The sequence below is a fragment of the Solea solea genome, chromosome 19 (genome assembly GCF_958295425.1).
Source record: "Solea solea chromosome 19, fSolSol10.1, whole genome shotgun sequence".
Classification (NCBI taxonomy): Eukaryota; Metazoa; Chordata; class Actinopteri; order Pleuronectiformes; family Soleidae; genus Solea; species Solea solea.
Genome location: NC_081152.1, coordinates 15,666,612 through 15,779,800, shown reverse-complemented (window position 1 = coordinate 15,779,800; position 113,189 = coordinate 15,666,612). Strand labels below are relative to the sequence as shown.

At 41.6% G+C, this 113,189-nt stretch overlaps 1 protein-coding gene across 2 annotated transcripts; it reads right to left on the bottom strand.

The window, feature by feature from the left end:
• Window positions 1-1,094: 1,094 nt before the first annotated feature.
• On the bottom strand, window positions 1,095-85,729 carry LOC131446692 (matrix metalloproteinase-17-like). 2 transcript variants are annotated; one of them, XM_058618092.1, is made up of 10 exons: window positions 85,186-85,729; window positions 41,325-41,457; window positions 38,777-38,912; window positions 25,021-25,307; window positions 18,167-18,343; window positions 16,589-16,691; window positions 13,943-14,025; window positions 12,474-12,626; window positions 12,107-12,364; window positions 1,095-4,723 (listed from the first exon to the last, which is right to left on the bottom strand). In XM_058618092.1, the coding sequence occupies exons 1-10, from the start codon at window positions 85,333-85,335 to the stop codon at window positions 4,398-4,400; spliced, it is 1,806 nt and encodes a 601-aa protein (XP_058474075.1). In that variant the 5' UTR covers window positions 85,336-85,729; the 3' UTR covers window positions 1,095-4,397. The 2 variants fall into 2 exon arrangements, with proteins under 2 accessions (XP_058474075.1, XP_058474076.1); XM_058618093.1 differs by lacking the exon at window positions 85,186-85,729 and adding an exon at window positions 69,153-69,257.
• Between the last annotated feature and the right edge of the window lie 27,460 nt (window positions 85,730-113,189).

The following is a 113,189-nucleotide window of genomic DNA, read 5'->3' as shown; positions in this document are numbered from 1 at the left end:
CGACCCTCCCGGTGAAGAACTACCTCCAGAAGATCAACGTTATTGACTGGCCTGCTCAAAGTTTAACTGACTTAAATCCCATTGAAAACCTTTGGGGTGAACTGAACACACAAGTCTAAGCCCAGATGGCCATCAAATCTGGAGGAGCTTGAGAGATTTGAAAGAAATGGGAAAGAATGGGGCTGGGGATTCCTCTGGAGACGTGTCAAAGACTTGTTGAAAACGGAAAAAGGCAGCTCTCGGGATATTTTATCCTTTTTTTTTTTTTTTTCTCAGACCATTCTCTGTAAACCCAAGAGACTGTTGTGTGTGGAAAATCCCGGAAGATCAACAGTTTTTTTCTGAAATACAGAAGAACAGCAGATGCATCACAACATTCAAAATCACTTAAAATCACCTGTCTTCCCTATTCTGATGCTCAGTTTGAATGCAGGGAACACAGAGAGAGAAATGTGGAGCCGACGGGCTTGATCAGCATTTGACAATGTTTGAATGTAGTGGACATATGTTTATATATAATAAAAATATAGATTAAGTTATTATTTCTATTTCTAAACTCATATTTGGTTGATTGCACAAATGTGTCGGTGTTAAAGGGTTATGGGGTAAAATGTGTGTAAAGTGCAATATGTAAACAGTATAAATGAGAAGAGTGGGAGATTGGGATTGGGATTTTATATTCATTTTAACCTGACCCTGTTCTTTATTTGGGAAATCCCACTTCCTAATCTTGGAAAGTCCAAGTGGAATGGACTTTGCTGCTGCCATGTGGTTGGCTGCTTAGACACTGGCCTGAACAAGCAGAAGAACAAGTGTACCCAATAAAATGGTGAGAGCCAGAGTAGAAGTCATTGACGTGACGTGGTTTGCATTCCCGATGAACCAGCGACCATTACAAGAGGAACATCAGAGACATGGAGTACATCTCCCAGCTGGTGTCTGCAAGCTGTCATGTTACGTTCATCCGTCTTCAAGCCCGGGCTCCTTTTTCAATGATGCTACATAATTACACACTCTGCCCACGCAGCCACACACACACACACAGACTCTGTAGTAATAATAATGTGTCGTGACACAAACTCATGTGACCACAGTTAACCGACAGTCATCCAGATTCTTTTATTTTTTCTAGAAAAATATTTTACATTAAAAAAACCACGGCTCGAAATATGCACAGTCCACTTGGTTTTTTTTGCGGGAAACCACGGAACATCTCAACTCAAATATATCTGTGTCTATATTTAAACTGTAGGTAAATATATTTGCAAGAATACTGTAAATCTGGTCGCTCTTCCCCGTGACACCTGTGAAGGCCATCGCACCAGGGGGAAGCGGGGATCCATGAAGAAAATGCTATAATCTGATGATCTGTACTTATTACAAAAAAAATTACAACAAACCAACTCTGCTTTCTACGGCAGAGTGATAGGGCCAAACTGAAGAGAGAAAAAATGGAATCTTTCCAGAATAAAGTCGTAATATTATGAGAGTAAAGTCGTTATATTAAAGAAGTCATAATTTCTCCGAGAATAAAGTGGGAATTTTACGAGTAAAAAGTCGAAATTTTACGAGAATAAAGTTGTAATATTAAAGAAGTAATAATATTACAGGAATAAAGTCGGAATTTTACAAGAATAAAGTTGTAATATTAAAAAAAGTCTTAATATTGCAAGAAAAAAGTCGTAATATTAAAAAAATCATAATATTACGAGATTAAAGTCGTAATATGAAAAAGTCATAATATTACGAGAAAAAAGTCGAAATATTACAAGAATAAAGTCGTGATTTTAAAAATGTCAGAAAAAAGTCAGAATATTACGAAAATAAAGTCGGAATTTCCACGTTCCCCATTTGGACGCAGCTGATCATCTGAGATTTTGCTTGAATAATAAGTACGACTTTATTCTCACAATATCACAACTTTATTCTCAAAGGAAAAATGTTTTCTCAAGTTTGGCCCTAATACTCCGTCGTAGTTTTCTGATAATCGTGTCGAATGTTTCTGTACCAGGAGTGAAAATCAAGAACTCATGGAGGTCAGTCACAGGTCCTGAAAAAAGGGGGGAGAAAAAAAGCAGGAGAACAAATTCATGAATTAAAGCCAGGATAATAACACTGAGTAACATTAAGAAAGTCTGGGAACCTGTGTTGAACAGGGGATCATTCATTTGTCTCACTTCCCACATCCCAGCATGCCCCTCTTCTCCTCCATGTAGCCGTTACTGGATGGTATTTACCCGTCCATCTGTTTGCAGCAGTGGTCGCCATTCATCTACCTGTCGGCATCCCAGCAAGACGTTCATACGTCTCTGTCTCCACCCCCTATGGGGGCCCATTCATCTGTTAACCCAAATATCTATATAGGCTTCACCGCTTCCCAGGGTGCTTTTCACCTGTCTGCCTTGATACATGCCCGGGTGTCAATAACCTGTCCAACTACAGTATCTATATTTCGGGAATATCACTCTTTGGCCCGGTTCAAGTCTTACAGGCAGCTCCTCCTGTCAGACTGGTTTCTGACTGATGGACCCAAACCCCAATCCACAGTCATACCCTTGTTCTGTAACCAGTGACACTGCTGAATGCTGGGAGGCAGTGAGTTACGGAGCAGACAGTCCCTGCTTGCCAGGTGCTATTTAAAGCAATAGTGTGACATGGTAAGAAATAAGCTTATAGATATTCTTGCTGAAAGTTATATGAAATAAGTCCAGGATCTGGTTAGCTTTGCGACACAACAAGGGCCAGGTCTTACTTTCCTTGTTCCACGTTCTCTAAGTATTAGGGCATTAATAGAAAAGCCAATTTGTCAAGTCACCAAGTCGTGTGAGGAGTCGACAAGTCACATGTTCTTCTCCTCTCTGTGTACACAATGCAATCTCTCTCTGCGATTTAATTCAGAGTTGGGTACCCGGTTGGTGTACGGTAGGGTTAAAGGTTCCGAGTGTGGAAGCAGATCATAACATTATGAGAATAAAGTCGTAATATTAAAAAAAGTTGTAATTTTACGAGAAAAAAAGTCATAATATTAGGAGAAAAGTCGCAATATTAGGAGAAAAGTTGCAATATTAGGAGAAAAGTCGCAATATTACGAGAAAAGTCGCAATATTACGAGAAAAAGTCAAAATTGTTCTCGAGCGACTCTAAATTTTACGAGAAAAAAGTCGGAATATTCTGAGAAAAAAGGTGGTGTGGGGTATGTACCCCGGGGTGGAGGCGACACTGTCGAGTCCATCGGCCCTGAGAGCGCTAACGCCAAGGACGCTGAGCTTTGGTGGTGGGGGTTCTGGACAAGCGGATCTGGGAGGGAAGCACACCTCCAGGTATCGACGTAGTTCATATTAAATAAGGGTCTGCGTCAGTCTCGTGTCAAATTCCACTGCCAATCAAGTGAGTTCCCCCCCCTTTTGTATGTCTTTGAGCATCGTCAATGAGTTTGACCAAAACAAGTGCGTGACAACGAAGAAGACAGGACTACAGAGAGCAAACGTACCAAACAAGTCGGCATGGAATCAAATTGGGAGGTGTTGTTGATGTTTGTCTGTCAAAAATAGGCCTTGCATAAATAGGTGGATGGTGAAAGTGGAGATTCGGAAAGTATGACCTGGGCCTAAAACTACATCCATACTATGTTTTCATTCGTCATTTGAAATGTGTGTTTTCAAACAAAAACAAAATATATATAATCTGTATCCAGACTACCACACCTGCAAAAATTTGACCATTCAGCACACTCCCAGCAAGACAGAACTATTCCTTTAAAATACAAAATATACCCTGAACCAATGTCTATCCGCTTACATCCCACAATGCCATTAGTTGTACATGGTGCTATAAGAACACTGTTGTATTGAAAGTGCACATTAGCTTTCTTTTCCTTTCTCTTTTGACAGTTGAGTCATTCAACATTCCATTTCTAATGTATTAAAAGTCCAGTGTGTAAGAATTCTTGGCAGCAATGTAATATTCTACCCATATGTATGTTATATAAGTGTACGACTGCTTTAAAATAAAAATAATTTAGTTTTTGTTGCTGTAGAAAAAAGCCTTTTATATGTACTTTAGGCAAGGGCCCCATCCTTTCTGGTATGTGAAGGCCACCGTAGTTTCCCTGACGTGTTTGTGAAAGGGAGGCGTGAGCGTCCTGTCTGCAGTCTCACCATGAGCTCTCACTAATTCTTACATATTGGACCTTTAATGTACTGACGTCCGCCGGGGATACCCGAGTAAATGACATGACAACTGTATGCACTACCCACACTGCAAGGTGCTTTTCGATGACATGTGAAATAAATAACAGCAAAAAACATACCAACTGATATTTATATGAACAAAATTTGAAAGTTTGTATTAAGTAACCACTGGCCCTCCGCATGACATCTCCGTCCCATGCTTTGGTATCATAGCAGTTCAGAGTGGAGGGCCAGCGAGAGCGTCCAGAGCGGCGGCAGCAGCCACGCGGGAGACGGCGAGGGGCGGGCGCCCAAGGGAGAGGCGGAGTCAGAGGTGCAGGAGCACACCTCAAAGCCGTTCTCCGCGTGGTCCGGGTGATGGTGCACGTTGACTCTCGTGTCCGTGTTTTTGGGCTCTACGTCGGGAGAGTCTGACTGCATCTCGGCGCACAGGAGCCAGTCCTTAGCGATGAGGCGGGGGTATCCTGCCTCCACCTCCATGCCACTGCCCGGCACTTGCCAGTACTCCTTCCCCTTGAAGAAATAGGACGAGCCTTTATGAGGAGAGAGAAGAGAGAGGGTTAAGAAACATTTTCCACTACACAGTGCGAGCATGACGCGGCTCGGCACACGTCCTTTTCCATTACTAGATCACCTCCTCAACATGTGTGGGGTCGTCATAGCACGGCTGCAAGAAACTACCGTGACTTTGGTCTGTTTGGGTGCATTTCAGCTATGTAAGGTTTTAAGTAGGGATGGGAATCAGTATCAGTCAGTATCAGTATCGGTATCAGTATCGGCCCGATACTGGTCAAAATATATTGGAGAGATAAAAATGCAGAATCCGATACAAACCAAAAATCCTATATATCGCATGCTTCTCTATGCACATGACTGTAAAAATGTAAATAAAAATCAGCATTTTAGCTGAGTCATGTTTGGGCTGTGACACAGTTGAATTATGTCTTTGAAATGACTCAGCCCAAATGTGTCATTAACAGCTTCATAATTCATAAATGGTCTAAAATGACAGTATCGGACTAATATCGGTATCGGTCGATACTTGAGTTTGTGATATCGGTATTGGACACAAAAGAGTGGTATAGTCCCATCACTAGTTCATAGTAACATTAACCCTTTAACACCCATTGTAGACGACACGTTTGCATTACCGTAATTACGCGACGGTTTATGCTATCGGAAATATTCCAACGGTTTCTGAAAGCTGACCGTCAAAGCCAACGTGTGGTTCTTACGGTGATTTGACTCGTGCTGTTGCAGGAAGCCCGCAAATCAGCATATTTGTCACCAGAGAAGAGAGCGTTGGAAAAACGCCTGGACAAAAACGTCAAATTGAACATGCAAAATCTGGTTAAAATAAGCAACGACAAAAAAAAATCCAGACGTACATTTTGAGGCTCTGTGGCAGCGTGACAGCGCCACATACAGGCCCGACATATTTACTGCAGTCATTTTGGGTCGATTCATGTTTATGAAGACATTTCCTGTATTGTTCCTGTTTTTTTTAAGAACAAAAAAGAAAAAAGATTGTATGGGGAAAGATTGCTTTCCATGTGGATAAGGCCTTAGTCTTGCATTTGTTGTAGTTGTTATCGATTCTATTCCAGAAGTGATTATCAGTGTTGATGGTGAAAGATGCTGTTTCTGTTTCATCTGTGATATGAAAGAGAAACAAACCTCACATGAGGCAGAAAGTTGTCTCTGCCATTTAGGGAGACGGAGAGAAGCACAAGACTGAAGCAAATGAAGTATTTAGAAATTACAGCAACCCAGAGCTGCGTGAACAAGGTTATTGTTGATGCTGTACGGCTTCTTCTTCCTCAAACCTATTTTTGCTCTCCCTCAGCACTCTTCTTATCATGCCAATTCCCTCCCCTCATCATCATTCATATCCATCTCTAAAACCTGTGACTTCTCTGGGGCTTCTGCTGTATCTGTCCTCAGCACTCACACTCACTCTTCTCACTCATTGTTCACCACCGGTTGACACCTCATCTTCTCTCTCTCTCTCTCTTTCTCTCCCTCTCTCTCCCTGTATTTCACTGTGTTCTCTTCTTTCCTCGGCAGCCGGAAGGCAGATAAAAGCTTCGGTGTGGCTCCATTTCCCTGAGCAAAAGCTGCGCACGTCTGAAAACTCTGACTTGTTGTTCAAATATGCAGTGTATGCAGGCGTGTTTTTTTTTGTCTTCTACAGAAGCAGAGTTTGAGTCTGGACAGTCTCTTTTGTGTTTGGCTTGTTCTCTCTTTCTCACACACACACACACACACAGTCTGGTTTCCATGACTTCAGAGGATATTACATTGACTTACATTCATTTCCTGGAGACCTAAACAAACCTTAACCCAACCCTAACCTCATCCCGGCCGTACAGCATGTCTTCACCTTAAAATGTAATCATTTACACTGTGAGGACTTTGGTTTTTGTCCCAGTATGAAAGACAAGTCCTCATAATTTGACTGTCTAAAAAATCAGGGATCTCAAATAACTCAAATGACCTGAGGGCCAGCGAGTACCTAATGTGGCCAGTCGGGGGCCTGTTCAGGAGTGGTGGTTTTTACAGCATTTCAAAATAAAAGTTTCTGTGTATAGTTTACAATATAAAGGTTCATATGGTGCAAAATTAATATAGTACAAAAAAAACCCCACAGAATTAAGTCATTCTAACATACAACATACAAGTGGTGGGCCACATTGAATTGAGTGGGAGGCCGCATGTGGCCCGTGGTCCAAGAGTTTGAGACCTCTGGTCTAAACAGATTTAGGTCCCCACAACATGAGTAATACCTGGAACACACACACACGTTTGTGCTTCATTCAAAGTGAGGACCTTCATAGATATAATGCATTCCCTAGACTCTTACCCTTACCTTAACCATCACGACTAAATGCCTAACCGTTACCCTTAAACCAGGTCTTAACCCTGAAAAGGCCATCAACTTTAAGGGGTGACAGAACATGATGACCAGCCAAAATGTCCTCACTTTCCCAAAATGTCCTCACTCCCTTAGGTTTGAGTTTTAGGTTGTCCTCACAAAGATAGATACAAGAACACACACACACATACACACACAAACAAGTGTTTGCACTTCATTCATTGTGAGGACCCTCATCGACATAATGCATTGCCTAGCCCAGGTGCGTCAAACATACAGCCCGTGGGCCAGAACCGGCCCACCCAAGGGTCTAATACAGCCCGCAGGATGAATTTGTAAAAAAATCACATTATGATAATACAGTCTGCTCATAATGTAGAAAAACTATATAACTACAGATACCCGTGACTAAATGTTTTGTGTATCCTTTGTAGATCCACTGTGATCTGTAAAGTTGCATTTACACGTGTAAATGGTCAACTTTGGCATAATATTGTTGAAATTGCACTCATTTTTCCTCAAGAAATCTTAGGTTGTTCATAATGTGTTTTGTAAAAAGACACTTCATTCGTGTCCGGCCCACTTGAGATCAAGTTGCGTTGTGTGTGACCCCTGGCCGAGCCCCTAACCCTAAACCTTAACCATCACAACCGAACCTAAACCCAATTCTAACCCTAACCCTAAAACCAGGTCTTAACCCTCAAAAAGCCCTTTAAAGAAGTGAGGACCAGCCAAATGTCATCACTCCGTATATTTAAATCAATTTTTGATCCTCACAAAGCCACAGATACAGGAACACACACACAGCTATGAGGGTAATTGTTGTCATAATATATCACCTAACATCTTAACCTTAACTATGACAGTTAAAAGCCTTACATTTACCCTAACGTAAACTTAATCATGCATGCACACACACACACACACATTAAAAGCTCAGACACAACACAGACCTAAACACCAAAAGGGAAACGAGAGCGTCATCAGGAGTCGCAGCAGGTGAGAGCGAGGTCACGTCCCTTACTCCCACTGAGAACGACCTGGAATTAGAAGCGAGCGCCTCCTGCTAATTGGCTTGTTTTTCTTCCACTTTTCAACAACGTCTACGAGTGCTTCATCAAAGCTCAGTCTGGACAAGTGGTGGGAGCTCTCCTTGGAGACGTTTTGGCTCAGCAAAGGCTGCCAAAACAATGCAAGGTAAAGTAAACATTATTAATCTTAATTGGGGGGAAAACGTGTCCTCAGCATTTCACCTACTGTAATTAGTTAAAAACAGCCGAGGCAAACTTCCACTTGCACCTCCAGAGGCTCTGATCTATGCATAGGGAATGACTGAAACATGCTGGTATAATCATTTTGCAACACAATTATCACGACATATGTACAGTATGACATTATCTCAATAGATCTGCTTCAGACTTGGACAAACACATTTGCTTATTACGAAATGATGACCTATTTATGACCTTTTAGACTGAAGACCAGGAGTCAACAACACTATATATTACTTAAGCATCATAACAATGACAATACCTGTTAAATTAAATGTCAACAACCTCTTCTCTTATTAAGGACAATGAAAAAAATCCCTCACTTTAAAGTTTAGAACAACATATGAGGGGGTTACAACCAAAGCACTATAGTTTATTTATACCTTTAAAGGAACTATGGGTAATTTCTTATCTTAAGTCACAACATGACCATGTTACAGTATGTCATTATGGATTAAGGAGACGTGTTAAATTGAAATACTGGCAGCATCAATGGATAACAATGGCTGTAACAGCAGGCTATAAACTCTACGTCTCTGGTTTGGTTTGGTGTTTTGGTCTTTTGCGCCATCTACTGTCACACACCAGATAACGCAGCTTGACCAGGCCGCGTGGATTTATTTTTTGATTTCATGGCTGTAGAATTGTCCCAAAAAATGTTCAATGAGTGAGTGCTTTTTCCCCCTTTTCACCAAGATAACTTCAACTTTCGATATCTGGCAGTTATTCAACCGTTTAGGAAGTATGGTGCCGAGAAGCAGACGTCACAAACGTGTGACGTGCTGGTGCTTTCCGGTAGATTTAGAATTTTCCAGATATCACAAACGGTCTGGGAGTTATGGTAATAGCAGAAGGGTTAAATCATAAAAAAAAGCCAAACTATTCCTAGTTTTTGATTATTATGCACATTATTATTTGTATTATAATTCTCATGTATCGTCTAACAGCGAGCACATGTGAGCCTAAAAGCCGGTGTATTTATGGTACACATTCTTTATGAAGAGAGACGGGGAGAGCCACTACATATTGAGATTACAGAGTGAGATTTCCTGCCTCTGCTGCTATTCTCGTCTTTTACGGAGAACAGTTGCAAAGTGGCCGAGTGCTGTTCAGCTGTCCGAACGACAAAACCTTGCTTCTGCGTCGTATAAGAAGACGGATCTGGTGGAGCCAGATCGGGATCGACTGCGAGGCATCGATTCCACCGAGGTCAATGCGGGAGGAACATCTTGTCTCGGACCTCCTTAATTAAATTAGTGGTCATGTCATGCCATCTTAGTGTTCTTCTAATGGCACGCTCCCCCATGAATCTGACTTGACTGCACCGAGCTCGCCGGGGCAGCATGGATTAATAAGACGAGACTTGCTTGTGGATTTATAACAGCCAACACGGCTCACTGCTGTGTTCGCAGAGTAAAAGGTCAAGGCTTGTGTTGGCAAGCAGGGATGCAAGTCTTACAACCTCTTTCTGGTACACTGACTTATTGTCTGTAATCTAAAAAGTTTGTTGTCTGGAAACTTGAGCAGCTTTCCACCCCTGAAGGCAAATTCCCATAACTCACTTTTGTGTATGCGTGCACCACACCGACTACAGCAGGAGCCTGTTTTTGCGAGGAAGTACAGTTAGTGTACGGCACATGGTACGGCACGTGTTGTCATTTCTTAAACACAACAATGCAAAGTGTTTCTCTAATAAAAGTTAACATCACCTGAGTGATGACAAATGTGTGCTGACATTTAACAGTTCCCGTTAGAGCCACACGAGACTTTATGAATTTTATTCCATTGATGTGGAACTTTCTGCTTATTACTGTATTTAACTTTTACTGTCCCTCGATCAGTGCAGATAATAAAGATTCAAGCTGTAGTGTGTTGTTTTTAAATAAAATATCAAGCCTATCACCTCCACATGACTCTGCGTCTCTGTTCTGTCGGGGTTCTTCTCCTGCTTTACAGTGATTTATTGTGCTCAATCCCAGAGTGCAGTCGTGAAGTAAATGCGAAAAATACAAAAAGTCCATGTACAAAAATAACAGGGAAACAACAGAACTGTTACTACCTTTCCTCGCAAACCAACTTCCAACTGACTCCCACACACCTCCTGTACGTGGTAGACCCTCTCTCTATGGGCCCCTATGGGCCCCATGCCCATGCACTCAGAAAATATCTAGAAACCACCATAAATCATCACAGATACGATGAGTCTATAAAATAACCCACTGGAAAATAACAAGCGCTATAATAATACTAATAATCACAATACTTCCCTTTTGACAAATGATGATAGTTAAAGAGGAGCGACACAATGGGTGACATCACACACAGGAGTCCCGCCATTGACGTCATTCAAGTGAATGTTTGGACGGCTGACGGCGCGGATGAAGAGTGGAGTAAGTTAAAGCGGCCATAGCATGGTCCTATCTCACTTATATGTGAGATATGGAGGTGTACTTACAAACATGAAGTCGTTTTTATGGTCAAAAACGTCCTAGTCGCTACAAACGAGCCGATGTAAATGTCTCATCACCGACGCTCTCGTCAGCCAAGCTGTTTCAGACCAAAACCACACCCACAGAAAGGCAGATGCACTGCTAGCGATGATCAAAACAGCGAAGCGTGTAGCTTAGCCTGTAGCCGGCTATCGCTAATGCTAAATGACAAAACAAGCACACAAAGACAGCTTTATACGTATTGTTGGCACTGCTCCTTCCTTTAGGTGAAGTTTGGTGCTGTGTCCTGCTTTATATTGCTACTTTCAACCATAGAAGAAGAACTACTCTCGTTGTAGCTGCTGAGCGTATCGGTTGTACGGAGCTCAGCAGCTACAACGAGAGTAGTTCTTCTTCTTTTACGGTTGAAAGTACGTCACCGGATGTGCCCAGACTCTAGTGCCCGAACTAGGAGGCGCTGCTGTTTAGAGGAGTGGTGAAATTCACCAGTTACGTAACTAGTCAAAGGAAGTGCCGTGCCGCTTCGTAGAGCTCAGGAAAACAATCAAACCCTGCACTCTCAGCAGTTATTATGGACTTTTAGGGCTTCATAAACCAGGTAATGACGCAGATACACACAAAAATGCAGGGTTAATTGGCACTTCCGGGCTATGGGATCTTTAATGAATTTCAAACGGATTAATGATTGTGGAAGCGGCAAGAGCAGGCGAGTGTATGCGGCTACTCCGTCACAATCTCCGTCGAGCAGAGTTTTGTTTTTGTGTCCGTGGCGACATTCCCACGCTGCACACACAGTTATGCCCGAAATGTCACGAGTCACGACTGAGGATATGGACCTGGAGCTGTAGCTCTGCAGACTTACCTGAGGAGTGAAAGGACAGTCTGATGTCACAGCCTGCCCTCTTGGCTGAAAACCACTTCTAATCCTCGTTGTCTTGACGGACATTGTGACAGACAGCCTCTGTGTGTGTGTGTGTGTGTGTGTGAGACAAAGCTGCTGCGGCAGGAGAAGACATGTCTTCCTCACAGCAGTGTCTCTGTCACTCACTGCAGAGGCTCACTTCAACCTTAACCTCTACCTTTAATGTCTACACAACTGAGCTTTAAAAAAAAAAAAAAAAAACAGCAATTTGTCAGTTATATTCATTTATTCATTAATTTTCTACCCATATATCCTCCATGTGAGGGTCGTGGGCCACTGGGGCCAATCCCAGCGGACATAGGGCGCCCCCCCGGGACAGGTCGCTAATTAACCTCTGCATGTTTTTGGACTTAAAACCCAGAGAAAATACACAGAACATGCATTTTCAGACAACTCACCATCCGACCACCTCATGGCGTCGTCCAGCTGAGGTGGCAGCCCTTTCCAAAGCGAGCTGTCCTTGGGGTAGCCCAGGTCCATGTGTCGCAGGTGGTCGTCGTAGCGCCAGTAGCTGTTGTCCTTGAAGAAGTAGGTTTTGTCGTTGTGCAGCCAAACGAAAGCTGCGTCTATGTCTTCCAAGGGCAGACCAAAGTCACTGATTGGACGGGGGTAGCCCTCTTCCACGATGTTGTCTTTAAAAACCCAGTACTTGAGACCTGAGGAGGGAGCGGCAGACACGATGGAAAACCATGCCTACATTCATCCGCTTACAAAAAGCAAACAAAATAAAAACAAGTAAGGAAAACACAATATTGCGATGTTTACCTTTAAAAAACACGATTTTGTGGTCTCCCGGTCGCTCATACACCGCGTCCACGCTGTCCAGATTGGGTGGAAGGCCTCTCCAGAAACGGTGGATCTGAGCCGGACGGAGAGACACCAAGTGCTTCTCTCGAGTGAGTCGCCAAAAGTACTTCCCTGTGACAGAGAGGGGACGACGTTAGAGCGATGAAACTCTTCACAGTATCATTTATTACAGAAATACTCGCGTTACAATTCCTTCAGCATCAAGTTTAAATTCATGTTGAACGGTATCAACAACAATTATCTATCTTTAAGCACACGTAGTTGGCAATAAGCCTGAGTTTGAGCAAGGCTTTTTTATATATATATATATAAAAAGATCTAACTGATAAATAATTTATATATATATATATATATATATATATATATATATATATATATAAATTATTTATCAGTTAGATCTTTTTATATATATATATATATGTATATATATATATATATATATATATATACATATACTGTATATAAATTATTTATCAGTTAGATCTTTTTCCAAACACAGCTTGGCTGATGCAAGATCCTTAGCTTAACAAATATACTGTAATTACCATACTCACCAATGAGCCAAAACAAAGTTATAATGTCAAACTCAGCAGATATTCTACATAGAGGCAGACAGCCTGGCCACTAAAGGAACATTTTGGGTAGATACTGTGGTACGAGCCCATATTGATCACTGTCCCTTACTCTTTCACCTTATCTCTCCTCCAATCCCCTCTTTCTATGTGTCTGTTTCTCTTGTTCATTTCCTCCCATTAGGGTTAACCCTGAGAACACTTATAACGTATATACAGAGGCAATACAGAGTGTCTTACATCCTGTTTTCAGCTCAACCTATAGGCAATCTGATGACATGTAATTTTTTTTTCTTTCTACACCTGAGCAAAAAAGTGCTAAAATTTATAAAAAAAATCAGATTGAATTTGTGAAATTTGGAAATGGCGTCACAATTATAAGTTGGCTTGAGTCGTTTTTTTATGAGCAAAAAATAAAGAACGGCGGTCTATTTTGTGACCACTGCACAGGTATCACTACAAAAAAATATGACCAATCCAATCCAACTTTAAAAAATAACGACAGCTGAAACAAAGCGCTGTACATCAGAGATAAATAATACAAATAAAATGTAAAAACGTGTGACCTAACAGACCTAAGAACAAACAATAAAACAATAAAATACTGTAGAAAGTATAAGCACAACACAAATAAACAAGTCAAACAATAAAACTACAAAAATAAAAATATGTGATATAAAATAAATCATAACACATATTAGAAGACAAAAAAAACACATTTTTTAAAGATGTGAAGATGTGATGTATAAACACACACACGCCCAGGATGTCCATATAAGGAAGTGTGTATTATTCCAAGGGCGCACCAGCGGCACAGATCCATGCCACGTGGGGTGAGCACTAAACGTTTAATACCTTTGAAGAAGAACGCCTCCCCTCGTATTTGTGCCACGGCATCAAAGTGACTGGTGCATCTGTCTGGCGTGTCCTGTGCCAACCTGCGAGGGGAGAAGCAGAGACGTGGAAAGAGATGAATGTGTGGTTAAAGCGCACAAAAAACCCCCAAAAAAAACAAAAAACCCAAACCAAACAAACGGCGTGATAATTCCCCCACAGAGCGTTCTTAAAGTGCGGATGCATGTGCATCCGTCAATTATATAGGCTAAACATGAGGGTGAGGAGCTCTCAAATTGACACAGTGAGGTGCCCCAGTGCATTTATCCCCAAGCCTAATAAGTGATTTAAAGCACGGACGTGGCCGGCCTGCCAATGACCGAGCCATTAGCCCCACAGGGCGACCACTGTGAGCGCGAGCACGCCGGCCCATGTATTTATCAACAAAGATCCCCATTCACAGCTCCATTAACACAACACCGCTGCCTAGTGGGCAGCATTCGTGACCCTTGTGAGGCATAATGTGGCTTTTCCCGCGCAGCGCGCCCCCGACGGTGGCGGTGGAAAACGCGCAATGAGGGCGAATGCGAGGCCACATTAGCAGGATTAAGCTGGATTAATATGCCTGTTGCATAGATTTCTGCATGTTCATGTGAGTGCATGTGTGGGGGGTCAGCAAGCAGTTAGTGCTGTTAGTGTAATTTGAAGCACAGTTTGAGCCCGCCGCATGTAAGCTGCCCCACGGTTTGATCCCCCGATATTCCCTTAAAGTAAAAAAAAAGGAAATACACATCACACCTATTTGATGGGATTAACAAAAGCTAACAAAGAGTCCCCTCACACTGCCTTGATTGCCCCTTTGTGGACTTCGTGATTGTCTACGGCGGTTGCATAACTGCGGCGCAGGAGAGGAAATGATAGTCTGAAAGAAGGTTTAAACGAGAACGAGGCAGAACTATAAAGATGTCATTCCGCGTTGGGTCCTGCTGTAACGAATCATGCGAAACGGCAGATTAGAGACTCCTGAATCCAGGTCGTCTTTCAGAAATTCACTCTCGGGCTCGTGTGCTGTGAAGCCCGAGTGACTTGTTGCGCGGCTCTGCATTCACGCTTGGTCTGCTGGATTGTTCCAGATGTTTGGTGCAGGGCGAGATATCTTTTCAACAGGGAAACAGTGCAGAGTACAGTCCGCAGCAGATGATTTTAATGTCGATAATATTTCTTCGGGATGCAAGTGTTCAGTTATTTAACCGTAAAGACCCCATTTCGAGTGTTTCCCTCTGAAAACAGAGATTTTAGTGGAGGATTTTTCCATTAACAACAGAAGCAAAGTGAAGAAATGATGAATGGAGCAAAAAAAAATCCTCTGGTTTTCTCATGATTAAACCAAGTTTTCTGGTTTTTCAGCTTCGTAAATGTGAATATTTACTGGTTCCTTTGCTCCATATAGAAATCATTAAAACGGAATCATTTTGGTTTGTGGACAAAACAACACGTTTGAGAACATTTGAGAGCATTTTTCAACGTTTTCTGACCTTTTATGGACCAAACGATGACTCGATTAATCAATAAATAGCTTGTAAGTACCAGCTGTGGAACTACACTGTTAGTGCTTGTTGCTAAATGAAACACTGAGCCTGGTTTTTGTAGTGAGTCCAACATAAATGTGTCACTTACACTCATGTAGTAGCGGTGAGTGAACAGGGTTGTTTTGTCGAGCACAATGTAAACAAACAGCAGGAAAACAAGAATTGGACCTAATGCTCTCCAAAGTAATCCACTTCATGGTAGTGCTGAAAAATAGCAATGCGTTATAATCATATCACTGTGAAACCGTGGGTTTCTCCTCGGACTCAAAACCTCTAATAGCCGTGTCCTCAGCTGTGCCAAACTGACAACAGGACCGCTTTTTATTGGTCCACAGAGAGCCGACCCCGCGGGGATCCTGCCTGAATCTCGTCTCCGCAGCCAAACTATCCATCCACACATATCCACTCCGCTGCCTCGACTATTTGTGATCATTTCCACTATTGCATTATCTGCCTCGATGTCTAACCCGGGGCTGAATGATAAGTTCATATCCAGATGGTCATGAAATTTTTAGGTGGCCAGGAGATACAGTAAAAAAAAACAAAAAAAAAACCTAGTTATTGTGTTGATCCATTTGCTCTAAGCACCAGCACACTGCCGTGACGGAGCGCAGTCATGCTCCTGAGGCGAACGGGGCTTTTAAATCAAATTTTTATTAGATATTTTATATCATATTCTTTTGTTCCTCTACAGCGGTGACTGCCGACTGCGGGGACGAGAGGAAAACTGTTAATTATCTCGAAAAATCAACACAAACATAGACAAATTGTGCAAGTAATGCAACATCAACCGTTAAATGCTACTCTAAAACCTTTACGCATTACATACACATGTTGTGACATAATAACAACAAAGCTGGTGGGCGCCCTGAGACTTTTGCACAGTAGTGCACAGTAGAGGAAAGACACATCTGTGGGGACTTGGCAAGGAATAACAAGGCAAGAGCATCTCTGTGTTTGAAAGGAGATTCAACTTCATTGACAAAGAGTTTGAAGTGGATCAATTCAAGTGCTTGACCATAAGAGCTGCACTTAAAAAAAAACAACAAGAACAACAACCCCCGTCACATTTACTCACATGAGGGTCGACCTGTTCTCAGGAAGGTCCAGCAGGACTGGAGGCTCGGCGGTCTGCGACGGGTTCGCCGGTCGATTGGTGTGCGACACCGTGTCTCTGACACCTGTGGCAGGGAGGATAAGTGGTTATAGATCAAATGAGCGTTTAAAGACAGGAGATAATCGATTGCATACATTATTTATCAAGAAAACACGGCGCCCGCCCCCCATTCCCCCCCCCCCCCCCGACTGTAGCTTCTCGGATGTAAAGATTTTACTGCTTTTCCCCACATGGAATCTTGGGGACTGCGCAATCTGGAGACAAAAAAAACACTGGGCCTTTTTCCATGATCTCATTGTTAGAATCAAACAAGCTATTAATCAGACGTTCTGCTGATTTAGTTTTTTTTTTGGCTCGGGCATGAATCGAGCGGTTATAAATCTCATTTGGTCTAGAAACACATCTGGATCCACTAGCAGCAGTTCAACTGTCAAACGTAGCTGGGGACACGGATAGGTGGAGTACCTGGAAGTTTCATTTCTCATCCAAGAGGCTTTTATCTGGTTTGGAAAATCCTGGAATTAAGCCTCTGAAGGCTGGAAAACCTGTCTAGAAAGTTGTTAAATTAAACAATGCAAAAATGTATTCCAACTCGATTTTTTGACCCTCTGAGTTAAGGTGTGAAAAATGAAACAGTCTGCTATTGTGTGAGTGTTGGGACGCTCTTTTTTGTTGGCATTATAATATAATGTATTCATTTTATTGTACCACAGAACAGCAATTTAGATGAATTCATCCCCCTCTGCTTCCTCATTTTTCTACCCTTCTTTCTTCTCGCTATAGCAGACTGTTCAAACTACCCAAACCTTAAAAAGTTTGAAATAAAACAGCCTAGAAGTGCAGCAGACAAGTAAGGGAGCAATTAATTATATGTATAATACCCTTATGTATAATTGTCAAAAAATGTTCAATGAATGAGTGAGTGAGTGCTTCTTTCTGCCCCCTTTTTCCAAGATAACTTTCACTTTCGATATCTGGCAGTTATTCAACCGCTAAGGAATTACGGTACTGAGAAGCTGATGTCACAAATGTGTGAAGGCTACCGTAATGACAAGTGTATGGGCGCAAAGCTCTAATTCTCTGCTGTCCGGTATCCATCCATCCATCTTCTACTGCTTTATCCTCCACATGAGGGTCGCGGGGGGGATGCTGTGCCAATCTCCGCTGACATAGGGCGAAAGGCAGGGGTCACACCCCGGACAGATCGCCAGTCCATAGTTTTCGAATTGTCAGAAAACAGTCTAGGAGTTACGATAAAGAGAAGTACGCATGCCAAACGGTAACAGAAGGGTTAAAGTGTGATCCAGCAGAGGGCGCTGTGGACACAGGCAACCTAAAACTTCCTCCTGAAACATGACAACACCAAAGCATCAGTGTGCGGTGTGTGGAAACCAACAAGCAGGGGTTGGGTATTCAAATATCTTTGACGGAAACGTGTCACATAAAACAATGAGGATCCATTAACGCTACTCATGTTTTAGGAGTAAGCACAAACACACACACACACACACACAGCGGTGGATCGGCGTTCCCTCGTACCATAGAGCTGCCACACGCGGACCTTGTCTTCATAGGGCAGGTCGTACTTCAGAGGGTCTCCTACCGGACCCTGGTAGTACGGCCTCATGATGGACTCTATAGCCGAAGTGTGGACCAGGCCGATGGCGTGACCGAACTCGTGGACTGCAACCGCAAACAGGTCCATCCCGTGGGAGTCTGAAGGAGAGAAAGACACAAGGAGAACATTTGAACGGACCAACAGCGATATCTTGTGTTTGCTATAACTTATAGGCTATATAAATGCTAGTTAAAGGGCCAGAATCAGGGATTTACAGTAAGGTTATGTTTCTCTTTTTGTTTGTGAACAACTCAAAAAAGTTAAGGACATGTCTGGATGGGATTTTCTGGGGGATGAAGGTAGACATTTTTCATTTTGTGCTGGTGATTCGGAAACAGAATTGGGAGAAGTGAGCGGCCTTGGTGGAGGACTGTGCTCTCCAGGTGCTTTCTCAAGACAATTTCGAGGAAAACAATGTGTAGAAACAGGATGTGTGTGTGTGTTTAACCTCAAATATCTACAGAGAATATTTCTCTTCTTGTTCAGCTTTATACTGTAGGTAAATACGTATGCTGAATATCAGCTGTGCACCAATTTCTGTCTATGAAGGTTTTGTATACTCATACATTCAAGCTTGAAACAGGTACTGGAATAAATGGCTCAACTAAAGACAAAATCCTCAGAACAGCTCCTCTTCCCCTCACTCTTCACTTTCAAACAAAAATAAACCTCCAATCCCTTTAGTAAACAACAAGGTAATTCAATTTTGCAACGTGACACGACATTATGCCGTTTCATATTTACGAGCAAATGCTGCCAGTCTAAGCGTTAAGCTCTCTCAGCTCCGACAAACAGACAGACAGACAGACAGACAGACAGATCACCTTCGCCGCTTAACGTTTGTGACTCGTGTCAGACGTGCGCGACCCCCATTTGCATGTTTATCCTTTCCTGTATGAGTGAACCCTGTAAGTTGGAAGTTAAGAGGCATGACAGACGGCTCTGGTGGCTGTGAGTGCTGTTAGGCATGTGGTGTGGCGAGATAACTACGGTAATGCTGCCTGAGTCCTTGGGCTGCCAATCACAACCTGAGCGCAGAGAGGGGGGGGGAAGAAAAAAAACACACCTTAAGAGGCTGCAGGCTGTTAAAGCACATTCCCCCTCGATGTTTCGGCTAAGAAAGAAAAGGAAAAGCCTCCAAAACTCCTTGTCGGGCGCTGTGAAGCAAAACAAAACCCCTGGCTTGGAGATTTGGATTTGCAAAAGAATAAATAAATAAAAAAACAAAAAAAATGGGAGTGTTGGTGTGTCAAGCCAAACTGGCTTAGAGTTCCTGGGTGGCTAGGCTCAAGACTGCCTTCTGTTAACCTCACGTTAGCCCGGACTCTGGAACATCTCAGCATTGTGCGCCGCGGAAAGACAAAGGGACAATCTGAGACGCACACTTGTGCTCACAAACTCCTGGGACACTCGCAAAGTCAAGTGCCAACTCTAATCTGTGCCGGCGCACACGGCGCAGGGAGGAAGGGTGGATCAAAAGGATGAGGGACTGAGGGTGAGAGAGAACGAGGGTTCGGAACTAAGTAGGCACCGTGTCATTGTATTTTACGGTCCGTGCGAGGGTTGACCTGAAAAATCAAAAAATCCTAATGCCAGCGGACGGAGTCGGAGCTGAGCGATCGACTGATCGATTCCGTACAGAATATGGCTGCATTCTGTTTTCTTTAGGTGGTCACATATGGCTGGATTCCCGGGTCAACTGTGGAATATTTTGCTTAAAATGTCTGAACAAGATTTTCCTTTGGAATAAATGACACAATTCTCGTTAGACAAACGAGATTACAGCCTCTTTGGGGAGGTTATTTTATAGTATATCTAAAATCAAGCAGAATCGCGTGCTTCTTATTTAGAAGTCAGAGGTCTTAACTCGTAGAACACAGAGCATTTTGGCTGCTTTTGTCCAGTACTATATCTAAACATACAATATATACAGAGGCTATATGAATAACATTTGGAAATATGTCACAGTTCAAAGTTCGGCTAATTTTTATGAACAAAAAGAAGAAAAATACGGTGTAATTTTGTGACTTCTGCACAATTATTGCTATTTAAAATCAGTCCTAAACACACGATCTAAAACGATGAAATAAACAAATTTTTTAAAGCCTGAATATGTGACCTATAAACACACACACGCCCCCCAGGATGTCCATATAAGGAGTTCAGTATTATTCCCACAGCAATTTACTATGGGACTAAGTGTTAAAGGCAATTTATTTAGAAGTCAGAGGTCTTAATTTGCTCAGCTAAGAACAGGACTCCTTCACTTTGCCCTCAAGGTTGGCAAATTTAAAAATAAATAAATCAATATATATACTGTATGTATATATTTTGTCTGGATTACATGAATTAAGTGAAATTGAGAATGAGACAGGCTCAGTAGACCTTGACTGAATGCCATGGCGCACCGATGCGGACAGCATGATATGGTTGTTTGAGATTTGTCTGAAAGTTTACTACCCATGAGTCGAAAAGCCTGGAGGAAAATGTCAGAAAGGTTTATTTGTTTAATAATATTTGTAACTTATGTTCCACGTTGGATTGCCCGTCTGCGTCTCTAAATAACCGAGACTGGGCGTATGGCACAATAATCCAAAAATAATAATGAATCAACCGTTTGACATTACTGCAGCGCAGAGGGTACGATCGGTGACACATATACGACGACTAAACTGTATTAAAAAGAAATAAAAAATCTGTTATTCTGAAGCACAGCAAACTAAGGGGCTCCTTTTTACACGATGAATCCAGACTGCTACAAACACTGCCTGTAGCGTTTGGTTAAAAGTTTAATAAGGACAGCGTTGATGAAAAGAAGCGGGAGCGCTTCTCGCCGAGGGCTATGCTTCTCGTTTGATGTGTCCCTGTAGTGCTGTGACCGCGCTGCAGTCACTCTGCGCTGCAGTCACTCTCAACTCCATATTTCTATTATAATATTTGAGGTTAATGATTGTTTTATTAAAAGCAGGTGATACCAAGGCCTGGGACGGCACATTCATTGTCTTTTAATTTCATGGATTTCATTAATCAGAGGATGAAGCCATTAAAATGTATACTTTCTGCCGCACTACTCAACAAAACATTAGCCCTGTGTCTTTCTGTCAGTGTTTTAATGCCGCCACTGTGGCTACTGTCAACGTGGGTGAATTTCATTTGAGATGAAATTGATCTCTGTCCAGACAAAAGCTTTTGACTCTATAATGAAGTTCAAATTATTATTATTGCAAAGTCATGTGACGTGAAAGCTTTTTCCCAAAAGTCTCTATCGCAGAATGCGGGCTGTCAGGTGTAAACACAACAGATGGATGACGCTCTTATCTTTGGACTATCTGTCCTGCAGTTTATTGATCTTAATCTCTTTGGCCAATCAATAAATAAATAAATAAATAAATAGAATCCTCCGTGCCAAATCGGTTGGATGAATTAGACGTAACTGTCCCCTTGCACCTGTTTTTCTGCGCGTTTGAACACAACTTCCCCTTCTTTGACTTTGGTCTGCGTCAGTAGTGTGTGTTAATTGTTCAATTTAAAGTTCATAGCATGGTAATAGTTTTCATGTAAAGCTAAATAAAAACATAACTCAGGCTCCAGATAAAGCATTCTTGCTTGCCTGTGGTGAATTAAGCAAATAAAAAGTGTCGTGGCAACTTTATCAGAATCAGATTTATGTGAAATAAAGAGTATAAATCTTATCAAAACTGCATTTGTGATACTGAGAAATAAAGTACCATCTACTGCAATTATGATTTCTGGTGCTTTAGTCCAGGGGTCTCAAACTTGCGGCCTGTGGGCCACATGCGGCCACATCCAGTTGATTTCCTGTGGCCCACCACTTCATACCAAGTTAGAATTTGCATTTATTTCTGCATAAAGATTAACTTTACATCATGAATACATTTTTTATTTTTCAGTTATATATTGTTCCATGTGAAATATCATCAAAAACATTGCTATTGCAATATGTTGGACCTTTTGGGAAATTGACCGGCCCCCTCCTGACCAGACTCAGTGCTCAGTGGCCCCCAGGTCATTTGACCTTGAGACTCCTGCTTTAGTCAAAAGAAAGTTGAAATTCCACAATTAGTAAAGTAGCGTTTGGACCCAGAGGTGAGTTCCAGATTGCTAAACACATTGGAGAAGACGGTCAGAAACGGTAAGAGTGTTAGAGAGATTGCAAATCAAAACGCCGCTAAACAGCGTGGGCTTGTTTTTATTGACACTGATTGGCCGTGGGAAAGAAACAGAAGGGGTTATTTAGGCACAGCCAAAGAGCAGAAGTCAGATGTGTTTTATTTCGGTATACATCTCACTGCTCAAAAAAGAAGCATCGGAAGCAGAAACATCTAACGAGGGGGGAAGAGGATTCACAGCCAGCAACCTTTCACTCTCAGTCAAAGCGCTGTGTTTTAACCCTATGGCTGTCTGCCACCGCGCCGCTGAAGAATTTATGAGGAGAATCAGGTTTTCTTTGTTCTATTTCTACGCTTAAATCAACTTTAGTCTGTGTTAGCGTTGTTCAAAAGACAGAAATAGATTGGCGTCGATAAATAAAGAAAACGCCTCCGACTCCTCCCTCCCTCCCTCCTCTTCCCTGCTCCCATTAATCAAACTCCCATCTGTGCCGTTAATGCAGTGAACGAGTGCAGTATTATGGCATCATGTCCTCACACTGGACTGTGGAGAGGTCTCACTGAAGTGGACCGAGCTGGAGCAGAACACGTGGTCGACCGACAGCTATAACCGGGCTTCAAACGCATGTCCAAACTTCATCATAGCACACTCTGCTGCTCCAAGCTTTTATTGAGGAGAGGAGGAGGACCTTTCATATTGAACAGCATTAAATCTGTTTATTAAAGGGAGTTTCCTCTTACTCTCCCGCACCGAAGTCCGTGGAGAAAATCTACGATTTAAATTACAGCCACACAGGAGTTGCTAATCCACTGCTGCCTGTCAGTGAGTTCAAATCCTGTCATTTTGTGATTTCGGTGTGTGTCCAGATTTGCCTAAACCACACAAACCTACCAAAGCATCAGTGGAGATTTCTTGCACACACGAGAGGACAATTGGACAGATTTAGGTCCCGATCTGGCCCTTCTGACAATCGTGTGTGTCTATCGATTTTAGGCTGATTTAAACAGATTATTGGCCAAATTATCCTGTAGTGTGAGGGATTAACAGACGCGGTTTTAACGTCATCGGAGGCATCAGAGTCTTCCCGATGTCAAGTTTCACATTTACTAAGTGCATTTCTACCTGGAGTTTGCATGTTCTCCCCATGCGTGTGTGTGGGTTTTCCAGGCTCTCTGGTTTCCTCCCACAGTCTAAGGACACCTGATGGATGGATGATACATTTATGTCTGAACAGCGATTGGAGCATGAGCAAAACCTCACGATAACCAATGAGAGTGAGTTGACGGGGAAACGGATGTTACGTACTTGTTTACGACTGCAACTAATATAAGCCAAGTTAATTCCATCTTCTCAGCCATGAATTCATCCATATTTTTTTGTATTTCTCCAGTTACGAACTTGATGCAGACAGTTAAATCACAAGGGGTGATTTCTGTGAGATTTCTGTGAGATCCCAAATCCCTGGAATCCCCTGGACACTCCTCCCTGAAAGTGTGTGGTCCAGCGTCGGGAGTTTGGATCCGCGCTCAGGATTTAATCTCAGGATTAAAACACTGAAAATCGTTGACAAAGTGCGTTGTGTCTGTGGGTCTCCCACGTTTTTCCCAGCGCTATCCGTCTTATCACCATGCCAAATGCACTAACTTAATTCATTCTGAGCCATATGACATTTTAGGAGACAATTGTGTCAAAGATTTCAACGTGCTAACTACGGCTGCCAAGAAATAAAGACAACATAGAGAAATATGTCCCTGTAAGTGCAGCGCAAAGTAAGAAAATAAAGAAGTACAAAATGGAAAGACCGGAGTACATTAAAACCTCACTTGCTTGACGAGGCGACTGCTATTTCCGCACAAAACAGTGTGCCCACAACTCTGTGAATCTCATCACTGTGTCATTGTGTCCAAATCACTCTTCTATCGATTGCCATAGGAGCAGCTGTTAGCTGACCTCGTGGATTAGTGTTGCTTTGAGCCCTTGAAGAGACATATTACTCTCACTCATTGCCACGAATCAAAGGAGACATTTCGCTGTCAGGTAAGAATACCTAGTGATGTTGTGCTTTTCTCTCGCTCTTATTCTTTGCTGTCTGTTGAGAAACATTAAGAGACTAATTGTGATGAAAACGTATCCGTCAGGTGGGACCATCACATAAGCAAAATTCCGTTTCTTTCATGAATCGCTAAAAGAAGCATGTTATTAGAATGGATTGTTTGCTAAGAGGAAAATGAAATGACAACTTTTACGCCTGCTTAATTACCACTGCTTTATTCCCCACTGTGTCCTGTACCTGAAGCCATGTTACATTGATTGTTCTAACGCATTCATTATTAATCACTGAATCTGGAGCATGAATAAAAGGTACAGAGGCGCAGCATGGCTCTCTCTCCCCCCCTCAAAAAAAAAGCAGTCAGCGTTCTAGTTTTCAGATGCAGAAACCATGGCAAGCGGAAGGGGTTCAAACAGTGTGGAGGCGCTCTTTCATTTTGCTTGACAGTGACGGTTTAAATCTCCTGCCTTTGCAGCGTTGTAGCTTCTTACGGCACGGAGACATTCGGAGAAAGACAAGCTTCCCAGAATATCCACGTTCCCTCTTCCACTTTCTAACTTCTCCCACTAATGAATGCGATACATGCGTATTCACCTGGTGATCTGAAGGTCCACGCCTCGTCGTCATCAAAGTGTGTGTCTCCGGCTGTGAACCTCTCGCCGGGAAAGAACGCGTGCGCCACGGTGCCGCCGGGCCCATCGAAGGGGTATCCGTCATCGTGGTCGGCCTTGGTGAAGTCGATCTGAATGTCCGCATCGCTGCCGGCCACCTCGTGGAAGTTGAGGGGCGCGATGTCGCTCCAGACCTTCAAGGCGTAGTACATGAGGGCCCGGACGGTGTCCCTGCCCAGCAAGGCTGAATCCTTAGGGAAGGTTCTCACTCTGAAGGAACACAAAGAAAAGAGAAAGAAACTATTATTAGTATAAAACCATCTTAAATTCTATGTACATATTTAAATTGTCCTCTGTACCTACACATCTCATGAAAGTCCAGTATGCGAGGGTCTATGGAATTAGCATTAACGGAGAAAACAACACTTTTTTAAGAAGCAAACTAAATATCGATTTAATCATTCATCGCTGTCCGTCTGGAACTCGCTCCCCAAGTTTTCCCTGTCGACATCCGACAAAATAATTCGGAAGGGTCCAACGTGTGTCAGTTTATAAACGTTAGATACTTACAGACAAATTATTTTGTCGGATGTCAACGGGGAACGAGTTCCAGACGGACAGCGACTCCAAGCCCGTGACGACTCCCGTGACGACTCAAAAGCATGCACTTCATTTGAGCGGCGCTTACTTTAAAGGATTGATTCAAGTCTATTCATTTTATCACTTAAATTATTACATCGACAATAACACACATTATTAAGTGATGAAACGCCTCCTTTGTGCTTGGTCTGCAGATAGTCGACCTGCAGCTGAGCTTCACGTACAAAAGATAACAAAACTCATCCAGTTCCCTCAACAAGACATCTTAAATAGTGGAATCCAGTTCAAAGCCATGGTTTAACCTCACATGACCTGATGATGTGTTTATTTTCAGGAGGAAAAATAAAGAAGAGATCAAAGAGCTATACCGAGTAAGTTCTCGAGTCACAACTTTTGCCACCAGCTACATTTCAGGCCTTTCATCCCCACATGAGCCGGAGCAGCAGCTGTTTCAACGACTCAGCTTGTAGCTGAGGGTGACCGGACCTTTACTGTCAGACTTCTGAGCACCTGCCAGAGGAGCTCACACCAGCAAGATCTCTTTAATCTTTAAAATCGCTTCTCACAAGGAAACACTTGTACTGCCGTCGTCTTTGCTCCGTCTCTGTATCACATGTGCTCCCAATTACCACTGCTTACTGCTTAGCCATTTCACGATATTTGGTCATTTTATATGGTTTTCTCTGTTTTATTTGATTTGGTTATAAACCTCATACCTTTAACTGCCTTTTTTCCCCACATTTCTTCCCTCTTCCCCTCTTAAATACAACAGTGTATTATGGCCAAATAAAGACACAAGAGTCACAGGCCTTGGGGAAGTATAAACATTATAATGGCGATTTTCTGAGGAGGAGAGGGAAAAAAGTACAAATTTACCAACCCCCCCCACATCTGCAGGGTTTACGTTTATTAGATTTTGTGCATTAGAAACTTCAGCTGAATGGACAAATGTTAGCTTATCGCTCATTAAAGGCAAATAATGGGCAATTCAAATGGTATTTTCTTCTCTCTTTTCTTAATATACACCGTTTCCTCGAGCTTGTGTTTCCCTGCTTGTCTCTCTGCCTTCTACACCTGCCTCAGTGTGCCACCCCCATCCCCCCACCCTTGCTCCTGAACTCATTCTCTTGTCTGCTGGTTAGTCACACAACTCCTCTCGCAGCTCAACCCTCTTTGGCTCCGTCCTGCAAAAAAACACCATTACCTCTTTGCCCTCAGCCTTTGTCTGCCCGAACACTCATCATCCCAATAAATCTTCATTTTATTACAGCTACCTGTGCTCCGCAATAAAGTTCACCCACTCAAATGTAACTGATACTGGGGCAGTATTTTCCTCACTGCTAAATCGGACTGCAACGCTTTTTTTTTGAAAGCTTTCTTGTTCTCCTTTTTAAACCTTATGTCAACCTTAAAGATGAAGGGTTCCACAACAACCTTATTATTCTGTCATGCACTCAGTTTTCAGACACGGACTTCAGACCATGTCTGGAGCATTGGGTTTCGGACATCCTCTGAAGTTTGACATTCATGTATGAGGAAAGCAGGGGGAGATTATCCGAGTCAGGTGTGTTCGCAGCATCATAGCGAGAGGTGGCTTGATCTTTTTCCAAGAGATATGACGGGGCAGCTGGCAGGAGTAACTCTGGAGAATGTCCAGAGTGACTCTTGCAGTCATTTGTGGTGTCACATTCAGCCCCTTTCTGATAATATCTGGAAAATGTCCAAAATTGAGTCCATGGCTGGAAGCAGTTATAGGGTCTATGGAGACACCAATAATGATCCAGTAAATGTTGTATAAAAAATGAAATGTTCCCTTTTTAACCAAAGACTGTAAATAAAACTGGACATTGTTTGCAAAAGGGACTATATACGAAGTCTATATGAAAATGTGTCTATTTCTCACTTGATTTATAACATCAGTAATGGTACCTACTTTAGAGCGTCTTCATTTGTCAATTAAAGTATCGATATTTACCTTGGTGTATTGATTTGCGCAAGGAAGGACTATGATATGTCACCAAATCGATATTTTGACCAACCCCTAGAAGTTAAGGGTATCGTATCTAACATATCGTATATAACAGCTGGTATTGTCCAACAGGAGCAACAGGTTTCTGGTTGCAAGAACTGATGTGACGTGCTGGTTAAATCACTAAGTCCCTATGTTTTTTTGTTTTGTTTTTTTTTAAATTAACTGACGTTTTCAACATCTTCATACACTCAAAACCCGAGCGGCGTATTGTGCTGCAGTTACCATAATTGTTATGGACGCTCCCAGTGATTAAAATGAGTCTATTAGTGCGGCAAATGCAATGCGTTAAATAGCAAACAACTCCATATCAACATAACACTGTCACAAAGTATCAGTAGCAATCTAAGCAGCAATCGTTTAAATTTTCCTCATTAAGGTGGAAATGTATGCCACAGGTCACACAATCAGATCAGATCACCTATCCTAAAGGTAAAGTATGAATTTTTCATGCCTTGAATTGTTCACTAAAATGTGGCTACACAGTCAATTTATTCACACTGACTGAATGCATGACCCTCACTGCGATCCACTGTTAGCCAAGGTCACTGCAAATAGCTCAACCGCTTATTAGTCCTAATTCAGAGGAACGAGGGAGGGCGACAGTGTATATCTGTGTAGCTGTGCGCGTATGTGTGAGAATGTTGATGAGAGAGAAAAGATGGAAAGGCAGAGAGCACTGTTTTGTCATTGTGTAGCCGTGTATCTGCATCCAAATGTGTGTGTATTGGTTTGGAATTGTCATCAACCAAGGTCGGAGCATTGGATTGGTGCCCTGCCTCTCATGTAAAGTGAGGAGTTCCAGGGAAGTGCAGAAGTGTTAAGTGAATAGAATATAAGTTTTTATGGTGGAGGCTAATTAGGAAGTAAGTATATACTGGATAGCCACCAGGGGGTGACTCTTCTGGTTGCAAAAATTAGTCAGTTTGAATGGAAGCCTATGGAGAATTTAGCCTAATTTATGAAAATCACAACATTTCCCTGAGTGTGGCTCTCTGTTATTTGCATTATTATGTGCGAGTGCTGTGTGTTTACACACAGGTATTTATGAGACAGCTCACCCCTGGATGCTGTGACTTGTCTCCCCACGGAAGCGGTGGGCACTATAAATCTGACAGTAGAGTCTCCCTCATGTACAGCAGGGTTGCTTGTATGTTGTCCCCGCTGCTGCAAACTGCAGCTGACACTGTCATTTGATACGGTAGGAAGCATCCCACGTTCGCATATAAATTTGAAATTTGAATTTTGGACATCGGTGAGATTGACAGCTGGTATCATCCAATCTGTGTCTGATCGCAGGTCACGTCTGTAAATGTCTTACTTGCAAAACCTCGACCTGTCATCGACTCAATCGCAAATCTCAGACTTTTACAGGTGACGCCGCGACCAGTTGCCACTTGGTCATTCCTCAATGGTTGCCTCCACTACATCTGAATGACATTACCCGCCGTAGCAGGGATTCTGTCAAATTTTTTTCTATTTAAACAACCTCATTGACTATGTTTTAATCAAGCGACCAACTGCGGTCAGAGCTCATGTTTATTAAAGAGCTTGTCCTCATCAAGTCCTCGCTGGTGTTTTTTTTCCCTTTTAATCCATTTGTTCTGTCTTTTTTTTTCTCTCTGCATAAACGGTAACAAACAAACAAACATAGACATCAACATTATACGTCATGTACCTCATATTATGTTCCTGTCAACCATTTGACGAATAAAGCTGTTCTTTCCAGTCAGACAAATTCAAAGCCTGTTCCAAACTGAACCTCACCCACACTGAGATAGTTTTCATTTATTTAGCATAGGTAGATAGATGATTGTTAGCTACCTGGCATAGCTAGATAGATGATAGTTAGCTGGGTAGTTAGCTATTTAGCATAGATAGATGATAGTTAGCTAGCTGGGTAGTTAGCTATTTGGCATAGGTAGATAGATGATAGTTAGCTGGGTAGTTAGCTATTTAGCATAGATAGATGATAGTTAGCTATTTAGCATAGATAGATGATAGTTAGCTGGGTAGTTAGCAATTTAGCATAGATATATAAATGATAGTTAGCTGGGTAGTTAGCTATTTAGCATAGATAGATGAAAGTTAGACATTTAGCATAGATAGATAGATAGATAGATTACATTACATTACATTACATTACATGCCATTTAGCAGACGCTTTTATCCAAAGCGACTTACAATAAGTGCATTTAAACATTTGGGTACAAATAAGTGCTAGAAGTAAGTAAGAGCTTCAAGTAAATCAAACTATGAAGTGCTAGTCATAAGTGCGATATATATTTTTTTTTTTTTTGTCGTCGTCGTTATCGTCTTAGTCGAGGTAGAGTCGGAAGAAATGTGTTTTTAGTCGGCGGCGGAAGATGTGGAGATAGATAGATAGATAGATAGATAGATAGATAGATAGATAACACTAATGACAGTCAAAGGTTGTGATGAGGCTTTCATGTGAAACACTGTAGGAGCTAATTTCATTGTGTAGTTTTCTCAGCTCAACGCGGAAACAATAAACTTGAAGCTGATCAGGCTGATGGCCTGTGTGATCACAGCGTGAAATGTTTATTTTCCACGTGACTGTGACTGATGAGTGGTTAGAGAGTGATAATCACACGAGCCAGCAGAGTTTGGAGGTTAAAAAAAAAGTGCAGATGTAAGTGTTTTTAGCTGCGGCGTACAGCAGGAGCCATCAGTGGCTAAGGGGCTGTTAAGCAAGCGACACAGTGTGCATCAGTGACTCACAAATAAATATCTGAGAACAGAGTGTACTGTCAGACGTTTCCACATCAATCAAATATAATACCTACATAAAGAACTGCTTACATCAAAGAACCCCTCTGACACTACTGAGCAGGCAGTCATGGACAGCGTGTAAATCTTGCTCTGTGGTGCTGTACTGACAAGCTGAGGATGGAAGATGAGAAAACAGCAAGGCTAAGAAAAAGAGGAGAGTGAAAAGGGTTTTGTTTCCAGCTGATGGGAGCTGCATGAAGGTGTAAATAGAAAGAGAGGCACAAAATTGGAAACACTTTAAAATACAGTAACAACATAGTGATAATGTGGTAGCAATAGGTACATAACAGTATAGTAATAACATCTTATTTCTATAATTAATTACCACGTAATAGCTTATGATAATGTAATAATAGCTTGGTAATATCACCTGGGCAGTATTATGTGCAACTGCTTTAAGTATTACATCATTATTGATTACCTAAGACAGCGTTGTGCTCCTGCAGACAGCTACACCACTATAAATTAAAATTGTCAATTCCATAATTGGCAGAAAATAACAAACAGTCGCAAAACATGAATCATTTCACTCAAAGCCATCTCAGTATGATGGATAGCAGAACCAACAAAATAACACAAAATCACAATGGTTCTAATGGTTTAGAATGAGCCACATTCATTCACATTTTACAGACTCATTATATCACAAAAATGATTTTATTGCCAAGTCCTTACTTATAAACGATTTAAAATGAAATTCAAACTTGATGTTTTCCACATTCAATAACTGACGGAAATAATTTCACACAGCCTTGCTCTATTGGATTTGTTTAAATCAGATCAATTAATGATTTTGTGGGATATTTTCCTTTTAATGTGTTTCCTTAAGTAGAAGCTCACACTTGAATGGGCTTTGGAACTGCAGTGAAACAGTCGTTGTATTATTCTGGGTTCAGCAACACACGAGTGTAACATTGACTTTTCCACATAAAAAAAACACAAAGATATTTACCAGATCATTTTCTTTTTTCTCCACAAATACCATGCCAACAGTGGTAATCTGAAAGAAGTTGTTCCTGCTCTTATTTTGAAAAAAAACCCCAAAAAACTGGACTTTTCAGGTTTGTGTTTCTTATTTTCCCCCGTCTTCCCTCCGTGTAGTTAATTATTTGTGCAATTTAACAGCTGCCCATCAGGAAAAGTACGTAAGCCTAAAATGTGCACGTATAATTAAAAATACTCAAGAGTCCAGATAATGACTGGAAAAATAATAGCATTTATACCAAGTTAATTTAATAGTGCTTCTACTTATCATTAATCCTGCGGTGGTGAGGAGTTGGGACGTGTTTTTCTTTTGGCAGAAATAAAACTTACACTTGTGAAAATTTCTCATTCTCCCTGCAAACTCAATTTTGTTAGCATAATGCAATAAAAGGGGGAAACTTTTTGCCATTACAGGCGTCAAGATGCAATAATCGTAACCCTGGGTGAAAGCGTTGAAAAAGTGCACTTACAAGCTATTCGTTTTATATTGCGATCACTGCATCAGCTCAAATGTTGATGGAGGTGTGTTGCATGTCAAAGTAAAAGTATCTGTGCTTCTGTTGCAGATGAATCTGAATGTTCTCTGTGGGGCATCAGCAATACAGGAACCTTGAAGGGTAAATAAAAGCAAAGCAGACAATAGAAGAAGTAAAGGGGGTTGAGATTGCTGAAAGTTTGTGTGAGTAATTTTTTTTTACCACAGCCATCACCTGCACACCAGTCTACCACATCACAAAGAGTGAAGCATAAGACGTAACCATATATTTCACACATTAAACACAGAAACAGAAACTATCCTTTTAATGCTTTGCATTGAACCACTTTGCCTTGGATTACACTCAAACTGCAGGACTGTATAGAATATCAACGCGTTCGACAAACCATACCACATGGAGACCTCGCAACGTGTAACTGAATATGAAATCAATCAGAAAATCCACACGTTCACAATAAACGCACACCTGCTTCATGTTCCCGGCCGAGAGATGACACAAAAGACCACATGGTTCATATATAGATCTCTTTTTTTTCCCCCTCTCTCTCCATTGAATCTTGGACTCCTTGAGCTGCTGTGTACAAATGTGAGAGCTGTGAATAGAAAGGTGGCTCGCTGGACTGAAAAGACGGGGCAGCCTTTTATTTTTGCAAAGCCGAGTGGGGCCAAGCTCAATGCAGTGGAAGGCGTAATAATTGGCAGCAGTAGGGTTGGCAGTGGTAGAACAGATAGAGGTAAAGAGAGCCAGGGATGAAAAAAAACAAAACCCCTGCAACGTTCCAGTCATAAAACAGCAGGTCCTTACAGCTGCATGTGCACGCTGGTCCCCTCAAGCAGATGTGGACTCCATACAACAGTTTTCTGTGCAGTGTAATCCTGGATTGGCTTTTCCAGGTCAGACGACACCTACGAGGCCTCCGGGTCTCTGACTGAAAGCTCGCAATGGGTGGATGTGGGAGATTATTTCGTCAAGGCACACATTTAAAAGGCAAAATCACCAGGTAATTTTGTTATCAATATGCCAGAACCACTCTGTCCCCAGTGACAAGTCATCCATCCCCCTTTTGAATTCCCCTCACAGCCCCGAGTCGTCTCGTCTGACAGTGCAAACCAGTCTGAGGCAGTCGAATCTCTCTTTGATGAAGAATCCCTGGGATTTACATTTATATTTGGTAAAAATCTATCTGCACATTAAGATTTGTGTTAAATGATATCATGAAGTGCTGGCGGAGGGAGGAGAAATGCAGCCGGGAGACAAGTTAAGATAACCTAACCTCAACTCTACCTTTCATATAAAGACAAAAATAACTCAAATACTTTCCTAAACACGGCCGAAGAAAAAGCAAAACTAAAGCTGTAACATTATAGATTATATAGATTATAGATATGTTTGGTGGTATTTGATTGGATACTTTCCAACTGCCTTGTTTACACTGCAGCCCAAATCGAATTTGTAAGCATATCCAATCAGAATCTGATCTTCCTGAACAACTGTTCACATTATAATTTGCAAGTGCTCAGATCCGATACACATGGGTCCATATTGACAGAATTTGTCCCAAATGGTTACGTGGAGCCGCGGCGCAAACTTTCTATAGATTTTCAAACTATTGTCTTCCACTGTGTCGATCGTTTAATGCGTCTGTCTCTCCGGACCTACGCCCTTGTTGTCGACGCTGTTCGTATTGAAGCAACGTGTTCCGTCATCTGGCCAAAAAAAGAACACTCGCGTATTTTCTGCGAGAGTAACAGACTAACGGAAAACAACGACGGAGCCGGTAAGCGATGAAGCAAATGGAGTCGGTGAAGGCTGACGTGTTGGCTGAAGTGGATAACTTCCGATGCCGTGACGGAGACACTAAAACCTTGGATGTGCATTCAGTGGAGTCTCAGGGGGGAAGACACTTTGAAATCTTATCTGAAACAGATCTGTAAAAAGTGTATTCAAAACCACCTCCGTATGTGGTTTGTATCAGCTTTGGAAATCTGGATCTCATGGTTTTTTTTTTTTTTAGATGTCCGGACTCCCAGAAAAATCAATCTGGAGATGCTTGAAAAATCTGATTTGGGCTGCAGTCTAAACAAGGCCAAAAAAAAGCAAATGCCCACACTGTTATAAACGGATTCATAAAAAGAAATGGACTAGATAATATTTACTAACACATTTCGTGCGTTGGTTTCACTCATTCATAAAAACATTCTTACACTGAAGACACGATGGAAACCAAAGACTTCTTATCAATATACAGCAGCTCAAGCTGTGCAGCCATGTCCTTCAATGAGGAAATGCCAGGGGAGCATCCTGAGCAAACCATTCATTTCAGTGCACAAAAGTTAATGGCAATCAATGTAATACTTGAGTCTAGACTGTGTGTCTCTTGCTCAATCTGGATTCTCAGCCTGAACGAGCTCTACTTCATTATCTGCTTCGGCTCTGACTTTACTGCAGCCCTCCCACTCTGCCTCGCTCCTGCAGCCTTCTCATCAGCTCGGAGTTCCTACTTATTGACCTGTTTTCCTTCAATTCTCCAGTGTCCTGATGCTCTGCTTTCCCCTGGCATCTCGCTTCATTTTACTTTCATTCTGTCCTACCTTGGCTCTAACCATTTGCCTCCTCGGGTCATCATTCTTGTTGCTTCGGCCGTGCAGACTTCTTTCTCCCCCCCAAGTCTGTCTGACCAACACAAACTTGTTTTTCTGGTGCATTAATACTTGAATATGAAGTGAGGCTGAACAATTAATTGCTTTTCAAATGAAAATTCAAACTTTGCGACATTCAACTTCTCATCCTGCCAGTAGAAGAGTACTTACTCTTGATGGAGACCATGGATTACACAGTGAATATCAAATTGAATGCACTTTGCATTACCGTAATTACGTGACGGTTTGTGCTATCGGGAAAATTCTAGCAGTTTCTGAAAGCTGAGAAGTTGCACGTCAAAGCCAACATGTGGTTATTAAGGTCATTTCACGCATGAAGCTGGCGAATCAGCATCTTTGTCACCAGAGAGGAGAGAGTTAGAAAAACAACGGTACATGAGAAAAAAACTTAAACCACTGTTATTTTAAATATAATAATTTATATTATATAAAATAGAATTGCCAATTTAACACAAAACATGGTGTTCATGTACAACTAAAGTGTTATGTTTTTAAATAAAGCTTGTTAAAACACTATTTTAACGTGCAGTAAATTGTAAACAACTGCCAGATATTGAAAATTATTCTGGAGGATCATTTTCTGGCCTTTTATGGTTAAAATAAGCAAAAATCCAGACGGACATTTTACAGCTTAGGTGTTAAAGGGCTAAGTTGTGTCACATTTCTCTTTCCCTCTGCTCTAACTTTCTATTATTTCTTAACAAATATTCTCGAGCATATCCATGATTGTGTTCACAGCGGGAGCACTCGGCGACAGACAGGTCGTCTGTCGCCGAGTGCTCCCGCTGCTAACTTTGACTGAGGCTTGCGGAGCGACAACCTGCTTGACTGTGACTCTGCACACACTGACCTGTCAGCTGTAAACAGCCTGTGTCTCCGCTGAACCGAAGCAATTTAACCACTTACGCTGTGTGAAAAGTGTTGCTCGACTGTGTAGAAAATAACAATTACACTAAATCAGAAAAAGTGAGTATTCTGCTGTGCAGCGAGAGAGAGAGCAAAGTCAAAACAATGTTGCTGTTGCCACGGCGCGCGTCAAAGGACACACCATCTCTACGTTCTCTACGTCTTTTAATCCTATTTTTTTTTTTGCAGATGTAAATGTCGTTAGAGGCATAAACATTGTGTGTACACACAAAAAATCAAATGTCGACATTGCTTCGCTGGTTAGCTCAACGGGGGAATATCCGGACCACTTTGTAGTGGATATATGGTGTATACAAACACTAAATAAATAGTCAGTCAATAAACAGTTCGCCGGTACATCGCAGGGCCACACACATAGAGACAAACCATTCACTCTCACACTCACGGTCAATTTAGGGTGTCCACTTTACCTAATCGCCACATTGCATGTTTTTGGACTCAAACCGGGTCTTCTCTCTGCAAGGCAAGAGTGCTAACCACTACACCACCGTGTGGCCCACTAAATAAATAGTGTTTATTTTATTTTATTTTTTTTTTAGTAAAAAAAAATATAGGGCAGACTTTAATCAAACTGCTGTGGTATTGTGGCGGTGTCTACTGTAGTTGGAATTTTTCAAGGAGATCCAGACAATTTTTTTTAATTGATTACTAAATTAATTGTCAACGAGTTTGATAATCAGTTAATCGGTTTGAAGCTTAAAACAATATTTCTGATTGTTTTAGCTTCTTAAATGTGAATATTTTCTTAATTTCTTTGCTCCATATAACAAAAGTGAATCATTTTGGTTTGTAGAAAAAAAACAAGACATTCTAGAACATCATCATTTCCAGGTTTGACAAACACTGATTTTTTAACGTTTTCTGACATTTTATGGACCAAACGATTACTCGATTAATCGAGAAAATAATCGACAGATCAGCTCTATGTCTGACCGAGTAAGGCCACACGAGTGAACATTGGGCCAGGTTTTTTCAAAGGGCAAGAACTGGAAAAAACGCAGAAGCACCCAGAATGGATGCCGACCTGGCATTTCTTTTGCTGTTGCACTTGTAAGTATCTTCGGGATAAACGCTCGGTTCTCTATGTATTTATGTGTATTTGCACACGGCACCCCGGCTTGCGTTCGCCGGCTCAGTTGAAAACAAATGTACTCGGACAGGAGAGGGGAACGTCAGCGGTGAGTTTTTATGACAGTGAGGACAAAGCCGTAGATACAAGGGGGGGAACGCCATAGAAACAAAGGTCAAAAAAACCCTGACCAGACTTCAGTCACTGACTGTTACCATTCCTTTCTCTAACTGTGAACCGTACAGCTCTGTTATGTCGGCAAATAGTGAGGATTGTGGACCAAAAAATCGGATTGGGAGATCCCTGCAAAACATACATAGGACAAATAGCAATGCAATTTTTCAGCATGTGAAAATGTGCTAACAAAGCAGGGGAGTACAATACGTGATCTTAGTCATGGCATTAAAAAAAAAGTGACTCATCTCATCAGCCGCTACACAAATGAATAGACTTTGAAAGCGGGCAGTGCTCATGAATACGGGAGAGAAGCGTGGAGGTGAGGGCTGACATGATGCGTGTCTGACTGACTGAACGAGAAGTGATATGTGCATACACTATTTGTACACCGTCCTGCAACACATCTGCTGTGAATGCAGAGGTTTGTAGGTTCGCAGCAGCAGCAGCAGCAGCAGCAGCATATAATATACAGTATCATCCTGCTGAATCACCACTGATTGCGTGTGTGTGAATCAGCACAGACAAAGCATATGTTTCACTGCCTCCTCCTCCTCCTCCTCCTCCTCCTCCTCTGCTGTCTATACCACTAAGCTGTATCCCTGACAGATGGTCCAGCTGCAACATGGGCACATTTTCATGTACTAAACTGCATAACGACTCTCTGATGAAGCATTTTGCTCGTCAGTTTTCATTCACATGTGCAGTAGGTCTGTGAGGGCTGTACAGTGAGTGCACAGATGCAAAAAAAAACCCTCCGGTTTGTGCCATTAGACGTGTTACGCACAGAGAGAGACGACTCTGTTCCCACTGACCAGCGTGCCACTTCAACACAACGCTCGTCCCCTGAGCCAGAAATTGATCCAGAGACTAGACCGTGACAAGTCACCTCACACAATCTATGAAATGTGGAAAATGTGACAGTTTACGTAATCGACGACGCGCTGAGCAGAATATCCTCGGATAACTTTGCCGTCATTAGACAGGAACTGAATGAAGATGTATTTTTGTTCAAGATTATATTCAAATAGGACCTCATCAATTCTGAGACGCATTTGAGGGTACAGTACAGTATCTGCTGTGACCGAGTCAGAGCTGCTATCTTACAGACGACAACAACAACAACAATAATAATACATAGTGTAAATGAGTGTAAATGTAAAGCAAGTAAAGTAAACACTGTTACCTTTGCAAAAGAAGTTATGATTTGGCTGCAATGGTTTCTTTCTTTTTATTTCCAAATAACCTTGCGAGACATAGGGCAGCGTATTGACACTGTGCTGTTCGAGTGCTGTTCTTTTTTTAATTGATTTCTTTTTCAAAGATAATTCACTGACTAAATAACAAGTAGCAGAACCTATGTGCGAGTTTGTTCGCCTCCGTTTGTCGGTTCTGCGATGGACTATCGACCGTCTTTCGCCCCACGTCGGCTGGTATTGCCCCCCCCCCCCGCGATCGTCATGTGGAGGATAAAGTGGTAGAAAATAAACAAAATGAATAAATACGTGTGACTGAAGTCCGTATGAAACCTAAGTGCGGAAAATAAAGTTCTAGATATGGATGCACACGGATGAATAACGGTGATTAGAAATACTCCGTAATACTGTTTGATTACGCGGCATAAATTATCATTTAATTTGCTGATGAGATTTTACACTAATAAACAAGGTCTGCGAGATAATTACTAACGTTAAAAATCAATGCAGTGCAAAATAAAAGTCCAATATTGCCGTTAGAAATGTCAAGAGGCACGGAATTACTGCGTAGAAGTACAAGTCTACATAAATATGCTGACAAAGTGTGGTTTTTCACTGTGTTTTTATTGCACATCACTCACTTAGATGAGCCCCTCAGTATGCAGCGTTACCACAGACATAAATAGTGAAGAGTTAGAGTTAGAGTTAGACAGCGACTGTGGATAATCTGATCAGTTTTATGCATTTGAAATGTAAACTCAAAGTTGATTCGGGGTGTGTGTGTGGGGGGGCTTAAGTTCCCTTCCCTACCTCCAGGACAGATGCCTCTTGTTCCATTTGTTCTGAGCGCTCACGCTGCGTTTCCTGCGGCCCACTGTCACCTCAGCCTCAGACACATCTGGCAGAGAACATCTGGGTGTTTGCATTAGTCCCAGCGTTGCTTTGTCTGAAGAGGAGGGGAGAAACATTGCCATGTTAATAATATCTGGCTGCGTCAGTAGCTGCATGTGCTCATAAGTCAAACACGCTTTCTTTTACGATACGCTCTTATGCCCACAATCCCATTCTCAAACACTACTGTTCAGGTTGTGAATTATACTTGCTTGCACTGCAGCATTTTCTTAAATCAATCACACGCTCTATTCTGTGTATGTACTGTATGTAAGATGGAGGGGTGACACAGGACGACAGGGTTTGCGGAGGACGATTGTGGAGCATACGTGGCAAGGCGAGAGTTGTGAGTAATGATGTGTACAGTATATGGGTAGAAAGAAGGTCTAAAGGTACATGAATCAATACACTATTATTCAGAAGTACAGATAGCACTTTAAGCAGACACGTGGCGTGACGGCGAGCATGATTTATGTATGCCTCGTGGTGTGAACACACCTTTGCAGTTCAGTCCAATCCAATAGAAAGGAAGGTAATTGAATGTGACTAATGTTCTCATGTTCAGCGGTGGTGTCAGAAGTATTATTGATTGACCTCAGTGGCACTTTCTAATGTCACATTCAGAGTTCGTGTCGGCTGGACTGTGTGATGTTATGCTGTCATACACAAAAAAGGTTTCAAAATAGAATTCAATCCACGTTGGCGACCTTCCTGTTGGTTTTGGATCATGGTCATAATGTCATTTTTTCTTCATCCCGACCTTCTACACATGTGTAACGATGTCCGTGCATGTAGCTATGTGTTAGATCATGCAGCACACGGTAGTCCCCGCTGACTGCAGTCTTATCGGTAAGCCTACAACCATATGGCGCATTTCCACCGGCTCTACTCGCCTCGCCTCGGCCCGGCACGACACGGCACAATTAGGTTGCATCTCCGCTACAAACAAGTACCTACTTAACGTGGGCGGAGTCATCACTGCACGGCTGAGTGAAACTGTGGTGACATTGCTTTATACGCGATACACACACACACACACACACGAGTGACTAGTGACTTTACACCACACTTCTGTAGTTGTTGGAGATTAACCCACGTTTTTAGGATTTATCTACAATTCGGCAGTGTTCGGCTTGATTTCTGTCCACACATCTCCGGAGTACAGCCTCCTACTCCACAGACTACAGCGGCAGCGGTCTGTGATGCAGCTCGCGATCGCCGGCGCTGTCCCTAAATACACCACTCCCCTTTAAAAGACGCCTGGTAAATAGTTTCCCCACATTTTTAGGATTGTTAAGTAGTTTTAAGTGATCTACAGTTCGACGCTGTTCGGCTTGATTTGTGAGTGGGACGTCTCTTCCTGTGACGGGACTCTGGCCAGTCAGCGGCTGGCAGTCAGACCAATCGTCGCATAGTTCCTACTTATAGCATGCTTGGAACCTCGTCGGACCTGGTACCAGGTACTATGCTAGTGGAAACGCTACTTAAACCGTGGCGTGGCATGGCACGAGCAAAGCCGGTGGAAATGTGCCAATAGTCTCACTGAATGCAGTCCATTTGAAAAAAAAAAAAAGGCAGCAATGTTGCCTCATACTGCTGGCAAAACTTCTCCACCTAGATGGTGGAGAGGTTTTCTAAATCAAGAGTGTAACAGGTTCAAAAGTTTAAAATGTTATTCAGTGTCTCACTGTATTTTCATTTGCGACAATAAATGGCTTAACTATGACATGAGTGTTCTTGACCAACATTATCTCCTGTTTCATGTGCATTTACATTTAATCGAGAACAAATCTGAATCTGTAACAAACAGAAATTTGAGCCATCCTAAACAAAACATCATCCACATCTGAGACCAAACTGAAAGGAATAAAAAGAGCTCCATCAGGCAGCCATGTATGCAGTGGTGGACAGTGCAACATTAATTTGAGCTGTGACGGGAAACACCGACAATTTCACAATAAAGGTCAGCATGTGTTTCACTATTTAAATGCTTTTACTGTGAGGGTAAAAAAAACCGGACACAACCAAAATATTTTAGTTTTCCGTCCTACTGCTAATATCACAATGACCTAAGCGAAAGGTCTTTGTTGTGTTATTCGCAGTTGTGAGCTGAGCAAGAGCGAACTTGAGGGCTTATTTTAAAATGGAAATAGCGCCCTCTGTTGGAATCAAGCGGACAAGCATATTATCTCTGTCCATCGCCCTCAAATGACGCTGCCTTTGATGATTCCTTTTTTCCCGTGAGGATGTCTCAGCTGCAGAAAACTGGGCCGCAGGCTGTATGTTGCCTGTGTAAGCTATATTATAGGATATGTCATGTACAGTATTTGCCAGGGACACATTCAATCAAAAATATGGTTCATTCTCTCCCACATAGTGTAGCGACACAGTAAACAAAACACATAGATCAAGCCAACTCTCCCACAAGATCCACCAAACAAACAAACAAACAACCGCCACAACGTACCTAAGACTCCGGTCTCCTTCAGGCCTCCAAACCTCTGCATGGCTTTGATGGCCTTGGTCAGGGCTTCCTTGGTCTGGAGCTGACCAGTGACTTGGTCAGGGGGCGGGAGGTAGCCGAACCGGCTCAGCCAGTCCTGCGGGGGGGGGAAACAGAAGACGGAGGAGTTGAAGAGTCATCGCAGGCATTTCAAAGACTCCGAATATCCCAAAGCTGCTCAGAAGGTCTGACACCTGTGTTTGTGTTTACTGGAAGATTTTGTGTCTGCACACATGCAGTAAAGCGTGAGCGCTCAGGATTCGTGCACAGATGTCTATATTGAGAATAAGCACAATATAGTGAGGAACCTTTTAGAGGTTGACAAAAATGGGGGGGTCTTCTATAGCCAGAGCCAATCTCTTGGCACCATACGCTGTGTTTATTCCCCTCTCCATCTGATAAAATATGACGGGTTTATAAAAACAGAATTGCTTGACATTTATTGTACAACACGTCTCTGCTACCTGCACTGGGAGCCTTCACTGCACAGCAACCGTGTATTTGAAACACAAATAAAGTATATTCTAAATATTTAATACATGCCACAGGTCATTAAAAAACAAACTTTGTAAAATAAACCTGTGGCTGGGAAAAAGTGACTAGGATTTTGAAGTTTCTGAGAACAAAAATGTGTGTTACATGCCAAATATTGGCCTGATTAATATGCTTATAGCACATTATTATGCACAGAGGTCACTCAATATAAATATAATAATATACATTTTAAAATTGTTATAAGAATAAAAAAAGTTAAATTTAGCTAAATTTTGCTAAATTGTGTGAATAATCTTGGGAATTATAGCTATTCATTAAAAGACGATGACAGTGAAAATGGTTTGTTTTCTGACAGATTCTTTTTAATCTCTTAATCAGTTCTAATCTCTTTAAATCACGGCCACATTCGCTGTCTTCTCTCTGCTCGTGCTCCCTGTCCCTCTTCTGTTTCTCTGAATCTGTCCTCCATCTTTCTCAGGTTCCACTTCTCTCTGATCTGATGGTCAGTTTGATTAGAGTAAGAGAGATATTCGGTAAGCGATATCTGCCTCCTCATCTTCGGTACACAGCTCTCAAAGTGATACGCTCCCTGTGTCGTCAGGGGGTCACACACACATGAAATGATCTTTTAGCAGAAGTGCTAGACTAGAATGTCAAGTCTCCAAAAACCACATGAAATTTGACCAAGGAAATGATGCGTGAAAGCAGATTTAATTTTGCTCAGCTGAACTTTTCCCATAGCAATGTTGCCAAAGGTCTCTGCTACGATGTGCCTTCTCCTTGTTTTTGCTTTTTATGTTGTATTCCTGTTATTAAAGGTCCAGTGTGCAAGAATAAGTGACATCTAACACAGAAAAACAACAAAGGGATGTCTTATCCGCTCATCCCTCAGTGGGGGCAGAGCCATGTTTTTTAATTTGCGCAGTAAACTTCCACTTCGAAACGCAAAAGCGTGTCCATTCAGGCTGCCGTAGAAACTACATATGAGTCAAGACTATGCCCAAAAAATATAAAGATACCACAAATGATTCATCAAATATCTGTGTATGGTTTCGGTGGTAAACACATAAGCTGTAGTTGTTTAAAAGATGTAAAACAAATGTATTGGACCGATATCAGTGTCAGACATGGCGGTGCAAGATGGCTGCGTCCGTTCAGTGAGGCCCTGGCCTAAAGTACACACTGAGGGCTTGTTCTAAGGCTACAAAAACCAAACTATGTTTACGTCAGTGCGATTAAACACTCATACAAACATACTAAGAGGTGGTAAATTCAATTCAAACCAATAAACCCTGCTAAATGTTAAATACTAAATGTTAAAACCATCACTTCAAGCAAGTCAGGGAACTCCGGTGGGCTTCACATTCAAGAAAACATGGTTCATTCTACCATTTTTTGCATCGTAAAACGCTGCCCTTTAGGGTTCAGATAAGGCTTATTGACATCAAAATCAACATTTAATCATGTATATGTTTGCTTGAAATGTCACCTACGCACATACAACCTAATAACATCAAAAAGTTCATGTTTTTTTGCAATAATTCTATTGGATTATAGAGGTTGCTGCGCCCTTGTATCCACTTTGAGAATTCTGATGACTCACCCTGTACTTGGGAGAGTGTATTAAGTCGCATCCGGTGATTCTTTTGAAACCCAATGTTCCATTCAGACGCAGCAACTACATCACCGGGATGAGCCTGTGTTTCTCTGGGCTCTCGCTCCTCAGCAGCTTCCCCCGTCATCACTTATCAGCTAACACAAATACGGCCTCACTCGAGAAAATGTCCTCCTCATCGTCCTCATCACTCTCAGCCTCCTGTTCGGGTTCGCGCTGTCATGTACAACAGAGAGAGTGGGCCGCCTTCCGTGTCGTCGCTGTAAGTCTATAAGTCTACAGTGCTATACTGTAAACGCCAAACAAGACTCTCATGCATCGCTCGTTTGAAGCTGGAATACGTAAATATGCAGACGTTACTAGCACAATGTCCTTCCCCTTTTTGACACACAGTGACAGGAGTCAGTTGTGTGTAATAATACTGGTAGAACGTCAATATTAAAGGAATACTTCACCTATTTGCATTTAGCTTTAGCTTTGTGCTTCCCAACCTCAGTTTCCCCTGAGTCGAGAAATATCTTCATTCTTTTTTTTGTTACGTGCCCACCAGTGACACTTGGTCCGAGGTTTGAAACTGCTACGCTAATTCCGCACTTCCGTAGGCGGACAGGACCTCATTCCCAGAATGTAAACAATGTCCGCCATCTTTGCTAACAGTTATGCTAACAGGAACAAGTGTCCATGGTGGGCCACGTAGCAAAGAAAGAATGAAGATATTTCTCATCTCAGGGGAAACTGAAGCACAACTCCCCCTCTTCTTCGACCAGGTAACTTCCGTCCCAGTTTTAACAGACATTAAAATAGGTTAATTAGCGTGGTATTAGGCTACACTCATATTTATTTAACTTAAAGACTGAGATTTGATGCACAGGTGCAGTTATAGACCTCCCACCTTATCTGAGCACCTTTAATCGTGTCAGTAGGAATATTTAATTTCCTTTACAAAATGAAAGTGTATTTAGAAAAAAAAGTTTGAAGCATTTTTTTGGAGTTGTTAAATTGATTATACTGTGTATTGACGTGAGCAACAGTTGATATAACGTAGGTTGGCACGTCGTCAAGGCTTGTAATGAGTTTAAACTAAGTCCAGTATTTTGCCGACAGCCCGATGGTCCCTCAGGCTCTAGTAAACATGGGCACCCAAATTAAAAATTAAAAACATGACGGAACTCAGCAGTGACATGCGTGCGACATGTCCGGTGAGAACCAGCCCTTAGACCTTAAACTGGTGGGAAATAATTCATCTCTGTTAGAGTCTGTATGTGTGCTTACAGGCGGGTAAATTTGCGCAAATCTTTTTTTTTGCGCAAAATATGCAATATGAAAACTGAATGATACTTCGGATGTGTACAGATTAACACTTTCTCCCCCTTGTGTGTATAAACACACTGCCTTATGTTTTAATGTCCTGATAAATGTCAGGGACATGGGCCACTTTTTACTCACTAATAAAACTGAAGTAACTGTCTATGGGATGATGTGCTTTTAGTATCTGCGCCGCTGCCAGGTGGCTGAAACCTGGCGCAGATGAGGGCAGGTTTACGACTGAGACGTTCTGCAAATATATTACCACATATCAGGTGGTTAAACGGTTAGAAGCTGAGTGCAGAAGAAAATTGAGAAAATTAATGACGGGAGAGAACAAAAAGAATGGAGCAGTTGTAGGTAAACTAGAAAGATAAAAAAAAAAAAAATAATTCAAAATAGCATCAAAGGGCCAGTGCGACAGAGTTGACGTGTTGTTTCCGCTGCGTGTGGTCTGGGTCAAACGTAGAGGGATTCTGGGGCAGGGTTTGCTGATCTGGAGGCTCCAGCTATGCACTTTCCGAGTTCAAAGATCCAAAAGCCACCGTGACACTTTTCAGTGACTGAAAGATATGTCAGCATACTCACAGCGATGTGTGGCAATGTTGTTTCCTGTAGTCAGTTTTTCTCCATTTACGCAGGAGTCACAGCAGGGAGTCAGAAGTCACAGCTACAGCTGCGTCGGGATTGGACAACATAGGGTAGGTTCACTGCGATGACTTTTCATGATTGGGATGAATGTGATAGGTGAAAGTTGTTAACGGTGCTTGTGAGTGATGTACAAATGCTGTGTGGCTCACAAAAATACAGCCATAGTGATTTATTTTGAGGTGCCACAAGAGGGAGCCTGCAACTTCCCAGTCTCTCCCAGACTTAAAAACACTTATTTATTAGTGTTTTTTACTTTAAAGTATTAAATTGAACTGAAAAGTATTAAGCCTTATATTTTCGGTAACGTGTATTAATTGCTTTGTAAAGTTATTGATGTGTTTTTCTAACACTGTACCATTTGCAAAAGAAAGTTTGTTTGATTTTATTGTTTTATGTAAAATATTTTTCCAACATTTTGATGGTAAAAATTATGTTTTTTTTATACTGATAGTAAAATGTTTTTCTAATATTACATCATTTTGTGACCATTTTGTTTGTAAGAAATTATGTTATCATAATATTAGTAACGTGTTTTTCTAACATTACAACATTTTGTAACATTTTGTTTGTGAGAAATTATGTTTTTTTTATCATGTTAGTAACATGTTTTTCTAATATTACATCATTTTGTGACCATTGTGTTTGTAAGAAATTATGTTTTTTATAATATTAGTAAAGGGTTTTTCTAACATCACAACATTTTGTAACATTTTGTTGGTAAGAAATTATGTTTTTTATAATGTTAGTAACATGTTTTTCAAACATTACTACATTTTGTTACCATTTTTGTAATGTTTGAGACCTGTTTTTCTAAAATTACAACATGTTGTGACCATTTTTGTCATGCCGGTGCCTTGTTTTTCAAATATTACAACAGTTGGTAGCATCTACAGTATTTGGTAAAGCAAGTCATGTGCATGCATGTGCATGTCGTCGAGAATAAAAAAAAAAACGCTTAAAAATCAGCTTATACCAGGGTCTGCATATCCGACAGGCTGTCTCTGCGTGTCAAACAAATGAAAAGAGGCAGAAAAAAGCAATTGTGTGAATATAACCACACCAGGCGCGCATGCATTGTGGACCTTTTCGAGTATTATTAAGCCATTTCAGCACACTGTCAAAACCAATAATAGAGCGTCAATCCCAAAGTGCTATGTAACAAAAGGCAAGACGATAATTAGAGCAATTTCATGTGCTTTACATAAGCCATGTGGAAGTATTAGTGCAATTACAGATATAGCATAGAGGGAATCAAATTAAATGGTTGCTACACATGTATATAAACTTAGCACATGTAACAGGTTTTTTTTCAGGTGATCTGCTGCTGAATGTTAGTAGGGTTTTATAATCTAAGCTGAAAGGCACCGTTTGTAATGTTAATGTGTATATCATTACATTATAACGCAGCACACGCTGTGAGTTCACAGTATGCAACACTACAACGACCATGTGTGTTTGTGATCGGGCCCAGTTCGTCCTCAAAGGACAATGTTTGAGTTGTAAAACAACGCTCTGCTTCAGGTCACATTTGATTTTTACACTACAATCACAAAGAACAAGTTAAAAGAAAATAAAAGAACAGGTAGTGTGAGAGGAAAGCAAACATCCCCCTCTAATGAGAAGACAGACAAGGCTCTATAAGATGAAAAGTAATGACGCCGTCCTTGTGAGTTTATTCTCTCCAAATCTGTTATTAGCTGCAGCAGGAAGGGACTGACACAGATGGCGGGGACTCTTTAGTCTTCTTTAATCATCCATAATAAGACACAGACACAAAATGATGTCGAACCTTCCAGTGTTCCCGTATTCTCGTATCATAAATGAGAGACGTGTTCTGAAAACGCACCCTGCTGAACGAGCTACAGTGTCTCGCCAGTCTAATCTGTATTTGTGGTGCATTGTCATGTTCGGGAGCTGATGTCAGCTGAAACATGTCGAGTCTTTTCCCTTCTTGTACACAAGGTCCAACGTGGCGCTAAAGAACGACTCAGCTTAGATTTCACGACCTTTGGATCTGTTACGACTGAAACGACAGTTTATCACATCAATGTGCAACGCAAAGAGCGCGTTGGGTGCGCATGCGCGAACTGAATTCACCAAGCAGAAAAAACATTTCAACAACAGAAGAAGAAGTAGTCGCCAAGGATAGTCATCTGAGCCTCGACCTGGTGAAACTCGAACCACCTGACACCCACCGTTTGGTAGGAGTGCGGCCTATTCCCTGCGTCCAGACTTGTACCGCCACCTGATGGTGAAGTCAGATACTACCTACAGGACCTTGACGCACAAGTACATCAGGGTCCACGATATGCAACGCAACATACAACACGATATCTGCTCCTGGTCTCTTTCTTCTGTCTCTACCTCTTCCCTCGCTTGTCCTTTCTCTTCCCCCTTTCTGTCCCCTACCTCTCCTCTGTTCCCCATTTTTGCTTTCACCCCAATCGGTCGAGGCAGATGGCTGCACATCTGGTTCTGTGAGAGATTTCTTCCTGTTTTTTTCTCTCCACTGATGCCTAGTGATTGCTCATTGTGTGAATTGTTGGGTTTCTCTTGTCTATGTACAGGGCCTTGATATAATGCAGCCTTTTTCAAACTGTGGGGCGGGCCCCCCTGGGGGGGGGGGGCGTGGAGATTTTCCAGGGGGGGGCGCAAGTTCTGTTTTTTAGTCCTAACTAAAGTTTAGCAGGTGGAACTTTTGGTCTCGCTGTGACCCGGACTCAATTAAGTGACGTACCACAACAAAATCCACACTGGTGACAAGGTTTGGATTATAGAGAAGTTTCTGACAGGGGCAAAAACTGTGCATTGTTTCGGAAACTAACAACAACAAGCCAACGTCTGCCGAACGGAACAATGATTCACGACGACCAAAACCCAAGACGAGAAAATGCCACCAAAGACCTCTCTGTGTGTCTCAAAACATTGGCAGGGGACAACATTTGTATTGCAAAAAAAAACTGTTATTTGCACAGCCACTTATTGATATTGTTAATGTATTCTTTGTTATCCAAATGTATTTATGGTTTAAAAAATGACACTATTATAGTTACAATTGCACATTTTATATTTTACGAATATACGAAGCAATATTGAGGTTATTTGCATTGCTAAAGCAAAAATGTTATTTGTACAACAGATTATTGAAAGAAAAGTGAAATGTTTCTTCTAATATTGATTCAATAAATGTTATACTTGACACAGTCGCGGGGCCCCCGGGAAATGTCTTCCTCCAAAGGGGGGCCCTATACAAATAAAATTGAATTGAATGTGCGCGGAAGTATACCACGGCCTTTTAGGCGACCACAGACATAACAGACTTCACAGTGATACCTGACCCGACCCGGTCATCATAACCGATGTTGCTGCTGGCTGACCACGGGGCAGGAGAAGCAAATAAACATTTGTGTCCCATGTGGTGTGATTGATACTTGAGGAGTTGGGTTGAGAGAAGTGGACAAAAAAAATCGGACCATCAATCTCTCAAGGAGAACTTGAGGTAACCTCAACACTCCTCTGTCACTCCACTATATTGTACTTTTGTACATGCAGAGTTGCTTGTGCTCTCATTCGTCAACATCACTGATGTGATGGAACACATACAGTAGTAGAGGGTGGAAAAAAAAAATATAAAAAGCCAGACTTTCTGTTTGGAGGTCGAGGTAATTTACTATGACACAATGCAGTGTGCAAAACAAACGATTTCTGGGGGCTGATGGATCTCAACACCCTTTGTGTGTTGGATCAGGCTTCGATCGTGCTTCGGTCTGACCTCGGCATAACAAAAGACTTTTGTATTTCATCAATCTGATTATTTAGTAATTGTCAGTATTACTGTTTTTCAACCCATCCTCAGTGTAGCAGACATTAGTTTTCATGTTTTGTCTGTGTACAGGCGAGAGAGGGAGAGGTTTAACTCTTCAATTGAGCTAAGTGCTCTGCTTGAATGAATAGTTCACTATTGGTAAACTTCCAGTATTGGTTCCGGTTAATAACTCCCATGTGACCTGCAGTATATTTTTTTATCAGCAGTCCAGTAGCCCAATAAATAACTTCACCATTCAAACATCATTTTCATTTCCTGCCACAGGCAAAGCAAGAACCCGTGTGGCCTTTGAATGAACATGAAGAGAAAAATACTAAATGTTAAAATCTGTCACTAAACATAGACTCTTTTTACAGACTCTGCCAATATCAACACAATACTGTTTGGCCTGTTTATTTGAAAGCCGCGTGTCATTGTGTTGTGTATTTGTAGAAACAAGGTCGTTGTTACCCAACCTGAAACTCTGTCATCTATTGTCCTGTCTGGAGAGCCTGCTGTTCAGAGAGTGACTGTGACTATCAGCTTCATGTACAATAATCCAATGAGATATCACTTAAGCAGATGAAAAAGAGGGAATGCTACAAAAAGCAAAAGAGAGTAAATGGATGTATACGCTTGTATCTTTGTAAATTAACCAAATGAAGTGTGTCCACCTCCACTACTCTAGGTGGCGTTATGTCCCCCATTTGCTTGCTAGTATTAGGTGTTTGCTGGTTGACGACAACAGCTGATAACTGGTAATGTCTTTGTTACCACCCATTAACTTCGAAATAGCTTAATTCTTTAAGGTGACAGAGCATAAATTCGGTCTCGCTGGCCCCCTGCAGAACCTGGCATTGAAATGGACCAAATACCAGATGTCAATGCATGTGGTGAAGTGGTATCCGTTCGCCATCTGTTGTCTTAGTCTTCTATGTACTGCCTTCTTCTATTATTTCCTGGTCAAAGTCCAGGGGTGGGATCTGTTCCCCCCGACAGCATCCAGATGTGGGCACTTCGAGCAATGATGTGGCACTGCCGGCTTCAATCTGGCCCACAGAAAATGGATGCGAGAGTATGAAATGGCAAATGTGGCCTGAATATCCTCAAAAAAAAATAATGTAGGCCTATTTTTGGCAAATTATGTGGTGCGCTTTCTTGGCAACGTGCAATCTGGATGTCACCCTAAAGTGGGTCATCTCAGAAATACAATACAAACAAAATGAGGGCCACCTTTGGAAAAGATGTGGCACAATCACTGACATGAGGCAAAGCAGTGGCCCAGATCCAGCAAACGGGCAAGGACTGCCTGAGTGCCATTTTGCCAGACCAAAAATCTGGGCCCAGGCTGGCTTGAGTTGAAGTGAACGGCAGTAATTCGACTCACGACTCAGTCGAGCTACCATGTTAACAAGTATTTTCAGAGTCCAGTTTTACTTTGGACTAAAATAATTTATTTCTCCTTCTCACGTCATGTAATCTTAAAGCAACTGAGGCAGCTATAGAGGGAGAGTCTCTCAGGAGCCTTCAGCTGCACAGCCTTGTACACATCAAACAAAACCACTGGCTATAATTTCACACCGACAGGGAGATAAATGTGAGTCTGCATGAGCTGCACGGACGACATTGACCAAGAAAATATAATGAAAGAAAGGGATGAGTAAAGAAAGAGAAACAGATGCACGTACCCAAGGAACACCGTGTGTTTCTTTTTGTCCTTATTCCAACTGACCTCTCTGAAAGTGGATTTATGTCTCCGTCAGAACAAGGTGAGCAAAGTGTTCAGTCAGGCAGTACAAGGCGGGCAGTATTTTGATACCAGCTGTGAGTGTTCACGCCACATAAAGGGTCTGTTTTAGACTCTATTGCCAGACTGGCTTTCATATGTTCATGTGGATATTTCACTGGTTTTGTCCCGTTGTAAAAACATGTTTCCTTTTCAGTTCACATTTGATTTTTTTTAAACAAACCACAAGCACAGTTTTCTATCCAGGAGAAAACACCCCACCGCCATTTTACCAGCCCCACATTTCAAGCTAAATAATTGATAACGCTGAGGAGGCAGTTTCAAGGTTTTAAAAGAAGTCAAGTTGCAATATTGTAATTGTATATAGACCAGTGGGGAGTGTGTTAAGGAGAAATAGTGGAAAACTAAACAGACAAAGCATTTAGATTTTTAAAAAGGCGATTTTATGGCTCATTCTGGAGTTTGATAAACACAGTCATTTGTTTCAATGGTAAATGCTGAAAGTCCTGGAAGAAAAATGGGCGTTTGCGTTGTGCCTGCATCAACAAAAAAGTCTTTACAAGGAAATAAATGAGTCCAGAGTAGTAGGAGGTCGAAGGAGTTGGGTTTTTCTATGGCCAATGCTGATGTTATTTGTTATTTCTGGGGCTTATGTCAGATCTTTTGGTGTAGTGTTAGTGCTCTTGCCTTTGCAGCAAGAAGACCCGAGTTGGAACAAGGGCCTTTCTGCTTGGAGTGTGCATGTTCTCCCTGTGTGTGTGTTTTCTCCAGGTTCTCCAGCTTCCTCCCACAGTCCAAAAAAATGCAATGTGGGGATTAAGTAAATGGGTTATACAGTATGTGGCCCTGTGATGGACTGGCCAACTGTCCAGGGTGTACCCCCGCCTATCACCCTATGTTAGCTGAGACTGGCACAGCACCGGCAGGGTGGGGCGGGCAGGGTACACCGACAGGTCGCCAGTCCACTGGAGGGTCACATAGAGACAAACAAACATTCACTCTCACATTCACACCTATGGCCTATTTCATGTGTCCAGTTAACCTTTGCATGTTTGTGGACTGTGGGAGGAAGCCAGAAAACCTGGAGAAAACCCACATAGGCAACAGTGCTAACCACTACTGCTGGTGCTAATCCCAACTGACACAGGGCCAAAGGCAGCAAACGCCTTGGACAGACAAACGCATTTACATATTTTAAACAGAAATGATGTTACATGTCATCTAGCAGACGCTTTTATCCAAAGCGACTTAGAATGAGTGCATTTGGGTACAAACAACTTTTTTTTAACATTTTTTAAATGTGAAAACTTACATGTGCAAGTGAAAATCAGGGGGAAAAAACAATGCCGGTTACTTACCAAAAAATCTGCCTCTACACCAGATCATTAAGGAGTATAAACTGTATATCAATAAACTGAAACAATAATCAGCAGTTTCTGTAGGCTCACTGTGTAAAAGCATAGAGATTGAACACGTGTGTGGAAATCCATCACTGTGAGGTGCGTTCATTCTATTTTACTTGTCATATGATTACAGTAATAAGAGCACATTATGGTCTGATAAATCTAGGCGGCGTTATGGCTGTATACCCCGAGTCTCATTAACACCTGTGTGAGATTGCCAATTTGGCACAACAGCCAAACTCGTTTAGTCTTCATTATGACTTCACACACACAAGAGGGATGTGGGAGAAACACATGATGGTGGTCTGAGGTCGTATGAGCTGAGGTACAGGAGGCACTAAAACAAACAAACTAACCAATAAAACAAAAAATATTTATAAGATGAAGTTACCGGTGAAGAAACAGAACCTGCTAAGTAAGTACTTTTCAAGTTTGCCAACCATTCTTCAGTGTATTGTGTTTTTGTGTCAGTTTTCCTCTTACTTTTGCTGTAAATTAGGAAAAGCCAAATCCTTACAATTGACTAAAGTCAAACACAATCAGCTGTCTCACTTCTCTCACCCCCCCGGCGTCCTCCGTCTTATCTCCTGCACACCGTGACATAAAGTCAGTCAGTGAGCACAGCGTGTGAATCCATCTCCCACAAAACGGGAGAAAGAGGAAATAAATAGAGTGGAAAAAAATGGGTGGATTAAAGAGGAAAAGGAGCCAGGGAGCATGAGGTGTTGAGAGACAGGAACCTGGAGCTGGTTTTGTCAGCTGCTCTTCCTTATCGCTCACAGGTCAAAGAGCCAGATGGACAAAAAGGGAGACAAGAACAAAAACAGCGAGCGGGTGTCGAGACAGACGGAGGTGATAGGGCTGCATGTGATATAACACGGGGAGACAGGAAAAGCACCTGGACAGTAAAAGGTACATGTGTAGAATTTAAGATTTTATTTTTGGAACTCGTGTTTGGTGAATTTGTGTTTGCCTCAATGACACACTTTGATCTCCAGCAGTTTTAATTTAAAACAAATTGAGCCATGGAGGATGAATCTGTGTATTAAAAATGAAAAAATGTGAATTATTTTACTTAATCTAAAGCATGTCCTAATTTTAATTGTGCAGGCCCTCACATGCTGCCAGCAGGTGGCGCTATGCCCTTGACTCAGTTTTCATGTGCTGATGATTTATGGCCAGGTCTCTTGTGTTACATATAAAGTTTTGAGCCGATCGGTCAATGTGTGGCGAAGTTACAGGGCATGTCCTGGTCTGTGGCGAATGGTCGCAATTCACCAAAATTCCGATGATTGCTGTGGCCACGCCCTTTTGAATCTGCGAGACCTTTTGATTTGATTTGATTTAAAGACCTTCTTTGATGCGTAGAAATTGACCCGTTATTTTATGTTGGTGCGATTATCCTGTTCATTTTCGGAACGCGCAAATCGCTATTCAAAATGGCCGACCTCCTGTTGAGGTGAGGCGATGGTCACAATGACTTTTTTGTTCGTCTCGGGCTGTGACACGTGTACACCAAGTTTTGTGAAATTTGGTGCAACTTAGTTTCAGGTTTGTCCTACCGGGTTTCACCTTTTGGGGGCACAACTGAGCCATTTTGCACCACTTTTACCCATTCCCCTTTTTTATAAAACATTTTATTGCCAGTTCTGATTTGCACGCCAATTTTCGTCCACTTTCACCAACGTTTAAATGATCATTTGACGTCCTTGACATCTTTTAATAGGAGATAGATTTTTGGCATTTGGAAGTTTATGGCTGAAACGCATCAAACCACTTTTTTCTCCGATTGGTAAAAAAGTGTTACGTAATCACAGAGAACTCAAAAGGATGAGCAAAAAAAAAAAAAAAAGCATTGATTGCAAACAGCTTGGGAGAATCTTTTTGAGCAAAGACATCAATTATAATGACAGCAATTATGTAAAGTCACTTTATTTCCCCATTTCTGGGCATGCAGCACACTGCCTCAAAAAGATACAGTGATTTTCAGAGAGTGGCTGTAAAACACTGCACTGCTACAACAGTGAAGGAGAGCTGCAGAAAGAAGCCTTATACAGTGTGTTGTACAATGGAGGCGGGGAACCTCTTTTTTTTTTTCTATCAAGGGCCATTTAAATTTTTATAACATCCTCCGAGGGCCATGCTAAATTATTGAACATATATATCACACTAACTTTTCTAATACGAAGGCGAGAACTGCCTGTGGACCTGCTTTGGTGAGGTATCTGATGTCTGGTGTCATATCGTATTATTGATGATGCCGCTACCAAGTGGTTTTTCCAGGTTTGGGTCAATCGTTCTCTCAGCTCATGCCTCCTGAGAATGAGTTCAGTACAAAAGCCTTGCAATATTAACCAAAAAGAAAAAGAAAAAAACATATTGTGATTATTTTTGCAGTTGCAGTTGAACATATTTTCTCTTACTGAAGAGTAATATTTAAAAAAAAATAAAAATAAAAGAAGCAAATGGGACCAGGTAGTTGGTGTAGTGATTAGCACATAATTAATCGATTACTAAAGGAATCGTCAACTATTTTGATCATCGATTCGTCGGTTTGAAGTTTTTTCATGATTAAAAACAAGGCTTCTGGTTGTTTTAGCTTCTTAAATGTGAATATATTCTCCGTTCCTTTGCTCCATTTAACAAAGAAATCATTAAAAGTGAATCATTTTGGTTTGTGGACAAAACAGGACATTGGAGAACATCGTCATTTCCGGATTTGACAAACACTGAGCGTCATTTTTTAAACGTTTTCTGACACTTTATAGACTAAACGATTGCTCGATAAATTGAGGAAATAATCGACGGATGAATCGATTATGAAATGAATGTCAGCTCACGACCCTCGTGTGGAGGATAAAGCGGTAGAAGGTGGATGGATAGCGAGCCTCTAAATGAACGAGATACTTAGAGAGCTTGGTTTAATGGAAGCAAATGTGTCTGTCTGGCTTGTTTAGTTTAATCCAGTAACACTTAAGTTTTTGGTAATTACTTACTTAGGCTAAAAAGATACACTACTTGTATCTTAATCAAATAATTGCAATGCCATTCAATTTGGATACTTGACTTGTTCATAATGCAATTTTGATTATATAGCAATTAGTTGTGCCGCCCTATTCTGAACTTTCCATGTCATAATTACTAGTTTCACCCTTAAAAGAAACAACTGTCACAGCAAGGGTAGCAGCAGAGAGTAGCTCAAAGCATCCAGATGATGGTGACTTTTTAGTTTTACATCATAAAAAAAAGCTCCAACATATAGAATAAACACCGTGCCATGAACGATGTATCGCTTTTCAGCCAAAATATACCAGGATATGACTCTTTTGTCCGTATCACCCCAGCCCTACGAGACACACACACACACACAGTCATGATCACAGTTGTTTCGGTGTGACGCGCTGTTGCTTAGTTACACCTTGAAGGGACATAGTTTCATAGCATCACCAGCTCATGTGGTCAACAGTCTCACACGTTTGAAAACCTCCCGGAAAATGCAAAGCAACGACGTTTGATCCACAATTATTTATATAAAGGAGCTGAACGTCGATCACTTTGCTTTGATCTAATTGCACACATTTTCCAAGGCTCTCTCTCGCTCTCGCTCTCGCACTCATTTGAATTATCCGTGCTATTAAAGTGAGTATTAAAGGCACTGGAGGTTTTGTTTGTTCTATTTCATGCTACATTATCTGTGAAATAAAATGTGTTTTCTGTGAAAATGCTGTAATCCTATTATATTTGTTAAAAAAACCAAACTGTGAGCTGATAAACGGCTGCAGTAGTGCTTTCCCTCATCATTCACTCACACTCACTTATATTCTGAGTATTTGCAATGTTGTGATGAAAAAAAAAGGAATCCTACTGCTCATGGTGTTTTGTATTCAACTCAACCTCATTCCTTCCATCCTCAAGAGTCAAAATCAAAGTAGTCATCATCATACTGATGAGACCGACTGTCCTTCCATTTCCAGAGAGGTGGAAGTTGACCTCGGCCTCAGGTCAGCGTCAGGCTTCACGCGTCGTCCTCCACCTTGCGACGGAGCCTCCCCTTGCGTCCCGTTTTACTCCCGACCAAAAAAAATTGCCACTCGCTCTCTTCCACGTTTAACCCCGCGACCTCGCTGTCACTCTCAAAGTCCGAGGAAGTAGCAAGAGACCACGTCACGGTTTACATTGTTCTTTAATGCCTCAGGGGAGAGGGCAAACCTTTGCTCTCCTGTCTTCTGCAAGGTCAGAGACGGACGGTACAGTCGAGAGAGAGGGAACAAAAACCTAGGAATTCCTTTTTTATTGAGCTTTCATCCTCAACATGGCTCTTTAATTCACTTTAACAGATGACCTGGAGTGAAATATTCATGAGGGTTTGTGTGTAAATGCAAGTTTGAGAGTACTGTTGAATTGTAGATTAGTTTAAAAAGGACTTAAACCAGCGTTCATCTAAAGATGAACGCAAGAATAATTCTAAAAGAAGAACGCTGGCGTATGTTTTCTAACAATACTATGAATGTGACATAGCGTTGCTTTAAAAACCCTTTTAGTTCATTTGTTTGCTGTTATTTGCTAATGGATATTGTTGTTTTTATCGGGCAATATCTGTGCCACATGTTTCCATGGAGTCCAAGATACATACAGCTGCGTTTAGTTCTTCATGCATCGGTTCCCCCAGAATGATGTACCTTTGAATTACAACTGGAAACCCCTCTCCATGTTATGACAATCTCCTGAAAGTGTCACATGTGAGAAGACCGACCATTTTCTTCTTCAAAAAAAAATCACCTCGTCCACCACCGTCCGTGTGTATCAATACAAAATCTCAGCTCTCTCGGCTGAGCCAGTTTCTCTAAACAGTTTTCCGACATAACACCCCAGGAGTGTATGCAATAACCGCGCCGATGCTATCATTCTCCCGAGCAGATGGAGTGGCTTTTCCATTTTATATCACCGGCTTATCCTGAGAAAATCGTTTACTCAAAGCATTACGCCGAGATGATATACCAGGCAACCAATGCCATCTTGTGCGTTTGACAAAGGAGCTCGTAAAAAAAAAAAAAAAAAAAAAAACGTGACCAATGGCAGATTGTTAAAGGGAATGACTTTTCCTGAAGAAATAAAAGGGTTTTTGTTTTTTGTTTTTTTCGTTTCACCAGTGCAAACAGAAGTGGTGAAAGAGATTTTGGTGTGAGAAATGGCGGTGTCATGAAAGGAAGGTCTCAGAAACAGTCTGGATCACATCGTATTAAGAAGTGAGAATTTAGCTCTTCGAAGACATAATCTCCACTCTGTGATCCAATTCCCACACACGCCATCTCACATTTTTTGACTATAGAGAAGATCTGAAGACGGATTTGACTTTTTGCCAACGTGAGAACTGAACTGGGTCATGTCTGAGATTTAAAGTTCATCTCCTGGATGCCACTAATTTCCCATTAAAGAACAAAAAAAAAATCCCCTTGTGGCCTTCAAACGGCTTAGAGGTAACGCCACACCTTTGTCTCTTACAGTATTCCCCCTTTGCAAATTACCGCTACCTTTTATTCTCCCACCCACCTGTCAACACACAATCTCTTTTTCCAGCGCCAAGAAAACTTCAGAGAGCATTGCTGATCGCAAATAGGGAGTCGTCCAATTTTTTAAGCAACAGACAGCGGAAAATGAGCACTTGCAGTCTTAGGTAGTCTGAAAGTGCCAAGTGAATATGCAAAAAGCCTCAATGAATTAACAATTTTCGAGAGTGTGGAATAACTTGGTATGTGGTTTTTTTTTCGGGTTTTTAATGTGATACGTTTTCGAAGGGAATGGAATATGCGAGCGCCGTATTTCAAGGAGGAATTGGATCAAATTCAGATCAAAACGTCAAGTCTCGAGGGATTCGCTCAACACAGGGAATGAGCTTCTTCCCCCCCCCCCCCCAGAGCACAAATATAAATGCAGATGCCTCTTCATCCTGACACGCCATTAGATGTGGTTGAAGAGGAGGAAGATGACAAGGACAGCGCTCATAACCTAGCCCCATTCACACTAGTTTCTTTTTTCCTTCTATGAATGCAAACAAAAGTTTTCAGAAACTGATAACGCACGCAGCAACGATTAGTAATAAAAGGTTTCCACAATGACTGTCTCTCCAACTCCCAAACAGCTCTTCTGACATTATCGCTACGCCGTAATCGGTCGAGGTCGCGGCTTTCAGTTCATCCCACGGGCGGCCGTGAGTCACCGCCAGTCAACTCACAACTCGTCATTTTGCTCGTCTCTCGGCCGAGGATGGAGCTGGGGGTCGTTTCGTTTAACGGCTCATGCAGTCTGGGAAAAAGGTAAAAGGTCAACAAACGCGCAGAGGCCCCCGATGTCCTTATTAAGTGTATGACAAGGCAAAGCTGATGTTTTTAATTTTTACAGCACTTCACTCCATCTTAAGTGATAATCTTTAGGGTCATTTATTCCCACTGCATTCTAGCCTGTAGTAATATCTTCAAAAAAATACTCTGTATTATTAAAACCCAAATAAACACAGGCTCCTTGAAGCCCTGTGTGTAGCTGGTGTGTAATGAGAAACGCCAGAGCTGTGCACCAACAGCATATGTAGACCCCGAGGGTCACGCTTAATCCGCGATGTTCCTACATTATACTCCTCTGTCTGAACGCACACGTGTGCGTGCGTGTGACATTCACAAGCTTGATGAGCGGCTAAAAGGGACACGTTACACGGAAACGCACGCATAATTTCACTCACCCTTCCCAGGGTTTGTTTGCTGTAGAAGATAGAAGCCTTGTACAAAGAGAATCAGTGAGGGTGGCTGGAGGGACCGCACTGCTCCGTTCACGTCTTCACAAACATCATTAGGGCGGCCGGTATTGATTTTGAATTTTATTCCTTTTCACACCAGTTTATTTCTCGAAGACCTCATAGTTTGAGCTCCGGTGATCAATACCGTACTACTGGAACAAACACTGTCTTCGCTCAAAAAAATCACAAACAAACTCGACGACACAAGCAACGAGCCAGTAATGAACGGGAGCCAAAGTAGAAAGTAAGATAAAGTGGCAGATTAGTTTCTGAGGACTTGGTGGTGCCAGTGAAGGAATATTGAGCAGAAAGAGCACATATCTGATTTACATTCATCATGTTGCCAGCACCGTGTCTCCAAATGAATGCTAATGTAGGTCTTTGTCTGCTGGATGTGTGAATGGGGATGTGACTCTTTCCACCGTAACTTTATACAGTGACAATATTGTGGCGACGTGTTTAGAGGCTGCTGTGCCTCAAAGGGGTCAAAAGAAAAATCAATTACTCCAATTTCAACTACTATTTACAATCCGCTCTTCCTGTTATTCTTAATTTGTTTTCATTTCACCTGCTTTGTCATTTTCTGATTATTCCCACTAGGCCTCTCTCCGTCATTTTCTACTCAGACTCGGTCCCAACCGATAAGTTCCTGCTTTCTAACGGCGTTTTGCATTATTTTAAATGGAAATGAACTCTGAACAAACAAGCCAATTCAGGTATGCAAAGAGCAACACACCTGAAATTGCATAGCACGTGACTATCAATGCCCACAGGAAGCAATTTGCTTATTTGCATTTGGTTACATAGTTGCAGAAAAAACCTAAAAAATAAGAACTAGCTTTGGGGGGAAAAGAAAGAGTAAGATTTATTAGTTCAGACGTTGAGGTGGAACTGTTAGTTAAGGTTATGTAAATCAAATGATCCGAGAGAAAACTCGACGCCGCGCCTCCTCTGAGCTCCGTTTTCCAACCTTGGGGAAATCTGACCTCGAATGGGAGCCTTTGGCCAATCAATGCAGAGATTGCCTGGGTTCATCCGTCACATATAAAACATGATGAGAGAGCCCCAGAGCAGAAAGCCTCAATCTGAGAATCTTAATATTTTAATGACCTGGGGATGAGAGTCCACAATCAACAATGTCTCTACCAATGGTTAGAGACACAATAGCCTGGCTAATGCCATCTCGATGTCCTTTGAGACTGTGTCTTGTTTTCCAGAGGTGTGACCAACAGACATGGATGAAAATGCCTCTATACGCAATTGGACAGACCAACAACTTATCAGACCAATGAACTGCATGACGTATGCAGAGCAACAGAAAAGAGGTTGCTTCTCTGTCATCGTCGCGTTAAACCCACCGCTAGCGCGTTACCTTTTTTAGGAGATTTCTGAAGTTGGCCAAAACGGTATCCTTGGCAGCTTTGTCTACAGAGTGAAATCAAATCACTGGCTGGGATCACCCAGGCTAGAAAAACTAGCATTCATCACTAAAACTGTATGCAAAAATGGACATGGTCTTCTAGTTTCAAAACTAAACCGCAGGAAGCAGGATGGAAACATCAGTTAGCCACCAGGTGGAAACTTGCAAAAAAGAAAACTGTTTGAATGGAAGTCTATAGGAAAAATAGTCTACTTTTCACTAGATTTATAACATCAGTAAACATTTCCCTTGAGAGTTAGCGGTCGCAATCGCTAGTTTCAGGCCTTTTTCAATTGCACATGACGTCAGTTTTGTAATTAAATTCCATTTAGCGGAAAACAGGAAAACATTAAACACTGTCCAATAGTGTCCAATAGACCCTGGTTGCAGGTGATGCCTTTGAGTCAAGACCTGGTAACAAAGACAATGTTGGTGGTAGCATTACACTGACTCTTCAGATTAAAACTCCATTGCAGTTTTCCAAAAATCTCTTTAGCGGGTATAAATCCTGAAGTGGTGTGTTGTTTTTTTTAATTGAATGTATAAGTTTGACTGTACACTCAAACTGAGATGGAAGAGGACAAGGTATGTGAAGGTGAAAGGAAGTGAAAAAACATTGAAACCCCACTTTCATCGATCGTTTTCGGGTGATATACATAAGGTTAAGAAAGATAGTGAGCAAGATGGATGAGCTCTCTAGATCTCGGGATAAAGCACTGTGCAAATATTAGCAATGCAGTCGTGTCCGCTTCAGAGAGAAGCCTCTGGGAGGATACCACACACTCCACAGCTCCACTGGCAATGGCAGGATGAAAGAGTCAAGACTGTATTTTAATCAAACTTCAAGATCCCAGACAAAACAGCCTTCAAAGGGAACAATGAAGTGTGTTTTTTATGTGGATCCATGGAAAAAATATTTGATGATGCTCAAAGATGTTCAAAGCTTTTTTTGTCTCTTCATATCTGCCAGATGTGCAAAAGCTCTCTTTAGTGTAAATCTGTAAAGAAATTTGCATTTGGCACAATCAAACTTTTCTTATTTTTGCTCTCAAGTAGAGTTTAATCAAAAGAACCTGCAAGGGGACTTAAGAAATGTGCATGGTTCCTCTATTTCATTCATTCACCAGGTGCAGTGGGTGAGGAATGACAACTTATATAAACACGCTGCCATTGGAAATCTATGGGGAACTCAATACCTTGCATTGTTCAAAAGCCTTTAATGAATATAAAAAGTGTGGTGAAAAAAATTGAGGGTGAGTCACTCATAACTTTGAAAGGGACAAACATAATGGAGGAATTATGGGTAATGGACTGAAATGCAAGGCATTCATTCAGATGAATATTTGAGTGCCGGCCTGATTTCGACATTTTCATTTCTCATACTACATTTCTCCACTTGTAATGTCAGAAATGATAATAATCTTAAGGCAGACTGGACTTTTTTTTTTTACAATCACAAATTCAGTCAAGGCTGCAATTGAAGTGTTCTATCTTTTTTTTTCTATGCCAATTTTAAAGAAGTAAACATGCATGTTGGAAACTATTCATGTCTTAAACTCGTAGTACTCGGTGGACAGAGAACTGAAGGAAAAATGAAGTCTGAAAAAGAAAAAATAATTGTAATTACATGGTTTCCCAAAATTGATGAGCCCTGTAATAATGAGCCGAGGTCTGGTAAGTTTTATGAAAGAAAGACATTGAGCATCCACACACAGCTTTGTCATCTTTAGCACTATCACAATGATTGTTCACAGGACACATTAAAGGATCTTTGTGATTTAAGGTCCAGCAATAATTCTGCATTGTGCACCATCTGATATGAGTTTTACCTGGTCATTGTGTGGAAAGCTCATCTCCTTTCAATGCAAGCACGGAAATACCAAACTCATATCAGAGAGGCCATGTAAAAAAACAAACAAACAAGTGAGCTAAATTTGGCTCCGAGGTTTCATATATTTTTTGCTCGCAACCAACTTTTTCATCACTTTGGAGCCCACTTGCTTTGCCCCCTCTGGATTGTGATGAGTTCCGTCCAAGACGTGTGTGATTCATTCAGACCCATCACTGCAACCTCTTCAAAACTCATATCTTCACCACATCTCATCCGTGTCTAACGTGCTAACCTTCCCTAGTCCTCTCTTGGCGTTGGGACAAACAAGATAGAATTTCAAATAAAAAAAACATTTCTTTATTCATCACTTCTTTTTGTGCCGTTTCCAGCTAGTGCAACGTTATCAGTGTGAGAATTTCACACCATTGGTTTAAAGAGATTTGAGATTTATTTTATCATGCCAAAAACCTAAGATTATAAGATCACCCAACTTTGATTTATTCTTCCTATGAAGAAGTCCTCCTGTTTGAGTTGACTACTGTTGACGTGATACAAACATCTAGGGGCCTTGTTAGGTCTTCACTGAAGTGTAGCGTTTCAGATGAAGGAAGGACCTTCCTGTCAAGAGAAAGTCTGCACACTTCTGCAAGATTTTTTACAAGATGAGATCTCTCTGTTATTCTGGCCCTGTTTACCATGCGCACAGAGAACAAAAATCTACAAAGTGAGTCGAAAAATTAATAAAACATCCCCCATGTAGGCTGATCGCAACACTGTCAAGCCACTACTTTATGAATTAAAATAGAGAGGAAAGGGAAACTGTGATAATGTGTTTGTGTAGTGTGGCAACAAAAACAAGTGGGAGTATCGGAATGACAGTCTCACTGTGTTAACCTACACGATGCAAACATCACACTGGGACAAATGTGCAGAGCAAACAGAGGACTCATAGTCTCTCACGTACACTTACAGGCTGCAGTGGCGGTTTCACAGTCCAAATCTGATATACCGCAGCCATTATCTAATAAAACATAGGCATCAGAGATGATACATATAAGCTCTTATGTGCCTGTAGAAGTGGACACCAGAGAGCACATATAATCCCTGACACCGCAGCTGGAATAGGCACTATGTGTGGCTACCAGTTAAATGGAAAACAGAGGAGGGGTTTTCATGTGTGTACAAATAATCATTTCAATTTTTGATATTTTCTTTGAGTGAAATGCTGAATATCAGGCTTTCTTTCTCTAGTTCTTTATATTGCTTATGTTAAACTCTACTGATGTCTGTGTAGATTCTCATCCATGTAGGTCATAGTTCTTCATAGTTCTCTAAAGGTCACTGATTCAGTAGCTAAAAGGTATAAAGACGTTTACGCTGTCATACATGAGGATTCTCCAGAGAATCCTCTTTGGGGAAACATCTTCATATGTCCTACATTGGGTCACATGCCTTCAGTCATCTCCAACATTGGATGAAACATCTTCAAACATCCCCTACATTGAATGAAATGTCTCCAGCTATCGCATACATTTCCTGGATTGGATGGAATGTCTTTGTAAGTTAACTACTTAAATGAAAAGACTTTCAATGTGTCCATTCATTGAGGACATTATATCTAATGTAGAAGATGGTTAAAGACATTTCATTTAAATGTCTACTTCATAACAACTTTAAACGTCTCTTACATTGGATGAAACATCTTCAAAAATCTCGATATCGCAATATCTGGTGTTATAAAACAGATTAAACCGGTCCATCCTCAGATTTAAGAAGCAGCAGAAACCAGCAAATGTCTAGACTATTGTAGGCGGTATAACTGCACCTCACTACTGTACACTGTGAAGTGGACCTTTGTGGCAAAGGGAGCCAAGGAATGACATATAATTGCAGTCATCTGTTGGATTCTAAGCCACAATGCTGCAAGCAGATGGCACACACCCCAGCCTGCTGAAGTACTCAATCACCTCATTAGACAAGTACTTCCACCTAATGTGCTTATAATGGAACACATGGCTGATTTGTTCGAAGGATATGTTCTGCTGGATGTGGCTGCTTCAACACCCGGGTTTTCCACTAACAGCCAAAAGTCAATGTATAATTGCATATATCCAACTCTCGGACATAATTCAAATATAATTCAATTTGGTTGGCTCATGTGAATCAACAAATTGTGTGTGTGTGTGTGAGAGAGAGAGAGAGAGAGTGAGAGGGAGGGAGAGAGAGAGAGAAAAGCGAGAGTGTGACAGCAAGGATTAAAGTGTGGCTGATAAGTGAATCATTTAATCCCTGGCTCGGAGACAGCTGGTTCTGCAGAGAGCTGAAACACAACTTCTGTCTGGTGAGGAGAGAGGGACAGAGAGAGCCAGAGAGGAGGGAGCAAAAGAACTAGTAGCTCTCCCTCTCTCTCCTAGGTCTTCAGCACTAAGTGACCTAGACATGATTGGTTAATGGAGGCTACCATTCGTTCAGTCCTGTTAAATAAGGAGCAGTGAAGGAATAGGATTGAGAGATTGAGGGACAGCTGGGAAAAGAGGTAACTGGACGGAAAAGGCTGCAGGAGCAGCTGGAAGTAAATGGTGAAGACACCAACACAGCACAATGTAATGTAAAGACTCTGAAGCTGTACACGCTGTTCAAAGTGAAATAAATGCAAACCAAATTTATCATACGTGTTATAGATGTGGTGTGGAGGAGGGCTTGTTTCTGCATTGCACCTGGTCATGGACAAAGCTCAATACCTTTTCTGAATGACTTTAGTGACATCATGACAAAACTCACAGGTTTTAATTTCCCATTGGATCAACAAATGTGCCTCTTAGGGGAATTTAAAACCACTGGCATGCATTTAAGGAACTTCCAGAAGAGGTTTCCAGACATAGCTTTGGAGCTCAGGAAGTGCATAGCAGTGACCTGGAAGTCTGATTCCCGTCTCCCCCCTACAGTAGCTAGATGTTTTTTTGGAAATGAACAGCTGCATCCCACTTGAAAAAAATCACATACAATCTAAGAAATGAATATGACAGTTTTCTGGCAGCCATGTGTTGATACTTTACTGACACCATTGTCAGATTTTGTATAAAAAGTGTTAATGGATAAATACACCATTGGTTGTCGGGATACACCAGGATTATTTACATTGCCTCTCGTACGTTTTTTTATTTATTCTATTTTTATTTTCTTATTAGGGCCTGAGCATGAATGGCAGGGGCCTAAACGGCTCCTGGCACGAATTTGTGCAAGGAATCTATTGTTATCCTTCAGATTATTATTATTATAATATCTCTGGCTTTCCAGTTATTTTTGAGGGGGTTGACGTACATAAAAACTCTTGAAACTTTGCATGGAGGTCAGGTCTGGTGAAAATGCGATATTGGCATAGGGCTCCGACCCGTGCGTTGTACCAGAGCTATGTAGCCCCCCCCCCCCCCCATTGTCACTCAGCCTCTTTTTAAGAACACATTAACCTTTTCACCTGAACAATGCTGACAGTCAACAGTCAACCAGCCGCAGATTATCTCCACCTTGCCCTTTAGTGAAATGACTGTCAAACAATCATTCAAACTTTGTTTTTATAGCACCTTTCATACAAGGCAATGCAACCCTAAAATGCTAGACAGGATAAAAGCATCGTCAAGGAAAACAATCCACCACCTATTACTGTTATTTTTAAGTTTCTACAATGATCAACATAATGTTTACACAGAGGATTCAAAGGCAAACAAGATATTAACTTAACTCCACTACGTATTTGGTTCTTTTGGTAGTTATTTCTACAAGAATATTCATGGTTAAACATAAACTGCCAAGCCTCAATAATAATTTTCATTCATAACACTTTAATATTGACATTTTAGGGATTAATTATGGTGTTGAATTGTCTGTATCAGTATAGACACTGGGCCCCCAAAAACGCCCATACTCCTCAGCCTGAGCTGTCATTTTTCTTCACAGAGCAATTAAAAAGTGGAACAAAGAGGAAACAGAAGCACAGTCAGGCCGCGCTGTGTGGCAGCACTATCGACATTTCCCCACAAATCCATGGAAAACGTTAAATGTGTTGTTTCCAGGTGTAAATGCCCACCAAATGTGTAACATAAACTGCAACTTGTTAAACTAGCCATAAAGTCCTTTCGCGCTGTACGCCAACGGTCATAACATGTTTCCATGAGGCAGTGTTTAAGTGTTTTATTAGAAAAACCTGAGGTCTTTTGTGTTCCCTCTTTCACAATTTCCAGCCATTAAAAAAAAAGAATGTTCCTGCCATTGAGAATTTTACTTTTAATGCTCAGTAAATATTTAGCAGTAGATATGTTTTCCTGTTCCGGTCATGTGAAAATAAACAAGTTAAAATAATTTTAATTAATTGTGTTTTATTCTTCTGATAAAAAAGAGGGAAAAATAATGGGGTCCAAACATTACATAGCAAAATAAAGTAATGTATTTAACACTGTATCTTATTTACACCAGTTTCCTCTAAATCCATCATCTTCTAACAAGCATTTATTTCCATTTCTTGACGTTTCTTTCAATTTCTAATTGTGAATCGAGGGTGTTTTAGATGTTTCACCTAAATTTGGAGAGGTCTGAAGATGTTTCATCCAATGTAGGACACATTGAAAGTCTTTTCACTGAAGTAATTGACTTATAAAGACGTTCCATCCCATTCAGGAAATGTAGGAGATGACTGGAGACATTTCATTCAACGTAGGTGATGTTTGAAGATGTTTCGTCCAATGTTGGAGATGACTGAAGACATGTAGTAAAATCTGTTTTGATTCGCGTCTAAGCTTGTATTGGTTCATTTTAATTTGCTTGTGGTTCCATCAAAGTTTGGAGCACAACACTAACACGGCAAAGGTGTCAGTCTCTAAGCACAGTGTGTCAAGACTGCTGTGGACCTTTGAAGATTATTGGACAAAACTATGCACAAAAATCACACTCTGTGTAAGCCCGAGAGGGTTTTTACATGGAGTGCACACAGTGAGGAAAGAAACCCAAGTCATCTCCAGTTCAGAGACAAACAAAGTGATGGCTTTTGGAGCCAATTAGGACTGGTCCCTGTAACTAGAATTTATTCTATAACAGGCAGAAGATTCAGTGGCCGCACTCTATGGGAGGAAAAAAAAAAAAAAGAAGAAGCCCCCTTTGAAGTTCCCCACTCTGTGGGAGGTAATGTGGCATGGCGCTCAGCCAAAGCCCACAAACACGAGGATTGAATAACGCCTGTCCACTGTCCCCGCTGTGGCATTTACCCCATACGCCACAGTAAAGGAGAAATATGCACAGTCACACACACATTAATGATCGTACACACAAACGCGCCGATCCGTTCAGCCGCCGCGTGCGAAGCCCTCGTTCTAAAAGTTAGACCAAACTTTTGAGTTTGTGTCCGAGAGGGTGAATGCGTGATTGGATTGGAGGTGTCACAGTCCAAACAAATCCACTGAACTAAGACAAATGTGTTTCTTTCTCCATTTAGTTATGCTTAAATCTTCACGAGCTCACATTGCATTACGGCAAAGTTATGAGAGTCTGTCGGCTTCTAAAGAAGTTGAAAGGAATATATATATATATATGCAGTATATGAGTGTATTTATGGACCTTGTATGTAATTTATAGGCCTGAGGGTTTAGCTATGAGGCCAGTGTATGACAACACACTGAGAACTGGTGGCAACTGGTCTGAAATGCACAGATGCACAACCCAAGTTTTCTCCCATGGTTGTGTGAGAACCACAAAAGACAAGTCATTTACCTGGATTGTACTTATTTCACCCATGGCATATGTTTTTATTTGATTATAATTCACTTTTTTTTGCTTCAATTCTTTTTCAGCTGTGCCTTTTTCCCCCCCCAAAAAAAAACAACCCAAATAGTATGTGACTCTAAGGCTCAAGGTTTGCTCCTGAGTTAACTGTGCATTGAAACTCTATTGACAGATAACAACAACCAAGGAAATCACTTTTTTGCTTTTCCATTAGGGATAGAACCTGGTGCTTTTTGGTACCAAGCGAGCTGAGCCGATACTAAAATGTGACGTAAACAGCCTATCGGTGTACTGATTGGTCAGAGAGTGTCGTCACTGGAAGAGTCACGATTCCGTCCGACACAGAAATCAAACCAAACAATGCCGAACTCTAGATCAGTTAAAAGGCTTAAAAAATCCTGAAAACGTGCGTTAATCTCCAACATTTAGCAAAGAAAATGTCTAACATGTCAATATTTAGTCTGGTACATTTAGCGACAGCACTGCTGACTGATACCAAACTGAGTAGAGTCGAGCCGAGTCGTGCTAGAACTGCAGAGTGGAAAAGCAACAATAGTGTCAAGCTCCTCCGTGCAAACTTCTCATCCCTGCACGACTTCAAACTTCGGCGTATTTTCACCTCGCAGCCTGCAAAAAAAAAAAAACACCCAACAACCTCCCATCGCCTCGTACAGTGTAGAGCTACTGAACAAAAAAGATAATCAAACAAAGAACAGCACAAAGTGCACAAACACATACATACACGGCTCCCAGCTCTGAAAACTACAACACGTACTTGGTGGTGAGCAGTTTTTGTGACAATAAAGACTAATCTGAGGAACAAGGAGAGGTTACAGAAGAGGAAAAGAAGCAAGCTATTGTGTGTGTGTACAGCACCTGCAGAAAGCAGACACAAGCCCACTTGATGTGTGCTGTTTCATTAGGGAGAAAGAAGCCAGAGAGAGAGAGTGTGTACTGGACTCACAGCAATAAAAGCGCTCGGTGCAGAGAAATGACAGCCCCGCTGTGGATCAGCTGATTCCTCCACAGCCACAGACACCGAAAGCTGCAGCAGGGACTTCACACAGCAAGAGAGTCCAACTTCACAGGGCGGAATTGAGCAAAAACGAGGTGTAGAGGGAGCCCGCTCGGTTTGCAATTTGACACGAAGCGCAGCCTGGAAATTGGGTCAAAGTTCAGACCGTGGCAAATACTTCACGCTGTGCTCCACACTGAGACACCAAGCTCGTTCGTGTGTACGAATGAATTCATTTTATGGCCTCATTATTACCAAGTCTTTCTTCCTCAAGTGCTGATGAAACCATATGTGTTTGTACTTTTTACCTCTTCAGGGAACCTTGTCTGGCATAAACGCTGACTTTGTCAGGACCAGTAGTCCTCATGGGGACCAAAGCCTGGTCTGAATGAAGCAGAACCTCATTTCTGAGGAACTAGTTAAGTTTGGGGATAAGATTTACATTGTGGTTAAGATATGGTGAGGCATTAACTGGGTATGGTTAAGGTTATGGATGAGGCAGTGTTGAGACTGTTCGGATGAGTGGAGACCAAATGTAGAATCCTTAAAAGTATAGCTGCGCCAACGTGTGTGTGTGTGTTTTCAACTCATCTCCAGTAGACAACGCCATGATGCTGTATGGTAATGAGACGCTTTACAGGGACTGCACAGCCCAGCTGCCTGGCTCAGTGTGAAACTGTACCTCATGACAGTTCCGGCCAGCAGTGGGGGAGAGAAATATGAATCGAGCTCATCTTACACTTATGACCGTCAGGTGGTCGGTTAAGGTTAAGGACTGTTGATGTACGCAGAGGGTAAAGCAACATGTGCACAGCTGAAGTAATATATTTACATTTTACGGTCATGTTATGTCGACGCAGGGCAGAGACACGATGCTACCCAGTTAAGTTCTGGCTTTATATTTGACGACAAACCCAAAAAATGAATACAACTGGCACAAGAAAACCTCTGGCATGAATGATCACTGATAATGATCACGCAATAATAGTAACATCTCTAAAACAATAAAGAAATATCAAATGAACGCACACACCGACTGAATGCAAAGGCCCACCAAGGTTTGTGTGACGTAAATTTCATCAGAGGTTCATTTCTGGGTTGGTCTGCCTGGACTCTGCATGGACAAATGTAAGCACACGTCTCGCTAGAGTGTGCATGGACCGTATGTGCCGAATGCACATGCTCTTAGTGACACAACTCTTTAGTGTCCCTTTAATGGCACACTCATTTGGTGTCATTTATTGTCATTACACATTATCATTATGGTGAGGTTACATGAAGAAGTCTACTGGTACCCTTGCGTGTGCGACGCCACGCTCAAAGAATACAAGGACATACAAAACGGAGCGAACTCCTCGTGAGAAAATGCAGATGGAATAATAGATTACAATAATAGAATACTCATCGCGTGGAATGCTAGACCCTTGTTTAAGTAGAAAGTTAACTGCGGGCACGTACGTGTATGTGGAAATACGAAGCGGCTCTCTGCAGACGTGGAACTCGGTAAATTTGACCTGGTCCTAAAAATATAATCCAATGTGTGCTGCCATCTTGTGGTGGGGATGTCATTTGGGGGTCAGCACAGCTCACTATCAAGTTTCACGCAACATCAATACACCCACAATTGTCATTCATGACGTTTCGCCCCCATTTTCGTACACTAAACCACAATTAGAGCTGCAACTAATGATTATTTTCATAACCGATTAATCTGTCGATTATTTTCTCGATTAATCGTTTGGTGTTCAGAATATCAGAAAACCTTGGAAAAAAAAATGTGGATCAGTGTTCGTCAAACCTGGAAATGATGATGTTCTCAAATGTCTTGTTTTGTCCACAAACCAAAATGATTCACTTTTAATGATTTATTTGTTATCCAGAGCAAAGAAATGAAGAAAATATTCACATTTAAGAAGCTTAAACAATCAGAATTCTTGTTTTAATAATCAAACCGATTATTCGATTATCAAAATAGTTGTCGATTAATTGAGTAATCGATTAATAACCGATTCATCAATTAATCGTTTCAGCTCTGACCACAATAAATGTAAAGTATACGCAAATGCAACTTGTAAGTATGAATGAAAAACAAAAGATCCTCACAAACCTGCTCACTGTTGTAACCTTAGGCAGGAATTCATTATCTAAACAAATCTGCTGGAGGGAAGAGCAGAGGACGAACAACAGTAAAGACTCACGCTGAGCCCGTGTTCATGGGACACTGACAGAGAGAGCCAGATTAAGCAGAGAGAGAAAACCCTATGCACTACACTCCTGGAATATAATGAATATGGGTTTTCTTTTTATCACACAGCCACAATCTGATAGAAGAAGTCGGGGGAGTGTGTGGAGAAACCGTGGAAGTCTAAGTCATATAATTAAGTGTATAGAGGGCTTGTGTTTACTTCAGTGGTGCTTCAGAGAAGAGTATGTCTGCAGTACAGAGTGATACATAAGTGTACCTTCATTCAAATGTTATATATATTAAATAAAAACACACTTTCATACAGAAAGATGCTTACAGCACATTCAGAAATACTTGGTGCATGTATTATCTTTGAAATAATGCACAGATAAAGCAGATATTTTTTTTCTCGAAGGTAATATTTATTGACGATTAACCTTATTTTAGGTGATTAATCACTGAAAACGTCTACAGAATCTGGTCTAACTGCCTTGCTGCACTGCACTCTTAGTTACTACAGTCTTAGTTCAATTCTGTGCCTACATCGATGCAGTGACTAAGCAACCATGGATTACAAACAGACTGATCTGAGGGTTAGTTTTGCTCCTACAAGTGAAAAAAAATAAAATAAATGGAAGCGTCTAAAATACAATCGATAGACGATCAAAAGACCTTGTTAAATGCTTGGGCTTTTTTTTTTTTTATTTATGTGAAGATGCAGTGAACTTAAGTACAATGTGGCAGAAAGATACCGACGTTTTAAAATCCACTTTGTCTTTAATGAACAGACTCATACACATGGAAAAGAATAAACTCGATGTCCCTCAATCAAAACAATTATAAAAGACCTAGTTTGATGACAGGGAAGAGGGAAGCAATCGTGGAAGCATCGTGGTTTTCTGGGAATTGTTGTCTTGTTTGTTTTCCCTGTCTATTTGCCCTTTGCAGCTTCAGTCGTCATGATATACTAGTGAAAATTTCACACGGTAAAATAAATGAACAAAAGAAAAACAACACGTTGGCTAACTACATGTTGCCAAAAATGAGTAGAAATGTGGATTTCTATGGATTTGGATGGAGTTGGAAATGTCACGGTACACTACATGTCGTCGTTCTTAGATATTTTACACAGTGTAACTTTGAACGTTTGTGTGTGAGAAAGGTGCTATTTTCTGCAACAGTGTCGATATTCAATACAAAAAAGTGTGTAAGACACACAAGACAAACAAGATGTGTGCTCAAGGGTTGCTCGTCATCAGTGACTCCTGCAGCTCCAAGCTATGAATTGCATTGCTGACATATTTTACCTTTCAATTACGTAGTTTTCAAAATGTATGAGTCAGAGCTGACTGCTTTCCCTCCTTTAATCTGTAAATGGGTCCATTTGGATAGGTGGGAATTACTCTGGAGTTGAATTAAATTCAATTTATTTCAAAATCTCATTCGTGTAAGAATCAAGATCACTCGAAGTCTATAATTTGGATCCAAGTACAAGTGTATAAAATGACATAAAAAAAAGAATAATAAAGTAATGGATCCATGTAGATATGATTAAGATGACTCATAAGACCACATTCATAATACCGTCACGATACAGAATGAAGTGGAAGCACTTCTCGAGATAAGTTCATTAAACTTGATGAACCTAAATCAGATAACGCGGCAGAATACCTGAGCCGTATTAAAATTACATTCACTGCAGTTATTCAATAACGTATCCCGTGATATTGTCACGCTATATCAGAATCATTCCACACACTGACACAACTGTTGACATGACTGTTTAGGAGTCTTTATGTCAGTCAGGTTGGATTTGTTGTTCTGCAACAGGTGTGTGTCAACACATTAAATATGGAAATGGTGCAGGATGTAAATCTTTTACTATTATATAAGATTTATTAACGTAAATCACACTGGATCTAAATTTAAAGGAAACCAGAGCCGCCACGAAACCAAACATCAGTTCAAGTGTGTCCATTGAATCTCAACAAAAACAGTAAGTGAAGCACTTGAAGAAGGATGCAAGTAGCCACCAGGGGGCGACTGTGCTGGCTGCAAAGAGAACTTTGTTTGAATGGAAGTCTTTGGGAAAATGAGCCAACTTTTTACTTTATTTACAATGTCAGTAAACATTTTCCTGAAGAGTAAATGGTTTCAATCCGTAGTTTCAGTTTTTCTTCAGCAGCACACAATATCAATATTGTACATTATGTTCCCATTTCCATGCAAATGGACGACAAAGCTTGGCACATACTGTATGTGTGATTGACATAAAATCACACATACACTTGCCATAAACTTGAGTGTTCATTTTTTTTCCCAGTAAAAACTCCATCTGGGTGGATATGGTGAAAGCAAGGCAGAAAGGGGATCAATCATTCTGAAGTGGATATTGTCAATTCTCTTTCACTGTTACACTGTGCAATCAGTTGTAATATTACGATGACAGGTTTAAGACAAAAAGTCTCTCCCTCCCTTTCTCACTGTGGTGTGTTTTTTGCTTATTGCAATAAAATCATAAATGAACTGGTAATTGGTAAGTTCCAAGAAGTTCGACGCAGGCGCTGAGCAACATAGCCGAAAAAGGTGAACACAATAAAAATATCACATATTTCAAGAAATATAAAGTTGAAGAGCGACTTTAAAACATTGAATGGGCAGAAAACGTCAAATGACAAACACTTTTTTGGAAAATATTTCACAAAGCTGAGGTAAAACATTCAAAGCAAATACCTTTGCTATATCCATATTTATCCAACCTTATATTTTGATAATTATTCTTATCCCCCGATTCTGCTTCTGATCCTAGTGCAAGCTTTCAGCTGTGACGTCACCTCTTATTTAATCGAGTAGAGTTTTACCGCGTTATCACTAAATTGCCTGATCTTTTGTGGGGGATATGTAATTAGTTTAATTGTCACTTGGGGAGAAACAAACTAAGAAATTGCAGTCGTATCCCACAAACTAGAGAGTGAGGGAAAAACAGCAGATACCTAATTAGCTAATGAATAATAACTGAGCTAATGGGCACCTTAAGATACAATCGTGAGCGTAATGTCATTCTACAAATTAACGCGACTGTGGGACGAAATAATTCAGGTCTCGGTTTCAAAGTCTGATTGTTATGCCTTAATGCTTATTACATCCAAGCTTTACTAATAACATACAGTTTGTCCTTCTGTGTCCCCGTCCTCACGGACAAATGTGCTCTCATATCGACAGCGTTCATTACTCGAATTAAACAGCACGGCTTTTTGACTCTTTCCTTCCTTTTCTTGCACAAACTCTCTCTCAGATTGATGTAAAATAAGCCAAAAAGCCTCTATTCCTGTGCTGATATCCGAGATGAAAATAAGCACGTGTGTGTTTCTCCAGAGAGGCGGCAGCCCTTTTTTCTTTACCCCCGCACACAAACACACACACGCATGCTGCATTTATTACAATTCTGCTAGTTTCAGAAGGAAAAACTTCAGAGGAGCTACGCTGTTGCTTTGGGGTTTCCTTCAGTTCACTTGGCAAGCTTCTGGATTATTTTAACTTTAAACATGCGAGCAGCACATCTCCAGAAACCGCCATAATTACAAGATCTGGTCAGTCCTTTGAATAGCATTGGCAACCGAATCCTTGCTCTGGTCTATGACTAGAGGGGGGACAAGATGCCTCGGTTAAAATAGAATGGCCACATGGAGTTGATTTGGGGTTTTAAACGTGGGGAGCTCGCTTTTGACCCACAGTTTCAGTCAAGCCATGAAACTAATAACAGCCTCAGGGCGATGGGGATCGGACCATGTGCTGCTGGGAAGCATACTTGTCACCTACTATGATGTTTGATTGTGCCAGGACTCTGTGGACAAGATTAAAAGTCTGAAAATCTGTTTTATTTTTTTGTCAGATTCATATAACTGCATATGAATGGCTGTGGAATTGGGCACTTTCACACACAGGCCTGAATTCTCCTCCCACAGTTAGCCATAGATGAATGTACTTGCCTACAAGTAATGCATACAGAGTTCGCCTAAGTGCTCATTTGGTCTCCACATGAAGTGCAATTTAGCACATTTTGCATTGGCAAAGTGTTCAACCAGCACCAGAATGCCAATCTCTATATAGGGAAGTTATGACCCCCGTAAGGTGCTAATTTCCTGATGGCGCGTTGATTAGCACAAGCTGCCCTACCAAATGTTTTCATATTTTCCAGACCCATTTGCGTGACCCATTTGTGTGGCGTTTTGGTTGCCAAGTAGGACTCTGTTGATGTGATTATTGAATAATGACAATTCTGTCAACACATAACGAGTCAGGCTGTCACTTTTTACCTGGAATTTGGAGATCTGTTTAAGGGCAACTGCAGCATGACCAAAACATCATACCCTTATAGACACAATGAAAAATCCAAATGATTCATATATACTATGACTTCACCTCATGCCTTGCCTTGATGATGTAAATTGAAGCCATGTCTTTGAAGACATACATCCAGGCTGAAATGACTTGTGGAGCGTTCTTTTAATGTGTTTAGCAGCACACAAGCAAACAGAACCTGTACAGCACAATATCTGAATTATATACCGGCTAAATATCATCATCAGCCACTTACAAATGTATACGAGTTTCTTATTGCCAGCTGCTTTTCTTTAAAAACCTGCTGGGACAGGTACGTTGCCGTTACACACAAGCATTTACTTTGATTAAATCACATGCAGACGACAGCAGGCAGCACACACACCACTCTCAACTCTGTATTCTGCCTGTTAATGTTCAAGATGTGTGGATTACCAGAACCGCTCAATTCTGTACTCGTCAGTTGTTGAAATACGGACCGTTGTGTCAATAGAAGATGGTTGGAGGATAAAGCGGTAGAAGAAGGGTGGGGTCGGGTTGGTTGTGAATAGAACAAAATATTAACCCGTCAGTATTAAACTACACAATATCTCAGTTGACCTTCAAAGGCCAAAAAACAATACACTTTCCACAACTTTCTACTGTACATCCGCAAGTCTGCTGAGAGCTATAGATGTCATCATACACCCATGTCTGCGACAGTATGTCCTGACCCTGGACTGGTGTCTACATTTAGCCTATAATTTGTGACAACATGGTCTGTGCATGCTCCAAGTAGGACAACCTACTGGAATGGAATCCAGTGTGGGATCAGGTATGCGTGCAGCACACGTAGACTGACACTGACCCTGATTTTAGTATAAATGAGGCCACAGACAAATATGAACGTGTACGCTTACTCTGAAGACATGGAGTGTATCATAAAATATACACCGACAGCATGCACAAGTCTTCTAAAATGTATTGTTCTATTCTATTCTATTCTATTCTATTCTATTCGCGAGACAAGATGAGGATTGTCTACAGTCTGGATTCATGCCGTCTAGGTTTATCTCGAAGAACCGACGTGTTGTCATTGTGATTCAGAAGTCTTACAGCTGCCATGTGTCAGTCCCACGTCGCCATGCTACAGTGCCACACAATGAGGTGTCAGAGCTCTCCGGGCCCTTGTTGAATTGCTTTGTGACGAACTCATAATCTCCACAGCAATTGTGACAGGCTTCTCTGAAACTTGCTCATCTCCAGAGAACTTTTAGGCTTAACAAGACTGAGGTGACAGATTGGATGGGAGTGCATTGAGGTCCCACCCATGAAGCGGAGGATGTGCTGTACAGTATATTACATGCTGAACACCGGCTCTCTGTCAGGCTTTATGGAGAAATATTACTCCCTGCGACATCCACATGACATTATTATTCCTGAAATAATCTTGTCCCGAACAAGAGGCCCGTGATCCATTTGTTGAGGCAGAAGGTCAAAATGCTTAATGGAAGCAGGACAGCAGTTCTAAAAGTCCGTGAATGATTCTGGCTGAGAGTGAAACTCATTTACACAGGAAGCAGCTGGTGTGGTGAAACATCCCTGCATGCCTCATCACCTACTTAACTATTGCTAACAACCAACTGATGAAGCAAAAGGTATGAATCGCCTCGTTTGGCTCACAGTTCCCCGAGAAGTCAAAGAAATGCTTGCCGATTTCCAGAACTCTCTTCATTTAGCACACGCCTCCTTTCCTTTTTCCTCTCGACTGTCGCCGCTGCTGCTTCTCTCTTTGAGCTCCCGCTCTGTCCCCGGCCCCTCGGGGCATAATCAGAAGAACCATGATGTGTGGTAGAAAGCCTGCGACGTTAAAGTGCAGTAAGGAAATAGAAGGAGACTAAGAAAATGAGGGAGGCTGAACACAGAGCTGGTGGAAATGACACCACTTTCAGGGCAAACACTGCACTAATGAGTGCCGTGATAAAGTTGCTCGGCAGACTTAATGAGAAATGAGACTTGGAAAATTAAATGATCTCACTATTATGTTTCAGATAAAACTGAATTATTTAAATGAACATTTTCCGAAATTACAATCCCTGAAGTTTTTGAACTACAGGCGGAGTATTACGGAGGATAGTAAGAAAATGTTGGATTCCATTCATCAACTCAAGAGTGAGGTGGGTGTTTTTCCTATTCCACCTAATGAGAATAGAGATTTTATTTTGGTGCCGAATGTTATTTGAACTAAATCTCCTTGACCTAACTAGTGAACATTATATAGTAAATAATGAGCCCTAGCTACTTTCTCCTTTTAGCTATGTTATTTTTAACCACGCAGAATAACAACAAAACAGGATCGCAAACCCCATCAGAAATGATCAGAAAACTGGGGTTTTGACGATCATTAAAAATGGTTTCGCACCAGACTTCGAGACGTTTGTTTTCTGTTTCAGCTGTTGGTTCTCGACTTAATTTCACGACCTGATTAGGACTCATCACTTTTGCTTTCCGGCAGCAGGGAGGGCAGTGAGCGGTGGAGGAGCAGAAGAGGAGCGCCGACCACTCCAGAGGAATTGCTGCCAGATGGTGTTTCCATTGAAGAAATTAAACGGGAAAGTGGAAGTGAGAAGGGGACTGCTGGGGTGTAGAGTTGTCCTTCTGGGCACACACACTCACACACTCGTAGGGGTTTAGGATCATTACTCAAATGTGTAATGGTTGTGTTTCTTTCTCCGCAGGTGGCTGAATAAACTATAATTTTGGTAATTTATCAGCTGCTAATCTGGCGAGCTTGCTCTCTCTAATCAAAATAAGGAACGCCCCGACCACACAGGTAAGCAACTCCTTCGGGAAAGTTAGCAGTCGTGTTCGAGCAGAGAAAGGAATACTCGCGAGAAATAAAATATGATGAGCCGAAAAGCACGAGGCTGAGGCCGATTTCCATTCTAAATGTAGTGACTCAAGTTTCCCTGGAGTGCTGCTATGCGGCGGCGCGTCGAGACGGAGAGCAGCAAAGCGGTAAAAAGGCTTCTGACGTGTGCTTGAGTGAGTGGTTCAGATATCAAAAGGTCCCAGGTGTGAGAATTAGTAACATCTAATTGTGAGACTCCAGATTGTTAGACTCCTCCACTTACCCGTCTCTTTCCCACAGGCATCAGGGACATGCGGTGTTCTATCACACTACTCAACAAGGACACGTGTTCATGTTCTTGACAAACAATTTACACTTGCACATTTTGGACTGTGGCTACTAATTTGTTCTGCAGCTGCTTTAGTCCAATCATCAATCTTCTACTCCTTTATCCTCCACATGAGGGTCGCAGGGGGCGGAGCTGCGCCAATCTCCACTGACATAGGGCGATAGGCGGGGTACATAGTGCCTTATCTCCATATTCCATGTTTTAGAACTGTGGGAGGAAGCCGGAGAACCCGGAGAAAACCCATGCACACACAAGGAGAACATGCAAACTCTATGCGGAAAGGACCTTGTTCCAACCAGGTCACGAACCTGGGTCTTCTTGCTGCAAAGGCAAGTGTGCTAACCACTACACCAACCGTGTGGCCCCTGCAGCTGCTTTAGTGCCCCTCCAAAAAAAAATTACACACTCAATGTATCCACTGTGGAGGAACAGAATGATGTATAAAATCAAATGATACTATCAGTACTTCACAGCTCCCAAAGTGGCACAGAATGATGCTCTGCGTGTGTCCTCTGGCTCCCCGGTCACTGGCCAACTAATCATCACTGGAACCATCTGCACAGATACTCCTCTCTTTCCTTCACTTTGTCTCATATTGTAGCTGTAGTTAGGAAACGCGGACTAAATAAACCCTCATCTGTATCAGTGTCAAACAACGTAAACAGTTTATGCAATGAACATTTACCAAGGCTGCACAGTTGACGGAGCCCTCACAAAAATCCATCAATATCCTCCCCGGGCCATGTCCCACATTGCCAGACAATTTCATCAAAATCCATTTTTACCTTTCTTTTTAATCATGCTGCTCAAAGTCAGACAGTCAAACGCCGGCAAAAAGACAACAGGAAAGGAAAGGAAAGCATTTCCATCAATGAAGAACAGCTGAGGTTATAGCTCCTTCAAGTAAACATACTGCAGAGAGCTTCATTCTGGGCAATGCCTTTGAACAAGGCTTTTCAGCATTTGTAAGTTATTTCAGAAACTAATACTTACAAATATGAACTTTTACGACTGCAACCTGTCCTGCCAAATCTCCAGAGGCAGTGAGTGGCATGTGGCTTCTGAGGCAAAGGCAGGAGCTTACGCTTTCCCTAGAGCTTAAGGACTCTCCACATCGTGATCTTATTTCTCTGCCTTCTAGTGAGGAAAGAAGAAAGACTATTTTTTTTGTCATCCCCCCCAAAAAAAATGTAAAGCCTGTCCTCGACTGGCAGGCACAGCACAAAGATCATTCCACATGCTTGTGGACGAGCTGGGTGACTGGTACAAAATGATAATCTTGAAAGGCACTTTCATGTCTTTGTGGGTTTCCAGGCACAGGCAGTTCCCACATTTTATCTTTAAGGGTGGACTTAAAGAGTACAGCAAGTTACTTTTCAGATGCTTTAGCTTTCTAAGTGTGCCACCACAGAGGGAGAGGAAGGGAATTGTTTTATCTAGACCAACCTGATCATCAATGACCACTACATTACGGCTAATGGTCCATGTGGCAACATCGGAGGAAATTTGAAAGACGCAGATTATAAAGGCACGTCCTGCTGAAATGGCGAGTGTTGGGAGCATTCAGAAAATACTAAAAGAGAGCAGACAAGTGGAACGTGAAATGTTTTGACTCAGTTTCTATTTGCCCCGACGGTAGAAACTCATCACTCAAGCTGCTCTTCTCCGGAGAGAACTACAAACACGTACACAAGCCTGCAGGTTCTGAGCATTTGACATTTAAAGTCAGGGGGATTTGGCAAAAAAAGAAGCTTCATCATAATCAAAAGTTTGATATCAGTCGATATACACAATCACTGTGAAGAAAGTAAGATAATTTAGAGTTTCGCTCCCCAGTCATAGTTTTTGAGCTAACTTTCTATCTGTTGCTGTCGTTAAGTAAGTGACAAACAGCCTCATCTTGAAGAGGACCACCTTTTTATTGAGTTCTGGATCCAGATTGGATAAAAGTGTTGAGCAAACACTTTAGATCAGTGATAGCAGTCAGAATATAGAGACTGTTAACATATTTGCATCTGAATTTTCAATTTTCAATATTTCAATATCTAGCAACCGATTTAGGAATTGCGGTACTGAGAAGCTGACGTCACAAACGTGCGACGCGCGGGTGAATCTTGTCTGTGACTGGGCGGTTGTTCCACGGACGTCCTGAGGTTCTACCGTAATGACAAGTATATGGGTGCAAAGTTCTATTTCTGTGCTTTCCGGTATCCATCCCTCCGTCTTCTACCGCTTTATCCTCCACATGCAGGGTCGTGCGGGCTGCTGTGCCAATCTCAGATGACATAGGGCGAAAGACAGGGTACAACCTGTACCCTGTCGCCAGTCCATAATTTTTTTAATTTTCTAGATATCACAAACGGTCTAGGAGTTATAGGAGTTATGTTAATGAGAGGTATGCATGCCAAATCCTGTCGGCGACAACAGGATGGTAACAGAAGAGTTCATCGTGTCCACTTAACTTCTTCTAAGTTGCCATTAAAGAAGAATTATATTCGGATCATGCAATGATTGTTATTTTTTATTGCCCGGCACTAACTAAGCGTACTGCAATTGTAATCTTATTCCAAAGCTCAAGTGCGTAACTTCTGTGGCCTCCCTGTGGAATTCTGATGAAAACAGTGAGTATAATAAGCACAAAACACCTTAAAGTTAAGCATTACAACTTTTGACACTAATGGACCATTGGATTAGATGTTTTTTTTCTTCTTATATCGGTACAAGGTTTTTATATTAAGAAAGAATAGAAGATAACTGGTCTTGTCAGGGTGACATTTTTTGCTTTCCTTGTGTTTAAAAGTGCAGATGGCAAATATGTGACCTGCATCAATGGATATACAGCCGTCACTGACAGTCAGTGGAACAAATAAGGGCATCCTCCAGGTGTGTATCCAACACTGTGCTGCCAGTGTTGCTTCACATTTACCGGCACATGAATTCAGGTGAGGCATCACAACAAGAGTAATGGCCCTCTGACTGCACACTGCACAGAGGCTGCAGCACCACTTTGGCCTGTGTGTGTCATACAGCTCTATCTGAGAATACAGGAAAGGTTCCACCTTGAGTGTTGTTTTCTCCGCCGTGGTAAATGGAAGAAAATCACTGCTCTCACTGCAGCTTTTCATCCGGTAATAGTGTCATAGTTCACTCAGATCTCGGGGGGGAAAATGAAATGCTTGCACTGGAGTTAATCCACAAAAGTATCAGCAGTAGTCACTGATGTTCCCGCAGGAGGCATGTCAGCATGTACTTTCATCACAAGACACTTTGATAATGAGACTATCTACGTATCATATAGGAAAATGCATTATTTTTGTTTAAAGACCTAATGATGAACACACTGAATCAGTGTGACATGTAACGACACGCGTGCAACCAAGAGAAGCAAAAGCATAACCTGGGAAATACGCAGAAGCGCAGACGTGTCTCCGTTGGCGAGGAAATGACCCCGGTTGTTTGCGAGGCAAAGTAACAAGGCAATGCAGGATTGTGACAAAAAGACGCTGCCGAATGAAACTGACCTTTTGCGAAAACTGTGAACAATGATTGATTCAGAGCTAAGGTGCAGCAGACCGTGGACTTGTGTCAGGATTGTTGGCATCCACTTCGGCACTGAGTCTGTGCGTTTCACACTGATAGAAAACATGAATAAGCGTGTGTGCCGTTTGGTTTTAAAAAACAATTTCTTATACTAACAAACTCATGTTGGCAGTCTGTATACAAACATTTCCCCTCATGTTTTGCCCCATACAAGCTCACAATCAAAGTGTCCAGTGTGTAAAATATGTCACAACAGCAGATTAATATAGGACACGTGGGAATCACAGGGTCCCTCACAATACGATACACGACACTTGGTCCACGATACCAATAATATCACGATACAACGATACTGTGATATCAATATATTACAAGACAATGATACAGTGATACATTGCGATATCTCAACCTCCGTGAAAAGTTAAAAAAGTGCAGGATTTCTCTTTATTTATTCACAACATGGAGAGCAAAGAGCATAAAGTCTATGTATTGAAGGTGGATGGGGCATCTCTCAACGTAGCTTTCTCCGCCATTATCCCGCCGTAAACTCCCTCTTCTTTGGCCAGGCAACTTCCGCCCAAGTGTATCTCATTCATTTGAGTAGTCTAGTATCGCACAAGGAAGGACAATATGTTACCAAATCGATATTTTGAACAACCCCTATAATACAGGGACATATGAGTGATGGTGTTTCAGAAAAGGAGCTGTAGGACAGGAAGAAATCAAGAGGCAGAAGCCAAGATGAGCAACAACAAGACATGATGTTGCCTTGAGATGACAACAAAAGAACTTTCACAGTCCAAAGAACGTTTAACTTTTGCAGAGAAAATCATTTATATGTACAAAATGCTCAACATAGTATCCATCTGACAGTCTGGGCTGCGTACTGAGGGTCTGTAATGAACTTCAGAGTTGAAACAGGCTTCATTCATGACTCATGATGCTTGGCGGTGATCTCAAATAAATACTTCGCGATCATTTCACTCTGGCAAAAAAGTGCTACAACCGCTGCAGAACAATACTCGGCACGAGAGACGACACACATCCTACGGAGGACATTCTGTACAATACACAGAATATAAATGACACAGGATGAGAAACCTGCTATACAGGGACCGAGACCAAAAACACTACAGAAACAAGACGTTTACACCTGTCAACAGTACAGTACAGCGCCAGACGAAAGTGACAGAGCTTATCGAGAAGCATGCCAGACTCAACGTGGTCCGATACGTGATCAATAAAGACTTTATCAATGAGGATTTTGTTTGACATAAGTAGTCACACACACAAAATCACTCGACTCAGATGGTGAAGTTGGCCCGATTTAATGAAGGTGTTAACTCGTTCCGCATGAACTGAACCTTTTTCAACAGGGCAAGCTCCAATGTATAGAGTTCTCATTTTTCTTTGTGTGTGTACCTGCACTTGCTGTGCTGTGTCTCCATAGACTGCAGAATGGTGTTAAAATTCAGAACAAGTTTTTAAAAGAAGACGGCGCTTGCTCTTTCCTGGACGATGGGGAACAGACTAAAGTGGGGCAGGAGATAATCACCCTGCTGCCACCCCAGCGCTCCCATGGTACATGAACCCCAGCCATGGACATGCACAGACTGACCCCAGGTGGTGCTCAAGCACCTGCCCTTTTACCCTGTGATCAAGTAAGGGCCCCTTCTGACAAACATTCTTTATGACTTTCTTTTTCACAGTGTAGAAACTTGATAACTAGAAAATTATGAAAGGGAGGACTCATTTTTCACTTGAGCTCCTGGCCCTGAAATGTATGCGTACGCCACTGACATCAGCCTATGGCTGGGACAACATACTTTTATTAAGATACTTGGGTATCGCAATTGAGACAATAACCTATTATTTATAGTTCCATAATCCCTGAACATCACATGTCAGTCAGTCAGTTTGACTTTCAACAACATTGAATGGGTGTAGTATATTAAAATTAAGACGCAATTTAGCCTCAGGCTACAACCTGGCATATGTAATATACATTGTCCCTTTCCTTAATGGTTTGGCACCATCGTACCTCTCCGTTCTTCTTCTTCACGCTCCATCCCGAGCTTTGACGTCTAATAACAGGCTGCTTTTAGATGTGCCAAAATCTCCCGACTACAAACCCGAGGCATTCGTCGGGCCTTAGCTGTAGCTGCCCCTAAACTTTGGAACGAGTTACCCCTCCTTCATTGAGGACTTTAAATTCCATTTTGAAGGATGAGAATAGTCAACCCGCACACTTCTTCCAAGATTTTAGATACTATTTTACTGTATGTTTCTATTTTTATTTTTATGTTTTATACCTTTTATGTTGCCGTGCCTTTAACTCTGTAAAGCACTTTGGTCAACATCGGTTGTTTTTAAATGTGACTTGACCTAAATAAAAGACAATATTTTTTCTTAACTACTACACTTAGTTGTAGGTATATAGTACACGTATATACTATTGTTTTGTAGTTTTTCCCACTCAGCTACTGCTTTAAGAAAATAAAATGCAAAATTAACAGAATCTTTCTAAACCAAGCCTCCACACTAACATGCTTTAAATGAAACTCAAAAATGTCTTTTCACAACAGAACTTCCTGTGCTTTCTCAGGCAAACTAGCACCTGCTACTTCTGCCTGTTTCTCTTCATCAAACTCGAGCGGAAATACCACGATTCTGGCGGTTTTTATGCATACGATATATCGAGTTTATACCTCTATTATAGTCAGCGTGTAAAACTTACCACTCCTGTGTCCAGCTGCTCTGTCGTCTGAGGGGAAGGAGCCGCTCCAGTCACAGGTAAAAGCCACAGTATCTGCAGCAGCAGCAGCGGCAGCAGCATCTCCACTGAAACAGTCCTCATCCACTTGAGAGGAGCCGGGTAATAAACCATGATGCTGCCCTATGACAGGCTGATCCTGCGGGGCTCACACACCGACCCCGACACCCGCATCCACGGGATCAATCCCACTCCGACACTCCGGGGAATTTTTTTATTTAAAAAAAAAAAAAAGGCTGAATACAAGTCTACCTGACTGTTGAGCGCAAACACATAAAACACATTAAACCTGTGCCGGTAAAAAACAACAACAACAAAAAAAAAACACTACAGATAATTAGAGCAGTTTATCTGCGCGTCTAACTTCTAACCTGAGTGTCGACATCCACGAATAAACCTGTGACTTCCCTGTTTTTAAATAATAATAAAGATGAAAGTCCGGCAGAGACACCGAGGAGCAGGAGGTGTCCTCGCGGCGGCTACGTCTCGAGCACACTGACTGTGGTGGATGACAGCAGCTGCGTGCAGATGGTTGTGTGTGTGTGTGTGTCGCGAGGACACGCAAAACCAACCACAATGCAATGCGGTCAACGTCCGGTGGGACCTGCCAAAATAAAAGAGCCACTTCTGGAACATAAAAACAATGCAACATTATTTGTATGCTGCACAATTCTAGTGAAAACAATACTATCAGACCTGACTGAGGGAGCGTTTGTGTGTATACACCAGCAGTGCAGGGACGGGTGGAGAAAAAAAAAAAGCATTAATCCCATCAAATTGCTGAGTGATTGTTTTTTTTCTGTGGCCGCTTCTTTTTGTTTTTCAGTTATACTCCAACCTGTTTGCAGCCATCTTAGGACTGAAACACAACTGTACTGAGAAACTCAGAGTGTATTGTGTGGAGCGTTTAGGCTCAATCAGAATTATTTTAACTAATTTGACAGTGGTTTGAATGAAGCACATAATATTTGTTTACGTGTGTAGGTATATTTACACACTAGTTTTATTCTAGTCTCATATAATGACATTTTTTACTTTTATTTCTATCTATCTATCTATTGGAACGATCTAATGTCTACAAAAATCTCAAATTTCTGCCAATTTTGCTGGGTTTTTTTTACACCTAAATTAGATCTATCTATTTAAAAATAAATTAAAATGCTATGGTGTGTCACCTATATTACACAAAATGTTATGATTACAGTGATGACAATACATTTGATTTTCTTTAATAGTACACTCTCTCTCACACACACATACGCACACGATGTGTGCCAAAAACCCTTTGTAAATGTACACAGTATGTGTGTTTTTTCATACATGTGTAAAATAAAGAGAAATTAATAAAACAGCATAACGAGGGAGGGAAAAACAAACAAACATTTGTCTTACAAGACCATGCCCAGAGGCCTTTTAATGTATTATAAGATTCCCATGATGTCAAATAAATTATTCAGTGCGTTTTCCCATGGTTTCACTGCCAACAGTAGCACATGCTTTTATTTTGAAGTCTGATTTTCAAACTTCCACTATTGCTGCTGCAATAGTTGCTTTTTTTCTGACTTCATTCAAAGAGCTGTGGGAAAATGTCAACCTTAAAAGCTTCAAGCACCTTTTTTTAATTTCATTTGGCCTTTTTAATTGTGATTGATGCAAATAAATAACAATTGATTTTGGGGAAAAAAAATAGATAACTTAAAATGATCAAGTTGACGTAGTGATTTAAAGCTGTAGTTTGTCATTTTTAAACATTAACAAACAACTGTTGCATTCAAACCACTGTCATATCAGTTCATACAGTGCTGTGTTTCTCAGTATAGCAGTTTTTTTTTTCTCCACACTGCACATAGTGATATGCATTTTATGAGCAGAAGAAGCACACCGTGCAAGTAAAGTGAGGCAACTTCATACAGCAGCACTATGACTAAGCACAGCACAAAAGCATCCGTGAAAAGTAGTGGAAGAATGGATTCTACAACTAAGAATATGTGACTTCTGCACAAGGAGTTGCGTATTATTCTCGCTGCAATTTACCAAGGGGGCACCTATGGCATAGATCTGTGGGTTAGGGTTTACGGTTAAGGCCCTGGTATACTTCCACGCAACCCATGAATTGCATAGATTTTGGATTTGGAACAATGCGCAAAGAGCGTGTTGGGTGCGCATAGACAGTGCATGCGCAAACTGAATTTCTGCACCACCAATAGGTGGAATGAGCCCTGCTCACCAAGCAGAAAAAAACATTCTGACGACAGAAGGCGTAGTCGAGGCTCGTCATCCGAGCCTCGACCTGGCAACCCTCGAACCCCCCGCCCTACGAGCCTTTCAACTGGTGAGCCGCTCGAACCAGACGTGAACGAGGGAGCTGTAGCATTGTCCTCTTCTTCTTTGGTAGGAATGCGTCCTGTTCCCTGCGTCCAGTCTTGTACTGCCACCTGATGGTGAGGTGGGATACCGCAAGACCCTGACGCGCGACGATACCAGGGTGCGCGGCATGTCCATGGAAGACCATGGACCATGGGCTTTTAGGCATTTAGCTGTGATGGTTAAGGTTAGGGTAAGGGGTAAGGGAATGACTTACGTCTATGAGAATGTGTCGGTGTGGGGGACAAGGGTGAAAAATGTGGTCAAATCAGCACCCCAGTGTTGTGCACCCTGATGAAATGTTTAGAAAAATAAATTACTTTTTTTTCCTCGACCCATGCCTTTGATTGACAGAACACAAAATATGCAATCTTTTCCAGATATATACTTCACGATGATCTCATTCCTTTGAAGGACCAAACACAGCCTGGGATGCATTATCACTCACCAAGAACAATGACTTCTTTGTAATATGACTGTTTGTGTGGTGTCAACAAACAAACTTCCCTCTCAGCAGCTTCGAGTCAATTGACGACAGATCCGTGATTAATAGCGGCTGTTAAAGCGCTGACAAATTAAATAGTTTTCAGGAGTGAAAGAAGTGCAAATGTTCCGCCCAGAACAGTTTCACTCGTTGGAGTTGTGCTCAAGTGGAAGTGACTCAGTCACCGCCGTCGCGCCTAAGGTTAAACAATCAGCCCACAGCCCTCGTTTTGAAATAAATGAAGTCAAATGAAGCCATTGCGTTAATTGGAAGTCTAAAGTTAGAAATACCTGCGCAACAAGCAATTACGTTTTATTTTCTCAGTTTGAAACGTGGGACGACACCGCCGCCGCCGCCGCCGCCGCATCTTAATGACAAACACGATTCTTCGACTGCAGGCGCCAAGTTCAAGACTCCAATATGGAAATTACCCGTCTTCATGAAATGCCCTCCGTCAGACTGTGAAACCTTATTAGCTGCAGCAGCTCTGACCTGAGGATGACTCTACACCACTGCACTCAGACCTCCCCGAGGGTTGAGGCTCTGCGTACACAAAAAAAAAAGAACATCAGAATTTTAAACAGTGAAAACATTACTGAGAACCAGAGTTAACTGTCTCCACAACATCAGGCTGAATTATCTATTTAAATCTTGAATCATGATGCAGATTCACTCACACACAAACACACAGAACTCCGCGCGGCCGCCCACGTCTTAACTACCCCGCGTCTGCTTTGATGGACAGCCTTCGCAACCTCGCTGCACTGCCATTAATGATTCACGGCGCTCGGTCATTATACCACAGCCTCATGACTCGACTGCAAAGACGTGCATAATGAGTGCACGGGCACGAGTTACCCACGTATACACAAATAAAGCTCATCCAGGTAATTCACCGCTGGAGCTGTTACATTTACATTTCAAATGTAGTTTTCCGGGCAATATATAATCGACGTGTCGTTGCTTTTTTTCCCCCGCTGACAGCTGTTGGTGAACACGATTGTGGTTGTTTGTGACATCAAGGTCCGGAAGCGGCAGGATGTGCATGACAGTCATTCCAACACAAACGCTGCCATATGTGAAGAATGTACACAAGTTTCTTTCGCTCCTTTAACACTTTATTTATCCGTCCATCCATCCATCTTCTACCGCTTTATCCTCCACATGTTTTTGGACTGTGGGAGGAAGCCGGAGAACCTGGAGGAAACCCACGCACACACGGGGAGAAACTTGCAAACTCCACGCAGAAAAGGGCCCTCGTTTTTCCGACCGGGTCTCAAACCCCGGTCTTCTTGCTGCAAAGGCAAAGAGTGCCAACCCACTTCATTTATATTCAAGGAAATATAATTGAAAGAACAGCTGATCAATCAGTCCCTGCATAAAAAGATAGACTTAAATACTTTCCAAGCGTATCCCATTATTTACTCAGATCCATTACAGCAGTCATTCATCACGAATCCAGAGGAGAAAGACATGAAAAATGTCTGTGTGTGTACTTGTATAAACACTGACCTTGTCAGGACCAGTAGTCCCCATGGAGACCAAAACCTGGTTCTATTGCAGAACCTCATTTCTGAGGAACTGAGGCATTAAGTGTTTATGGTTAAGGTTAGGGATAACACTTTGGTCAGGGTGTCTCAACTTCGCTGCTTCCAGTGCGTGTCGTTTACGAGAGACGCTTCGGTCTTTAAACAAAAGTAACTTTTGTGTGTAAATCCCACATAAATTTAGCAATTCTTTGAAATGTATTGAAAAACTGAATGTTGCCAGTTCACATCCCAGTTTGGGTCTTTCTTTGTGGAGTTTGCATGTTCACGTGTGCAGAGAGTGTGGGTTTTAACTCCGGTTTCCACTCACAGCCCCAATAACTCCAAAAACCCTCATGCAGTAGACGGTGAATGAATGAATGAATAAATTAATGAATTAATGTCAATAATTATCCATTTTCACCTGATATTCAGTCCATGTGCAAAAGAGATACACACATACGTCCCCGACTTGTCTCATTATTTATTCTGATGTGTTACAGCAGTCATTCATCACGAGTCCAGAGGAGTACGACATGTGAAATGTGTGTGTTTTTTCCCCATTTAGTTTTTGTTCAGCAGCATTAAGATCTTTTGAGCGCTGACGTGTCTCTTAAAGTGTCTCAGCTTCGAAACGTCCGGTCCCCAGTCGGATTTGTCGTTCATAAAAGGAAGCATAGATAGAGGAGGAAGAAGAAAAAATCAAAATAGGAGTTTTTATATTTGATATATTTGATCATTTTCCACATCGTATAGTTATTTAAAAGTGATTAGTCAAAGAGTACTCAATACAGTTTCCTGTTAGACTGAATAGAGCTGGGAGTGTGTCTGCGTGGCTTAGTGGGATGTTTTTATCTTTGAGTATGGGCGACAGCGTTTGATTGTGATTGTTAATAACTTTATTAATAATGTATTACGCGTCCTCACTAATTGGGTTTCCATTGTTAACACTACTTAAAAATAACAATATAGTATAGCACCACCGCATGCATGCGTGTGAGTGTGTTTGCGCCTTTGTTCTACATTAATTTCCTTTATTGTTTTTTCACCACTCTCTCATTGATCTCAGTCGCGTCCCGTGTCGTCGTTGTGATAATGTCCCTCTTCACCTCACCTTGTTGTGAGTAAACGGCTATAGTATGAATTAAAATGCATTAAAGTACGTCCTCCGCCATCTGCTGTTTCTAAAGTGTTATGGGCTGCGTGCGGAGCTTTTCCCTTTTCATGAGTGTTCTTCACTAATTTGTATTCGTTGTTTGCTCCCACTATAATGGTACCATAATAATAATATTTTAAAAACAGATAGGGGATAAAGGCTTTATAAAGGAACGGCCGTTACAAGCAGACACTGCAGAAACTCCTGGCTCCTTCATGGTGAACACATCTATCTGCATGAGTTCAAACACACGACCAGGCTGAAAGTAGAAAATATTGTACTCTGTGTCTCTAAGGAATTGGGGTCTTTGTGCCTTGGTCACCAAAAAAAAAAATGGGAAAAGTGATGATTTTTAAGGTTTTGTACTTGGCTATTACTGTAGATGTGAAAACTGCTCCATAATACTGCAAACGTTCCATTACCCTTTAGGGAAATCTTTTGAAATATTTAAAAATAGGAATGCCAATTATAACTCCATCACTGATGATTAATGTGATCAACATGATATAAAAACATCTGTCAATCAGTTTTTATAATTGTGTCCTTTCTATTATAATTGTATATCATATTTAAATTATATTATATATAAGTATTACTATTGTTATTGATGATGATCAGGATTTTTTTAGCATATGGTGATATTGAGCATTAAAATAGATAAAATGAAATAGCCATATAAATCATGCAGGTGCAGGGAGTTTCCACTTCTTCCCTCTCTCCCTTTGAATATGTATAACATACATTATTGATTAAGTTTATCTTTGTTTTTTATGTAATTTATGTTCAAAATAAAATAAATCATCACATCATTTACATTTTTCTTCACACATTATTTTCAAACCTAAACGTAACAGTAAACAGTCGACTGCAGGTGAAAATAATATATATATATATATATATATATGTATGTATATATATATATATATATATAAATGATGGGTAAAACTCAGCGAGCATGTTGATGAAAAATCTCTCCCTTCAACCCCTCATGAGATACTCACCTCAGCTCTCGTAAGAAAAGCTGCGTCTGTCACGTGTGAGTGCCACGAGGGTCAAAGCAAACATGAAACAACCGTTTTGTTTATACGTCTCCATTTCATTTACACCGTACGGATGACAAACAGGATTTATTAAAGGCCTTCTCCCTCACTGAACCTCAGAAACCCAGTCGTGTTGTTTCAACATTGTGCATTTCTGTCACTTTTCTGAAACGGCTCCATTTACATTCACTCTTGTGCACCGGCAAAGAAAAAAAAAGAGACACACATTGTTATGGAAAGCAGTGGATTGTTTATAAGGCAACTTTTCTCCTGCCCTCTATAAAACTTTCCAAAAAAAAAACAAAATCTGGTTATGAATTCCACTATGCAGAAGAAAAGAAAAAAAAGCCCACATAAAACAAGTCACTGATCTATTGTAGGTTAAAAGAAAAGACCTGAAAAGGATTTAATGATCCACAAAGAGAAGCTATTTGTCCAAAAAGGTTTTCTTTGGCTAGTGTGAGTTTGTTTATTTACCTTGACATTTTTGACTGCACTTCCCTCAATTTTCCTTCAAGTGTCACAGGATGTTTTTGCCGTGACCTCCGCTGTTATATCCAGGTTGGAGTGACGGTGCAAGAAGGTCTTGCAGCCACCAGGGGGTGGAGTTTCTGGCTGCTCGCTTGGTGGCCGCAAAAACGTCGAAAACCCGGTTATCGGTCTACAGTTTAGAATCCTGTTGTCGGATTTCGCAAACTGCCGGACACAAAACGACAGCTTTTTATGCATTTGGTCTCAGCGCAGAAATTCACACTTGTGTCACTGAAGCGCACAGGAAAATAGTCTGATAGTGGAAAACAGCTGTGGAGGGGATTTTAAACACAGGTCCTTCCTGCAGAGCTCCTACACACAGTGAAGTGGCACTTCACTGGCCCTCAATGATTACAGCTTTTATTTCAGAAATAGACAACAGATTATTTTGACAACATAGAAGTTGTACAAATTCCCGGGCACACTTATAACATAACATTTGCCACTTTGATTCAGAAGCCCTTTCAAAACGAAGATAACAGAGTCAAATCCAAAACATATTTATCAATGCAGTCGCAGAATGACAAACAAAAGCAAAGTTTTCCAATGCAGCACTGTATATTTATAACCAATAAAGAACTCAGCTGTAGCCTGTAATAAATTCTATTTAACATCAAGAAAATATGAGATCACCTCCCGTGTAAAAGCGTATGCGGTGAACATTTGTGCGAGAAATAGAGCTTGTAGTCTCCCACCTTGTCCTGTGAAGACGACCTCGTGTTAGTGTCAGTGTTACAGTGGCTGGAGCGGCGAACACAGCCCCCACACTTGCTCCCGCCTTGTTACAGTGACAGCTCTAATAGAAACGTGCTCTGCGTTAAGAACCTGCTCGTCTCCTCTGTAGGGCCACAGCATGAGCCATCAGGGAGAGTCATCAATGATTTAGATCAACAGCACACTCCTGGCTCCTCAACGCGATCCGCAGGTGTGCTGGCACGATCATTCATCACTGAAACATGATCAATTCTCCTGAAGTGGCACTCTGAGCAACAGTCCTTCACCCTCCTGTCCCCGTCTCTCCCCGTCTGCTTCACTAATAATGTGTGACATCTTTTGATCAGTCAGATTCACTGGCAGGTAAACTGCTTTTGCCCAGTCAAAACAATTAATGACGTGCAATTTAAGAGGATCTTGCTTTTGTAAAATGGATGTTTTTATGTATTTTGTCTTGGTTGAATGTGCAGAAAAGCACAATAGAGACACTCCTGCAGGTGTTGGAGATAGTATCTATCTATCTATCTATCTATCTATCTATCTATCTATCTATCTATCTATCTATCTATCTGTCTGCATGTGCATCTATGTGCACCTACCTACCAACCAACCCAAACAACCAAACAAACAACCAGCCGACAACCAACAAACAACCAACCAATCAACCAAACCACAAACCCAACCAACCCACCGACCCACCCACCAAACAACCAACCAACCAAACCACAAACCCACCCATCCACCAACAAACTAACCAACCAACCAACCGACCGACAAACCAACCAAACCCCTTATTGGACAAATCGAAAATTTTAAATATTTTATCTCCAATTTTTGCCGATAGGAAAATATTTGCACCTAATCTTTACACACTGGACTTTTCAGTAAATTCTATTAAAATACGTTGATATCACTGGGCTTCCAATTAAAGTGGACAATTCCAACCTGAGTTTTGCACCATTTCCGACACTCCAGAGGGTTTTGATAGGAATAAATGTCCTCCAGCTAATTACACAATGGACACAGAACTATGTGGAAACACACGGCGAGTATGTGGACAGCTGGAGTCGGGAGACATCGGGAAGAAAGATGACAAAAGCTGAAGTGGGAGCATCAAGGTTACACTGTACAGCTCAGCCTGTGTGGCTACAGAAAGCAAAGTGGATCTCCACCTTGTGTTATTCATACAAATGCCGCTGCTTCTCCTCGTTCACTCAGCCTGACGGTGCATTCTTCAGTTCTCGTCGGCGGGTGGACATCTATCGTGATTTGTATTCTAAATAAAAGACAAACTTTCTGCACAGCAACTTGCAAACTGTTGATCTCGTCCACATTGTTCACTCCTTACAGGAAGACGGTGTCGTCATTTTTACGTTGTTTGCCCTGAAATGGCGCGAACAGCAGCACAACAGCATCACAACAGCAGCACAAAACTACATCCAAATCTGAGACGTGGGTGGCAGGAGTCAGATGGCAAAAATTAGGAAAATTGTGAAAGCGCCTCCAACATGAACCGAGTGTAATCCACAAAATCAGGTCCCCAATTTCCGACGCACACTGAAAATACACGGTCCGCCGAGCTCTTAAGCGAGATAGTCCGGCATTTCCTGGACGCTGTAGCTCTTAGGGTTTATTTTGGCTCTTTATCACAAATAAATGAGTGCATTTATGTTTGGTATTTTTGATGGGAGTGGTGTGGGGGTCACAGGTTGCAGCAGATGCAATGACAGCAAAGCTTTCAGTCCAGTTACCTTCAGTTCATTTCGATTCAATTTAGTTAAATCTGAGGATAAGTGGGATGCCGTGACTCAGGCTTCCTGTTCAGTGATAAGCAATTATGTGCGTGGAATTAGAGAATTTATCTCTGTTGTGCATTTGCTGAGAAGTTGCTTTGGTCCAGTTATACAGTTAGTTATTCATTTTTTGCTTTTAAGCTCCATATGAGGTGCTTTACTAAACCATAATGAGGCTTTCCACGCTAGGTTCCATAAGCTAAGACAGACTTATCATTTGTCAGAGGGGCTAATAACCACTGGCGCTGTATATACTTGCAAATGTACAGAGATGAGCAGATGAATGACATAAGAGACTTGTAAAATCATGGAGCTAATATTACGGCGAGTCCCTGTTATTTGCATCCATGACATGCTTATTGATCACGGAACACATTCTCGTTTATGGCATGACCGACCGACTGACCGACCAACCTACCTACCTATGAACTAACCAACCAACCGAACTACCAACCAACCAACCAACCAACCAACCAACCAACCGACCGACCAACCAGCCAACCAACTGATGAACTGACCAACCAACCAATAACCAACCAACCAACCAACCCACCAACCGACCAAGCAACCAACCAACCGAACTACCAACCAACCAACCGACAGACCAACCGACCAACCAACCAGCCAACCAACTGATCAACTGACCAAGCAACCAATAACCAACCAACCAACCAACCCACCAACCGACCAACCATCTGACCAACCGACCAAGCAACCAACCAACCAACTCACCAACCGACCAAACTCTTTATTGGACCGATCTAATGTCAACAGAAAAATCTAAAATTATGTTCCATAAGCTAAGACAGACTTATCATTGGTCAGAAGGGCTAATCCCCCACTGTGCTGTTGGCACTGTCCATAAAAGCAAATTTCCAATACAGAGATGAGCAGACGAATGTCGTTATAAGAGGCTTGTAAAATCACGGAGCTCATATTACGGCGTGTCCCTGTTATTTGCATCCATGACATGCTTATTGATCACGGAACACATTCTCGTTTATTGTTCCTGGCAATCGCATGATTACACGCCTGATCAAATCAGAGGCTACACAGCCCAGTTGTGGCACAGAGTAATGAAATTTGACATCCCGGGCTTAAAGAAGTCTGTCTGCATGCAGAGGGCGACAGCCACTGGAAAGAAGACGAATGTCCGCCGTCTCCTTCCTCTTTGTCCCTCCCCCCCACCTCCCCCCACCTCCCCCTGGAGTCTGAATGAAAGTCAGCAGGAACATTTCAGTCAGAAGGGTTTCAGCTGTACACGTTGGAGATATGCAACTTTCATCTCTCCATCTTAATGAGACTGTGGCGTCATTCTTTGTTCTTGTGCACAGCACAGCAGAGTTTATGAGTCTGTTGGGCTAAATTTAGTCACATCTGCTGGATTTTTTTTTCACACCGAGACGTTCTCGAGACTTCCTGGAACACACCGGAATTAACATGTCCATCAATTTCTGCAACTAAGCAAAACAATATCCAATGAGCTTGCTTGATGACACTAGAAGACTTGGGAAATGTTGTCTTATTTGTTGAAAATCAGGGCCGGCCCCAGGCTTTATGGGGCCCTAACCAAAATTAGATCGTGGGGCCCCTTCAACACCAATAATAAAGCAGTGATCGACATGATTCTTCTCGGGGAATTCTGCACAATTATAGCTGTTGTTGCTGCCTGGCATGGTCTTACCCTTATATTGGCTTTCAACAACATGGCATAACACTAAGAGGTGAATATGGTATCTCCAAAAGAAAGGAAACAAAATAAAACAATGCATTTTTATTTGTAAACACGACAACAACTTAACTAATTACAATGTGCAAAAGTTACAAAAAAAATTGGTATTGCATAAAATAAACTGAGCTGTAAAAAACATAACAAAATGGTTTAAGAACAAAATATGTCAAGAACTTTTGTCTGACAATTATGAAAATGCGCAAAAGACTCACTGTTGTTGTCGTCGTTATTGTCATGCACAAACAATAAAATAAAATAACAATAATGATAATAATAATATAATGACATGCTCTAGGGGGTCCCCTGGTGGTCACGAGGCCCTAAACAGGCACTTAGTTTGCTTATGCCTTGGGCCAGCTCTGAGGGAGAGTCTCAGTGGCTAAAAGTGTAAAAAATGCCAATGAGTAAATGTTGAAACAACAACAACAACAAAAAACAACAACTAGGCACTGGCGAACAAACAGAATCAAATATTTTCTACCTCACTCTGACGTTTCATTGCCCCAGAAGTTACAGCACAGACGAGTAAAAGCTGTCATTAAAAGGCAACCAAACTAAAACGCAAAGACGGATTTTGATGGATTTGGAGTGTTGTAAAAGTTCAGGTTCATGTAAACTATATGTAACATCATATATAACATAAGTCTCGTATAGATTTCAGATATTTTAATGCAGAAATTACACATATTATCTTTGGTTCTTCATCCAACCCAACAATAACCAACTTAATGTGAGTCCAGAGTCTAACTTTACAACTTTAATGAGAAACTTTATAAATCTGGGATTTAAAGTGCATGTTACGAACAGAGACACTTTACAAACACGGCCTGACAGCTTCCCAAACATTCTTCCATCAAATCCCTTCACTACTTTGTTAATAACTGTAAACATCATGGTCGTTTTTCTTCTTATCTCCGTTCCCAGGTTCCCCCCCAACAGCAAAACATTTTCTTATTCCACGTTCCTTTATGATAGAATGTCACGTCGCACAGGAGGCACAGCAGTAACTGTTTCCTTCTCCGTGTCCACGCGGGCGCACGGTGGTCTCGCAAACATCATTTATTCAGTGTTATAGTGTCAGCGCGGGGGACGAGCTAGTTAGCACGACGTGCTGTTCCTCAGTTTTGACAGCGCCGCGTCTCTGACAAATAAGCTGCCGCACCACAGGGGACGCGTGCGTCCGAGCGATGCATCATCGGAGCAACGGTCCAGTCACCTTAACCTCATCCTCACTCTCAGATACTCTCCTCCTTCTTCGTCCACTCCTCACACGTCTTGCTTTATTTCATGGATTTCACGTCATGAATTATTTCTCGCAGGAGTAAAGTATTATATGCAGAAAAGAAGCCCGTAGTTGATTATCATAATACACACAAGCTCCCCCGTGTAAATGTGTTATGGCTGCTCATGGTACAGAGCTATCTTAATGGAACAGACAGAATTAGGGCACTGAAACACCCCAAGGAGCCAAATTAAAGGTTCTAATATTAGCGTGCAACAGTAAAAACAGTGGGGTTAATAGATATTTAGTTATTCAGCTTAATTACCAGCCCACAGCTTATTGTGTGTTCTATAAAGAGCCCCAACGTTGCACAATGGTATGGTATCTTTAAAGACTTCTTTAAAGTGTTTCTATCCAATGCATTGTCTCTGTGTGACGCACGTGCAGACGAACGGGTGAACATTTCTGATAATTATCTTTTTTTTAAGAAGTTGAAGGAGGATGACGATGTCTGACGGTGGACGTGTGAGACACTTGGTCTGTCCTGGAATATTTGCATAATGTGATTTGATTGAAGGTGACGCTTGGAAAGTGTCTGAATTTTCATGTTTTTTTTTCCATTCACAGAAAACGAGATGTCGTACGTGGGACTCTGGCATGAAACACAATGAGGGAAACCAAATATAGTGAGAAAGAGTGAGGAAGAAAACATGATGAGCCACAGATTGCTCATTATTCTCTCAGAGGAGTTTACAAAATGCCAAATGTATTCGCTTTGGCAGCTTTTGCAGCTCTACGTTAAAGACTTCATAAATGGCCGGAGGTGACAAGACACAAGTAAGTCGTCTTTTTTTTTTTTTTACTGTAATGGCTCCCAGCACCTTGATGCGGTGCGTTCTCATCTAAATCTCTGAGAGCGAGAGGAGTGACACTCTTAAAGGTGCAGTGGATGGTAAGAATGAATGAGCCTGCAGAAACTGAGGATTCCTCTCCTCACTCCTCCACTACGTAGACATGTTGGAGGCCTAAGTTGCTGCATGAAAATGCAAAAACTCTGCTTGCTCTGGCTGTTTTTTTTTTGCATACAGTAGAAGCTGCTGATGGGAGCTTAAAAGCAAGGTTCTTACCTCATTTATACAAAACAGGCCTAATTCTAAGGCTTATATGCTCATATTCTTATACAGTTTCTGTCAGGATATCGCAGCGTTGGGAGTCAGTAACACATATGCAAGACTTAACCTTCAAGTCCGAAGTCAAGCAAGTCAAATCTAAAACCACCTCTGACCGACCTTTGACAGACGTTTAACTGAAGACCACAGGCGCGCAACATAGAGACAAGAATTTAGGAATTGGGAAGAAAAAAAAAAGAAAGAAAAACGAACAAGTCACAGCTTTACGGAGTGAGGCGACCCAAATCAAGAGTGAAATAATTACGTGGTACAGTAGACAGATTTGAGAGAGGAAATAGCCACAAGTCAAGTCATATGACTATAGAACATTAAAGATGATGAAGAAGATGATTTCCCACATTTAAATATGTTAAAAAAAAGACATTTTGAACTGAGGTAGAGTTGTATCTGTAACACAAACAATGTCACAGTCCAGAGCCTAAAATGTAAAGAATATTGACAATAGGCCGTCATTTATCCATAGAAATGAATTTCAATTATTGTGCCAAAAAACCCCGGCACGTTTTGTGAACTAATCGTAACCAGCTTTTGACCCACCCAGATGTTCACTAGTGTCAGATTAAAATAGGAACCAACTGTCTTCCTGTCTTCTGTCGAATTCAATTTCACGTGGTGGAGTTGGTGTTGCTCGGGTTGCCAGGTTTGTACGCAAGGCAGGAAAAAGCAGCCAAGCACCCAATGTTCTTCTAAAAAACAAACGGTAACTCCTCAATATTTGAGAAAACGTCAGTATTCCATAAGTCAAGTCACTTCCAGTCATTTTACTCAAGTCTAAGTGGAGTCAAGTCTTTTATCAATGTTTTTAAAGTCAAAAGTTAGTCTAAAGTTCTCGACTCGAGTCCTCCACCTCTGGTACAGCGTCTTAAAAGGTTAACGTCTGTGTTGGAATCATGATGGCCTTTGTCTTTTTTGTCTTTTTTGAAATACAAAACAGAAGAAACAAGGCAATCAGAGGTGGCAGACTCCACCCCAGTCACGCAACAAGCCTCTGTCGGCCTCTGTTGGTCATATTGGCAAGTGCAAGTGCGGAAACACAAACAGACAGACAGACAAACACACAAAACAAAACTTCACTCCCACGGACACACCGCCGACCAACACACATAGGTGGGAAAGAAAGTCTGTGATCCCTTATATTAATTAATGAATCCATTTATTATAGTGAGTATACCTCACTTTTTCATGTGTGACATACATTAATGTAATAAACTGGGACACTGTGCGGTGAAGTCTTCATGAAAATCGAACGAAAGTCAAACATAACGAAACGAGAGTGAAAGGCAGCCAGACATTTGGCACAAATTGTCAGGGAAAGTTTTCCTCAAAGTCACTACAGTCACACACAGCTGCGAGCGCCGTCCAATAGACCCGTACATTAGCATATTATATTAAGTGGGCTTTAATGGTGTCATACCCTCTGACCCGGCAGGACCTCCGATGCTGTCGTGTGCCGTGCAATTTATTTTATGCATATTATCCGGCTTTACATTTTCTTGCACTCAGATATGAACGTTGCATTAAACTTGGATGTGATACATAATTTTGCCACACATTATTCTGCTAAGGCATCGGAAATCTGACCACTGTGACCACGAAACTGGCACAATCTGAAAACGCAGACGCACACCGTGGCATTTCAATGATCCTCGCCAGGTGTTCGGAAGCGGAGCGAGGCGGGAACCACTCCCACACAGGGAAAGAGACATCGTCATTTCAGTTAAATGAATGAATGAATGAAGTAGCACCAATTCTATCTGGAGATGTATCAATATCTATTTCTGATGCAATAAAAGCTCTGGATTGAATCAAAATCATGTTTAAAAATGGTCAAATACGATTACACCCATTCAAATATGTGAAATTGTTTCTTGTCTTCAACGCAGCCTCGTGACAAATGTTGGAGATTAAACACGAGTTACTTCATTATGAAAAGTTTCACCAACAATTATACATTTGTCTTGACTAATTGTGACTGTGTTTGACTCACGTCTGTTAGTTTTGAGGTAGAAAAACGAGCGGTGGTGCAGAAGATCCGTTCAAAAACAAATACAAAACAAACTGTAAAGAGTAAAAGTAATCCACTGAGGGAAAACACAGTGTGACGTTGTTCTTTTTTAAATAAATGTTATATTTTTTTTCATATTTAGTAGCAGAGATAAGGGAAACCTCTCAGGGAGAATCCATTTAAAGGCAATTCTGTTGTTACGGATTTAATTAAAAATGATTTTCTACTGATCTGGAAGCGCTTGCTTTACACGATAGCGAGTGTTTAAAGAGCAAATTATCAAAAGTTCTACTGTTCTGTCTGTGTTTAAAAAAAACCGAATTATTGTCATGTTAAATTTGTATTTATAAGAACTTTCACAAGCTCCGACACTATTATATATTATAGTTTTAAAGAAAACTTTCCTGCCATGACTTTTTCCACACGACCACGTTTCAGATTGACGGTTTTCTACAACATTCTATTTCCCTTTTTCTGCCCGAAAATGAACATTAATGGAGTCATCAGAGAGTAAACAGAGTGCACACAGCATGGATCTGTTCCTGTTTAGCCGCCGTCACTCCACTGACCACAGTGTTTATTTAGACGTTGGACAATTAATTGTACAAGATGAGCTGTTGGTGGGCTGTCCACTCCTGATCGTCATTTTGAAATCTCAATTTTCCGCGCTAAATAAATCATGTTATTCTCCATCCCTCCCCACGCTCGTCCCCCACCTCCAAGTCCAGCTTTTAAACTCTTGCTTATTTATGTGTTTGTGTTCGTGTTCGGTGGATGTGAGTGTTTGTCTCCGCTGCTCAGTGGAATAAATAAAGTGCAAAAAGTAATCTTTTTGGCTGTTTCAGTCAGTTGTAGTGAGAGAGAGAGAGAGAGAGAGAGAGAGAGAGAGAGAAACCCTAGACTGCTTTGTGGATTTAGTGGTTCAACAGCATCACCACAGAAATAAATACATTTGACTATTTTCTGTACTTTCAAAAGTCAGTTTTTCCTCTTTGTGTTTGCCAGAGTGGAGGTTCATAAGTTTGGGGTTTAACAGCCGCACTAAGGTTCATTTAGAGACTAAAATCATTGTTGCAGTGAAGAATATCACCAAAATGTGGTTTTTACAGCAAGTCCAGTTACCAAACATTCAGGCAGGTGCAAGTTCACACATTTAAAAACAGAATTGCTTCAGTTCGTAGGTATTTTTTTTTGAAAATAAGTGAACTACTGCACACTCATTTTTTCCCCAGTAGTAATTATTTCACTGGCTGACATCCAGACATGATGTTTTTTCAGACCTCGAGGGTACAATTTGTATAAAAAACATTTTCTTGTCTGCGTTTCCTCTTGATTTTTTATTTTTTTTATTTTAACCGTGTACCCTTGGTAAATTGCTGTGGGAATAATACACAACTCCTTATATGGACATCCTGGGTGTGTCTCTGTGTGTGTGTGTGTTCATAGGGTTTTTTTTACCTTTGTTTTACATTTAATGAAGTACCTTTTCTAAAAAAACAGGACATTTCTGGAGGAAAACAAATGCAGTTTCGACAATATTATGCCTAAAATTTACCATTTACATGTGTGCATTACAACCTACAGATCACAGTGGATCTGAAAAGGCACGGACATTTAGTCACAGGTATCTTGGAAGTGAAACATATAGTGTTTATTTTATTCATAACAAATTCATCCTCTGGTGGGCTGGTTCTGGCCCACAGGCAGTGGTGGGCTGTCAGGGCCAGCTGGGCCTTCTCTGCTATAAGTATTATTTTTTTTTTAATATTCAAATGATTGTGTATCTGAACGTGTCTGAATTCAATTACCTTTTCAGTATGTTATGATTATATTTACAGAAAGAATATGGTTATTTTTTGTGAAGCTGAGCTGGATTTTCCATATGTCATTAAACGCATCATAGCTCTGTGGAGCTGCTCTAGTAGTATTGCTGGCCTTTCGTTGAAGCTGCCATTTCCTATTTGGTTATAACTTTGACTGACGTGTGTCGTCAGCCAATCAAAATTGTGTCTGGCGCTAGCCCCCCGCAAACGACGTTTGAACCTTTGGCGGGTTTTGAAGTAAGCTGTGGCCACTGCATTAACACCACCGATCCATCATGTTTCTGATCTCCTTCGTGTGCACTTTTCACGGCGATCGTTTGGAGAAAAGAAGACCTACACCGAAGAGGTACATCATTTACGGTAGTTCGAGTGTTAATGATGAATTGATAAAATTTTTTAGAAGTGGTGAGGACAAAACTGTTGATCATAAATAGTGCCTGTGCTGTGACGCCTATGCTTATGTGGAAGCTTGTTTTTGTGAAATTGCGGTTGCTGAGTGACATAACGGAAGATGTGGTGGTAATGATGCAGTAGCCTATAGATGCGCAGTGGTGTGCGTGTGCGCTATGGTTGTTGCAGATCAACTGTCTCGTGAATATAGTGCATAATAGTGTGTTTTGTATGTGGTTGTGCGTGTTTTTTTTTTATATACTGAAGGCCCTGACTGAAACCCCACGGTACGCTACTGCCCACAGGCCATACATTTGACACCCCTGAGAGTGACTATTTTTTATTTTATTATTGTTCATAAAAACAAGTCAAGCTAACCTTTAACTGTGACGTATTTCCAAAATTGAGTGGTATTTGCTCATGTGTGTTTATATAGTTGGTAAAAATGGATCAGATTGTCTGTATTAAAAAAACAAACAAAAAAGCACATAAGACACTCTTACACCTTCTTATATAGACTCTGTATATATGTTTTAACATAGTAATGAAAAAAAAGCTGTTGTTCTAAGTTGTGTTCTAAGGTTTCGAATCAGCATTACACATAAAATCCAACAAGAAAAAACAGCAGCCGTCACAAACATCATGTTTCCTATTGTTTCTCTTGATCATGTTCATAAAAGACACGAGTGAGCGCAGTCACATTCAGATGCCAGACACACGGGAGACGTCAAAATCTGATCCGTGACGAATTTGCGTGATCTGAAAGTAACCTAAGTGGCACCGCTCGAGCCAGAAATCGCTCCCTTCGCACTCCAACTCCTCCAGTGCCCAGCTGTGTGCTGTTATGTGCCACTGAGTGTGCAATTTGTCGAGTGATGCTGTTTGTGAAGAGCCCAGATGTCCTGTTACAGTTGTTACCGGGGGTCACGGGCACCGATGGTCGAGACAGTTCCAGCAATTGCTTTGAAAGGCTCAAACTTTTCAAAGATCATTATGATCATTACTATAAAAGAAGAAGAAGAAGAAGAAGAAGAAGAAGAAGAAGAAGAAGAAGAAGGACTTCACTGTGCACCCGACGACGTTCCCCTTCGTCTGTTTAGAGCTGGTGAAATACGGACGTTTGTCAGTTTGCCTGGGGTCGTTATACATATTTAAATAACCCGTCAAATTAACATTCAAAATGAATGAAAACTCGACAAAGACATGTGGAAGAGCCGCCATGTAAACGGCTCCCATTATTCCCAGACTCGCGATGAAGGGCACACATGTGGTGTGTGATGCTTTTGAAAAGATAAATGTACCCTTCAGAGAGGGTCAGACCTTCAAAATGTCACTTCTTAGATTTAGTAAAGCATTAGCCACTGGCAATTCTTAAGCAGCTTCCATTCGTTTTTGCCCCCTCGTAAATCAATAGAAAAAATGTCCCCAGGGCTTCCTTTGAGGTACAAATATGTGGACACTCCGGCTACTTTATTACAGCATCACATCTTTCAAATATTATTCTCATTCATACGTTTCTGACACAATGGGAGAAGTGACAATATGCATTTACTTCAACATAATGGATTAAAAATGAACCGTTTATTTATAGATTATTGAACAAAAAGCACATTCACTGTCCTTGAGGGTAAAATACCTAGTTAGGTTTCATGTCTGCGTGGCCTTGTTAGCATAAACTATCTATTTTAAGAACTATAAACTCCACAACACTTCCAGGGCTTCTTCCCCCCCAAATCTCTGAATATTAACACACCAGAGGACTTTCACATAAAAGCTTTAAATGTCTCATTTAAATAAATATGCCTTCGCCTCAAAACATGGTGATAAACACAAAGTTTTGTGTATTGATCGCATAATTGTGCTGACACAATCTCTAAAAAACATGGCTCTACGTTCACTGTCAACAAAATTAGACTGCACAACAATAATAATCCACCTCACACTAACATTTCTTGCATTAAAAGGGTTTAGAAATAATGCTATTACTCTTACTTAAAACTGCAGTGTGTAAAAATAAATTGAATCATAACTTTGACTCAACAACATGAAAAAAATTTATTTTTTTAAAGCCTGCATTAAAAAAAAGTGACCTATGAACACCCACACCCAGGATGTCCATAAAAGGAGTTGTGTCTTAATCCCACGGCAACTGACCAAACGTGAGGCACAAATCTGTGCCACGTGAGCACTAAGGGTTAAGGCCAACAGTTAACTCCTTTAACTGTAACATGTAACCCTCCATTAAACTTTTAATTAAATTAAATTAAACTAAATCTAAACTAAGTGAAGAAGTCTGAACACTGCAAAGCAAAGTTTAGTAATACTTTGTTCTAAGAAAATTAGTGTTTGGTGGGTTATTTATTTCGCTGTACCAATGCTTATTGACAATAAGTCTTATACCGTTGGAAAGCCTGTTTATTTCCATTTTAAATCGTGTCTCATTTGTCGGGATAATGTATATAAGTTGTGGGTTGCGCCCCATGAAAATCATGCATGAGGAGGAGGAGCCAGGCTGTTGTGGCTGTGTATGGTTCTTCCATACTTTAATCGTCCAATCCAATAAACAACACCAAATGAGAGTCAACAGCAGAAGAAGCTGGACTCAAACGCACATACTCAACTCTGCTGCTGCACAACCTCACAAATGCATTTTCCTTTCAAATGTGGCTCCATTAACAAAGGGGCTACAAACAGGCTTTCCAACGGTAAAAGAAATAATCAACCAAGTTTACTTAACCTGAACCTACAATCCCAACACACACATTGTATTCTGTGAAAGAAAATTGGGGACACTACACTTACATTCAATCAACTGAAATGGTTCACACACACACACACACAGACAAAACATGTTTTTATATATCTTAGTGAGGATGCATCATTCCCTCGCCCCTTACCCTAACCCTAAAACTAGGCCTTAACCCTGCGAAAGCCCTTTAATGTCCCCTCACAAAGATATAAGTACACACACACACATACCTGTCTGTCTCAATTTAAGCGTTCCATTGAACACTGAAGGGTTTACCAGAATTGATTTATTTAGGGTCAAGCATCGCCGAAGCCCACTTGAAACCCCTGCTGTAAAAAGTCAGGCCCACTTCGTTTGAATGGACAACTTAAATGAGAAATCTTCATTTGCACGTCCGTCCCCGCGACAGTGAGGAGTGCTTCAGCGGGGCGGGACGGAGGGACAGAGGGACGGAGGGACGTATCACCCTCAGTCGATCCTAATCATATAAAAAAATCTGGCCACATTAATGTAAGAAAGGATTAATTACCGGATGAACGGCGACCCGTGGACGTTCACATTTATCAATTTAACTGGATTATCATCGTCTTCTTCAGCTCCATGAAATTGCCTAAGCTGCCCAGACTCGGATACACATTTGTCCAGACACTTTGTGCCCTTCAGTGAGCAATAGAGGAGAGAGGAGAGGAGAGGAGAGGAGAGGGGGGGCCATTATTCTCCACAAGAGCATCCCACATCCATATCCCCCCTTCATTCTTTCTGTTTCACTTTTAATCTTCTTTCACCGCCTACCTGTTTGCCCTCTTTCTTTCTGTCTCTTTCTCCCATGAGCCTGTCCTCCTCCCCTGCTATTTCTCATCATTGCTCCTCTCTCCGTTCCTCTTTCTCTGCTTCTCTCTCTCTCTCCCTCTCCCTCTCGAGTCCTAATATCCCACAAAGCCATCTATCATTCTCCCTGCCCATCTCATCTTCCCTTCCCCTCTTCACTGTCATAGATTGTGTCCCCTCTCCTTTCATCCATCCTTCCACATTCATCCAATCTCCCAAATTAATCCAGTTAATGGGCTCAGCCTTTGTGCAACCAGGCAGTGCAAGTGACACAGAGATGTGTGTGTGTGTGTGTGTGTGTGTGTGTGTGTGTGTGTGTGTGTGTGTGTGTGTGTGTGTGTGTGTGTGTGCAAAAAAAAAAGTGTTTGCATGTGCAGCTTTACAAATGGAAATGTTCATACACATACACTCAGGACATTAAGTAAGCAAAACTCCACATTATTTATGTCTTTGCAGAGAGGTTTCTCCAGCCGATGCACCCTGTGTCCCGTAGGAAGAAGACACAAAGTCTTTGATTTATGGGAGCGGTGATTTGATTGGGTAACCCCTTCACGGCACTTCATTAATTAGCAGCTGGATACAAGGAAATGGCCGGGGTGGAGTGGACCAGATATGACTTGTGGGGGTTGGACTTTCTCCCTTAATTAGCCCACTAACTTTGTGGCAACTGAGCGGAGAGGAGGGGCATCAAAGAGCATGTGTAATAAACTGCATCACCAACACAAACCACGCAGCGGGCAGAGAGTTTCTCCATCGCTTTATTACAACTTTTTATTTCTAATATTATTATTATTATTATTATTATTTTGCTGTTGCTTTACCTCAGAGTCCTGCAATTTAAAGTTACAGTTGAGGTCTTTTGAGGTGTCGTTGTATAAGGTACCGACACATTATGCCGCCTTTCCATTATACAGTTCTAGCTCGGCTGGACTCCACTCGGTTTGGTATCAGGCATGTCGTTCTGCCATTACTATAGTAGCTCCTCAATGTGGGCGGAGTCGTACTAGCACGGCTGCATGAAACTGCCTTGACTTTGTTTTATACGTGACACAAACACACTAAACTACTGACGAGTAAAGCAGTTCTTTTTCGGTAGAATCAGTGTGTCAATCAGTTCTTCCTGCGTGACCAGAGCACAGACACAGTCAATTAACTAAAATACGGCTGAACGGGTTGTGATTCGGCTCACGATTGCCGGCTTTCACCAGCGCCGTCGCTAAATACACACAATTAAATATTGTGATTTTATAAATGTCCTTGATTTTAGAAATGTTGGAGATGAACGCATGTTTTCAGGATTTTTAAGTCTTTTTAAATGATCTACAGTTCGGCATTGTTCAGTTTGATCCTTGTGTCACGCTCGCGACGCTTGTCACATTTTATTATCGGCTTAGCTCGCTCGAACCTCGCCAGAGCAGGTACTAAAAAAGCACCAGGTACCAGATACTATCACGAATGGAAAAGCCAAAAAAAAGGGATAGTACAAAAGTGCCAATAATACCTCACGAGGACACAGAGGCTGCTGATCTACTGCTGCCTCCTTTGGTAAGTTGGTGTCACTGAGGCAAATCCAAACAAAGGATTTCCAAAACTGAAAAAAACAACTAAATAGCACATTTGAATGGTGGAGGCCACATTGGATCAACAGCTCCTGTTCGTGGTGATGTTAAATTGCAGATGTTCTAAATGGACTTTGGTTACAAAGTGACTCCAGCTTCAGTTTGCAGTCTGTCTGAATTCAACTGAATTCATCATATTTCATTTGACTTTTTTCTGTTGTTGCATTTCCTGTGAATCTACTACATTTTTGCAATTAATTAACACGTAGACATGGGGCGTTAATTGAGGGCAAAACCAAAGCCCCTTGGGGAGTTGCAAGAGCTTGGCAGAGTAATAAATAAAAGAAATAAAAAAAAACGGCAATTCATTCACTGACTTCTTGCTGCTTATCGGTCTGCTTACAGACTTCTTGTCTTCTGGCTCCTTCGGTGGAATCTCAATGTGTTCAAAAGATAGATGCCATTTCAACGTGACCCCCACAACCCAAAGCCATCCTTATCAGATGCATAAACCATGTCAACTGGCGCCTGTCGACGTGAAGGAGCAGCAGTCTCTCCGTGGAGTGAGCTTAGCCGCCTTGTAGAAAACAAATATTTTTGTTGCTTTTACCATTTCCCATCTAATCCATTAAATAAACAATGGGTCATGTAGCTCGTCGAGTAAATGGAGAACTTCATTCTCATCTCCCCTTTTAAGATCTGCTGAGAATATAGAGAGAGCTTTCACTCTGGTTATGTAAGGACTGAGTGACTTATAACAATAGTCCATTGTACCGCGTAGTAAGACATCCCAGGGGACATGTCTTTCTCCAAGTCCACAAAACACGTTGCAGAGAACATGGGTAAACAAGAACGTTTGTCCACTCTTCCAGGATCAAGAAGGAATCCACGTTGCTTATGGTGTTACTGAAGAGTTGCACAGCTTATATATGGATCGTTTTTAACAAATGTACACACTATCGTATCAGATATATAACTCTGCAGTGCGTGTAACGTCTGACGCCGCGCTGAGCAATTGTGAGTAATTACAAGAACGCATCCAGCTGGTGTCTCGACATGACATAATCGGCCCAGGTGATGCCGCACCTGCTCCACTGCCCGGTTCCTAGAAGTGTTTATCTCGCAAAAACATGCCAACGCTTCCAAGAGCAGCAAGACAGCGTCAATATCTGCTGATCGTCCGGGTTTTTTTTTTTTTAGCAAAAACAACAAGGAGCAGCACCAAATGTTTCCTCCCTAACTACAGCAGAAATAAGTAAAGCAGATGATGCCACTGAAAGTCAAAATGAAACAGTCCATTGCCTGGAATAGAATTTGTTTTGAGCTCATGTAAGTGCACTACTCAACAAAATATATATCATCAGTCTCAGATAATAAGATAACATCAGTCTTTATGTATTTTAATGCCGAAATGTGACACATTAGATTTAAAACTAGCACTAAAGGTATAATTGAGACGTCTGAAAGGCTCCAGCCAAATAGCCCGATTCCCTCAGAGGCTTAGACGTTGATTAACCTTCACATCAACAAGAAAAGTACTTGACCATCTGTAGCCAAGTCATTTTCCTTCTCTTCAATAAAAGGGACTACAGCTACTGTCTTCTCTCTGAAAGGTTGGGGTTGTTTTTTTTGCCTTAAAATAACTTTCACGCATGATTTTTTAATCATGATTGACATGAAAAGAGCATGTGACGTACACGGGCGCAGGTCAGAGGCAGAATTACAGTTGAAAGGAAGTTCAACAAATAAGCAATCAGGGGATCCATCCAGAATCAGCAGGCCAGAGTCATGGAGTTAAAAAACAGGAAAATTATAATAAAATTAATCTAGAAAATGCTACAGAGCTTGGACTTCACACAAGATCGTATATATGTGTATATACAGGGGGAGTAATGAGCTGCAGGTGAGGAGAAGAGGAGTGGAACACCAGGTGAGGGGAATACGCTGATTGCATGGAGGAGAAGAACTGAAGTGACAGGAGAGTAAAGGTCCACAAGAACAGAGGAATTTGTTTTCTCTGCCAGGGCTGCGAGAAAAGACTTACGTCACTATTTTCTTTTGCAGCCCTCAGCTTGTTCTTGTTATCTGGGCAGAACTTTTTTTTTCCTCGTGTGGTGTCAACAAACAACTACTGTGTGACTGGCCGGACAGTAATGTTGTCATTCCCTATGAGGACTTCACTTCAGGAGTTCTGCACTTGAGTTTCTCGTGACGTATGAAATGTCCTGGCCACAACTACCTTTGAGCACATTTTCTCTGTTCTTGCAGTGTACGTACAGCCCTTTATCATCCATCCATCCGTCGTCTACCGCATGAGGGTCTCCGGGTACATCCTGGACAGATCACCAGACAAACAACCTCACACTCATGGTCAATTTAGAGTGTCCAATTTGCCTGATCCCCAAACCTGCATGTTTTTGGACTGTGGGAGGAAACCTGGAGAACCTGGAGAAAACCCACGCACACACGGGGAGAACATGCAGGAAGGTCCATGGGTCATTCCGACCGGGTCGTGAACATAGGTCTTCTTGCCGCGCCAGGAGAGTTTGTGAGATGTAAGTACAGAGAACTATGTGGCCCTGGTGACCTGCCCAGGGTGTTCCCTGCCATTCGGATTGGCTCTGGCCTTCCACAACCCTCATGTGGAGGATAAAGTGGTAGAAGATGGATGAAAAAACGAAGTATTATTGTGAGCATTGGGTTCTTGTAACTCTGCTCACCTCTAACAATTTTTTTCCCAAGTTAACATCCCCAGAATGTCACATTTATAAATGCTGCACAAACATAGTTTGTCACTCACGGGACGTCTTTCATACTGAAATTCATCACTGCAGGGAAAACAAACGAGGACGTCTACAAACAATCGCTGTCAGATTTGGAGAAAGCGTTTACCAGCATGTTTTCCTCCTGTTTGTGACAAAGGGGAGTCTGCAGCGTCTGCACACGGCCTCATCCGCTCATATCAGTCACGACGGCTTGGCATCGACACTGCACCACTGAAAACACATATCAGATAGCAGTCATATCACGGCTTCCACTTCAACAGTCTCGCTGTAATCGCTGTGAAATCTAGCAAGCCTGGACACAGCTGCTAACACATGGTTTTTCTGAATAATACATGTGATGGGCCGGTTGCTCCCCTTCAGTCTAAAATCCTGCGCCACGGTGGAATGAATGTGTTGAGATGGACACAAAGCCAGCCGTTGAGTCCGCACTTATCCGGTCTCAGTGTTAGGATATTAAAGGTGTGTGTGATGCCGCCACATACGGACACATGCAGTGGTCATGCTATCTGGCATGTACACATTAACGACCCCTGATCCCTTAAGTCCTTAATCCCGAGATGAGTCGTGTGCGGTTTGGTCGGGCCGAGCGAGCTGCGTGGTTTACAGCATCATCTTTGAACCCTTTATCTGACAGTGAGTCAGTTTGTGATTGCATCACTCGTCTCATCGACTCCAGGAGAAGTACATCCTTGTAACGGCAGGTTCTGCTCTGACGTGCTCCGCCATTCTTTTCCTGCAGCTGAGGTCAACAATGGAAACCTTTCATAGGTGAGAGGTTGCTTTAAAAGAGCTCTGTCAGTCATGCACCAGTGGAACAATACTTTTTTTTCTTCATGTAATTGACTTCTTTTTGTGTGTCCGCTGCTAACATTCATGGCCAAGTGTCAGAACAGTGTGATCGGCCGCCCTATGATTTTATTTAAAGCTCGTGAAAAGAAATATGTCAAAATGTTCTGCTGAATCATGCTGACTGGAAGACATGTTTAGGTTTTATATTCTTTCTCTTAATTCTTTCTTTTGTGGGCAATTTTGACACTGGAAGGTCAATGCAACAGCAGGAAATACATTAGAAACGAGCAGAATTTGTGGTTCGTAATAGCTGTTCACCGTCATGTCGGCAAATTGGTGACAATACCTTGTGTGAGAGTTCAAATAATGCTGAAAATGTAGCCCAGAGGGAGTTGGAAATACGGGATGATTGGAGATATTCTGAAGACGGAAAACACACCTCTATCTATCCTTCTATTTATTTGACTTTGGCAATTTTTGGTGTACCCCCGCCAGATGGGATTGGCTGCGGCCCCCTGCTACCCTCATGTGGAGGATAAAGCGGTAGACAATGATTGAGAGTTGGAATTACTCTTCAATACTGTGGAGCTCCAGAATGCGCCAGTGACGTGTAAAGGATTTTAATGAAGGACAAAACTAAATAGTAGCGCGAGTACAGAATGTATCTCTGAGGATTTGGAAGTGACTATTTGACATGTCGTCGAGTGAGGAAACACACAGCTCCGAATGACAACTAATGTCGCCATCGTGTTCTATTTCTAACGCAATAACGTCCGCTTTGTGCTCAGCCGTCAGTCTAATCTTTGATTCCTGTCCCCGATATGAAAATGTGAACAGAAATCCTCGTCTTTAATTATTTGATCGTGGATCTAAAACCGGGGTTTTAATCAAACCCCAAACTTAAGCAACTTAAACATTCCAGGTCCACACTCTGGTAAAACTCCCAGCAGCACCACATGAAACAGCCATGTCGTTATACCAATGTGTTATTAGTGAGCTCAATTATCTGTATCTCAATGCCAGCCTCAGTGGGGATCTGGCTAAATAGAGTATGTGTTTCACTTCAATAGCAGTAAACACAGAACACCCAGCTGCCTCTTTCATTTTGGAAAACGTATTGATCCCTTGATCCCCATGAGCCCGCATGAGCGATCCATCAGGAGTCGTTGAGGTTATTGAGCCAAAATTACAATTGATCTTTAAAAAGTTGTCTGCGAGACACCGGAGAGTAAAGGACATCTTTTCCAGCTCAAAGAGAGCCTGCTGGTATGAGGAATACGTGAGAGA

Excerpts from the sequence above, each read along its gene's own strand:
- LOC131446692 (XM_058618092.1), bottom strand. The coding sequence starts at position 85,335 with ATGGTTTATTACCCGGCTCCTCTCAAGTGGATGAGGACTGTTTCAGTG. Across the intron at positions 16,692-18,166 it reads CCGCGTGTGGCAGCTCTATG|GTGTCAGAGACACGGTGTCG; the intron begins GTACGAGGGAAC and ends TCCCTGCCACAG. Across the intron at positions 12,365-12,473 it reads CAAAATCGTGTTTTTTAAAG|GTCTCAAGTACTGGGTTTTT; the intron begins GTAAACATCGCA and ends CTCCCTCCTCAG.